The sequence below is a fragment of the Macaca nemestrina genome, chromosome 4 (genome assembly GCF_043159975.1).
Source record: "Macaca nemestrina isolate mMacNem1 chromosome 4, mMacNem.hap1, whole genome shotgun sequence".
Lineage (NCBI taxonomy): Eukaryota > Metazoa > Chordata > Mammalia > Primates > Cercopithecidae > Macaca > Macaca nemestrina.
This window is the reverse complement of record NC_092128.1, coordinates 108,161,369-108,276,501: the sequence shown is the minus strand read 5'-3', so window position 1 is coordinate 108,276,501 and position 115,133 is coordinate 108,161,369. Positions and strand designations below refer to the sequence as shown.

The 115,133-nt window shown below is 39.0% G+C and overlaps 1 protein-coding gene across 12 annotated transcripts; it reads right to left on the bottom strand.

Moving 5' to 3' along the window:
- Positions 1 to 48,409: 48,409 nt before the first annotated feature.
- Positions 48,410 to 114,530, bottom strand: LOC105497777 (G protein-coupled receptor 141). Of its 12 annotated transcripts, none has more exons than XM_071095046.1 (5): positions 114,345 to 114,516; positions 91,637 to 91,731; positions 63,022 to 63,143; positions 60,432 to 60,860; positions 48,410 to 52,377 (listed from the first exon to the last, which is right to left on the bottom strand). In XM_071095046.1, the coding sequence occupies exon 5, from the start codon at positions 52,361 to 52,363 to the stop codon at positions 51,446 to 51,448; it is 918 nt and encodes a 305-aa protein (XP_070951147.1). In that variant the 5' UTR covers positions 52,364 to 52,377; positions 60,432 to 60,860; positions 63,022 to 63,143; positions 91,637 to 91,731; positions 114,345 to 114,516; the 3' UTR covers positions 48,410 to 51,445. The 12 variants fall into 12 exon arrangements, 10 of the variants coding, with proteins under 10 accessions (XP_070951147.1, XP_011767429.1, XP_011767428.1 ...); XM_011769127.3 differs by lacking the exon at positions 60,432 to 60,860 and adding an exon at positions 101,381 to 101,530 and having other exon boundaries at positions 114,345 to 114,515; XM_011769126.3 differs by lacking the exon at positions 60,432 to 60,860 and adding an exon at positions 93,725 to 93,844 and having other exon boundaries at positions 114,345 to 114,515.
- Between the last annotated feature and the right edge of the window lie 603 nt (positions 114,531 to 115,133).

Sequence of the window (115,133 nt, the reverse complement as noted above, 5' to 3'; positions counted from 1 at the left end):
TGATATTATTCCTAATATATCAGGAAGCTATTTCTCCTAATATCATGGTGAATGTGCACCTGCTCATATTATTCGCAATATCTTACAGGGATATTACTCCTAATACCACAGTGGGTGTACACCCGGTAATATTATTTATAATATCAGGAGGATAGTACTCCTAATATCACAGTGGGTGTACACCTAGTGATAGTATTTGTAATATGTCAGGGAGATTTTACTTTTAATATAGCAGCATGTATACAAGCGGTGATATTATTCTTAATATCTCAGAAGGATATTACTCCTAATATCATACTGGGTGTACACCCAGTGATATTATACGTAATATCTCAGATGGATAATACACCTAATATCACAGTGGGTGTACACCCGGTGATATTATTTCTAATATCTTAGGGAGAAATTACTCCTAATGTCACAGCGTGTGTACACCTGGGGTGTACATGCTACAATATTATTTGTAATATTTTGGGGGATATTTCTTCTAATATCACAGTGTGTGTACAACCTGTGAAATTATTAGTAATATCTGAAAGGGATATTTCTCCTAATATCACAGCGGTTGTACCGACCATAATATTATTCGTAATATCATAGGAGGATATTCCTCCTAATATTAGAGTGGGTGTGCACCCTGTGATATTATTCATAATATCTTAGGGGGATATTCCTCCTAATATCACAGTGAGCATACACTCTGTGATATTATTCGTAATATCTTAGGAGGACATTCCTTTTAATATAACAGTGGGTGTACACTCTGTGATATTATTCTTAATATCTTAGGGGAATATTTTCCTAATATCACAATGTGCATACACCTTGTGATATTATTCATAATACCTTACAGGAATACTCCTAATATCACAATGACTATACAGCCTGTGATATTATTCTTAATATCTTAGGGAGATATTCCTCCTAATATCACAACGGGTTTACACCCTGTAATATTATTCATAATATCTTAGGAAAATATTCCTCCTAGTATCACAGTGGTTGTACACCTGTGATGTTATTTGTAGTATCTTAGGGGGATATTTTTCCTAACATCACAGAGGGTGTGCACTCTGTGATATTATTCCTAATATCTTTGGAGGATATTCTTCCAACTATCACAGTGGGTGTATGCCCTGTGATATTATCCATTATATCTTAGGGGGATATTCCTCCTAATATCACAGTGGGTGTACATTCAGTGATATTATTCATAATACCTTAGGGGGATATTCCTGGTATCACAGAAGGTGTACACCCTATGATATTATTTTTAATATTTTAGAGGTATATTCCTCCTAATATCACAATTGGTGTACACCTGGAGATGTTATTAGTAATATTTTAGAAGGGTATTCCTCTTAATATCACACTGGGTTTACTCCCGGTGATATATTTGTAATATCTTAGGGGGATATGCCTCCTAATATCACAGTGGGTGTACACCTGGTGATATTATTCCTAATATCTTAAGTGATATTACTCTTAATATCACAGTGGGTGTACACCTGGTGTGCACACCCATTAATATTATTCATAATATCTTAGAAGGATGTTACTCCTAATATCACAGTAAATATACACTGGTGTGTACATCTGGTGATATTATTTGAAATATTTTAGGGGAATTTTCTTCCTAATATCACAGTGGGTGTATACCCTGTGATATTATTCATAATATCTTAGGGTGCTATTCCTCCTAATATAACTGTGGGTGTATGCACTGTGATATTATTTGCATTATTGTAGGAGGCTATTTCTCCAAATATCACAGTGGGTGTATACCCTGTGATATTATTTATAATATCTAAGGAAGATATTCCTCCTAATGTCATTGTAGATGTACATCTGGTGATATTATTCATGATATCTTAGGGGGATATTACTCCTAATATTGTAAGTGTAGACCGGTGATGTTATTCATACTATGTCAGGGAGATATGACTCCTAAGATCACAGTGGGTGTACACCAGGTGATATTATTCATAATGTTTCAGGGGGATATTACTCCTAATTTCACTGTGGGTGTACACCTGGTGATATTATTCATAATATCTGTGGAGGAGATTATTCCTATTATCACAATGGGTGTACACCGGTGATATTATTAGTGATATCTCAGGGGGATATTACTCCTAATATCACATTGGTGTACACCTGGTGATACTGTTTGTGATATCTCAGGAGGATATTACTCCTAATATCACAGTGGGTGTACACCCAGTGATAATATTTGTAATACCTCAGGAGGATATTACTCCTGTTATCTCAGTGGGTGAACACTCGGTGATATTATTCATAATATCTTACAGGGCTATTCTTCCTAACACCACAGTAGCTGTACATGCTGTAATATCATCCGTAATATCTTAAGGTGATATTCCTCCTCACATAACAGTGGGTATACACCCTTCGATATTATGCATAATGTCTTACAGTGTTATTGCTCCTAATATCACAGTGGGTTTACACCCTGTGATATTATTCGTAATATCTTAGGGGGATATTACTACTAATATCACAGTGGGTGCACACCCTGTGAAATTATTCGTAACATCTTAGAAGGATATTACTCCTAATATTAAAGTGGGTGTACACCCTGTGTTATTATTCATAATATCTTAGAGGGATATTACTTCTAATATCACAGTGGATGTACACCTTGTGTTTATGCCCTGTGATATTATTCATAATATCTTAGGGGGATATTACTTCTAATATCACAGTTTGTGTACACCTTGTGTGTACACCCTGTGATATTATTAGTAATATATTAGTTGTATGTTATTCCTAATATCACAGTGGGTGTACATCCTGTAATATTATTGGTAATATCTTAGTGAGATATTACTCCTAATATCACCAATGGTGTACACCCTGTGTTGTTATACGTAATATATTAGGGGGATATTACTCCTAATATTCCAGTGGGTGTACACTCGGTTTGTACACCATGTGACATTATTCATAGTATCTTACGGGGATATTACTCCTAATATCACAGTGGGTGTACACCTGTTGTGTACAGCCTGTGACATTATTTGTAATATCTTAGGGGGATATTACTCCAAATATCACAATGGGAATACACCTGGTGTGTACAACCTGTGACATTATTCATAATGTCTTAGGGAGATATTACTACTAGTATCACAGTGGGTGTACACCCTGTGATATTTTTCATAGTATGTTAGGGGAACGTTACTCCTAATATTATTTTTTATAATGATATAATTTACCATAGTCATTTACTAATCATGATTAGGGCAGGCAATGAGAGCAACTTACTGGAACCAAGACTTCGCTAACCTCAACAGTCTTGAAATCCATGTGAAAAATGATGAACCGAGGGAATAGATTTAGACTGAAGGCTCACAAGGAGGAACAGTGAAAATGGAGAGCCCAGATGAACCATCCCAGCCACAAAGGAATGTTTATCTCTACAGTTAGTGGTGAAACACTTTCAAGAACATTCCCATAAGTAAATGCTTCATTTTCACTCTCAATGTCTTATTTTCAGAAATATTCCTTATTAAAATGAAACACTTAAAAGGCATTTTTCAGTGCTGTTTCTCATTGTATTTATGTGTTGCCCCAAATGTTTCACATTCAGAATGAAAACAACCTGTGGCATGACTCCCTGTGAGACTTTTGTATTCTCAGCAGTAAGCCTCCAATATTTAGAACTATAATTTTCCATTGTCAAATGTCCCTTCTCTCAACAACTGCCATTTGGACATACGGTTTTCTTTGAAGTCCAATCCTCTGGTGATGTAACTTCAACAATGAAGGTTGTTTTCCTCAAAAGTTTTTAAGTTTCATGTATCAACCATCTCACTTTCTGTCCTAACTTCACAGTCATCTGTAGCTGTGCTAAGACATCAAAGCATAATTTTGAGGAAGTATTGGGTGACTACACCCTACAGATGGAAGGAACTAGCAGTTACAGGCAAACTCAGCACCAAATCTTATTACTGCTCAACTACAGGAATTCCAAAGGACGAAAGTGCATAATGCAAGTGCGTTATGGCCTATGTTTAGGTAACAACTGATAAAGTTCTCATTTGCTTTGGAAAAGAGTAAATATTGTCCCCACCTGTGCCATCTGCTCCACAATCATCCAACAGTACTTGCGGCCACAGAGATGTAAAACAGCAGAATCCAAATGTTATGGAGCCATATGCTTAATTATTTCAAAAAAGGCTCTCAATAAAAGATAAGATTTCAATTCTTATTATCAAAATCAAATATGTACCAATTCAACTCAGCTGAAAAATTTCACATGAAACCAATCTTTCAACTAATTTTAAACAATCTACTTAAATGAAATTCATTCAAAAATATAAAACCCAGGTTATAGTCCTGAATTTGGATGTATTATCTGACAGTTCCTTATTTTTCAGATAAAATGTGTTCCTGGAATCTTCAGGAGAATGTATGTTCCCATAGAAACCGTGCTATATTTAGGGGTTGCTTGTCTAACAAAGGATAAACTAAGAAATAAGTTAGATGTGACCAACAGTGGAGTATAAAAGTAAAAATCAGCTATGGTTTGGAACTATGACCAACACATACTTTAACTGTTCGCATTGATGATATTAGGATTTCAAAGTACTAAAATCTGTACATATTGCATTTGCAACACAGCTAGAAGAATGCAGGTGTTTCACATAATTTCTTACTATACTCAGAATTTAGCACTTTTTTCTTGGGTAGTGCCAAGATTTTAAAGAAAACTAACAATTCCTTACAGTGAGAGCTTAGAAATAATTTACTCCAGAATAGTACAATTCTCTTATTTAAGAGATGAGCCCACCCCAATTCAGAGTTTAGGAATTTACCACAAAGCCACAGGGCTACTTAAGAAGAAGATAAAGATGAAAACCAGGGTTTGTGTTCCAAGTCTTCATTTCCACTGCACCGTGATGGACACTACACATGGCAAGGAATTTGAGACAGTCTCTGGCAGACACATTAACAATCTATGGCTTCATTTTCCACCTTTTTCTTTTTGCTATCTGGAAACTAATTTTTGAGTTGGAACTTAAGTAGAAGTGTATTTTAAGTAGAAGTACATTTTTAAATCCCAGAGAATTAAAATTCTTTAAATATAATTATTTTCCCCCTCTGAACTGTTAAATTAAGACATTAACATAAATGATTAACCTAATTTCATTTTTAGAAGACAAAGTCAATCTATCCTCAGAAGTCCAAAGCAAATGCTGCTGGAGATGTCACCAACTTGCCCACTTCTCCTTTTCCATGGAAGTGCCATTTGAAATGGCCATTGCTGGGATATTACTCCTAATATCTGCTCCTGAAAGAATGGATGGAGGTCATTTTTCTTCTCTAGAGTTCTTAAACTGCCACTGTGAAGTGTTCTTAGGAAAGTGGTAACAAAATCTGCAATTGCTAATTTCCAAACCTGTTTACACTCAAAAGTCATTAGCCAAAAACTTGAGATGCCAGGCTTGGTACCCTGTTTGATCTAAAAAAACCCCAGAGTCTTAACCATCCTAGAAACGGGGAGTGGTGTGTAGGCTCTTCACACTAGGCACCTGCATTCTTAAAGTATGTCTTTATTCATCTTTCCTTCTCCACGTATGTGCATGTCTCACTCTCTCTTGATTGAATGTATCCATGCTCTGGGATGCCTCCAAAGTGTTAAGATATACAGTGCCCTAAAAAGGCCATATTTGGAATTTGGAGAACCCTCCAGCTGTAGTGGATCTGAGATGGTCACGTTGGGTGGCAGAGCTTGTTAAGAAAGGATGATGAACTGAGAATCTCAGAGCCAGGGCATTTCAGTGCTTTCCACTCAGGCTGGCTCTCTGGGTTCTGTTGCTAAAGTATTTTACAGGGAAGAAACAGAACCCAGAGAGGTAGCCTGAGGTGAAACCACAGAACAGAGATTTCCCAGCAATGATACAATAGACCTTTCTTCCATTGAAACATGAGATTTCAAATGAGAAGAATCCAGATAGGTTATCCCATCCCTGTCTTCCACTTTGCAGCTGAGAGATGAAGGCCCACAAAGGTCATTCTGTCTCTCTCACTCCTCCCCCAGAGGAAGGTGATCCAAGGCCGCATTTCTGAGCATCCACAGGACCAAGAGAACAAGCATGTTAAAAAAACATATTGTCTGGCATTTCTTTTCTAGTCTAGATATAGTCTCAAATAATGAAATCATAGTTGGCGCACAAAAGTCTTGGATGATCGAAAGCTCTGGATATTAGTCTCCAAATATTTATAAATGCATACCCTGCCCTGTAAGGGTGTTCTCTACATCTAACAAAATGACAGATGATTTTAAGTGCAACAAGAGAGCTTGAGATTAGACACTAAGAAGGGATCTGTAATGACTACAGAGAAAGATTTATGCTGGCCTACAACATCCTCCTTTTATATGCTGGACCATTATTCATACCACGCCACGCTCCATCCGTTGGATTTTATTTTGCTCCTGGAGCCCACCCAGCTCTTTGTGCATTGTGTTCTTTGCACCTGTGGGTTTCTCTGCCTGGAGTGCTTTTCTCACTTCCACCTGTGGGGCTGTCCCTGGTCATTCCATTCTCAGTATTAATGGCACATACTTGGGGAAGCCTGCTTTGACTGCCACAGTGTTAGGAAACTGCTCAAGCACTATCACATTGTTCTCTTTGAATTCTTTACATATGACTTTCCACCAGATGTTTTCATTGCCCTATTACTTGGCATGGGTTTCTTGTCTGCCTTCTGCTGAGATATTCTGCCTCCAGTATCTTAGTGGACTTAGCCACTATACTTTTAAATCAAACAGGGCACCCCCACCTGGCATTTTATAGTTTTGATCAGTGTAAACACGGAGGGTAAACAGGTTTGAGAATTAGCAGTTGCTGATTTAGCTAACACTTTTCTAACGATCTATTCCACATGGCCCTAACTATATTGTTTATTGTTATTTCCCAGTGCCCAGAAAATGCCTTGCACGTATTTGTTCAATTAATACAATATTTTCAATGATGGTCTGACTATACATGATTTTCTGAGAGTAGTCGTGGAATAATCCTTCTTTTGTAGATAGCTATTTAATCATTCTTAACTTGATTTTCAAAACTTTTCTGGGATCCCGGTTGAATGTGAGGAGAACTGACCTAAAACAAGGCTCTATCAAATCCATATACAGTATTTTACAGGGAAGGAACAGAACCCAGAGAGGCAGTCTGAGTAGAAAGCATTGAAATGCCCTGGCTCTGTGATTCTCAGTCCTTCCTCCCTTCTTAACCAGAAGTGGCACCCAAAGGGACCATCTCAAATCTACTACAGCCAGAGGTTTCTCCAATTCCAAAGATGGCCTTTTTAGGGCGCTATATATCTTTATTTTAAAATTAATATATGTGTTTCTTTATTAGTATAGTAAATACAGTATCTAGTGACAGGTTTAATGGTCACTGTAACATTGAAATGATTTGCATAAATGGTATTCTGAGAATGTGCCACAGTTGCAGTGTAATGTCAAGTGATCTGTGATTCCTACTGGTGACAGAGTCACTGGTTTCTCTAATACAATTCTCCTTTTTTGTCAACATTTATAATTGAAGGAAATGACAGATTTAGTTATAGATGAGTGAAAAATAAAAGTCAATTGTTTTCTGATCCCAGTTCACAGCTGAGGGCACTATATATCTTAACACTTTGCAAGTATCCCAGAGCATAGATACATTCAATCAAGAATGAGAGAGGGAGGAGCAAGATGACTAAATAAAGCCCTCAATTTATCATCCTGCCAAAGGAACACCAAATTGAACAATTATCCACACAAGAAAGCACCTTCTCAAGAAGCACAATTCAGGTGAGCGATCACAGTATGTGGTTTTAACATCATATCAAGGAAAGAGGAATGGAAGAGGGATAGAAAGACAGACTTGAAACACACCTTCCCCATCCTTCCACAACACCTATGTGGAGCATGGAGAGATAATTTGTGTGCTTGCAGGAGGGAAAGTGAGTGATTGTGGGGCTTTGCACTGGAAATCAGTGCTTCCCTGTTAACAGTGGAGAGCAACACCAGGCAGAATCCAGCTTGTGCCCAAGGAGGGAGTATTTAGACCATCCCTAGCCAGAGGAGAATCGCTCATCTTAGTGGCCTGAACCTAAGTTCCAGCTAACTTCACCACTGCAGGTTAAAGTGCTCTGGGATCTTAAATAAATTTGAAAGACAATCTAGGCCACAGGACTTCAATTCCTGGGCAAGTCTTGGTGCTGTGCTAGGTTCAGAGCCAGTGGACTTGGAGTGCATGTGACCTAGTGAGACACCAGCTGAGATGTCAGGGCCAAAGGATTGCTTTCATCACCCCTCCCCCAACTTCAGGCAGTGCAGGTCACAGCTCTGAGACTTCTTCTACTTGAGGAAAGGAGAGGGAAGAGTAAAGAGGAGGCCGAGGCGGGTGGATCACAAGGTCAGGAGATTGAGACCATCTTGGCTAACACGGTGAAATCCCGTCTCTACTAAAACTACAAAAAAAAAAAAATTAGCCAAGCATGGTGGCGGGCACCTGTAGTCCCAGCTACTCAGTAGGCTGAGGCAGAAGAATGGCGTGAACCCGGGAGGTGGAGCTTGCAGTGAGTTAAGATCGCGCCACTGCACTCCAGTCTGGGTGACAGAGCGAGACTCCATCTAAAAAATTAAATTAAATTAAATTTAAAAATAAAAAAAGGACTTTGTCTTGTAGCTTGAATACCAACTTAGCCACAGTGAAATAAAGCACCAAACAGAGTCCTGAAGCCCCTGTTCCAGGCCCTAGCTCCCTGGGCCAGAAAGGAATCTGTTTTTCTGAAAGGAAGGACCCAGTCCTGGCAGGATTCACCATGACCTGCTGGCTAAAGAGCCCTTGGGCCTTGCATAAACATCAACAGTAGCTGGGCAGTAGTCACCATGGGCCAGGGCAGTGGTAGACACAGGGAGAGACTCTTGCTTGAGGAAAGGAGAGGGAAGAGTAAAAGGACTTTGTCTTGCAACTTGGGTACCAGTTCAGCCATAGTAAAATAAAGCACCAAGTAGATCCCTTAAATTCCTGATTTCAGGACCTAGTCCCCAGATAACATTTTTAGACCCACCATGGGCCAGAAGGGAACCTGTTGCTCTGAAGGCCTGGAAGGATACACCACTTTCTGACTAAAGAGCCCATGGGCCTTGAATAAACATCAGTGATAGCTAGGCAAGAGTCACCACAGGCCTTGGGTGAGGCTCACTACTGTGTTGGCTTCAGGTGTGACCCAGCAGTGGAGGCCACAGGAGTGGTTCCATCACCCCTTCCCCAACTCCAGGCAGCTCAGCACAGAGAGAGAGACTCCATTTGTTTGGGGGAAAGGTATAGAAAGTGAACCAGAGACTTGGCCTGGGAATTCAGGGAATTCACTCAGATCTTACCCAAGACTACCAAAATGATGTTTTTACAAGTCTGCAAGAGTCACATTGTTACTGGGCTTGGGGTGTTTCCTAATGCAGATGTGGCTGCAGTGGGTGACCAAAGACTTAAATCACAACACTCAATTCCCTTCGAATACTTGGAAAGCCTTCTCAAGAAGGACAGGTACAAACAAGCCCAGAGTGTGAAGATTAGAATAAATACCTAGCTCTTCAATGCCCAGATGTCAGTGAATGTCCACAAGCATCAAAATCATCTAAGTAAATGTGACTTTATGAAACAAGCTAAATAAATTACCAGTGACCGATCCCAGAGTAACCGAAATATGTGACCTTTCAGACAAAGAATTCAAAATAGCTGTTTTGAGGAAGCTCGATGAATTTCAAGATAATACAGAGAAGGAATTCAGAGTCCTATCAGATAACTTTAGTAAAGAGATTGAAATAATTTTTAAAAATCAAGCAGAAATTCTGGAACTAAAAAATCAATTGACAAACTGCAGAATGCATTGCTGTGTGTCAACAGCAGAATTGATCAAGCAGAAGAAGGAATTAGTGTGCTTGAAGACAGGCTATTTGAAAACACACGGATTAAACAAAAGAAAAAAAGAATGAAGCATGCCTACAAGCCTAGAAAATAGCCTCAAAATGGCATATCTAAGAGTTATTAGCCTTAAGGAGGAAGCAGAGAGAAAGAGATCAGGGTAGAACGTTTATTCAAATGGATAATAATAGAGAACCTTCCCAAAATATACAAATGTATTCATGTTTAAGTACAAGAATACTATAGGCCACCAAGCATATTTAACTCAAATAAGGATACCTAAAGACGTTTAATAATCAAGTTCCCAAGGGTCAAACATATAGAAAGATTCATAAAATCAGCAAAAGAAAGAAACAAACAACATATAAAAGAGCTCCAATACACCTGGCAGCAGATTTCTCAGTGGAAAGCTTAGAGGCCAGAAGACAGTGGCATGACATATTTAAAGTGCTAAAGGGAAAAAACTTTTAGCCTAGAATAGTGTATCCAGCAAAGATAAATGAAGGGGAAATAAAGAGTTTCATAAACAAATGAAAGCTGAGGGATTTCATCAACACCAGACATGTCTCACAAGAAATGCTAAGGGCAGTTCTTTAATGTGAAGGAAAAGGATGTTAACAGGCAATAAGAAATCATCTGACAATACAAAACTCACTGGTAATAGTGAGTATAAAAATACAGAATATTATATCACTGTAACTATGGTGTGTAAATTACTCATCTTGTGTAGGAAGACTAAAAGTTAAACCTATCAAAAATAATAACTACAATGACTTTTTAATATATAGATAGTAAAATAAGATATCAATAGAAAAACAGTAAAAAGTTATAAGGTGATGTGGATGAAGTTAAAGGTAGATTTTTCATTAGTTTTCTCTTTGTTTTTGTAGTCAAAGTTTTATCATCTTAAATAATTATTTATAAGACATTATGTGCAAGCCTCATGGCAACCTCAAATCAAAAAACCTATAACAGATATTAAAAAAAGAAAAGCAAGACATTTAAACAAATCAGAGAAAATCACTTTCAGAAAAGAGAAGACAGAAAGAAAGGAAGGAAGGAAGGAAGGAAGGAAGGAAGGAAGGAAGGAAGGAAGGAAGGAAGGAAGGCAGGAAGGAAGGAAAGAAGGAAGGAAGACAATACCAAAAAACAACCAGAAAACAAATAGCAAAGTGGCTGTACTAAATCCTTATTATCAACAGTAACATTGAATTTAAATAGACTAAATTACATAATCAGAAGACATAGAGTGGCTGAATGGATTGAAAAAAAAAAAAAGACCCAACGGTCTATAAGAAAGATATTTTACCTGTAAATAAACACATAGACTGAAAATAAGGGCTACAAAGATACTCTATGAAATAAAAATTTAAAAAGAGCAGAAGTAGCTATACTTAGATAAAATAGATTTCAAGAAAAAACTTATAAAAGTGACAAAGGTTGTTATATAATGATAAAAGGGTCAATTCAGCAAGAGGATATTGGGTAAATATATATGCATCCACTGTTGGAGCACCCAGATATATAAAGCATATATTATTAGACCTATATAAAGAGATAGATCTCAATACAATAATAGCTGGAGACTTCAACACTCTCCACTTTCAGCATTGGACAGATCACTAAGACAGAAAATCAACAAAGAAACATTGGACTTAATCTGCACTATAGAACAAATGGACATAATAGATATTTATAGAACCTTTCATCCAATGGATGCAGAATACACATTCTTCTCCTCAGCATATAGGTTACACTCAAGGATAGACCATATGTTAGGCCACAAAACAAGTCTTCAAATATTAAAAAAACTGAAATCATATCAAGTGTCTTCTCCAAGCACAATGGAATAAAACTACAATCAACAACATGAAGAACTCTGGAATCTATACAAACTCATGGAAATTAAACAATATGCTCCGAATTACCAATGGTTCAATTAATAAATTAAGAAGGAAATTTAGGCCGGGCATGGTGGCTCACACCTGTAATCCCAGCACTTTGGGAGGCTGAGGCAGGTGGATCGCCTGAGGTCAGGAATTCGAGACCAGCCTGACGAATATGGAGAAACCCTGTCTCTACCAAAAATACAAAATTAGCTGGGCACGGTGGCACATGTCTGTAATCCCAGCTACTTGGGAGGCTAAGGCAGGAGAATCACTTGAACCCAGAAGGCAGAGGATGTGGTGCATCAAGATCGTGCCATTGCACTCCAGCCTAGGCAACAAGAGCAAAATTCCATCTCAAAATAAATAAATAAATAAATAAATAAATAAAAGAAATTTTAAAATTTCAATTAAAATGAAACCACAACATACCAAAACCAATGAGGGTACAGCAAAAGCAAAACTAAAAGAAAAGTTTATAGTAATATGCACCTACATCAGTCAAGTAAAAATTTTTCAAAAAACAGCATAATAATCAATAAACAACCTAATAAACAACCTAATGATGCATTTTAAAGAACTAGAAAAACAAGGGCAAACCAAGCCCAAAATTATAAGAAAAGAAATAGTACAACACAAAAGATCAATGAAATGAAAAGTTGCTTTTTTAAAGATAAGCAAAATCAACAAATCTTTAGCCAGACTAAGAAAAAAAGAGAGAAGACCCAAACAAATAAAATTAGACATTAAAAAGGAGATATTAAAACTGATACCACAGGCCAGGCACGGTGGCTCATGCCTGTAATCCCAGCACTTTGGGAGGCCGAGGCAGGAGGATCATGAGGTCAGGAGATCGAGACCATCCTGGCTAACACAGTGAAACCTTGTTTCTACTGAAAATACAAAAAATTAGGCAGGCATGGTGACAGGCACCTGTAGTCCCAGTTACTTGGGAGGCTGAGGCAGGAGAATAGTATGAACCCGGGAGGTGGAGCTTGCAGTGAGCTGAGATCATGCTACTGCACTCCAGCCTGGGCAACAGAGAGAGACTCCATCGCAAAACAAAAACAAAAACAAAAAACCCTGATACCACAGAAATTCAAAAAGTCATTAGAGATTATTCTGAACAACTATATCCCAATAAATTAGAAAAACCAAAAGAAATTGATAAATTTCTAGATACATGCATCTACCAAGATTGGCCAATGAAGAAATCCAAATTCAGAATAGAACACTAACAAGTAATGAGATTAAATCTCCTAGCAAAGAAAACTCGGACTTCATGGCTTCCCTGCAGAATTTTACCAAACATTTAAAGAATAACTAACACCAATCCTACTCAAACTCTTCTGAAAAATAGAGGAGGAGGGAATATATCCAAACTCATTCTGTGAAGCCATTATTACTCTAATGCCAAAACCAGACACAAACACATCAAAAAATGAGAGCGAGAGAGAGAAATACAGGTAAGTATCTGTGATGAAAATTGATGCAAAAATTCTCAACAAAATACTAGCAAACTGAATTCATCTAAACATTAAAAAGATGCATTATAATCAAGTGGGATTTATTCCAGGCATCCAAGGATAGTTTAGTGTATGCAAATCAATCAATGTGATACATCATATCAACAGAATAAAAGACAAAAATCATATGACCATTACAATTGATGCTAAACAAACATTTGATATCATTCGACACCCTTTCATGAGAAAAATCTCTCAAAAAACTGGATAAAGAAGAAACTACCTCAACAAAATAAAAGTCACATGTGACAAACCCATACCTAGTATCATACAGTACGAGGAAAAACTAAGTCTTTCCTCAAGATCTGAAACAAGACAAGGATGCCCACTTTCACCACTGTCATTCAGTAAAGTACTGACAGTCTCAGCTAGAGCAATGATATGAGAGAAAGAAATATAGTGGATGTAAATTGGGAAAGAAGAAGTCAAATTATCCTTCTTTGCAGATGACATGATATTATATGTGGAGAAAACTAAAGACTCCACCAAAAAAACTATTAGAACTGATAAACAAATTCAGTAACATTTCAGGACACAAAGTCAACACACAAAAATCAGTACCATTTCTATATGCCAATATCAAACAATCTGAAAAAGAAGATAAGAATGTAATTCCAGTTACAATAGCTGCAAGTAAAATAAAATACATACACATAAACTCAACCAAATAAGTTACAGGTCTCTAAAATGAAAGCTATTTTATTATAACTATTACTGATACTCAGTAATTTATAAAGGAAAAACGTTTAACTGACTCACAATTCAGCATGGCTGGAAGAGGCCTCAGGAAACACAATCATGGTAGAAGGAGAAACAAACATGTCCTTCTTCACATGGTGGCAGCAAGGAGAAGTGCCAAGCAAAAAGGGAAAAGCCCCTTATAAAACTATCAGATCTTGTGAGAACTCACTTTCAGGAGTTGGAAGTAACCACTCCCATGATTCAATTACGTCCCATCAGGTCCCTCCCACAACATGTGGTGATTATAGAAACTACAATTCAATATGAGATTTGAGTGGGAACACAGCCAAACCATATCATTCCACTCCTGCCCCCTCCCAAATCTCATGTCTTCAAATTTCAAAACACAATCATGCCTTCCCAACAGTCCCCCAAAGTCAACTCATTCCAGCATTAACTCAAAAGTCCAAGTTCAAAACCTCATCTGAAACAAGGCAAGTCCCTTCTGCCCATGAGCCTGTAAAATCAAAAGCAAGTTGCTTGCCAGATACAACGGAGGTATGGGCACTGGGTAAATATGCCCATTCCGAGTCGAAGAAATTGGCCAAAATGAAGGGGCTACAGGCCCCATGCAAGTCTGAAATCCAAAAGGGCAGTCATTAAACCTTAAAGTTCCAAAATTATCTTGACTCCATGTCTCACATCCAGTTCATGCTGATGCAAGAGGTGGGTTATCATGGTCTTGGGCAGCTTCGTCCCTGTGGCTTTGCAGGATACAGCTAGCACTGCTTTCACAGGCTAGCATTAAGTATCCGTGGCTCTTCAAGTTGCATAGTGCAAGCTGTCAGTGAATCCACCATTTTGGGGTCTAGAGGACAGTGGCACTCTTCTCACAGCTCCACTAGGCAGTGCCCCAGTGAGGACTCTGTGTGGGGGCTCCAACCCTACAATTCCCTTCTGCACTGCCCTAGCAGAGGTTCTTCATGAGGTCTCTGCCCCTGCAGCAGACTTCTGCCGAGATACTTAGGCATTTCCATACATCCTCTGAAATCTAGGTGGAGGTTCCCAAATCTCAATTGACTTCTGTGCACCTGCAGACTCAACACCACGTGGAAGCTGCCAAGGCTTGGGACTTGCACCCTCTGAAGCCATGGCCTGAGCTGTACCATGGCCCCTTTTAGCCATGGCTGGAGTGGCTGGGATGCAGGGCACCAATTCCCTAGGCTGCACACAGCAGGGGAGCCCTGGGCCTAGCCCACAAAACCATTTTTTCCTCCTAGATATCCAGGCCTGTGATGAGAGGGGCTGCCGGAAGGGTCTCTGACATGCCCTGGAGACATTTACCCCATTATCTTAATGATTAACATTTGGCTCCTCATTACTTAAGCACATTTCTGCAGCTGGCTTGAATTTCTTTGCAGACTATTGGTTTTTCTTTTCTATTGCATTGTCAGGCTGCAAATTTTCCAAACTTTTATGCTCTGCTTCCTCTTGAATACTTTTCTGTTCAGAAATTTATTTTGCCAGATATCCTAAATCATCTCTCTCAAGTTCAAAGTTCTACAGATCTCTAGGGGAGGAGCAAAATGCTGCCAGTCTTTTTGCATAGCAAGAGCGACCTTTACTCCAGTTTCCAACAATTTCCTTATCTTCATCTGAAACCACCTCAGCCTGGACTTCATTGTCCATATCACTATCAGCATTTTGGTCAAAGCCATTCAATAAGTCTCTAGGAAGTTCCAACTTTTCCCACGTCTCCCTGTCTTTTGAGCCCTCCAAGTCTCTAGGAAGTTCCAAACTTTCCCACATTTTCCTGACTTCTTCTGAGCCCTCCAAACTGCTCCAATCTCTGCCTATTACCCAGTTCCAAAGTCATTTCCACGTTTTTGATTATTTTTATAGGAGCACCCCACTCTCTGTAGTACCAATTTATTATATTAGTCTGTTCTCATGCTGCTAATAAAGATATACCTGAGACTGGGAATTTATAAACGGAAGAGGTTTCATTGACTCACAGCTTAGCATGGCTGGGGAGGCCTCAGGAAACTTACAATCATAGTGGGAGGGGAAGCAAACACATCTTTCTTCACATGGTGGCAGCAAGGAGAAGTCCCAAGCAAAAGGGGAAAATCCCCTTATAAAACTCTCAGATCTTGTGAGAACTCACTCACTTTCAGGAGAATAGTATGGAGGTAACTGCCTCCGTGATTCAATTACCTCCCACCAAGTCCCTGTGGGGATTATGTGAACTACAACTCAAGATGATATTTGGTTGGGGACATAGCCAAACCATATCAACTATAAAAAGTTGATGCAAGAAATTAAGGAGGATACAAAAAGATGAAAAAATATTTCATGTTCATGGATTGAAAGAATTAGTATTTGAAAATGTCCATAATATCCAAAGCAATCTACAAATTCGATGCAATCCTTATCAAAATACTGATGACATTGGTCGGGCACAGTGGCTCACGCTTATAATCCAAGCACTTTGGGGGGCCGAGGTGGGCAGATCATGAGGTCAGGAGTTCAAGGCCAGCCTGACCAATATGGTGAAACCCAGTCTTTACTAAAAAATACAAAAATTAACCAGGCATGGTGGCACACATTGTAATCCCAGCTGCTCAGGAGGCTGAGGCAGGAGAATCGCTTGAACCTGGGAGGTGGAGGTTGCAGTGAGCTGAGATCGCACCATTGCACTCTAGCCTGGGTAACAGAAAAGACACTGTCTCAAAAAAAAAAAAAAAAAACTAATGATGTTCTTCACAGAAGCAGAAAAAAAACCCTAAAATTTATATGGAACTATAAAAGACCCCAAATAGCCAAAGCCATCCTGAGCAAAAAGAACAAAACTGAAGGAATCACATACCTGATTTCAAATTATATTACAGAGAAATGGTAACCAAAACAGCATGGTACTAGCATTAAGACAGACACATAGACCAATGGAATAGAATAGAGAATCCATAAATAAACCCGTACATCTACAGTGAACTCATTTTCAACAAAGGTGCCAAGAATATACATTGGGGAAAGGACAGTTTTTTCAATAAATGGTGCTGGGAAAATAGGATACTCATATTCAGAATAATGAAACTAGATCACTATCTCTTGGCACATATAAAAAAAATCAAAATGGATTAAAGACTTAAATCTAAGACCTCAAACTATGAAACTACTAAAGTAAAATATTGGGAAACTCTCCAGGACATTGGTTTGGGCACAGATTTTTTGAGTAATATCCCAAAAGCTTGAGTATCAAATAATGGTCAAGAGGGATCACATCAAGTTAAAAAAACAAAAAAAACAAAAAAAACAAAACTCTGCACAGCAAAGGAAACAATCAAACAAAGTGAAGAGACAACCCAAAGAATGGGAGAAAATGTTTGCAAACTGTCTGTCTGACAAGAGATTAATAACTAGAATATATAAAGGCACTCAAGGAACTCATAAAATCTAATAATCCAGTTAAAAACGGCATTTATCAGAAGACGACATACAAATGGCAAACAGATATATGAAAAGGTACTCAACATCATTGATTACCAGAGAAAATGCAAATCTAAACTACAATAGGATATCATCTCACCCAACTTAAAATGGCTTTTATCCAAAAGACAATCAATAATGAATGCTGGTGAGGTGGTAGAGTAATGTGAACCCTGATACATTGTTGGTGAGAATGTGAATTATTATAGCCACCCAGGAGAACAGTATGGAGGTTACTTAAAAAAACTAAAAATAAAACTAACATAAGATCCAGCAATCCCATAGCTAAGCATATACCCAAACTAAAGAAAATCAGTATATCAAAGAGATATCTGCATCCCCATGTTTATTGTGGTACTATTCACAATATCCAAAATTTGGAATCAATCTAAGTGTTCATTAACAAAATTTTTTTGCCTATTGAGTTCCTTGAGCTCTTTTATACATTGTAGTTATTAATCACTTGTCAGACCATTTGCAAATATTTTTTCCCATTCTTGGGTTGTCTCTTCACTTTGTTAATTGTTTCCTTTGCTGTGCATTTTTTTAACTTGATGTGATCCCTGTTGTTTATTATTGTTTTGATACTTGTGCTTCTGGGATACAACTCAAAGAAATCTGGGATAAAGAAAATGTGGTACATACACACAATGGAGTACTATTCAGCCATAAAAAAGAATGAGATCTTGTTATTTTCATCAATATGGATGTAACTGGAGATCATTATGTTAAGTGAAATAAACCAGGCAAATAAAGACAAATTTTACATGTCCTCATTTGTAGGAGCTAAAATTTAAAACAATTGAACTAATGAAGATAGAGAGTAGAATGATGGTTACCAGAGGCTGGCAAGGGTAGTGGGGAAGTGGCAGGGGGAAGAGTAGGGATAGTTAATTGTTAATGGGTGAAAAATATAGTTAGATAGATGGAATAAGATCTAGTACACACATACAGTCTGCAGTAATTTATTGTACATTTAAAAATAACTAAAAGAGCGTAATTGGAATGTTTACAACACAAAGAAAGGGTAAATGCTTGAGGTGATGAATACCCCAATTACTTTGATGTGATTATTACACATTGTATGCCTGTATCAGAATATCTTATGTACCTCAAAAATATGCACCAATATACCCATAAAAATTCAAAATTAAAAAGTAAATAAAAGGAATGAAAAAACATTTTGTCCAATGTAGACTTTTTCTCTGATCTTCTTTTTAGTCTTAGATCCTTAAATGTTTTGTGCAAATCTTCACTCATGCCGTAGGGTACCAGTCTGATTTTAGTATAGAAGAAGCAAGTGACCTCTTCAGTGGTTACTGTACAATGAGGTTTAATTTTTTTTCATCTTCTTTATTCTACATCGTTATGAAAGAAAGATACTATTTATTTCCTCAGAGCACAGGAAGGGAGCTGGCGTTTTTTCTAACAAATGATATACACTGGACTAAAGAATGACATGTAGCTCACATCAGTAGATTAAACTCAACTGTTTGCAGACACAATTATCTTAGAATTTTGACATCCAGAGGAATGTCAATCAAGATATAATCAACAATATATCTGATAAATGTGACAAGGAGGACTTTGTAAGAATTCACAGAAAGCACTTTCTTCAAGGCATAATAATATCCAGAAGCTGTACACATGTCTACCACTCTAGTGGTTTAAAAATTAAACTTCTAAAGCAGTATTTCTCAAATATTATTGTGCTTACGAATCATCTGGTGATCTTGCTAAGATGCAGATTCTGAGTCTGTAGATCCAGGGAGGAGCTTGAGAGTAGGCATTTCTAACCAGCACCCAGGTGATGCAGAAGCCACTGGGCCATGGACCACATTTTATGTGACAAGACTCTACAAAATACTGTCCAATATGACAGTCATTTGCCACATGTGGCTTTTTCAATTAATTTAAATTAAATTACATTTAGCAATTTACTTCTTCAATCACGTTGGCCACATTTCAAGTGCTCAATCAGAGAGAGTTCTATTGAATAGATTTACTAAAGAAAACACAATTTATCAAACAACTCCTAATCCCTGTGATCTCACCTCATCTCTCTTTCAGCTATGGGCTGACAGCTTACATTTGAAGAAGAGCAAAAATTGACTGGATAAGCACTTGGATTTGGAACTGGGGGCAATGGGACTGAAGAGAACCAGGGAGAATAATTGTTAAGGAATCAAAAGAACAAGGGGATTTTAAAAAAGGCATGGTCAACAGGGTCAAATGCTGCTGGGAGGAAAAAGAAGCTAAGGCTTAAAAACTGTTCACTGACCTTGAAGAGGGCAGAGTAAGAGGGCAGGAGTTTGTGGAATATAGCATCAGACAAGGGTTTCTGAAGATGGAAGATTTTTGCTTGTTTACATGATAACTCTCAGAATGGCCATAAGGATATATTGGTTTTGAATGCTCAAGTCAAAATGGGCCCTGTGGTGACCTAGTTTATGCTCTGACAGTTCAAAGAACTCAAATAAATACCATTAGCTATTAAAGATTTCAGTCTCCCATTATAAGAAGCAGATCACAAGCCTTCAAAGAAACTTCCCATTTCCTTCTGGCTAAGTAGAAAAATAATTACTTTGTCATGAATACACTGGTGACTACAGAACTCTTCGCTCTTTTACAGACTCTAGTTAGGATGAGGAGCAATTTCACTAATCACTTTTCACTCAAAATCTCACCAGACCCTTAAAAACAAACCCTCTAGGCCAAGCCCTGTGGGATTTTGCCAATCGAAATCTGATGCCTTGTTCAGAGCGTGAAAAAGCAGTTTTAATTAGGAGCACAGGCCAGCCTCTTTTTAAAGGAAAGAAAACTTCTTAAAATTACATTAATTGCCCTATTATTAGTAAATAAAAAAACACACACACAAAAAAAGCCTGTAGAACTCTGTGATGGGTGAAACTGATTGCATTTTCCCGCTGCAGCAGCAGCAAAGCCCACTGAAGGAGGATGGCATCATGTGCTGGGGTAGACAAGGTTTAATTTCCCCCAAACAGTGCCGCACCTTGAACACTGAGAATATTGCTTCCTGGATTGTTCCAAATTGCTACCAGAGCATTGCATCACTGCACTACATGCTGGCAAATGACAGTTGACAAAGTTACTTGAAAGGACTCTTGGACAACTTGGACAATGGGAGTTTGGCTCAAATGAGTACTGTGTGACTTCAGGCAAACCACAGAATATTTTAATTCTTTTATTTTTAAAATAGGCAAAATATATTTTTTTCTTAAGAGATTTTTTTTTAGAGGAACAAAAAGCAAAATAAACAAGAACATAAAAGGCATCTTGATTTCTTCAGGTAGTTGAGCAGTGCTGACCCAGCTCATGCACCGAACATTAGTTGATGGCTTAGACTTTCATTTTAAGCAATTGAAAAAAATCTGAGTTTCCTTTGATTAACTAATAGAGGTCATTCATGGGGACACGGTATCAGTGGACATCTGGGAGATGACATAATTGAGTTGAGGTTAATTACAGGCACTGGAGAGAAGGATTAAGACAGAAAGGTGGGACTGAGGAAATGGACACTACTAAGGAGCTTGCCCCACTGGGGCAGTGGGGCCTTGCAAGGGTAGGCTCAGATGAAATGACAGCCTCAGCCACGTTCGACCTGGTGAGGGCAAAGCAGCAAGAAGAGATCCAGGTGGCGGATGTAATCTAAACCCAGACAGGTAGAGGCAATGAACCTGGTATTGGGTTCATTCATGCATGGGCCCGGTGAGAGAAGAGTCAGATGGTAGGCAGAGCTTTCAACTTTAACCCACTTCAGAGTCATCTGGGAGGCTTGCTGACAGGACCCTTCCTGATGGACTGTGGGGAGCTGGGAGGGGACCAGGCATCCACACTTTTGAAAGCCGCGAGGTTATCCTAATGTGATTGATCAGACGACCCTTCTAAAGCAATGGAAAACAGGCCTTGTCACTCCAGGTGTCAAGGCAGCACACAACAGGGCCAGATTTTACCTGAGGGTCTCCTAAAAAGGAAGCCAGTGTTCTAGAGAAGAAATGGAAGCAGAGTCATAGTTGCATGGACCAGGCAACAGGCTGATGAGCAGAAAACGTTTAACTCGGGCTGGCCAGATGTTTTCACCTCATACATGTTGGCCAAAGCCCTAACACACTTCCTGCATGACTACGGTCTGTGAGATATAACTCTAGAGGCAGAGTTTAGAGGCAGATCCAACCACAGAGAAGCCTAGAAGGTAGGGATACATCACATCTAGAGTAGCCTCAGTAGCATTCATTACCAAGTGATGCCTTCAAGTTGAAGAATCCCAATACAAGAGTCTTGGATAAAATGAGAAATTCTGTATCCCACATTACAAGAGATTCAGGGTGGATGGCTCCAGTCTAGGTCATTCTTGAGCACTCACTGATGGCAGAACTCTCGCTTGGTTTCCCTGTGGTCTCACGGCCTTCTTTTCATGACTATAAAAAGATGAATGTTGCTTCAATTTTCAGGCCATCACACAACCTTCTGGAGAGGAAGACAAAGAAACTGTATCTTCCTGGTGCCTCTTTTTGTCAGGGAGAAAAACATTTCCTGAAGCCCTCATGCACACCTGCCTTTACACCTCACATGACAGAATGAGTATTTGTTGATTCCTCAATCCATCTTAGAAGCATCATGGTTCACACTCTGTGGCTAGAGAAGAGCCTCTTTTCCCTGAGCCTACTCCTCCCAGTACAGAAAAGTATTGTGGTGCAGGGAGCAAGGAAAGAGTTGGCATATCTCTTCAAAGACAACACATAGTGCCTTTACCCTTTGACTCAGGAACTTAATCAAGAGATTCTAAATGCCAAGAACATATCTGTGCAGAGTTTACTGCATGAATTCCTCATGGTCTGCCCATTATCAAATTATGGCAGTAAAGTTATGGTCAAAGAACTAAGCTCCAAATACAACTGAGAAGCCTGTAAGTCCTCCTTCCATTCATCCTCCTCTGAAAAACAGTAAAACAGTGTACATTCCCAGCACACAGCCTCCTGTGCAGGACACTGCGGATCTTCTTTGTGTCATTGCAACCCTTGTTGTGATGCACTTAGCAATATTTCATAACTTAGATGTTTCCTCACTTTTTAAAAAAACTATAAATTCCTTCTTCTAACTTCTTTTCATTTTATTTTTCTCAAGACTCATCTAAAGATATTGCACCTCTAACATATTTCCTTCTTCAGGGGAAAGTGTCTTAGGAAATGCTGTACAAAAGTAGTCTGGGTTCTGTTTTTGAAATGACATGAAACCATGTTTTCTATATGCCCACAAGGACATTCATGCCTAATGATTTCTGTGAATAATGTGACTTAGAAACATATAGGCCAGGCGCAGTGGCTCATGCCTATAATCCTGACACTTTGGGAGGCCGAGGAGGGAGGATCACTTGAGGCCAGGAGTTCGAGACCAGCCTGGCCAGCATGTCAAAACCCCATCTCTACTAAAAACACAAACAAACAAATAGACTTCCTGCTTGGTTCCATTAATGTTTCATAATTTCATTATCGGGTTTGCACTTTTAAAGCTATGTCAAGAGAATACATACTAGCAATAAGAGTATCTTAGTTGGCTTCTGTATTCCTTCATTCCCTTTTATTTGGCAAAGGTCCATTTAAAAAATCTCAGTATCAAACAACTCACATTTGAATATTCAAAACAAGCTTTTTTTTAGGAACAATAAAAAATATTATTGCAGGACAATTAGCCATTGTATCTAGAATTTAGGTAAAAGTCCTGATGGCTGGATAATAAGTGAAAAAAATCCAGAAGACTACTTGCTGAGAGAAAGCATAGGATCATAAAATCATCAGTGTTCAAATGAAACATCAATAATCTGTCGCAACCACCAATCTTACTATAAGGCATCAGAGCTGGAGAGGTTTCAAGCCTTGCCACATCTCACATGAAGAAGGATGCGGAGACAACCCTTGTCTTGCTTGGGCTTATAGCTTGGGCCTGCACTGCTGAAGGCAGTAGCCCCAAGTCAAGTGGGCCTGAACCCTTTAAATATGGTCATCCCAGTTGAAATTCAATACACGCTGAATTTTGAAGTCTGTTAAAGAAAAGAAATGTAAGCTATATTGTTAATATCCTTATATTGATTACAAGTTGAAGCAATATTTTTAATATATTAGGTTAAACAAAATGATATATGAATTTTGCCTTTTGCTTTTTACTTTTTAAAAAATGTGGTTACTAGGGAATTTACATTTTCTCACATGGCTGGCATTATATTTCTATTGTATTGAAACAGATGGTTAGCTCTTTTGGTTCTGAATACTAACCCTATTGAATGAGAAGGGTATAGTCTGGCCTCATGAAAGGTTTGTCTCACTATTTTTTAAGGAGGTTTTTTTTTGGGGGTGGGGAGGGCATAAATTGTGATTTTTTTATTGGAAAAATAAAAAAAATCAACTCACAATGGGAGTGGATTTGAGGCAAATTGTGCCATAAGCAGATTTTCTTTAAGTGACTAAGCAAAGTTTAAAAAGCAAGTAACAATAAAAGAAAATGTTTCTGGTACAGGACCAGCAGTACAAAAATAGTGTACAAGTGCCTGGATAACATACCCATTTTGCAAAGTGCAACTTTTAAGTACACTATTTTAATGACTTTATTTGTTGCTTAATCCTTTGGATCATTATAAAATAGTTTTATGAATCAATCAACAGCCAGGAAATTTGAGGTATATTTCCTACCTGTATTGTTTATCGTAAGAGTGTTGGTCTCTAGTCCCACTTAAACTCTACAGCCCATGCCTGGCAATTAGGGACTAATTAACACTATGGATAGAGGTATATGGTTTTACCAGAATTCCTGACTGAAAAAACAATCAGCTTTAACTGGTTAGAAGTCATCAGTGCTGGCTTACATATTAAATAAATCTTTTCCATAAGTCTGACAGTGCCTTAGAAAGAAGTACTTTTCCCTGGAGACCTTCACCCATGCAGAGCACAGAAGAATGAATTCCAGAGCCAGCCATTGCTGGGAGATGGAACAACAGTAAGGAAAGCTGAGAGAAGCACAGTGTCAGTCCAGGGCTATTCCCTGCAAGCAGCAGAAACTTTGCCTTGGCTGACATTACACAGAAAAGGAGGTTTTGCAAGGTTATTAGTTTGTTCACAGAATGATTGGGAATATGCAGAACTAGTGTCTGGAAATAGGCATGAACAGAGGGCAGCCAGAACCACAGCCAAAGTCAAGACTCAGAACTTGACCTTAGGGTGGTCAACGCCTCACTGCAGATGCTGCAGCTTCCCCTACAGCCACGGTTGACCCTGGACACTGAGGCTGAAACTGCCACCCCCATACTCCAGCAGCAGGTGACCCACTGGTGCTGGTTTGCTCAAAACTCTTTGCCGGTTTTAAAACTGATAGTCTGGGCTTCTGAGTACCCCGTCTGCCTCAGCAAAGCAGGACAGTTGGTCATGCTAGTCACAAGAAATTCTCCACCATCTCTGGCTCCCATGTCCAAGTGCTGGGCGCGTATGTCTGATTAGACCCTGCTGGGTCACCTGTCTAAGTTCTAGCTGCCAGAGAGATGAAGAGAGAGGGTCTGGCCATCTATCTTCCCTAGTGGGCGGCTGGCTAAGCTTTCCATCAGAGGCTTATGACTAAAACATAAGGAGACTACTTCTCAGTAATTTAAGTTAAACAGAGGATACGGAACACAAAGAAAAGCAGCCAGGAGCAACGGGAACTGATGGCTCTCCTTCTGAGGCAGCACCCTGTGGTCGAAGGGGGAGGTGCTTTGCTGGGACTCATTTTGTTCATTCATAAGTTGGAGAAAGGACTCTAAAGGAGCTCATGTAAGGAAAGTGCCTAGCCCACATCACATGCTCAAATATTTCTTTCCCCTTTCTTCTGTTTTTCACTTTTTTTCCCTCACCCCTTCATTGGAATGTGATGTCACTAAAGTATAGAAACTTTACTATGGAAACTAAACTGATTTACATTCTCTACCAACTAGCCATTATTAAAAATTCAAGTAATAATGTGTAGAACTCATCACTTACTAGAACTCATCACTTACTATGTTTTATTTATTTATGCTTTTGAAGTTACTTATGTCTTAGTTGCAAGTTGCGAGTTCTACATAATGCTATGTCACTGCACATCTCTTCCCAAATCTGTGTTTGATGACATCAGTCGGATAGCTTGAAATTGGCCTGGTGGGAGTATACACATTTCAAAAATTGGCAAATGCTACAAATTAGGGCTCAATTTATCTTTTCTTGACTGTCTAGACTTATGGAAGTGGTAGAGAAAATGTTGATAAAGCAGATTAAACTTACAAGTGTGTTGTGTGTCTGTAGTTATGAAAAATATAGTTTTCTAGTATTCAACCACTATTATACAATTCAACAGGGAAGTTGCTCACACCATGGACAAAACAGTGAAGCTCCGAGACGTGAGTCTTCATTGTTTCACTTTTGTCTTACATGAGATAAACAAATGTGTCAATTAACTTGTTCATCAGTTGCAAACAAAGGTTGGCTATAGATAAGAGTTTGGTAGAAATTAATGAAGCGTTCTGTGGGAACTAACTGACTGTATGAAATTTATAATAACGAATATTGTGTATATATATATAATACACATACATACACACACACATACGCACACACACATACATACGCACACACGCATACATACACACACACATACATACACATACACTTACAGAGATTTTTTTAGGGAGAAGGGAACCAGTTCAAAAATTACCAGTATACTGCAGCGACCTGCCGTCTTTACATATGATCTGTTGTTATAATCATATTATTGTTGTTTTTAATTTTTATTTTACTTTAAGTTCCTGGATACATGTGCAGAACGTGCAGGTTTGTTACATGGGTATACATGTGCCATGGTGGTTTGCTGCAACTATCAACCCATCATCTAGGCTTTAAGCCCCACATGCCTTAGCTATTTGTCCTGATGCTCTTCCTCCCCTCCTCCCCCTACAGGCCCCGATGTGTGATGTTCCCCTCCCTGTGTCTATGTGTTCTCATTGTTCAACTCCCACTTACAAGTGAGAACATGTAGTGTTTGATTTTCTGTTCCTGTGTTGGTTTGCTGAGGAAGATGGCTTCTGGCTTCATCTGTGTCCCTGCAAAGGACATGATCTCATTTGTTTTTATGGCTGCATAGTATTCCATGGTGTATATGTACCACATTTTCTTAATCCAGTCTATCATTGATGGGCATTTGGGTTGGTTCCATGTCTTTGCTATTGTGAATAGCGCTGCAATAAACATACGTGTGCATGTGTCTTTATAGTAGACTGATTTATAAGTCTTTGGGTATATACCCAGTAATGGGATTGCTGGGTCAAATGGAATTTCTGGTTCTAGTTTCCTGAAGAATTGCCACACTGTCTTCCACAATGGTTGAACTAATTTACACTCCCACCAACAGTGTAAAAGCATTCCTATTTCTCCACAGCCTCGCCAGCATCTATTGTTTCTTCTGTCATCCATGTCATCCTCTGTTCAGTTCTGTGCCTTTGCTGGAGAGGTGTTGTGATCATTTGGAGGAGAAGAGGCACTCTGGCCTTTTGGGTTTTCAGTGGTTTTTTTGTTGATTTTTTTCTCATCTTCATGAGTTTGTCTAGTTTTGATCTTTGAAGCTGTTGATCCTTGGATGAGGATTTGTGGGGGCTTTTTTTGTTGATGCTATTGCTGTTGCTTTCTGTTTGTTTGTTTTTCAATAGTCAGCTGCCTCTTCTGTAGGACTGCTGTGGTTTGCTGGGGGTTCACTTCAGGCCCTATTCATCTGGTTCACTCCTGTGCCTAGAGATATCACTCAAGGAGGCTGGAGAACAGCAAAGATGGATGGCTGCTCCTTCTTCTAGGATCTCTGACCTCAAGGGGCACCAATCTGATGCCAGTAGAAATGCTCCCATATAAAGTGTCTGAAAACCTCTGTTGGAGGATCTCACTCAGTTGGGTAGCATGGGATGCAGGACCCACTGAACGAAGCACTTTGGCTGTCCCTTGGTGGAGGGGTGTGCCTTGCTGTGGGGAAACTTACTCCTTTGGGCTGCTCCGATTCCTCAGAACTAGAAGAAGGAAAGACTGAGTCTGCTGGTCCAGGGAGACTATGGCCACCCCTTCTATGGGCTCAGGCCCAGGGAAATTAGAGTTCTGTCCCTGAGCCCCTGGCTGGAATTGTTGGAGTTCCTGCAGGGAGGCCCCACCCAGTGAGGAGGGATAGGTCAAGGTCAGGTCTGAAGAGGCACTTTTTCAGTACTCTGCCACAGCCGGTTTATTAGGCCGTGGGGAATACCTCTTGGGACCAAACCGTCCAGCCTCCTTGGCTCCAGCAGGGGAAAAGCGTGGCCTGGAGCTGTAGAGATGGCTGCCACGCTTCCCCTGCCCTGGCAGCTTAGTGCGTCAGGCAGCTAGCATTCCGTGTTGCCTGCCGCCCCTCGTCCAAGGAGCCCAGACAGCTTAGACAGCAGGCAGCTACAGCTGTGATGATGGCCTCCCCTCCTCTCAAGAACCGGGCAAGATTAGGCAGATTCTAGCTGACTGGCTGTTGAGAATCTGCATGGCTCCATGGTTGGGACGCTAGGCCATGGTGGCTTGGGCTCACAAACGGGATCTTCTGATCTGTGGGTTGCTCAGTTCCATGGAAAAAGCACAGTTTACCAGACTGGGTAGCACACTCACTCACCACCTCCCTTGGCTGGCGGTTGGGGTCTCCTCTGTCCTGTGTGGCTCTCAGGTGGGCCGCCCATCACACTGCTCTTCCTTCCTCTCCATGGGTCATGCCAGCCTCCTACACAGTCCTGATGACAGAACCTGGATACCTGGGTTGCCGGTGGAGGATTCGCACACTGTTTTGGTTCTTCTCTATGAGAGCCTCCGATCGACACTGATTCTAGTTGGCCATCTTGGCCCTGCCCCCCAGTCATATTATTTTCTAAATCAAATAAAAATACATGATTGGACAGATTTATTTTCTGAGTTGTAGAACTTTTTACATGAAAATGCTTACATACAATTAAATCACATTTAGTTTTATGTTTATACTAGGTTGTCTTCACTGAAAAAAATTTGTCACATAAAACTAATACACCATTCTATATAAACTATAACACTTAATGCACTACCTGACTATTTGAATAATGATAATGTACTATATTGTGAAAATATAATCAGAAAGACTTAGTGTTCAGCTTTTCCTGTGCAATATTGGGCAAATTATTCTGAGTATCAGTTATCTCATCTATACATGCAATTAATGATATCTCTCATCCTTTTATTCAACTCTTTTTTTTTTTTGAGACGGAGTCTCGCTCTGTCGCCCAGGCTGGAGTGCAGTGGCCAGATCTCAGCTCACTGCAAGCTCCGCCTCCCAGGTTTAGGCCATTCTCCTGCCTCAGCCTCCCGAGTAGCTGGGACTACAGGCGACTGCCACCTCGCCCGGCTAGTTTTTTGTATTTTTTAGTAGAGACAGGGTTTCACTGTGTTAGCCAGGATGGTCTCGATCTCCTGACCTCGTGATCCGCCCGTCTCGGCCTCCCAAAGTGCTGGGATTACAGGCTTGAGCCGCTGCGCCCAGCTCAACTCTTTTAAAATAATTTCAACTTTTATTTTAGATTCGGGGTAGGTAGGCAGGTTTGTTAGATGGGTATACAGGATGATGCCAAGCTTAGGAGTATGAATTATCTCATCACCCAGATAGTGAGTATAGTACCCAATAGGCAGCTTTGCAGTCCTTCCCTCCCTTTCCCCCTCTAGTAATCCCCATTGTCTGCTGTTCCCATCTTTATGCCCATGAGTTCTCAGTGTTTAGCTCCCACTTATAAGTGAGAACATGCAGTATTTGGTTTTCTGTTTCTGTGTTAATTCACTTAGGGTGATGGCTTCCAGCTACATTCATATTCCTGCAAAGGACATAATTTTATTCTTTTTAAAGAATGTGTAGTATTCCATGGTATATGTACCATATTTTCTTGATCCAGTTTACTGTTGATAGGTACCTAGGTTGATTCCATGTCTTTGTTACTGTGAATAGTGCTGCAGTGAACATGAATGTATGTGTCTTATTTGTTGAATGATTTATTTCCCTCGGGTATATACCCAGTAATGGGATTGCTGGGTAGAATGGTAGTTTGTTTTTTATTTCTTTGAGAAATCTCTAAACTGCCTTCCACAGTGGCTAAACTAATTTACATTCTCACCAAGAGTGTATAAACTCAACAAATATTTATTGAGTACCTACCATGTACTTCACACAGCACAGAGTGCATTGAACAAGACGTGGTCACTGTTCTCAAGGAGCAGATGACTTCATGTGATATGAATTTTTTTTTAAATAACATGTAGGCTGTCAAACATGGCAGGCTCTCAGTAACAGCTGGTTTCTTATTTCCTTCTCATTTTTCCAGTTATCCAGGTTATATGGTCTTCAAAGCTATGTACATTTTGCCCTCCCTGTGCTCTTAAAGAACCTATAACTTTCTTCCCTTTGACAATCTTAAGCATAAGATCACACACACACACACACACACACAGAAACTGGAGAACAAAAGTGTTTCTTCTGCAAGTGGTCCTCTGATGTAATAAACCCTAAGTATCAGAGGCAGAGAAGAGAAATTCAAAAATCAACTAAATTAAGTGCTGAAATAATATAGAAGACACTGTTTCCCTAGAAGCTGAAAGTGATATTTTTCTTGTTCCTCTGTGAGTGAACTTAGCTGGGCCCTGAAGTCTTTCCTGGCCAGGAATTAATTGGCTGTGTAAGTTCCCTTTCTTATTCTCAATTTCTATCTCAACATAGAAGTATTCCGAGCTTGAAGTTTTATGTGAGTCTGGTTTTGCCACATAGGAAATGCAATCAGCACCTGGTAGAGATATCTGCACTCTCATGTTCATTGCAGCATCATTCACAATAGCCAAGTTATAGAAACAACCTAAGTATCCATTGATGGATGAATAGATAAAGACATTATAGTATATATCTACAGCGGAATATTCATCAGCCTTATAAAAAAGAGGAGAACTGCTACTTGCTACCACGTGGATGAACCTGAATGACACTGTACTAAGTGAAATAAATGAAATCACAGAAAGAAAAATACTACGTGATCTCACTTATATGTAGAATCCAAATAAAAGTCAAAAACATAGAAACAGAGTTAGAATGGTGGTTATCAGGGGCTGGAAGGGAAAAGAAATGGGGAGATGTAGGTCAAAGAGTCCAAATGCTATCATGTATGCTGAACAAGTCTAGAGATCTGATGTATGGCAGGGAGACTACAGTTAATAATATTGTATTGTATATTGAAAATTTGATAAGGTGGTGAATTTTATATCAAGCATTTAAAATGAAAATGTTTACATATAATTAAATCACATTTAGTTTTATGTTTACTAGATACATCTTAACTGAAAAAAATTGTAACATGAAAGTAACACACAATTCTACATAAATTATAACATTTAATGCATTACCTATTTGAATGAGGCATGTCTCTAGATAATGTACCATAGTACAAAAATACAATCAGAAAGACAGTGTTTTGCTTATGCTGTGTGATACTGGACAAATTATTCTAAGTATCAGTTATCTCATCTATACATGCAATTAATGATAGCTCTCTCTCATCCTTTTATTCAACATTTTTAAAAATAACTTCAGTTTTTATTTTAGATTCAGGGGTACATGTGCAGGTTTGTTACATGGGTATATAGCATGATGCCAAGGTTAGGAGTACGAATGATCCCATCAGCTGGATAGCAAGTATAGTATCCAATGGGTGGCTTTTCAGTCCTTCTTGCCCTCTCTTCCCGTTTCTAGTAGTCCCCAGTGTCTATTGTTCCCGTCTTTATTTCCATAAGTGCCCAATGTTTAGATCCGACTTATAAGTGGGAACATGCAGCATTTGGTTTTTTGTTTCTACTTGAATTAGCTTGGGATGATGGCCTCCAGTTACATCCATGTTCCTGCAAAGGACATGATTTTATTCTTTTTAAAGAATGTATAATATTCCATGCTATAAAAGTAAAGGTACTCCAAAGTGAGTAATAATTTCACTTCATGTATGAACGCATCATGTTGTGCACTGTAAATATGTACAATAAAAAATAAATCAACTGATTAGTTCATTAATGAAAACACAGTCATATTTCCTCCAGTATTCAAACTGTGACGACAGTGTCCCCAAGCACATGGTTGGAAAGTGAGATTTTATTCTGGGCTTCTATCCAGGTCATGCTAAGACTCTCTAGTGTAGTTTACACTCCTGAATAATTAGCTCTCCTTGGTGTTTCCCTGCTGCTGCCATCTGTCTGGAGAGCACAGAACCAGCTGTGCCCACGACAGCTGATCTCTAATCTGCTCACTTCTGGGTAGGTGGTGCAGGCCCCATGTTCTGCTGGGACCTAGCGAGCAGTAAGCCAGTGTGATCCCACAGCTCTGGAGCTGGGCTCTGCTTGTCCGAGGAATCACCATGGTAACCAAGGCCCAGCCACCCTTGCACAGTTGGCACTCCAGCAACCCTGTGTAATATGCTGTCTACAGTCTTTGATCCTTCAATGTTTCTCTGTAATAGATGAAAGTGTTTGACTCCTAATAGTACACTCAACCAGGGGTGCCCCAAAGCAACAGGCACAGGATGCAACACCCAACTGTCTGGGCTCTGAGATACCAGCTCTTTGAGTTTGCATACATGCGCCTCTTCCCAGTAGAAGATAGGAGGAAAGAGTAAAATAATGAGAACTGCATCAGGAAAGGGTACAGTACAGCCACAAATTGTGTCTCAATCCAGCCTTTTTCGAAGAATATCTAGGCTCTGGGGTTGCATCCAAATCACTCATTTAGATCCCTCCCTGATGGTGAGTTTCCTCCTGGGGTACCCTGTTGACCTTTCTTGGTAGCTGGTTTTATTTGCCACCCTTCTAATCCATCACACATGTTCTAGTTAATTATTGTAAACTTCAGAGATGATATTTGTATTCTGTTTCTCTTTCTTCCAGAAAGGTCCTTGGCTTCTAGGAAAAAACATAAAGCAGAATCAAATCAATACGTAAGGGATACATTTTGCCTAACTATACACAGCAAGGTTTCTGTGTTCCAGGTTCCTGCTGAGCTTTACATGGATGACACATTCTTTCAGAACAGTGAGTGGGGTACTTGATCTCCAGCAACATCACTAAGAGGGACCATTGAGAGCAAAAGGGTCTATTTCAGTAGGCACAAAACTTCAGGTACAAAAATACAAAGTCTGGTTATCTCCAGCCCTAGGGAGAAAACTGCTTTCAAAGGAAATGGGAGCTTTACAGCCAGCATCTAAGTTCCATCTGTTATGACATATTTTCCATATGTTCCAACATATTTCCTTGAAGAGGAGAGGACAATGCAGAATTACGGCTACTCCACAGGGAATATCCACCAGCCTCCAGCCTCTGTGAGTTTTACTGGGAGATATAGTGTTCCATGTGTGAGTACTATCCATCACAGGATAGGGAAGAATAGTTGAGAACGACTGTGCAGAACTACATGCACCTGCCTGCTCACTCACTTGATGCTGCATGTGTCACCGTTGCCTACATGAACACAGAAAATATTTCTAACAGGTAGTTTGCCAAATATTTTGTTGTCCCCAAGTCTGGTCAAATTCAGAGAATGTAACTGGACTCCTGTCTGAAATGCCTGTCCAAATGTTCTTGGACATCGCTAGACTGCAGTTGAACTAGGAAAGCAGGCCCATCTCAACCTTTGCCCTCCTGATCCTGACACTTGCCTCTCTCCACTGTTTCTTCCTTAGTAACTAGCCCTCATGGACTCCTACTCAGAACCTACATTCCAGGCACTTGCAGTGATTTTCTGTCAAAGTCGGCCTCCAGCGAGGACTAGTTTCTTCACACTGAAAGAAAAATGACTGGTCTGGCTAAGTGCTACTCTTCCCAAAAGCCCAAAAGAATGCAAAAGGAAAAGAATGAGAATCTGAAAGCTCCCCACTCTCCAGGTTATACTTGCAAATACATAATAAGAATATCGTTACCTTGGAGAAAAGCAAGTCATCAGGACTGAGAGTTACACAAATTCTATTTCTTCCAAAACTCTGTAGCTTTAATCAAGGCATGCTGATACCAGATGATGTCTGGTTTATGGTACCACTACATTAAATTAAATTAAATGATTAATTTACACTAGATTAAATATTTAACTGCTATGACCACATGGCAGACTTTGAGATAAAGATTGTTTCAGCAACAGGCCCTGCCTTCAAGGAGCTCACGATCCAGGAGACATATAAGCAAATACTTAAGAGCAGATTATATCAAGTACCTGCCAACAAGTGCACATAAGGGATTGATGACTAGAACCACAGAGCCTAGGGAGGGTGCAGCCAGGTTTGTGTCCTACTAACACTCTGTGGAAGTACTACTGTCCCTACCAATTGTCTTTTGCTTTTGACAAAAGTGATGACATCGCTGTGGTGTGAGAGCTAATCAGCCACATCTGAGAGCACTGGTTAAAAATCAGGTCAAGGCCAGGCACGGTGGCTCACACCTGTAATCCCAGCACTTTGGGAGGCCAAGGCGGGATCACCTGAGGTCAGGAGTTTGAGACCACCCTGACCAACATGGAGAAACCCTGTATCTACTAAAATCACAAAATCAGCTGGGCGTGGTGTTGCATGCCTATAATCCCAGCTACTTAGAAGGCTGAGGCAAGAGAGTCACTTGAACCCAGGAAGTGGAGGTCGCGGTGAGCCAAGATTATGCCATTGCACTCCAGCCTGGGCAACAAAAGCAAAACTCCATTTCAAAAAAGAAAAAGAAAAAAAAACTCAGGTCAAATGCATGGCCAGAGAAGACGAGGCCCTGGCTGTGGGGCTTCCCCCTGAAGTGCTCCCATCATGTGTGGCAATGCCAGGGGACTCTTCCACAAGGGGCCCAGATGATATTCTGTTACCTCACTTTGATCGGAATATCCTAATTTTAAAACTTCATTATTTGTTCTTTTTCTGAAAATACTCACTTAAGCACCTAGGAAATATTTTATTGAAAAGAAAAAACACAAAAATGAAGAAATTGTATTGAATCTAGTTGCACTTCGAAACTCACCCTTCTCTGTGAGGCTGAGTTCTCTCTCCTCATTCCAACAGAGAGTAGTCATGTGATACCACCTCCTTCTAACTGAAAACCATCCTCTCTCCTTATCTGTGACTACAGTTTACTGTCATTAGACACCCAGCCCTCACAGCAAAAATCTCCTTTGGCAGATCAAATGAGATTACCTCATGATCAACATTCTTTCAATGCTGCTTTTAATTGTTCACCAAAGGTGGCCACTGCAACACTAAATTCACCTTTTCCAAGAGTGAATAGATTGCTTTCTTAAACCTTAAAATATTCTGTAAGTCATACACATTTACTACTTTAAAGTGCACAGGAGTAAAGACATTCAGAAAAAAGAAAAAGCCAATCAGAATCAACTATAAGTACAGCCAAAATCTCAATTTATATTCTTCTCAAAAACTCTACATGAAAAGAGAAACACACACACTGGATTTATCACATGCTTAGTTTCCTTAATAATACATAAAGAACATTTTCTCATAGAAAGAAAAGTTCAGCAGCACCATTTTTAGGAGTACATAATAATATAAAACACCTGTGGATAATAGGCAGGGTTGTACAGATGAAGGAATGATCAGCTCTTCCTGAAGGAATGAATTCTGTTCTGGGTTTTAAAGCACAGTCAGCAATTTGCTGGGCAAACAATAGAGACCACTGTTGGCAGTAGAGAAACAAGACAATGGCGTGTGCAAAGTCACTGAGGCAAGAAAACATGTGAAGTGCTTTGGGAGTTTTAAAGAAACTTCATAATGCTCACACATAAGAAAGTTATAAGTGATGACTTTCTAGAAAAGTAAAGTTTTCTAGTTTGATGTAGTCCTACTTGTCTATTTTTGCTTTTGTTGCCTGAACTTTTGTTGTCATAACCCAAAAATCACTGCCAAAGCCCATGTAAAGGAGCTTATCCCCTATCTTTTGTCCAGGAATTTTACAGCAAGTCTTACACTGAAGTCTTTAATCCATTTTGACTTGATATTTGTGTGTGGTATAAGATAAGAGTTCATTTTCCTTTTTTCACATGTGGATATCCAGTTCTCACAATAGCATTTATTAAAGAGACTAGCCTTTCTCTGTTGAGTAACATTGGTTTCCTTATTGAAAGTGAGTAGTCCTTATATGTTTGGACTTCTTTCTGGACTCACTGTTTTCTGCCATTGGTCTAGGTGTTTGTTTTTATGCCAGCATCATACTCTTTTGATCACTATAACTTTGCAGTATAATTTGAAATCAAGAAGTGTGATGCCTCCAGCTTTGTTCTTCATGCTCAAGAGTGCCTTGGCTATTTTGGGTCTTTTGTGTTCTATTTGAATTTAGAATTGTTAAAAATGTCATTGCAATTTTGAATAGGAATGCATTGAATCTGCATACTGCCTTGGGTAGGATGAACATTTTAATCATATTAATTCTTCTAAACTATGGACAAAGGATATATTTCCATTATTTCTATATAAGGATTGGGGGAATATATTTCTAAACCATATATCTGATTAGGGATTAATATCACAAATATATAATAAATGCACACAACTCACTAACCAAAGAAAAAAATAAAAAAACTCAAGTGGTTTAAAAATGGGCAAAGGACCTGAATAGACATTTTCTTAAAGAAGACATACAAATGACCAACAAGTATATAAAAAGAAACTCAACATCACTAATCACTAGGAAAATGCAATTCCAAATCATATTACCTCACACTCCTCAGGATGGCTGTTATCAAAAAGACAAAAGATAGCAAGTGTTGATGAGGGTGTGGAAAAAAAAGGGAACCCTTGTACACTATTGGTGGGGCAGTCATTACAGAAAACAGAATGGAGATTCCACAAAAAATTAAAAATAGAATTGCCACATGACCCAGTAATCCTTCTGTTGGATATATAGCCAAAGGAAATGAAACCAGCTCCTGGTAGAGATACCTGCACTCCCATGTTCATGGCAGCCTTACTCATAATAGCCAAGCTATGGGAACAACCTAAGTGCCATTTGGTGGATTTATGGATTAAAATGTTGGATTTATGGATTAATATTAAAATTAATATTATATATACACACACACACATGCATGTACAGAATAGAATGTCATGTGACCTTTAAAAAGGAGACACTGCCATTTATGACAACATGGATGAACCTGGGAGACATTATGTTAAGTAAATAAGCCAGACACAGAAAGAAAAATACTGTATAATCTCATTTATATGTAGAATTTTTAAAAGTTAAGTACATAGAAATAGGGATGGGGAGGTAGTTGAAATGGGGAGATACTGGTCAAAGGGTACAAAGTTGCCATTCTGTAGGATGACTGTTTAGAGACCTAATGACTAGCAGGAGGACTCCAGGTGATAATACTTTACTGTGTATGGCAGATTTGCTGAGAGAGTAGATTTTAGGTTCTCTCACCATAAGAAAAATAAAGTCACATTTTCTTAATCCAATCTGTCACTGATGGACATTTGGGTTGATTCCAAGTCTTTGCTATTGTGAATAGTGCTGCAATAAACATACGAGTGCATGTGTCTTTATAGCAGCATAATTTATAATCCTTTGGGTATATACCCAGTAATGGGATGGCTGGGTCATATGGTACATCTAGTTCTAGATCCTTGAGGAATCGCCATACTGTTTTCCATAATGGTTGAACTAGTTTAGAAAATGTGGCACATATACACCATGGAATACTATGCAGCCATCAAAAAGGATGAGTTTGTGTCCTTTGTAGGGACATGGATGCAGCTGGAAACCATCATTCTTAGCAATCTATCACAAGAACAGAAAACCAAACACCGCATGTTCTCACTCATAGGTGGGAACTGAACAATGAGATCACTTGGACTCAGGAAGGGGAACATCACACACAGGGGCCTGTCATGGGGAGTGGGGAGGGGGGAGGGATTGCATTGGGAGTTATACCTGATGTAAACGACAAGTTGATGGGTGCAGCACACCAACATGGCACAAGTATACATATGTAACAAACCTGCACGTTATGCACATGTACCCTACAACTTAAAGTATAATAATAATAAATAAATTAAAAAAAAAAAAAAAAAAGAAAAATAAAGTCAACTCTGTGAGGAGATGGCTATGTCAATTTGCTCAACTATAGCAATCATTTCACTATGTATGTGTATAAGCAAACGTCATGCTGTACACTTTAAATACATGCAATTTAAAAAAAAAGATAAAACACAGGCAAGAGCCAGATCATCAAGTTATAGAGGTCATAATGAGTAATGTGGGCTGTATCCTGTATGTTGTTACTTTCACAACTTCTTTTGAGTTGCATACTGACTTTGAAAATCTAGTGAGAACTATGGATTCTATATCTGGAAAATGCATGCATATAAGGTACACACAAACATTTACAAATAATTCAGGAGAATCAGAGACCTCTCAAGTTAAAACCAGTGAAGATTTTAGGCAGTGAGGTGACAAAGTTACATTTGTCCCTGATTGATTTCTGGTAATAATGCTTAACTGGGTTATATTCAGTCCCACACACATCCTTTTCCCCTTCAAATAGCTTTGTCACCTAAAAGAGAGATGTAAATATATTGTGCAATCTCTAATGGCCATGTGTAACAGTGATTTGTCATTTGGGATATGTAAATTCACAAAATAAAAACTTATACACTAAGAGATATCTTTCTCTTAAACACTAACAGACACACAAAATATGACCCTGTTCTTTAATTCTGCTGTGCATGTCTTGAAACTTTTGTCCTTAATTATTATTATCCTCTATAAATATTCATAGACCTCCTAGCAGAGCACTCTTCTAAATCATGTAGATAAAAGGGGAAAAGGGAGTTGGTTCCTGCTCCTGAAAGAAGTAAAACTTTAGAAAGTCTGTAATGCTTTAAATCAGAATCTTTACCCAATATTAGCTCATAATTATCTCAATTCCTTGACAAAGTTCAGCTGTCATTAAAAAGGAGACATGACTTCTTTTCTAGATGGTTTCTGTTTTCCTGTCACTTTGTTGTGATTTTTTTTTAATTTTGTAACCAGAGGTTTTCCTCTGCCTGTCTTTCATACAGACAGAGCACCAGCTTTCAGCCACAGATACCTGGGCATATCCACATCCATGTCTCTGCCAAGTTTTAGCCCTGTGTCCTCAGACTCGTCACTTAACTTCCCTGACTCCTATTCTTGGCCCTGGAATAAGTGGATGATAAGACCTATGCTTGTTGTTATGTTACTGTGAACATGTGTAAAAGTAGTATATATAGTTTTTAATAAAAGAAGACTCCTGATTCATCAATGAAACAGGAAACAGCAATAACAGCAGCAAAAACAACAATGTACCAATAAATGTGCTATGAGTAAGCCATCATCCACCTTTCCTATGGCCATACCACAGCTCTTTTTCCCACTTGAACTCAGAGAATCGTTACAGTTCTCAACAGAGGGGTCCAGGCAGACAGCACTCTGATGTAACTGGTCCTCAGGTTGAAGATTCTTTGATAGCCTGAGCAGCTGATTCAATCACAAAACCTCACAACAGAGGACAAGCATCAACTGCTTCCCTAAAGTGCACACCTGCTCGGGGATAGGCTCTCCCCTCTTTCTTATTACATTTAGGTTATTGAAAAAGTAATTGTGGTAAGTAATTACTTTTAATGGCAAAAATTGCAATTACTTTTACACCACCCTAATACCTTTTGTTTATGTAGAGATGTTATCAATTTTTTAAAATTAATCAAATTCACTGAGAGAGATACTCTAATTATAATTCCCACAACAATTTTGTCAAAACTATTAAAACAAGAACATAGTCTATTAAGGCCTAAGGCACTCCTGAAGTTTATGCTCTACTGGACCAATTCACAAAGTCAAAAAGAGTCATTACAAACCCATCAGAATTACAGAATTTCCCCAAGCACATAATTTATCATCTCTGAAAGAATCATTTTTAAATCATCCAAAAAAGACCAAAAAAACCATTTTATTAATGAAAAGAACTTTTCAAAGAGGCCCAACCATGACACTTTTATCTGAATACAGGCTGTACATATGCTAAGCTGCTCAGTGAAGGACAATTCACTTAGACATCTACTCGGCTTTATGGCATTGTGCATATGGGCTGGCACTGTTTCCATACCTCACAAATACCACCTCACTTGAGATCTGGGACCAAAATACCTCTGTCCCATATAAACAATGCCATAGAACATACTCTTCTGCCCCAGTGCTAACCAAATCTGAGACAATATATTCTCCCTGTTTCTTTATTAACCAATACTGAGAACAAGCAAAACACACTTAGCTACTTGCTCCTTGAAACACTTGCTCGTGGAATATAAGACCATGAGCCAACCCAATCACTAATTCATTAGGACTAACAGCTTGCTAACTTAATTCACTTTACCACCCTCACCCTACTGTGTCCATCAAAGCACAGTTATTTCATAAACTCTGTCCAATCCAAACCTTAAAAGATACCTTTAAAATCTCCCAGGCTGGCCTGTGGCCCTATAAATATCCTGCCCTAATTGCTCTTTTTAAGAAACTCCTTGGGCTCCATCAAGAGATGGCTCTGCTTGATCAAGAAGTCTTTCTGTTGGTTTTCTGAGGAGTTATCATCCAACCTGGTGAATTTTCACATTAACTTCAGAGAGTTAAATGTTTTAAACTATCATCTTAGAGAAGAAAAATTTGAGGTTCTTAGATATTGAGAAACTGACTCGAATTTTATATGCTAAAAAATGGCAGATCGTGGGTTCAAATCAGTCTGATGAAAAGCAGGAATTCATTCCTTTACCCATTTTTTTATTCTTTCAACATATATTTATTGAATGCCATTAAACCTTAGCTCACAATAGCCAGGCAAAAATAATGTCCTTCTTTATGACACTTAAATTCTAGTGGACAAAAATTTAATTAATTCTTGTTAATTAAGAATACATAACAATTTGTGGTAATAATAAATGCCATAAAGAATGTAAAGTAACCAGGTGTGGTGGCTCATGCCTATAATCCCAGCACTTTGGGAGACCAAGGCGGGGAGGATCACTTGAGGTCAGGAGTTGAAGACTAGCCTGGCCAACATGGTGAAACCCCATCTCCACTAAAAATACAAAAATTAGCTGCGTGTGGTGGTGCACCCTTGTAATCCCAGCTACTCGGGAGGCTGAGGCAGAAGAATCTCTTGAACCCAGGAGGTGGAGGTTGCAGTGAGCCGAGATGGCACCACTATAGTCAGCCTGGACGAGAACATGAGACTCCATCTCAAAAAAAAAAAAAAATATATATATATATATATACACACACACACACACACACACATATATATATATATAATAGTATAAAAAGTAGGGAAGGAAGAGCTACAATTTTAGATAGAGAAATAGAGAAATCAGGACCGTCTTTGCGGAGATGACATTGGAGCAGATGTGAATGATACGGAGGAACCAGCCATTTGAGGAAACGTTCCCATCAGAGATAACAGAAAATTGAAAGCTTATGAGGCAAAAACAAAGGAACAGAAAGAAGTTAAGTGAGAGGCAGGCAAGGGTCTGATCATGGTGTTTATATTTTCATCTGAGTGGGATCGAAAGCCACAGGAAAATTTTCAGTGGAGACTATCATGATTTAACATCAGTACTATAAATTAGTATAACATTGAATTTATAATTCCACGTGATGTATGGCTAATGTGCAGAGAATTGACCACAGTGCAACAAAAGTGAAAACAGAAAGAGGCAGAATGTTGTGCTAGCCCGAGAAGGTAGTAGCAGCAGAAATGAGAGACATGCTTTAAAGCAGGGTCATCCATATTAGAAGATACAACGTATGTGGTGTGGGTGTGAACAAAAGAGAGGCTATCCATCCATATATTGTCTTCGGCTCCAAATCCACCCTCTATTACCCTGCCATGAAACTAGCATGTTTCTCCCTTACCAGTGGGCAGGATGCTAAACTAATCTTCATCATTACAAGGCGCTGAAGCAGTACTTGGGGAGGAATAGGCTTTTCTCCCTGGCTTTGGTACCTGCTGTCTTGTAGCAGGCTGCTGCCTAATGCACACAATGCATGTGGCCTCCTCGTGGACAGTCACCCCTGCCCTTCAGAGGGCAGCTTCCAAAGGCATTCAGTTCCTGGACAGATGCCCAGCATGGCCTGAGATGCAGTTTCTCCCCTTGGAGAGCTTTTCCTAATACCCCTATGATGACTTTTCAGCGAGTTCCATCAGCACAGCACCTTTGTGAACTTCTCCATCATCCAGGGGACCCCCCCCACCCCCCCCACCACCACTGCCCGCCACCATTTCCTGCAAGGTCTGCATTTCAGCGCTGGTTGTGTGTGTATGTGAGGTGGGCTGGTGGGGGCAAGGGGGAGGATTCCTTACCCAGGTTCTTTTTTCTTTGCATGCTTTGCCTCTGGTCTGAAGATAGTGGCTGCTGGCTATATCTCCTACTCTGTATTCTTTAGACATCTCTTTACCTCTTAGTAGCTAATCTCTCAATGCTTCAAGAGATTCAATCTCTCAACGCCTGTTATAGCTAATGATTAAACTTTCCCTGTTTAAATCACCAAGCAGTTTCTGTCTCATAACTGGAACCTGATGGACACAAAGGGCGTTGAGAATAACTTCTTGGTATTTGGTTCGAGCTAATGGGTAAAAAGTGATGCCATTTTCTGAGATGGGGAAGGCTGCTGAGGCAGGAAATCCAGTGTTCTGATCTGGTGAAATTAAATTGAAGTTGCTTATTATTATAAGTAGCAGTTTCAAGTGTAGCTGGAATCTAGGAGGGAAGACAGAGAGATATAAATTGGTGAAGATCAGCATACAGATCACATTCAAAGCCACAAAACTGGCTAAGATTTTTTTAGGGAAGTGTGCTGAGAAAGGCAGGAAGGTTGCTGAGGATGAAGACCTGTGCACTCCAACCTTTAGAAACTGGGAAGAAGAGGATGAATAGCAAAGAAATGGAAATGGAGGCAGGGTGTGGTGGCTCACGCCTGTAATCCCAGCACTTTGGGAGGCCGAGGCGGGTGGATCACGAGGTCAGGAGATCAAGACCATCCTGGCTAACACTGTGAAACCCCATCTCTACTAAAAATTAAAAAAAAAAAAAAAACAGCCAGGCATGGTGGTAGGCGCCTGTAGTCCCAGCTACTGGGGAGGCTGAGGCAGGAGAATGGCGTGAACCTGGGAGGTGGAGCTTGCAGTGAGCTGAGATACGCCACTGCACTCCAGCCTGGGTGACAGAGTGAGACTCCACTCAAAAAAAAGCAAAAACAACAACAACAACAACAACAAACAAACAAAGAAATGGAAATGGAATACTCAATGAGGTAGGAGAAAATCCAATAGCAGGAGACATTTTAGTAATTAAATGAGGAAAATATTTCCATAAAAAGAGATATCTCAACTGCATCCTACCTTACTTTGAGATTGAATAAGGTGAAGACTCAAACTTAACCATTGAATTTTATAATTGATACCATTAATGACCTTGACAAAATTGGTATGGAGTGGGGCATAAAGGAAACTATGGAACTGGGCCAAGGGAATAATGGAAGGTGAGGAACTGGAAACAGAATGCAGCTTTGGGAGGCCAAGGGTTGGGGGGTGGTGAATCGCCTGACATCAGGAGTTCGAGACCAGCCTGGCCAACATAGTGAAATCTCATCTCTGCTAAAAATACAGAAATTAGCCCGGTGTGGTGGCTGACACCTGTAATTCCAGCTACTCAGGAGGCTGAGGCAGGAGAATAACTTGAACCCAGGAGACAGAGGTTGCAGTGAGTCAAGATCACGCCGTTGCACTCCAACCTGGGCAACAAAAGCAAAACTTCTTCTCAAAAATAAAATAAAATAAAATAAAATAAAATAAAATAAAATAAAATAAAATAAAATAAAATAATGCAGGTGTTACTTTCAAGGAGTTTTCTTGTAGAAAACTTATAAAGGGAGGCAGAACAATAGCATGGCATTTACTGGAGATGATGGGAGTGGTTTTGTTTCATTAATACTATATTATTTATGCAGATGTGGATGACTCAGCAGAAAGAGAGAAAATGATGGTGCGGGAGTCTGAGGCCACAGTAGCAGAGGCGAAGTCCTGAGTTGACAAGAGAGGATGAGGTCTGTGGAATAAGTACATATTTATATACCAACACTCAAGATTTGGTAGTTTCATAATTTTGGAGCATTTTTATTTCAAAAAATTATCTGCATTGATCTTTTAGGGTAGTATCCTATATTTAAATATCTTTAAAGGTTTTGTGGTTTTAAAGCATCACAGCAGACAAAACTTATTATATCATGCACTAGAGTTGCTTTGATCATTTGCATTTAGTTCAATAAATCTGAAATGAATATGTGAACACTCATATTTTCAAGAAATTCTGCATGACTCTCCTTGGCAGGCTGGATGTTTATTTTCATCATGCCCTTCTGTGAATTTACGCACAACGCAATTCGTGGCATACACATTTTTACTCTGTCAGGTTTTTTAAAAAACATTCAAGGCCAGATGCAGCGGCTCACACCTGTAATTCCAGCATTTTGGGAGACTGAGGCAGGTGGATCACCCGAGATCAGGAGTTTGAGACCAGCCTGGCCAACATGGTGAAACCCCATCTCTACTAAAAATACAACAATTACCCAGGTGTGGTGGCAGGCGCCTGTAATCCCAGCTACTCAGGAGGCTGAGGCAGAAGAATCACTTGAACCTGGGAGGTGGAGGTTGCAGTGAGCCAAGATCGCGCCTTTGCACTCCAACCTGGGCAACAGAGCAAGACTCCATCTCAAACAACAACAAAAAAGAACATTCAAACAGATAAACTGGATCAAACTTCACTTTGACATGTTTAACATGCTTGATCTTATAATATCCATAAAAGGCAGAATTAATTTTAATCATCAAATATATCAAAAGTCAGGACTTTGAGAGAAATTCAATGTGTTCACTTACTGATTGTTTACAACTAATTTCAATCTCACATAAAAATTTATTTTTTTAAAAACTTTGCCAGATATTTTTGGGGCAATGTGTCATCTGGGGTGACTTTACTGATAACAATAGCAGATACAGGATTCATTTTGTGTCCATGATATACCAAGACTGGCCAAAGGGCACCTAAGACCAAAGACTGGAAACTGACCAGTATTTTCAAGAAAGTTGTCTATATGTGGTTCTTAGCACAACCACTATCTTGCAGATTACTTAATTATAATCTTATAAATGGTGTTTATAATATTTCTAGTACATTATGATATAACACAAATAAAGTGATTATAAAAATATGTCTCTGAATATATCATTAAATATGTTTCACTTTAAGAGAAACACAGTGCATCACTGCTGCATTTCTTATTTCCCTGGAAAAACAAAATTTTACTATGAAGCAGCACCTGTCATTTGTGGATTGAAGGCTACTTGGAGGTTCACTGACATTGCGGGGAGAGGGTTTGTACACACACAAAAAAGGCAGTTTCTTCACTCCAGAATCATTCTGGGTACACAGGGCTGACCACTTTACACAAGAGAATTAATAACTATACAAAAGACAGTGGAGCATTAATAGAGTTTTCCATAATCCCTACAGCCTCTTTCCTGCCCTTCAGCACTTAACACCAGGAACTGGTAATCAATCTCCTATGTTTACATTTAAGTGGATGCCTCTAATAGTGCCTGATAATAAGGACTTGATGAGAAGAAGCCACTGACACAGTTGGTAAGAAAAACTAAGGCCTAGGGATCGCTTATTTAGGAATACAGGAATAAGAGGGGAAAACTACACGTGGCCAATAACCAGAACTGCTCAAATGGTAGAAAGAGTACGTTTGAATAGAATTTTCTGAATGAGACAGAAAGACATTGTAGACAGTACTGGTCAATTTTAAACCACTGACAAAATTCAAAATACATGTTTTCTGTAGAACAAGAGGTTAAATGTGAAATATGTTAACAGGTTGTGATAAAAATGGAGATGAGGCAGAAATTTAATTTTAGGAAAGTTTAGGAAATAAGGTTGTGAAACTAAATATGCAATAAAAATTTAAATGCAAAGCAAAATTTTGAAGATGATTGTGATAGGAGGGGAGAGACAATTATTTCAGAACAGATATCTGGCTCTTTCTAGTCTAAGGAAATAGTGACATGGAAGTGGCTCTAAGAGTGGATGGAACATGAGAACAAGAGGCCAAGGAAACCTGCCTTCCTATTGTCAGAATCATGGAAGAAACATTTTTCTAGACCGAGTGCTGAATGGATCTTATTCTAAAAGGAATGTTAGGATTCACCAGCAACTTGCCTCCTGGAAAGATAATTTGGCCTCAAGATAATCAAGTAGAGTTGCTCTCCTACCTGGGGAAGACCCTGGAGTTGGAGAAGCAATGGCTTTGAGATGATAAGCCACGAGATGGAGAGGAAAATCCGTCTCAAGTCCCTTTGTCTACCTAGGGGCATGCACAGTAGTTGCCTGCTTAGAGAGTTCTTAGCCATGACGTTTTAAACCAAAATCCAATAGGCATTGACTCCCATTTTCTGGCACTTAGGCTGTGAAGGAAAATAATACCTTTCTAATTGTTTTTCTTTCTTTTAGAGGTAAACATTTCTCTTGCCTGGCTCTTTTTGTACTAATTCTTTGTTCTTAATATTAAAAGCATCTCCAAGGATATGTCCAGATGTGAAGTGTTTTCCATTTGCTTTCCCTATAGGTAGTCCCTTGATAGGAGGACTGAACTCTTTATGTCTCAGACTAGCTTTTTTCTTTCTAATATTTTAACTTTCTCCATCAGCTCAGTTCTTGCCTATTAAAGTTTCTAAATATATACATATATATTTAGAAATGTTATATATATAACTAAATGTATATATGATATATATATCTTCTAATTTAAAAAATTGTTTATTGTGGTAAATATGCATGACATGAAATCAACTATCTTAGGCATTCTTAAGTGTACAGGTCAGTAGTGTGCGCCATTGTTAAGCACAATGCTATGAAAATAATGGAATTCTGAGAGGCAAAGGACAACTCAGAGAATGGGGTACCCAACTGGGCTGTGGTAAGAGGTGTGCTGTGTTATACAGAATTGAACATCACTGGAGAGGGGGCCTAGATGTCTTTCCAGACCCTCCTGAGGGTGCCAGAAGGCAGGTGTAGACTTTGGCAAGTGTCTACTCCTGACATGTAAGATGATGCTTTCCTGAAAACAGAAGGGAAACTCTTCTGACTCTTCTAAATCCAAGGGATTCTTTTCTTACTTGACTTAGGGATGAGCTGGAGATCTTTATCCAAAATCTCTGATCAGGTTGCCAGTGGTTACATTTTTGTAACCACACCCTGTCCTCCATGAGCTCTGTGGCCCAGATCAACAACAAAGGGCAGGAATCATTCATTGCTAATGACATAAACGATTAGGACAAACTGCAAATAAAACAAACCTCACTCTCCAGCACCTTCTTACCTCCTGTTCAAAACTGTCTTCTTTGTTTGCTGCCTCCATTGCTCTGTTTTTCAAGAACAGTCCTGTGTGCTCAGAACTCCTGAGCAAGACTCCCACAAGCCCCTCCTGCTCTCAGCTAGCAGTTCTCAGTCCTGGGTCTCATTTCCCCAGCAGCTCCTGCTGGGTCTTCAGATTCCCCTGGTTTCCAATCCCCATGGGTGTCCCTTGGCATGTTGCAATCTCTGAGCATTATCCCCGCAGTTCTGCCATCCCTGTGCCCCTTTACCATGGAGCTCTCAGTACCAAGTATTTACAAAATGCTGTAGTTGGCCCCTATAACAAGAAGAGCTTCCTTGTTCCTGCCCCAATAGGTGTGAGAGTCTTTGGCCTCTGTCTGTCTCATAGAGGAAAGTGGGCAAAATCTATCCAATCAAAGCTATGACAGCGTCCCAAATTCTAACTTCACACCAAAAACCAGTGACTGAGAATGGATTGGCCCAATACCCTCCTTCAGAAAAACTGAATCTTAACCCAACAATCGTGTTTTCATGGCAGCTTCATTGAGGAGGATTTGGGGAGGCAGGAGGGATTCATTAGCACCTCTTGAATCACTTTACAAAAAGTTCATTTCACCTACAAGTGAAACAATATTTTTATCCCGAATTTAAATGAAGCTGGGGAGGAAGGCAGCGGACTCAATGATCCTGTCACAGGAAAATTAAGGAATAAATAAGAGCATATACTGTCCCTTTTAATGGGTGCCTGAAGAGATCTTTCTGCCTGGACCTCAAAAATTATTATGCCTGGGTTAAAAATCTGGTAGATGTTGATCAAGAGCCAATCTGAGAGTGGTGAGGCTCAGAAAAAAATGTATTTTTCTCATTAAAAAAGAAAATACACATGTATATTTTCTTCACATTTTTCTAAAAGTTGCATTTAATTGCTTTAGAAACAAAAGAAGTAATTTAGAATTGAATGAAGATGAGGTAAGTATCTCAGAAACAGAAATATTTTTCCTGTTTATAATGTTAAAATTTATAAATTTCCCTCTTATTTTGTCCCTTTGTGGTAATTTAGTGGTTCTCAGCTTTCTCAGACCCAATACTTTGCTTTTTATCACAAATATTTGATAATACTTTTACCATTCTAAAATAAAACTTACAGATAATTTTACCATTTCGGAATGAAATGTATATACTTTCTACACTAATAATGTAAATATACACATTATTTTTACATATAATGTTCTCACTGTAATATAAATGAGTAATGAAAAGTTATCAATACTAGTATATAATTCAGTGTGTAAATGCTTAGGCATCACCACATAAAGAGACAAAATGAGTGAGTCTGATGCTGACACCTGTATGTAATATTCCCTGAATACAACAGCTACAAATACTGCCTACAGGCATGTTGTGTCATATTTTAATGTCATAAATGGCATTGCTACTTATGTCATTTCCAAAGGACTGAACAACTCTTGGTAAAGTTCAGAGGAAACCAAAGTAAAATCTTTCTTCAATCCATGATAATTGCATTTCCAGAAAATTCAGAGAATTAAAGCTATACAAAAAAATACTATGTGTTTGTGAAAACTGGGTAAAACCTGGTAACTGCTCTGATGGTTTTGTTTCACTTCATTAATATCTAATAGGGCATTCAAATAGAGAGCAAGGCCTGATGGTTCTTTATTGTACGGACAATTATGTGAAAGGCAGGATGTCTATTCCTTGGCTCCCACCACCAAATGCTAATACTAGTGCTCTCTTATAATGGTGATATCCAAAAATGGCCCTAGAGGCCAATGTCACCCCCAATCCCACATGAGGTTCATTTCTGTATTGACTAAAGACAAAGAACAGGAAAACTAAAATTTTTCTATTTACTCTGTAAATACTGATGAAAAAGATATTTTATATTATGAAATATTGCATTTCTATATTTTGAGTAACATTTGTAATAAGCCCTTTATTATAATGTATGAAAATAACATAGTGTTATGTTAACATTATAACAGATTAATACAGAGATTAATTCTTTTGAATTGCCTGACCTCAACATATATAAAATGTGGAAGAGAGTATGATATAATCTACAAGATAATGAAATTCTAATGAATACTTTTAATTTAAATATTTTCTAAATTTATTTTTTTTACATATTTACAGGTATTATAAATTTTCTTAAAACTATCAGGGGTCTTAGTAATTGTCTTATAAATTTTATGGTCCAAAATGAGAGAGAAAAAATGTAAAAAATAAATGGGAAAAAAGGCAAGAAAGAAAATAAACATTACTTTTTTAAAAGGACATTTAAAAGAATATATAAAACAGAAAATATATGGAAACAAGTCGTGTTTGAACTATGTTGCTACTTCTGCTTCCTCAAATTAATTTCTGTGGCTCACTAATTTTAGTTGTCACAGAAATTCACAGAGGTATTTCTTATTCATCTGAGGAATCTGTGGATCCACAGAGTGATAATAAATTAAGAAAAACTTTTAAATCCTGAAGATATATCTTGATGAAAAAAAAGGTCCCTTAATTCATTATGTTATTCTATTCATGTTACTAATTACTCTAGGTTTTCTGAAGCATTAAATATGAAACTGGATCAGATCCTGGGAAATTTTTAAGGAGATAAAACATTGAAGATAGTAGAGTATGGGCAGGAGGTAAAAAAAACCCAAAAGCAAAAATCCACAAGCCAATGTATCAACCTAGCCAGTAATGGAAGTTTTTGAAATAAAGTCAGTTTAACATGCCACATGTCACAAGTCATTAATACAATTTTACAGAAAGTAACTCAGAATTTGGAAAGAAAATCCAAATTATTTTATTATTATTACTTTAAACTTTTATTTTAAGTTCAGGGGTACATGCGCGGGTTTGTTACATATGTAAACATGTGTCATGGGAGTTTGTTGTACAGATTATTTCATCCTAAAGTATTAAGCCTAGTACCCATTAGTTATTTTTCCTATATTTTAAAGGATTATACTTTTATTACTTTCGAATACATTTATTTATCCATTCTTCAAATATTCAGAAAACCTTCTTCATGCAACCTAATCTCACAGAGTCTAAATTAATGGTTTTGCTATATACTTCTCAAAAGTTCTCTTTTAAAAACATAGTTTTCGTTTATTTAAAAATATATAATTTTAACCTGGAAACCATCATTCTCAACAAACTAACACAAGAACAGAAAAGCAAACACCGCATGTTCTCACTCATAAGTGGGAGTCGAACAATGAGAACATATGGACACAGGAAGGGGAACATCACACACTGGGGCCTGTCCAGGGGTAGGGGGCTAGAGGAGGGGGAGCATTAGGAGAAATACCTAATGTAGATGGGTTGATAGGTGCAGCAAACCACCATGGCACATGTAAACCTATGTAACAAATCTGCACATTCTGCACATGTACCCCAGAACTTAAGGTATAATTTAAAATATATATATATCTATAATTTTAACGGTGGAAGGGAGCTCTAAAGATTTCAGTATAACTTTCTGTCCCCCGTAAAAATCTTAATTTACTGTGGCCCAGGACATCTAGAAATTCTCTCAAAAAACAGAAGAGAAAAAAATTTTAATCACTTCCCTTGGGAACTCATTTTAATGCCTACCAGCACATTGGTCAAGAATATTTTCTAAATTACAGTTTCACCATTATGTAGATATGTCCAGTAAGCTTTTAAATGATTTTTGGAGCAACAGTGCAATTGGTGATATTGAGGAAATTGATCCCCATGTCGTGAAATGACCTTTCACAGGACAAATCTAGAAAACCTTGTTAAAACAGAAGGCCACACGTTCTTTGTCTCTTGATTTCTAGACAGATGACTTCCCACCAGAGTTATGATACCCTAGAAAAATTTTTAACTATTCTCTCCCCTTATCAGTTTTCATCAGGGTGTGAGATGAATGGGACATCTAACCTGGTTAGCCAAGGAGAGTTTGTGTCTTTGGAGCTGGGTGGTGGTCAGGATTTACTTACCTAAGATGAAGTGGGATGAAAAGAACTAAAGGGCTGAGTTCAGTCCAAAACCTAAGAAAAGATCATGCTTCAGAGGAAATTAGAATGAGCTAATGAAACTCCAAAATTCTTAAGACCTATGTTGCTTTAATGGGCCACGCAGACATTCTGTATTGGAAAATAATGTAATATTGCAACTCCAGGTGGAATCAACATCACTGGTCTTTGTATGGGCATCACTCAGAGATGGCAGGGATCCCACAAGGACTACAATGAAGGCTCTGACATTTTATAGTTCTTTCATTTTGTGTAGATCAAGGCATGGTTTTGATTAAGTAATGAAATACCATTCTTACCTCCCCATACCGATTTTTATTCCCAATATAAAGGAAGCAAATATGAATACTGTAGTTTGTGGCTAACGGCACAAAACACAATTCCATAAGTCAATTATCTTTTGCTTAAACCAATGGCTTCCCCCAAAGACAAAGAGAAGCAAATCACAGCAGCTAATCGCTGTTACACTCAAGAAGATTTCGTTATAACATGCAATCTTGCTGTTACAGGTATTGGAGTGCGTCACAACATTCAGGTAATAGATCCTAAAGAACTGGTAGGGAAGGAAACAAACAAGGATGACTCCTATAAAAAATAGGTTTTTCAGCTGAGCCCAGAACTCCTGGTGGGATAGTAAGGAGTGGCGTAGCTTCTGCACCATCAACATAATGATGAAGACCTGGAAGACCAAAAGAATCACAGCAATGGCTATGACAAAAATGACTATCATATAGTTGATGACTTTCACATACGTGTAAGCAAGCTCTTTGTGAAATTTAAAACAGTCCTTTTCATTGTATTCCTCGTGAATTCCATACCGGGAGACAACCAGGGGTACCACAATGACAATCACCAGCGTCCACAGGCCAGCACTGGCAGCCACAGCATGCAGTTTTCTGTAGAATTCCACTTTGTCTTTGCGCTTGAAGAAGATGAGGTACCTGGTGACCAGGATCACCACATAGAACAGGAATGTGAGATACATGTGGATGTGCAGCATGGCACTCACGAATCTGCAGAAGGGCAGCCCAAATATCCAAGTCTCCTTGATGAAGTAGGTCAAGCGAAATGGCACTGTCAGCAGAAAAACGCTGTGGACCACCACCAAGTTAATGACCGCCATGGTGGTCACTGACCGGGTGTTCATTTTCACCAGCAGGAACAGAATGGAAATGACACCCACCAGCCCTCCAATGAGCACTATGAAGTAGAGGCTGATTAAGTGGGATGTCACTAAAGGATCGCAAGAGGAATTCCTGGAGGTATTGTGGCCAGGCATACTTGGGAAGTCACCTGGAGGAGACAAAGCACCAGAGTAACTGACAAGCTTTCAGAACTTTGTTCCTATCTCTTTTCTAGCACTGACAATGTGACTTTGTCATTTATCTGCTTACATGATATAAACTTTACATGCTTTAAGAATGAAGATTATGTCCTATGAATGTTTGCATACCCTAAACCTAAAGCACAGGAAGCCATTGATTCTTACTCTTTAATAGGAATAAAAATCGAATTTTAATCTTCAAGTTGCCCCCCAGAGATGTGTATGTAGATAAGACAATTTACATAAAACTTCAGGAGGATTGCAGACCATCTGGAGCTGATACTTGGATACTAGTACTACAGTAACCCTTTAAAAAGTTGTAAGATGGATAGAAAGATCGACGGATTCATGAAGTATACAATTTTTTTTTCTTATGGGCATGATTATAATTCTCTAATTCTTTCTTACTTATTAGCAAATAACCCAAGAATATTCATACTTAATTCATTTAGAATACTGATTAATTTGACCAAAAATATCATCTAAGTCAAGGCAGCAGCAGGCAATAGGAAGGTTTACCTAAATTTCTCATTATAATTATGTGATCATCCAGCAATGAGGCCTTGCTAAGCCTTCCCATGGGCCCCACTGAAAATACAGCATGTCTCCCAATCTCTCATCTACTCTCAAAGGACTTGAAAATTCATGACAGAGCCATCGTCATTTATCCCCTGGACTCCTGAAAGATCCGCTCCATAAATACTCTCAGTCCTTTCTAATTCATTCTCCATATTCTTATTCATTGCTTGCTATAAAAGATTTAGTAATCTTTTAATTTCACGAGAAAGTCATGTCAGTTTCCTATCTAAATCCCTTCAATGGCTTCCCATCTCTTCTAAGATAAAGATTGATAGCCTTACATGTCTGGAATGTTCTGGGTTACAGTGGCAAAATCTGATCCCTTGAGACAAGATTCAAGCAATAATCAAGAGATGAAATTGGCAGGCTTTAATGGTTTTGATATGGGGAAATGAGGCAAAATGAAGTGTCTTGATACTCTCAGATTTTTGACTTGAACAATTGTGTTATTAGAGGTATGTCTACTAACACCAGGGAGACTAAGATTTGAGAAAGAACAGTAATTGCATTATGCACTCACTCCCTGACCTTCGTAACACATATTCAATTATTCTTATTCATTTATTGAATGTCTCTTTGTATAATGGAATATTACCCAGCAATAAAACGAACCAACTTCTGATATACACAATACTGATGAATCTCAAAAACATTACACTAAATCATGTATTCTCAATGGGGTGACAGCACCTTGTAAGGGGCAAAACATTTTGAGCTGTGAAAAAAAAATCTTGGCCGGGCGCGGTGGCTCACGCCTGTAATCCCTGCACTTTGGGAGGCCGAGGCGGGTGGATCACGAGGTCAGGAGATCGAGACCATCCTGGCTAATACGGTGAAACCCCGTCTCTACTAAAATACAAAAAATTAGCCGGGCGCGGTGGCAGGCGCCTGTAGTCCCAGCTACTCGGGAGGCTGAGGCAGGAGAATGGCGCGAACCCGGGAGGCGGAGCTTGCAGTGAGCCGAGATGGTGCCACTGCACTCCAGCCTGGGCGACAGAGTGAAGACTCCGCCTCAAAAAAAAAAAAAAAAAAAAAATCTTACTCTGTATAAAGCACAGGTGTATACACAGTACATAGACATATAGATTATCTGTGGTAGCAAAATTTCATTAAGTGGGGAGAGACAATTAGGGAAAAATACTCATTAGAGGGACCATAACAAACACAAAACGTTGAGAAACATTACTAAATAAAAGGTACCAGCCACCAAGATTATATATTGTATGATATCTTTTTCTAGAAAAAGCAAAACTAACATGACAAGAAGCAAATCAGTTAGCCCAAGGTCCAGGTTGTCAGGGAAAGGATTAGTTTCTGTTTTATATTATGTTGGTTACCATTGCAGTTATTCGCCAAAGCTCAATGAATTGTATACTTAAAATTGATTATTTTTATTGCATATAACGTATACCTCAATGAAACTTAAAAAAAAAAGATAATAATAACCCAACTTCAGGGAGCCTTCTGCATTTGTGGGCATGGAATACAATTTCAAGGAACTGTGACTCACTTAACTGAATATTATTTTTTTGTTGGCTCTGCAACAGCTGTCTCATGTTACACTGTGTATTTCATCCGTAGGCTGAAATCTCTCTACCTGCCTTTTATTTTCCCCTGTAGAAAAGTAGTTTTATCAAGGAGACATGAAATTATATTGTGTTCACATGTGAGTCAAGAATGAATGTGCCACCATAAGTTCTGCTCACCATTTCCTTTGGCTATTGGCCTAGTAGGATTGACTCCTAATTGAAGAAAGTAAAGTAAGTAAGCACATCACTTGTCCCAAGTCCTCTTTCTTATTATAAACTCTCATGATCGTTGCCAGATAACAGAAACACATGTTAAATATCTTCCATGTTTCAGGACTACACTACATCCTTGCCTGTACTTTGTCTTATTTAATTTAACCCTTACAACAGTTCTATGAATTGTGTAATGTATTATTATACTGAATTTTAGATGACAAAACTGAGCCCTAGCAGGATAAGTCATTTGACCAAGGTGCCCAAAGCACACACACACTCCCCAAAACTTTATTATACATTACAGAGAAGCATTGTGAATCTCCTAAGTCCAAGTTTCTAAATTGTAATACAAGAAGGAAAGGAGGCCACGGAAATTTGGTTCTACTCACATGGCTGTATGCCAATATATCTTGAAAGGTGCTTTTCTCTCTTTTTTGATATCTTACTTTCCCATTCCCTTTACTTGGCTTATAGTCAATCCCATATGTTAATTCACTCAATATCCACCTGAACCTTTTCTGGACTGCTTTTCTGTACAGACTTTTTGCATCTACAGTGCTTGTATGTGCCTTAGTTTCTGGTAGTCTGTTGCACTATTGCAAAACTTGGAGGCAAAAGTGAAGCAAATGAGGGATGTCAATGTGCAGAGAGATTAGACCAGAGGTGTCTAATCTTTTGGCTTCCTTGGGCCACATTGGGGAAGAAGAAGAATTTTCTTGGGCCATATAAAAAATACACCAACAATAACTAATGAGCTAAAAAAAAAAAAAAAAGTTAATAAAAAAATCTCATAATGTTCTAAGACAGTTTACAAATTTGTGTTGGGCTACATTCAAAGCGGTCCTGGACTGCATGTGGCCCATGGGCCGCAAGTTGGATAACCTTGGATTAGACCATTTGACAAGACAGTGGTAGATTTATCTGGTTTCTCTAGGACTGTTATAATAGAATCCTGGATTTCAAATACTAATATGATATATTACACATAATTTCAATCACATTTTACATTAAATGTAAATAGATTAAACAGTCCAATTAAAAAATAAAGGTTGTTACACTGAATTAAAGAAACAGGATCCAGCTACATGGGTTTTAAGAAAGACATTATAAATACAGGAATTATAATAAAAGTGATATATTCATTATGAAATGTCCTCTTTGTTTCAAATAATGATTCTTCTTTGAGATCAACTTTTGACACACTCAAGCTTTTTTGTTTATTGTGTGTACTTTATATGTTTTCCCTTTTTTTCTTGCAATCTTTATGATTACTACCTTTAAAATGTGTGTTTTGTAAATAGAAATTTTGACTCTTCCTTAAAATGTTATAAATTCAGAGCATTTTAATTCCATTTACACACTCCCTTCTTCTCTTATAGTTTTCATACTTTTTATTTCTATATATCTAATTAAACCCCACACAATATTATTGTATTGTATCATTAACATTCAATCCCTAGTCATTTATTTTTGTCCATTTAGTTTTCTTAACCATTGATTTTTATGTCTTCTTGAATTTCTGTGTTTCCATTGGATATAACTTTCCTTCTGCTGAAGAACTCCATTTTAAATTTCTTTCAGTACAGATTTCTTACGGATAAATTCTCTCAGCTTTTGTACGTGTGTGTCTGAAAATGTTTTCATTTCATCTTTATTTTTAGGATATATTTGCAAGCCATAAAAGCCAAGGTTGGCATTTCCTTTCAGTACTTTAAAGATGTTATTACATTGTCTCCTGCCTTTCATCATTGAAACTTCAGTTGTCAATATTGCCATTGCTACTATTAAGGTTGCATGTCTTTTTCTTTCCTTCTTTCTTTTTAAGAAAGATATTTTTGCACTTTTGCCTGTGTCGGTTTTTTTTTTCTTCTTTGTTTATACTGTTTGAGGTTCTTAAATTTATAGCTTAATGTCTTTGTCCCTTTTGGAAAATAATCAGTTTTACCCCTCCAAATATTGCTTTGTCCCAATCTGTTATCTCCTCTTAAAGTTCAATCATAGTTATGTTAGACATTTTAACTGCTTCCCTTCTGTCTCTACTTTTTTTCTGAATTTTATATACATTTCATCCATCTCTTCTTCCCTTTCTCCATTTGGATATATCCTTTTTTTTTTTTTTTTTTTTTTTTAAAGAACCTTGCTCTGTCACCCAGGCTGGAGTGCAGTGGCACGATCTCGGCTCACTGCAACCTCTGCCTCCCAGGTTCAAGCAATTATCCTGTCTCAGCCTCCTGAGTAACTGGGATTACAGGTCTCCATCACCACGCCTGGCTAATGTTTGTATTTTCAGTAGAGACAGTTTTCACCATGTTGGTCAGGCTGGTCTCGAACTTCTGACCTCAAGTGATCCACCCGCCTCAGCCTCCCAAAGTGCTGAGATTATAGGCATGAGCCATCATGCCCAGTCTGGATATATTCTTGTTCAGTGCTTTTATCTTTGGTTGTTTCCATTCTGCTGTTAAACCAACTATAGTTCTTCATATCAGATATGTAATACTTTCAGTTCTATGCTGTGTCAGTCTTATACATTCTATATTCTACTTTGTGAAATTTTCTCATCTATTTAATTTTCTTCACCTTTTCCTTTAATTTTAATTTCTTAAATACTTTAACCATAGTTATTTCAAAAGGCTCGTCAAGAACATTTGTAGATATATTTCTATTATCTCTTTTTTCCTCTTGGTTTTCCATTATGTAATCTTATCCTTTGATATGTCTAGTAATTTACTAATAAGTTCTGTATATTTTTCTTAAAAAAGGTAGTGGTTCCAAGTAATGTTCTTTTTCTTGAGAGGGGTCATCCTTTCCACCACTATACTAACATTATTTTCAGTCAAGCCTTGTTTGCTGTTCTAGTAAGGCTTAGTGTACTTCTGGGTCTCCTTAGCCCCTTTTGTAATTTCAGCTACAGTCAACAGTCTTATCTCTGACCTCTTTTTCTGATGAATCTGGCCTGACTTCAAATCCTGGTCTTACAAAACTGCTGACATTGTTGCTATATTTTTCAGATGTTTTAAGGCTTAGGATTTTAGTCTCCCATCTCCCCAAAGTCCCAGAATTCATCAAAATGTCTTCATGCATTGGTGAAGAATTTGAATTCTCAGCTCTGAAAAAGCTACTGTGGTGAACGAAGTTGCTTTGAGCTTTTTCTCTCCTTGGGAGTCACGACCTCTTCACTAATTGCCTCAACTGCGCTCCACTGTCTTCAAGCAAATAACTTCGGTATTTTACTTTATTTGATTTCTTGGATTATTCCTGGCGGGAGCACTAACCAGTTGATCAACCTTCCATCCTATGAAGATGCAGAAGCTAATGCAATTTTTAATGTTTCAGTGGTGCAATAAATTCTTATAGTCTTGAAATTAATGGAATTAACAAGAGAAAGGTAACTTCCTCCCCAACATATAAAGATTAGTTCCCTTTTATAAATTTATATTCTGATGTAAGTACGTTATAGTACTGTTATTTGTACATTTTAAAGTGCATCATCTAATCCCTGCTTTCAGCACCCACACTCCATAACACCTTACCTTCACTGAATGCCTCAAGCTCTTTCTTGCCTTAGCACCAACACTTCTCTCCCCTCCCCACCCATCTACTAATCCTTCAGGTCTTAACTCCATTATCAATTCTTTAGGAAAGTTTTCTCTGACTCCCATACTAGATAAGATCTACTTGGCCTCTTTCAGAAGATAAGTCAGAGAACTCCTACACTACATGAGATCTACCTGACTTTCTCTTTTCTCCTCTTCTGAAAAGAACCACCTCTACAAGGGTGATTAAATAATCACTTGGGTAAATAGGTGCTGGTTGCTGGTATCTTCCCTCTTCCCCCTAGATTATAAGCTCCTAAGCTCCACAAGGACAAGGACTGTGCATGTTTTTATTATTTTCCACTCTTAGATCCATAGCAATAGCCAACACATAGAATATAGTCTCTAAATATGAAGTAGAAGAATAATTAAATATTCATAACATGTAGCTAACAGAACAGTGCATTACTTCAATTCTTGCTTCTGCTACTGTTTGCAGTGTTACTGTGAACAAACTACTTAACCTCTCTGAGGCTTATTTCTCTCACCTAAAATGTGGATAAGCCCTACCTACCTCATATAGCCATTATGAGACAAACTAGATAATTTATGCCAAATTAAAACAATATACATTAGTTGGGACAGTCTCGCTCTGTTGCCCAGGCTGGAGTGCATCATCATGGTTCACTGCAGCCTCGATCTCCTGTTCGCAAGTGATCCTCCCACCTCAGCCTTCCCAGTAGCTAGGACTATAGATGTGGACCACCACACCTGGCCTAATTTTTGTATTTTTTGTAGAGACAAGGTTTCACCACGTTGCCCAGGCTGGTCTCAAACTCGTAGGCTCAAGAAATCCACTTGCCTTGACCTCCCAAAATGTTGGGATTACAGGCATGAGCCACCATACTTGACCAATATTGATTAATGTATGAGATAAATATCCAACGTGTGAAGTGGAAAACATCTTCTAGGAATATTTTAAACATCATCTTGTGGCTGCAAAATTCCTGCAAACTTCTGTTTTTCTGAGGGGTCTATCAAGTTGGCAATAACTGGAATGGTAACTATCAGGGATGCTAATCCTAGCAATACTTTTCTTTTTTTCTTTTTTTTTTTTTTTTTTTTTTTTGAGACGGAGTCTCACTCTGTCACCAGACTGGAGTGCAGTGGTGGGATCTCGTCTCACTGCAACCTCCGCCTCCCAGGTTCAAGTGATTCTCCTGCCTCATCCTCCCGAGTAGCTGGGATTATAGGTGCCTGCCACCATGCCTAGCTAATTTTTTGTATTTTTAGTAGAGACAGAGTTTCACCATTTTGGCCAGGCTCGTCTTGAACTCCTGACAGGTCATCCACCCTCCTTGGCCTCCCAAAGTGCTGGGGTTACAAGCGTGAGCCACTGCGCCTGGCCACAATACTTTTCTGTGGCTTTCCTCATCCATGTCCCTGCTCCATTTGCTGGGACAAGTCACCATGTGTTATGGTAACATCACAGTTATTCCCAGGAGCAGAGGCTTCTTCCCGTCCCAAAACCTAGGACCCAAGCTGTTTATAATAAAATTCCTTGCCAGGTGCATGATAATAAAAGCACCTGTAGATATAGCTGCAAAACATTCAGCTAGCCAAGCACGTAGAGCCAAGTGTATGTCTTCCCAGCCCTGCCCAGATCCATCCACGTACTCTACGTTACTTGTTCTTGACTTGCCACCTGATATCTGGTTTTGGTTCTCTGCCTTACCTGACACACTTTGGCTCACTCCCCACCAGCTCCCTGCCTCAGACTCAGCTCTCTTGATTGTTTCCCAGGCAAACTCATCTGCCTGACTTTAAAGCCTGATTTTCCCTTCTAGGAAATGCCTCTTCATGTCGCAGCTCCCCCATATACTCTTGCTACTTTCCTGTGACTACATCTCTACCTCAAGTTTTGGATTAACCTTCTCCCAATCAGAAAAGGTTTATCTGCATCTCAGGAGATTCTGCATGAACCACTGCTGTGCCAACCCTCTCCTTATGACCATCTAGCTCTCATAAAGAGTTCTGCTCTGCTCCTTTGTTACAAATCTATTACTGAGATTCCTTGGTGGTGCTGTTTACCTGCTCACTATCTTCATAACCTATTTATTGTTCCTATATTGTAACCTTGAGGTCAAGTTCCATGATCCCACTTACCTATGATCACTTGTCCTGAAATTGAGTCCTGATAGGTTTTCCAGATGCTGCCTTTTATGTCTGCCTGAACCCAGCATGTTTCCAACTTCCAAATTCCTTTTTTATTGTGCTCTGTCCACACTTAATCAGGATATTGCACAAGACTTTCAGATGATCTGCATCAGATTGCAACATCTCCATTCTGTCCCATGGACTATAGCTAAAATAATCATTCCGCTAAACCATGCGCTCTCTCAATCTGCCTGCTGGGGGCAGACTCTCGCAACTCATCACTCTCAAGGTGCGGGGCTCTGACTCTAGCCTAGGTAATAGGTTGTTGCAAAAGTAATTGCTGTTTTGCAACAACCTAATAACAAAAAGAGAAAGAAGTTGCAGTAAGCCGAGATCACGCCACTGCCCTCCGACCTGGGTGACAGAGTGAGACACCATCTTAAAAAAAAAAAAAGAGAGAGAGAGAGACAGAGAGAGAGAAAGAAAAGAAGTTAGAAAGTTCTTCCTGCACGTTGTGCACATGTACCCTAGAACTTAAAGTATAATAAAAATAAAAAATAAAAATAAAATAAATAAATAAATAAATAATAAAAAGCAAACAAACAATAAACCTCTCTTCCTCTTTACTTTGCTTCTTTCTACAAGGCACTTACTCCCTTATTGTCCCCCCGAAGACCACTTCATCTCATGTAATGAGCACCCCACTCCCAAGATGGCTCCCCAGCATCTAAAAACCGAGCAAGAACTAGGATGGGGCCAAATGGAGGAAGACCATGAAGCAATAAACTCTTTCAAGATTCACAGATAGTAAGAAAGGCCAGAAAGGGATTGGGGCACAAGTTTTTCCTAGTGGGACAAAAAGATTATATATTTGTGTAAGAAGTATTCCTCTGCACCTGTAATCTCTGCACTTTGGGAGACCGAGGCGGGTGGATCCCGAGGTCAGGAGATCGAGACCATCCTGGCTAATTTGGTGAAACCCTGTCTCTACTAAAAATACAAAAAAAAAAAAACAAAAAAAAAAATTAGCCGATGTGGTGGCAGGCGCCTGTAGTCCCAGTTACTCGGGAGGCTGAGGCATGAGAATGGCGTGAACCCGGGAGGCAGAGCTTGCAGTGAGCCGAGATCTGGTCATTGCACTCCAGCCTGGGCAACAGAGTATTCCTTTGCATATGGGATACTATTCTAGGGATTGATGGGAATTTGTAATTAGTTGACCTAAAATTTTCTCTTTACATTTCTTTCAGAGAGACACCTTGTTCTCCATGTACATAACTTGCTTGCAGCCATGACTATATCCAGTTCCCAACCAGCAGAGCTGGACAATCACCTCCCCACCTATGCAGGTGCATGGGGGATTGCTACATATTCATAACAGCCTGTTCTCTAATCCCTGAGAAGAGATGGGTATGCAGGATCAATAACATGATTTTATCAGTATTACATTAAAGAACTGTATTCTCCAAATCGAATTTGAAACATTAAAATCTGCAGATTATTCTCATTTGAGTTTTAATTTTAGCAGTGTCACATTTGTCCTCCAGGGCATATTTCTTTTTACAGTGGTTTCCTTCAATGGCAATTAATAGCAACATCAATTCAATCAAAGTAAATATATTTGTTTGAACTTAGACTGTTAAATATTCCCTAGTCTATTAATTTACGTGTCTGTTAGAGTTGGATGCCCACAAAGAATGAAGGCAATTTTGAGCCTTTTCACAAAATGGAAAGTTCAAAGCTTAATAACCTTGAAAGGAAATGTCTTCATTGCTAAAAAATTGAACGCATACAAAAAGAATAAATGCTGCTCAGAAATGCTTCCAATGCCTCACTTCAGAATATTAGCTTGTTATTTAGAACAGTCCCCGAGACTGTGGGAAGCCAAGAGAAGGTCTGAGAGACACAGTGAGCTGTGAAGCAGTGAGCCTGCCAGGCATGAGACAGACAAGCCTGAGAGACAAACACCATGTCCATGGCCGGGCCCTGGGACCCTGGAACAAGCAAGCCAGCACCCACAGTCACAACAAGTGCAACTGATGGCTTTGATGTGTGTTATATACAGAACCTGCCAAGTGTGGTTAAAACAAAGACTTGTAGGTAAGAAATATGCAGTCTCTGATCAAATGAAAAGCTCTGTTTTCATGGGTGCCAGCTTTAGATGATACATGTTTAGATTTCTTGATATTCAGGTTCAGGTTTTGAAATTTGTCCTGAGCTTTGGGACACAGGCACTTTGAAGAGAAAACATTGGAAGCTTACAAAGTGTCCAGGATAGACTGTTTGAGACACACTTGTTGTTATTATTTAAAGATCCACCTCACACTTAATTTTGAAGAAAAATATAGCATGTACTCTAGCTCAGAATTTGGGACGTGGTATGTGTCAAGTACTTCTGTCATGATGCAATGTATTCATGAAAGAAAGAGGGTGAGAGATCAAGAAAGTGAGGGAGGAACAGAGAAAAGAGAAAGAAGTGGGGAAAACAAAGAAAAGGAATAAGAAAAATAAAGAAGAGAAGAAGATGAAGGGAAAATAGGAGAGTAGGCTCTGAGGGTCCCAGCCAGTGATGCTGGTGTTATACTTAAGGCATTGAACTGACCGTAATATTTTCCTGGGCTTCGGTCTTTCTTTACACCTAGAAATGATTCAAATGTCTCAGTTACTCTCTCAGTTGATTGTCCAATATAGTTTTGCTAAGGAGTGCAGCTGATCCAGGAAAACCTGAAAGAAGGTAAGAAAGAGGTAGTTTCTGCTTCCACGGAGACAATCCATTCCAAATACAAGAAACCAGGGAATTTTTTTTCAAATAACATTAACAACAGTTATTTGTTGATGCTACTTAGATATTTCACCTATATGTCTTCACTGTGCTTTCTCTTCCCAAAATATTACCCCCACTCACACAGTCTTGCACATCTTTGAGGTGTAAACACGGACTTTCAAGCCCTTCAGGCCCCCAGGACACTCTCAGCTGCTTTCTCAAAATGCTTTACAGGTGCCTCTCAGTCCTTCCTTTGTTGTCTTATTAATTTCTCTATTTTAATTATTTTATTCATTTGTGCACTTGCTTTTAACTTTGAATTTCTTTCAAAACTAGCATATAGTTTTTTAATAGCGGTCATGAGTTATTAACTGAATGGGTGAAATAATGGTGAACAAGTGCCTTGACTGGATTAAATATTTTTTGGATATGGCCACATTTGGATCTAGACTAACAACTGACATCAGGATCCCAGAAATAAACTGCAAACCCAGAGCCAGCTCTCTCAGGGGGCAGGACTGCCTCTCTGGCTGACTGTGAACTTCCTTGTCCCACATGGGGATCCCCTCTTTACCTCTGCAATTGATCTTGGAAGGTCATCATGAAGTCTGGCCTCAAACTCTGACTTTCCCCTGCCCTCTATCATGTCTCTGCTTAAAATCCTCTTTGTTTCCTTTTAGAGAAAAGAATAAATTCTCAGTTCCTACGATGACATGTAAGCCCTTTGCAAACTGGCCTCAGCTTCTATTTCAAGGGACACCTCCTCTCTAACCCCCTTCCTTCAGCCTCGTCCTGTGACTCAGACTTACCTATCGTTCTTGGAATGTTCTCTTTCATACCCCCAGCTTGTTTCTTTTTTCTCTATGCCCCAAATGTACAGCGAAACAACTAGACTGAAGTCCAAATTGCGTCATCAATGATTTCATTTCTCTTTTTAAAAACTTTCCCTGGCATCCCATTGTCTATGGGAGCTGTGGAAACTGACATATTAGCTGACCTGACATACCGGGCCAGGTCTTGCTGGTATTTGTAGCTCTAAACAAGCCTCTCCCCTATTCTGGTGCACCAGGATTCTCCCATCGTGCCTGCATGATTCTCTTATGATTCTGATCTGATCTCATCCCACACACAAGAGAGCTCCTCAGGTCTGCCTGAGGCCTGGCTGGTGGCTATTCCCTTGTATCTTACCAACCCCCTTCCCAAAGCCTTGCCCACAACCTTGCTTGGGTCTCAGCAGTCATTGTCCATGGCCTGAGGACTACATCAATGTCAGAAGTGAGATACGGAAGTGGTTTTAGTGGCTGTTTCATAAGAAACCTATGGTAGAGCCAACATCAGAGACCAGCCTACAAAATGAGAGTCCTACACAATTTGTAGAACCCTGCAAAATGACATTAAATAATCCAAATGCTCATTAGTGTGTAGACCTTAGTCACCAGAACCCCTCCCTGTACCGTTTTAAAACAGGCAAACAAGTATAACCTACTTTGGGATTTCTCACTTCATTTATTAAACAAATGATATCACTCTAAGTGTCTATTGTACAGTAGGTAGCAAATATTCTGAAATGAATAAAACACATCCCCGCATTTAAATCTCCTTCTGTTTGGTAGGAGAGAAAGAGACACATCAATTATTTACCGAAACACCTACAGATACATGAAAAATGCTGCAAGAATTCAGAAAGAGCAGTAGTTATTTAAGAGGTACTGGAGGATGAAGGCATCAAAATAAAGTAAAAGATGCTTGGGTACAGATATGTAGCAGTTACTGGATCTGAAAGGATGTATTGAAGTTCTAGATGTAGACAGGAGGAAATAAAGCACTCCAGGGAAAGAGAAGATTCTGGGCAAAGGCTTGGATGCACATTCTGGGAATTACCAATAGTTTGATGTGCCTGGAACATCTGACACATGAGGAGAACATGAGTGAGAATCTGTAAATGAGGGTTTCCATATATACGGCATGTTGCCACTCTAAGGATTTTGCATTTTATTCTGAAAATTATGAGGGATGCAGGGAATTGTAGAATACTGAATGAGATCTTAATATTTCAGTTTTGAAAGTTTGTTTTGGCAACAGAATGGAGGGTTGGAGAAGGGTTATTCAAGTTAAAATATTATAAGGATTGGAGCAAGATGACACCCACCTAGGAGAGCTTGCCCCCAAATTAAACAAAAATTGAAGAGTCTGGGCTTGGAAGAGAAAAGTACGTGCTTCAGGTACCTTCATCCACATTCAACAATAAGAAAGCAAGGATGAGTCACTGGACATTTTAGGAGAGCTAATGCCACATTAGATGGATACCAAATTTCCCAGACAAAAGAACTAACAGATGGGTTGGTTTGCTAAGAAGGCAAAGTGGAAAAAAGTAACTTTAAATGTGCTCAGAGAGGAGAGAATGGTGTGAAGTAAGACTCAGAGTTGTTATTTTAATTAAAATGCACCAAACCACACAATCAATGAGATTGTAAGAAGGTTGAGAAGACTCCCGCAGATAGAACCAAAAAAGGTCAAGAGATGGAAGATTTAAAAGAAAAGCTAAAAAACACCTAGAACGAAACTATTAATAGAAGTTCCAACATCATCTGTTATTTTCCTGATCTTGACCATTGTATGTGGTTGTATAAGAGAATATCCTGTTCTTATACAATATCACTGCAAACCATATGGATAAACGCAGCATGCTTTCAATTTATTCTCAAATAGATTCAAAAAAATTACAACATGTATATACAAAAAGGGAAAAGCCAATGTGGAAAAGATTACAATTGGGGAATCTGGGTGAAGGTTATATTGGAGCTCTTTATATCATTCTTACAACACTGTAAATGTTGTGTGTAAAATTATTTCTAAATTTAAAAATTATGAAAAATTACATAAAATAAACATACAGTTGGTCACCTCTTCATTGCCTACATTGCAACAACTGGGATTCAGCCACATTAACTCTTAAAGGGATTATTACAGCAAATCATTTTTTACTCCTATCTCCCCTATTCCCAACTCAGCAACCTAAGTAATCTTTCAGAATGTAAGTTAGAAGATGTCATTCTTCTTATCTCAATCCTCCAATGGCTTCTCACCTTTCTCAGAGTCAAATCAAGATTTGGAAATGGTGTGGAAGACTTTATAGAATGCGATCCCTCCTCCCCGTTCTCTGTCTTTGGTCTCACTTTCTACAGCCAAAATGCAGTGAAATACATTTTAAACCTACACATGCTCATGATCATACCAAATTAAAACACCCATTGGTTTCCACAAGGTGGAAGTGAGGGAAATAAAAGAGAGAAATTGTATGTGAATATCTTAATATTTTTTGGTGGGGAAGAGGTTAAAGGTACTGTTTAAGTGTAGAGAAACAAACAAAAAAAATGAATGTAACTTCTTCTTTTTGTTTTTTGAGACAGAGTCTCACTCTGTCGCCCAGGCTGGAGTGCAGTGGCCGGATCTCAGCTCACTGCAAGCTCCGCCTCCCGGGTTTACGCCATTCTCCTGCCTCAGCCTCCCGAGTAGCTGGGACTACAGGCGCCCGCCGCCTCGCCCGGCTAGTTTTTGTATTTTTTTTTTAGTAGAGACGGGGTTTCACCGTATTAGCCAGGATGGTCTCCATCTCCTGACCTCGTGATCTGCCCGCCTCGGCCTCCCAAAGTGCTGGGATTAGAGGCTTGAGCCACCGCGCCCGGCCGAATGTAACTTCTTGACGAAAACTTAAGAGCAATCAATTAGTGAACCAAAGTTACATGTATGGCTTGCAAATTATGAGAAGGAAAAACAGAGCACAGCAATAGCAGTAACAGAGGCAGGAAGGAAAAAAAAAAAAAAGCAAACATGGTAAATAAACATATTTTAAGATAAAAGAATGAAAAGGCCAGACATCCGAATTCACACAATTTATAATTTGTTCCTTCTTCCACCTACAAAAACGAGAAATTTTGTCTATCACTCTGTGACTGTACTAAAAACCACTGAATTGTGGTTCACCAGCCATAAAGTTGTCCTTTGAAAAAAATGACTTTTATGGTTGGTGAATTATATTTCAGTAAAGCCATTGTGCAAAAAAAGAGAGAAAGAAATTGCATCTGAGCTGAGCCTTGGTGATGAGGGAGGAGCGGGAGAAATATTGACAGAGAATCAATGCTGCCGGTGACTTCCTTCATTTATTCATATCGAGGGCAGAGTAGGAAGCTCCCCTGGTTAGAGGGCTAGGTGGATGCCGTGCCAGGAACCAGGAGCTCTGGGTGCCTCACCCTGCTCAAGCTTGCAGGCCTAGTCCCTCTGATGTGGCTGCTCATTCCTCCTGGCTCTCCACTCCATCCCTGGCTTCACTTCTTTCCGCTGCACATTGGACAGATGGGACTGCAGATTCAGCTTCTTGATTCTTGACCACTCATTACAAGGAACCAGCCCTACCCAAGCCATGTGCTTCATAGCACTGATCACTGTCATCTCACTTTTTCTTTGTTATTCTCTATATTCATCCCTGCTTCCAAGAAGAAAAGATCCATGAGAGTGGCCATGATGTCTCCATCTCCAGGACAGAAGGAACCCTTGGACCAGGAATCAGAAGACAAAATCACGAATTCTTAGTGTCAGAGTGAAACCTAGAGATTATAGCATCCAGTGCACTCATTAAACTGAGGAAGACATCGAGGCCCACACAGGGACCTTCAAAAGCTAGCAAGGCTTGTCACTGGCTAAGTTCCAGGTTCTGTGTCTCAGTCTGGGACTATTCCCGTGACACAGCACTACTACAGGCAGACTCCAGAGGCCCAGTGAGACAGATGGCAGCTTCTAATCAACAGAACTATGCTTTAAGTCCAGCCCCATAGGCCCCACCTCAAGGACACCAGTTGGGAGCCAGGATGGATGTCCGGCCCCAGCTAGAAGAGGCATCACAGGTTGTTCTGAGAAAAAGTTGTCAGCAGACAAATGGCTTCCCTGCCTTTGAGATCTCCTTTGAACGAATTATAGTTTGTTGTGCTTGCAGAAAACAAATGGGAGCCGTCACTTTAATCACTCACTCAGGGAAACTCAAGCAGCAGTTCATCCAAAATATATTGAAAAAAGATTCTGGGATGGCAGCTCCCACATTAAGGACCAGCTCAGTATAGCTAAAAAACCAAAACCAAAAAATCTGTCTGAAAATATCTGAAGCAGTGTGGGAAACAACAAAAGAGAAATATCCACTCTAAAGAAATCCACTGGAGAAGATTATAGGCCTAAGTAAAATATGAAAATTGCCCCCTGTTTTGTCCATATTCAAACTCTTCTCACAGTCGTCCTCCTCTGTACGTCCTATTTCTGAAGTTTGAAAGGACTCTCTCGGGTTTTCTATGGTTTGTTTAATAGCAAAAAAAAAAATAATAATAATACATTTTTTAGGCAATTTCAAGTAAAATTAGATGTGCAGCCTCACTCATCAAAGACATCATTTTCCACCAAAGAACAGGCTTCTGGATTTGAGCTATCCATTCTCTCCTCACTTGAGGAATTCACCATTGCTGCTGACTCTCTAACAGGTGAGGATGCAAGTTCTGGTTACCTACAAGGGAAGTGGGAACTGAAACTCAGAGGCTTTGTGTCTGTGTAGAGTGAACCACACTGCTCCGCAAGGCACTCAGGCTGCCCCTGCTGCCACCTGTGTTCTCCAAAATAAGGAACTGTCAGTGAGTTCGTGAGTTCTTTCCATTCCCAGTGAGAGCCTTGCATAGATCCGTAGGTCTGCAGATATTAAAATGAGCTATGAATTCTGATCTTCTTGAATGTCCATCTCCTTACCAGAAATTTTGCCTCAAAGTAATCTTTCATTGTCCAGGGACTGTGCTTTATTCTCTGAAATTGTTAAATCTGGGGGACTGTGTTTCTGGAATTCCTGAGTGTCCAGTGCTACCACGGCCTTCTTGTCACCTTCGACACACCATCTGGCCTACTTAATCCACCCAGCCTCAAAAGACAGAGAAACATGTCTATACGGACATGTAAGGGACGAGGCCTTCAGATAGGCAAAACGTGATATTCAACAATGCTGGTAACTTCCTTGCCTCCAAGCCTCCTTATGGCCCATGAAGCACTAAAACGTGACAGAGCAAGAACAGGACATCACTAAAGGAGGCTGCTTTTCACATCATCATTTCACAGGATTCACTCTGTGCTTCACCCAGTATCATAGTTTCTTCCCTCCCTCACCATGTGCACTTCAGGCATTTCACTATCTGACTTGCTCATCTTCCATGCCATTCACTTTTTTTTTTTTCTTCCTAGTAACTTCTAGGGTTTTATTTCTTTTTATTTTCTCAGTGTTTCTGGGATTGTTTTATATCAATAAAAAAAGAGGCAACTAAAAGTCACTAAAGGAAAATTAGGCATTTCTGGACTCTTAGGCTGGGCACAGTGGCTCACGCCTCTAATCCAGGCAGTTTGGGAGGCCGAGGTGGGTGGATCTGCCACCACACCCAGCTAATTTTTGTATTTTTAGTAGAGACAGGGTTTCACCATGTTGGCCAGGCCAGTCTTGAACTCCTGACCTCAAGTGATCTGCCCGCCTTGGCCTCCCAGAGTGCTGGGATTACAGGCGTGAGCCACTGCACCCGGCTTTTTTTTTTTTTTTTTTTTTTAGAGAGGGAACCTCACTATAGTGCTCAGGCTGGTCTCAAGCTCCTGGCCTAAAGTCATCTTCCTGCCTTAACCTCCCAAGTAGCTGGAACTGCATATACAAGCCACCATGCCTGACCTGTTTCTGTGCACTTTTATATGACAGCATAGCATCTCATCAAGTGGATGTCTCCAAAGTGATTTAACCAAATTTTCAATGATGTTATGTTTCTAACTCATTAATGTTATAAATAACTCTGGGATAATCATTTTTGTGAATTTAGTGTTTTACGTATTTTAGATTTTTCCAAAAGGTGGTGTCCAGTAAAAAAGTGGTCATAGGACATGAAAGTATTTGTGGATACAGATTGATACTGCCAAGTTGCTTTATGTTGACAGACATGAAATATTTCCTTAAAGTCAAAAGTTTATTTCTGTTTTCTAACTTAAACTATTCCTGTCAAGAAGTTTTCCAATATGTTATCCAGATGGCTTCAATCAACCATCAATCTTTATTCACTGTAGGTGAAGTACACTTGTAGGCAAAATTCCGAAATGAACAAGACAAAAAAGGCTGTGGAAAAAATACATCCTTCAAGCAACGCATTGGCCCCTGAGACAGACACCATACTTTCAGGCCTCAACAGTCCAGGCCGACAGTGAGAGAAGACTCTCCCAGAAGATCTAAAAATTGTGTCTCCACTTCACACCCAGAGACATGGAGATATTGTCGACCTTTGTCTTGGAGCCCAATATAATCTGCCAACAAGTTCAGCTGCCATGCCAACAGAAAATCTAGGGAGAACCAGGAATGGAAAATAGTTTTAGGACATGTTGGGCATGTTTATAAAGGGGATTTCATCTATAGAAGCAATCAACATCTATGGATGGAAAACACCACACCACCAAAGTGAAATCCATTCAGAGAAGACCTTTCTTAAATCAAAGCTACTGAGACATTAACCAGGCCAATCTGTCCAAGTTCACCCTTATTCTATCTTTAGTCCCAGGTACCTCTAGGTTTATGCCTTTTCACTAATAATGGGCACATCTATTATAGTATAATGTATTGATAACTTTTGCCACCAGGTCCTGAGTGCCTCCTCAGTTCCTGGCACTAAGATGCAAATTTCTTATATGCTACTTATAATCCTCCCAAGAAATCTAGGACATGGGTACTTTTATTCCAAATATTAATTGAAGAAATGAAACTCAGAAAAATTAAGCAGCTTTCTGGGTTCACTCAACTAACAAATGATAGCCCTGAAATTGGAGCCCCAGGCTGTTTGACTCTGAAGCCCAAAAGTTCTGCAGCACATCACAGGGTCACAGCAACATAGAAGTCCCTTTCCTACGAAAAAAGAGAAAAAGTGACATTTCTTCGCTGCTCCATCCCTGCTCTCCTTTGGAGCTGTGGATTCCCCTAGACAATCGGTCCTTGTTTTTCAAATGTATTGTTTGTATCTCTATGACCAATTATCAGGGTATTGAAAAGTAATTAATTAGAATACTGGAAGAGGACTTGGAGAAGTAATTAAAACAGGCCTACTCGAGTTCTCTAAAGCCAATAAATGTTTGAAAAGCAGTTCATCAGATTGCAATGTAAGAGCAAAACAAAATTGCACTAAAATTTAATTCCCCAAATTTAATTTATCCCAGAGAGGGTTCTGAACCCTTTTCTTAATTTCTTTTCCTTTTTGAACTCTAAGTCCTTAACTCTCTGCTTTTGTTGAGATTGGAAACTACACTCAGAGACTGTTATGATGCACTCAACTCACATGCTCAGCTCCAAGAAGGCCTAGCCCAACGTGGGCCAGGTAAAGCCATCAGTGGGCATCAGGGTCTGGTATCTCTAAGTGTCTGCTGCCCTGTGCCCTGTGAACACGGGATGAGTGCCGGGGACAGTCCCTCTTTTGGAAGTGCCAGGCTTGAGTCACGGCACACCTTTTCTCTGCCTGCCTTCTGCCCAACTCCTAATTCACCTCCCAGGCCCTGTTGAGTCCCAAGCCTTCCTGAACCCCAACAATCTCCCCACACTCTAGAACCTTTTTCGTTCATGTTGCGGCCCTGGCAGTAGTTTAGATGTTCCTCTTTGACCAGTGACCCTCCAAGACTAGTCACCCCTTCAGAGGCTGGTTCCAGCCTGACTCTGACACTCTCTGGGGGCTGCGTTCCCCATTATTCCTGCTGCTCCCTGTTTCCAAGGGCTGTCCTAGCTCCCCAATCCTTGCCTTATTTCCAATGGGATCTCTGAAAGGATTCAAGCTCCACCTCACACTCTCATTCCCTAATCTCTTCCAATAAGCTCATTCCCTGCTGTATGTCATAGGAGTTGAAGGAATGTTTTTCCAAAAACAATTCCTGACCAGGTGGAGAATCACTAATTTCACTCATTTCCTCAGTTTCTCGTCTAATTCTCAGCCCCCTTTTTCTGGTTTTCTACTCAGCTGCCTATGAACTGTACATTCTAAATATGGCCAAGGTTAACTCTAAGGTTAGACAGTTTAGTCCCTTATGACAATGACTCATAATTCGCAGACATGTGTGGCAAAGGTGAGTGTCAATATTTTTGAGGAAAGCAACTAAGTTGCTAGAATCATTTTGATCCTCTATATAAGATGGGAGAGGACCCATCTGTTAATTAGAAGAAGTTAAAAAGTTTATAACTAGTAAGGGTGATTAGAAGCCCTAAATTCAGCAAATGTTCAGCAAAGTATTTAGTGTTTACTAGATATCTAGTATCATGCTAGTGATGAACTAAATAGTCACTCTCACCACCCTCATGGAGACTATAGTCTAGTGAGGAAAATGGTCAATTCATATGCAAATTAACAAATAGATTTACAGTTAGACATTGTATAAGTGCTATAAAGAAGTTACTAACCATCAATGCTGGATGAAGGAAGAAGAGATGCAGATATCCAAGCATTATCAGGAAACTTCTTGCCGAACTGAAAACTTGCAAGATACAAAAACTCATCACTGAATCTGATGGTCAGACAAGATGATTTATCTCGAGAGTGTATGATTTGGCAAAGTCCTGGCTTTTGCAGTCATATCTTTTTTTTTTTTTTTTGAGATGGAGTCTCGCTTTGTCGCCCAGGCTGGCGCGATCTCAGCTCACTGCAAGCTCTACCTCCCGGATTCACGCCATTCTCCTTGCAGTCATATCTTACCACCTCTCATAGCTCACACAAACTTCTACCTTAGACTCAATCAACACAACTGTCTTGTGATAGTGCCGGTTACCAAGCAGCCAAAGGCATTTCTTTCTTGGCCCAACCTTTGATTCTGGCATGGCAGAACCAACCAGAACTGTGTGGACATTTTGAAGTATAAATTGGCCATCCTCCACATCACAGCTTTCCCAGGTCACATGAGAAAGTTGAAATCATCTGGTGAAACTCTTCACACACAGGCAAGACAGCTTGTTCTTCTTGCCTTCATAATGCCCTCCAACCCCATCCCCCACCCTGCAACACACACACACACACACACACACACACACACAACTTATCAGGGAAGCCTAAAATACAAATGTATTACAAATGTGAGCCCTGCTTAAGATACTGCATCTTCAGTTCTATGTCGCTGGTGTGCATTCAAAGCTTAACAGAAGCCCTTGGTTAAGGTTCAGTGAGCCAGGGAGATCTACATAGGCTCTATCACCCTTGTGATCTCAGAAGAGCAATTGTTAAGTGGATGTAGACAGGGTTCTAGTACCAATTTATCTCTCATTTATGCTCAGGGCAAATGTTTCCTTTGCCAACCAGTGGCTTTTTCATACATCTCCATGAATGAGGATAGCTCAATTTATCTTAAATCAAGCTCATCAGCAGAAATGACTTTCTAACCCACATTTTCTCTAAACCTTTTTTTCTTGAATCAATCCTTCCTTCCTTCCTTCCTTTTTTAGAGACAGAGTCTCACTTTGTTTCCCAGACTGGAGTGCAGTGGTTTAATCATAGCTCACTGTAGCCTCGAACTCCTAGGATCAAGCAATCTTCCTGTCACAGCCTCTCAAGTAGCTTGAGTAGCTAGGACTACAGGCACACGCCACCATGCCTGCTAATTTTTGTAGTTTTTGTACACATAGAGTCCTGCTATGTTGCCCAGGTGGCCTTGAATGCCTGGCCTCAAGTGATCATCTCACATCAGCCTCCTAAAGCACTGAAACTGTTTAATTTCTTTATAGCACTTATACGATGTCTAACTGTAAATCTGTGTGGTAATTTGCATATGAATTGACCATTTTCCTCACTATAGTCTCCATGAGGGTGGTAAGAGTGACTATTTAGTTCATCACTAGCATGATACTAGATACCTAGTAAACACTAAATACTTTGCTGAACATTTGCTGAATTTAGGGCTTCTAATCACCCTTACTAGTTATAAACTTTTTAACAATTCTAACTTTCAATATAATTGACTTATTTCAGCCCAGAGAGAAGGAATACTTTGCAAGGCTATTAGACCAGGGGATCCACTTCCTGGTACATTTATCACACAATTATATTTAACAATTATATTTATGAGCAATGTAAACAATCATATTTAAGATATATGTGTTTGCCCAAGAGATGTATAAAGATTGCTCAGTAATGAAGGAGGGACACAAAGTAAAAGAAAAGCAGTCCTGCCCTCAAGGAGCTTATAATTTAGTGAAGGAGACAGATGCATGTTGTAGAAATTCATGAAAGTAAAATAAGATAGTGCATCAGGGCATTGTTGTGGGAGAACAAGCCAATCTTGGAGAAGGGGAAATCTGTGAAGGCTTCATTCAGGAAGCTGGTTTTGGAGTGACACTTGAAGATAGAAAGGATTCAGCACACAACAAGGAGGTGAGGGAAAGAAAGAGGGGGCAGAAAATATCAGGGATGGATAGCATAAGCCAAAAAGGCAGGCACTGATGTTGAAACATTTGTTAATGAACAAAGTGGTCTTCTCCATTATGGTCTGAAATGTATCAATCAGCAAATACACAACCTCCACCTAGACTTTGACTATCTACTCCTCCTTTTTCAGAGATGTCCTCAATCCTCTTAACCTTTGAGGGGAAGGGAGATTTCAGTAAGAAATATACTTGCAATTCTCTTTTATTGGTTCAGTTTTAGGTCACAGGCCACCTACTTTAAATGTAGAAGCTTAGCTTTCCCTTTTGTAGATTTGAAAACAGCTTTTCATTCTTCTTCTCGCAAGCCTTCATGCATATTTTCTGAACCACATTCCCTCCTAGTGTCTATTATGTATTTAGAAAATGAAGCAAATTTTCACCTTAGTAGAAGACACACATAATTAGCAAGGCCTATCTGTCCTCAGAGGCACCCGTGATTTGGACATGGCTTGATTCTCTTTTGATCCTCTCCATCATCAAAATTTGAGGCTCTTAGATGGAGGACCTCTCACCTATCTTCCTGAGAACCTTACATAGAGCTGAGCCCTTTTAAATGCTCACAATACCCTCAGCCCTTGGCAGGCACTTTATCCATCTCCAGTGTGTAAAGGAAAACCTTCCCTTTAATATTTAGAAACAGAATTTGAGTTGAAAACTTAGCTGAAAGCTCAGGTACTTTGAGTCTTCTTTTAGAGCAAAAGAGATATAAGTAAACAAATATAGTTGCAACTTTATTCAGAAATAGAAATTCTTAAGAAGGAATCATATAAGCTGACAGAAAATATACTTTGCAATACTCTGGTTTCCTGAGCAAAGAGCTAACTCACCAAAGAATATAGAACTTACCATTTTTCAGCCAACAAGAAATTATACTTTTGTCCACACACTTCTGATTTTTTGACCACACTTATTGGAAAAATTGATCCAAAGTAAAACAGCGAAATTGAGTAATTTTTGTTCTTTGGAGCCTTATATTTTCTACTAAAGCCCTGGGCATTACCTCTCCTCATCTTTCTGTCCATCCTGTTCCCTAACAAGTCTTACTCTCCCTATGTCCCAGTTTCTCTCAGCATCATATCACATGCAGCTAAAATAATTCCTATTCCTAAGTACCCCTTCGAGCTCTAAGAAATCTCTCACCCGCCTTGAAAATTTTCCATTATTTGTGCCAAAAAGTAATTATCCTTCTCACTTTAATAGGTAGTTGCCACTTTTATGTCACAGCATTTCAGGTTTTGATTATAGTTATTAATTTAGCTCCTCCCTCTTCATAACAAATTATAGGCAGCCTGGACAGGAACTATGTCTAATTCATGTCAGTTTCTCCCACTGTTCTTAGCCCGATTGCTCTCTAGATGCGGCTTTGAAAGAATAAATGATGTTGTGGACAGCTGGGTTTGCCTGGCTCCCAGACTTCCATGTCTGTCTGCCTTCCTCAAAGCCTACCACTTCCATTTCAAGATCCAAGTCATTCTGAAAAGTTGACTCTGTCTTAGCTCCAAGGATGGGATTCTTGACTTGGGCTATGTTAAATGGAGCAATGCATTTCACCCCCGCCTCACCCCTAATCACAATTACCAGTTCGGGCTGCACATAAGGCTTATGGTGGTTTAATCAGAATGAATTTCAGGACTCGTTTCAGGAAGCGTGGACAAAGGCAAATTCTCTTGTTTTAGGTAGTGGGATGTGTGCATCGGCGACCTACAAATGCTGCCACCATTTTGTTAACATAACAGAGGTCAATATTTCAACTAATACTCACCTCCTGATGCTAATACCTGCTGGCCACAGACTTTTAGGGATCTGGTAGAAGAACTATGTTTTCATATGCAAGGAAACAAACAAAATTTCCTATCAAATTTTGAACCCATCAAAGCCTGATAACCAAAAAAGCTAAATTAGAGATCTATGCAGTTTGCATTATCAAATGCCATTGTTTCTTCAGCTGTAATATGGAACTAACATTGCAATAAACTATGTGAAGCACCCAGCATAAGATTGGATGCTGAACAACCACTCCATAAATATCATTTGTTTCCTTTTATTTTCCTCCTCATCTAACGAGGTTTTCTTTTTAAGGAGGAAAAAAACCCCACTATTTAAAGGAGAAAATAGACTGGGCACAGTGGTTCACATCTGTAATCCCTGCACTTTGGGAGACCAAGGTGGGAGGACTGCCTAAGGCCAGGAGTTCCAGACTGGCCTGGGCAACATAGTGAGATCCTGTCTCTACAGAAATAAATTTTAAACAAGAATTAGACACATGTGGTGGCTCACATCTATAGTCCCAGATACTCAGGAGGCTGAGGCAGGAGAAGTGCTTGAGCCTAAGGAGTTCAAGGCTGCAGTGCGCTATGATCATGCCACTGCACTCCAGCCTGGGCAAGAGAGGAGAGTGAGACTCTGTCTCTAAAAAACAATAAAATAAGATAAATAATAAATAAAAACTTTAAAACCACTAACATATATCAATAGCCAACAATTCTTGTTAATAATAAATAAAACACTTTAAAACCACTAACATATGTTAATAGCCAACAATTCTTGCTATAACATGTTTTGCAGAATTCAATATAAAGACAAATAATACCCAGAAAAGAAATGCCATTTTCTAACTTTCATGAAGATAAAACTAACCCAAATCAGAACTCATAGAGTTTTTTGAAATTCCTAATGCTTGAGATACAGATGAATGGGAAGCCATTGCAAAAAACATAACAGCTTGCATCCTGTTTCCACACATCAAAGTAACTGCCATGGCGTAACAGTGCTTGCTACACAAATGGCATATGAAAACAACATGAAGAAAAATAAACATGATTTTTTTGGACCATATCTTTACAGTAAAACATGTTCATTGGAAAGTGAGGACAATGGAAGGGAAGAAATTTCAATTTGCTTTCTTCAAGGTTATTTAGATAAATTGAAATTAGTTTGACTTCTTTTTGGGTTATCCTTTAACTTAAATTGTCTAAGAAGTTAGGTAAACAACCAATAGTAACAAGAGTCCCAAGTTATTCAAAAATCCTTTTATAAACCCAACACTCTAGAACTTAGTGGGCTGTATGGCTGAATAGTAACTATCCTCTGCCATCTTATTTCTATGTTATTGCAATGTGAAGAACACCCATGCTATTTTTATTCCCAACCTCTTCCAGAACTGTATAAATATAGTCCTTTAGGTCCAAGTTCACTGGTTAGTTCCAGCAGCAAAATTGTAGACTCTCACACCTTCGATTACCATGATTAAACATAGTAATTTAAATAAGAGAGGAGGAAAATATACTGAGTCTGCATCCCAGTCCCTGTAAATCTCTTCACTTCAAAGTACTAGTCCCTGCAGCTTTATAGAAGATAACAGTAACACGTGCCTTGCCACACTCACAGGCTCTCAAGAGAATAAAAAGAGATGGCACTAACACTTGCTACCCAAACATTCTTTACTACATCTCAGAGAAAAATTTAAAAACTCAAGTATATGGGTAAGAGGAGGGGAGATGATAAAAAAAAAAAAAAAAAAAAAAAGATACGTGGAAAATAGTAGAAAACCCATTGGCTTCGTAGCCAAACCAAACTGTATGAATTCTGATCTTATTACCATTTCGTCCTTAAGCAATGTATTCAATCTTCCTGAGTTCAGTTTTGTTTACATAATGGGGATTACTCAATGAATACTGCAGTGTTGTTGTAAGGTTTAAAGGAGATGACAAAGAGATACATAGGAGTTAGTGTAGATTCTTCCATTAGAAGGTTCTCAATATGCGGCAACTAAAATTACACAGAATATTCGAGGAGAGAAATAACATCTCGGTCACGTAAATATATAACTGATGCGTATTCTGCAGAATGAACTGGAGGCTCTTTCACAGCAACTTTAAAGACAGGGTATCTTTAAAGTGGCAGAAAAATTGCAGTTATAGAGTCTGAGAATTTTAATTGAGTAACAACATTCAAGGCAGACAAGTATAGCTTTGGAAGCATGAGGAACACAGGAAAGAATTAGAAGAATCTATACAGCAGAGGAGCAAAAGAATTCTGAACAACACCAGTCAGATTTGGATACATTGACTAAAGTGTTTTAACAGTTTATTCACAGGAAAGCATTATAAATTAACATCAGGCCAGGCACAGTGGCTCACATCTGTAATTGCAGGACTTTGAGAGGCCAAGGTAGAAGGATTGCTTGAGCCCAGGAGTTTGAGACCAGCCTGGGTAACATAATGAGATCTCTAAGAAAATAAAAAATAGCAATAAAAAAATTAGCATCAGAACCTAATGGTATTTTATCTAAATTATCTTACATGTATTTAACTTAATTGATAACACATGGTGTATATTTGTGTTAGGGACACTATTTGCCCAATTCTTCATGCACTGCCTAAGCCTATATGCACATTTCCTGACTTATAACTTTGCAGTTTCTCAAAGTTATGCTGTAGGAGCATAATGTATTTCTGGCCCTCTTGACCCTGTGTTTGGCCAGGTGACTTGCTTTAGCCCATAGACCAAAGTGGAAGTCACAATGTGCTAGTTTCCGGCTCTGGCATTAAGAGACGATTTTTCTGTACATTCCCCTGTGCCTCTATCACTACCATGAGAAAAACATGCTTGGCTAGCCCCTGGTTTTAACAGGAAGATGAAGACACATGGAGCAGAGTGAAATCATCCAGGACAGCCCCGCTAGAGTCAGCAGACACCAGACATAGAAGCAGGACCAACCGAGTTCTGCAGAGCCACCGAACTCAGCCTTGACCATCTGGCTGACCCTTGGCCAATACACAGGTCCATAAGGATAAATGATTGCTCTTTTGTGCTATTGAGTCTTGGGATAAACTTGTTGGGTGGCATTTTGTTGGCAGTAGCTAACTAAACACAATGTTCTTCAGAGGCATCTTATTTATCTTGTTTTAAAAATTACTGTCCCCATTTGCTCATGCATTGCCACCAGAAGGGCAGCCACTGTTTTCCATCTTTCAGGTATCAGGTGTGCTTAAAAACAAAAGGCCTTTGATTCATGACCTGGTGTTCTTGACCTGAGGTATTACCTGGAGAAACAGAGGGGCAGGTGGTGTGAGGAGTAAATGGCAGTCTAGCATCAATGGCCCAAACAAAGGCAGTATTAAGTAGACAACATTGATCACTTTATTAACCTCCTTGTCTTTGTTTCTTTTATACTCTTTATTACTTGACCCGCCCTGCCCTCAGACATACACACCCTGAGTCCCTTAATGCTTGGGTCCTCCTCCCTACACCATATACCACCGATTCAGGCGAGCCCAGGAGATATGGAGGTGAAAACATAACTGTTATCAAGGCGATCACAGGTGGGAATTTGATTGCTGCTCTCTTGCTGTGTACCAAAGGTCAGCCAGCTTCTCAGTATCCCAGGGATGCCCCCACCCACTCTCTCCACTTAGAACTTCTCTGTAGGGCAGATTCTGTCTCCCTGGGATCTGCCTTTGAGATTTTCATATTTTTGGTTAATCAAGTAACAGGAGATGAGAAACTCAAATACCCAGGGAGAGTTACAAAGCTTCTAGCAACTTTAAAATCCTAAAGGTGCTTCTTGGACTTAGATTCCTGAATTGTTATGAAATGAAGGTATCTCCCCTGACTTTGAGGGCATCTGTCATCTATTTTTACCATACAGACAGGACTGAGTTTTCTAAACCTCCGGCACTCTGGCTGCGACAAATTGAACTTGGAAGCCGTTATTCGAGCGAATCAGCGTACTCTTTTGACTGGAGTTTAAAATTTGCATCTCTGGCATAACCCAGGTATCCAGATCACTGCCTGTTCAAGAATGTCTAAACAGATCCAGTAAGGAAGTAATCACAGACAAGAGATGCATACAGGCAGAGGCTGTGGGATTTCAGAGAAAGGTTGCCTCCAGTTAGGAGACTCACATAAAGATATCTGGCAGTGTTTGCAACAGGCTTACATTGCAATCAGTGGTTTAAATTTGTCTGGAGAGGGAGAATCTTTCTTAAGGACTTGATTTTTAAAAGGAGGAGTTATCTCAAAGGAATGAACCTATGATGAAAAATTGACAACCCCCAGTAAATTCAGTGAGGCAGCTGAGCCTTCTCTATCTGTCACATCAGGTAGGAAACAACCTGGTCAACCCACAATTCACCTGCTCCTGCCCCATGACTTGATTTTTCCAGCACTTACTCCCATGTAGTGCAAAGTGAGTTCCTCTGTACTTTAGCAGGGCTGTAGCCAAGAAGATGCTCCCGTTGGCTGTTAATTAGGCAACATGTAGATGGATTAGTGTCACTAAATCAGTCAGTGCATTGGCAGCATCGGCATCACCAGGGCCCCACCCAGACCTATTGAATCAGAGTCTCTGGGGTGAGGCTCAGCAACTGGGTTTTAAGAAGGCCTCCAGATGATTCTTGGTCATGTTAAATTCTGAGAACCATTGATTTAGATCACCTTGAGCAAGTCACCTTTCCAGCCTTAGTGTATCTCTCTACAAAATGAAGAAATCAACTAGAATGTTTTCAGTAAACCCCTGTAGCTCTATTACTCTGTGATTTTACTTTAAGTAATGTCAGTCTCTCCACTTGCTTTGTTTTCTTTTCTTTTTGATTCATTGATGTTGCAGAATATAAAGGAAGATTTTGAAAGCCATATCACTGGTAAGCCCTCCCATTCTCACCCAGAAGAACCCAAAACACTGTTAGTTACAATAATCACACTGAGTATTTAAGAAGATACAGAACTCTGATACTCAGGAGAGAAAAAATGACCTACTGTTATATAAATAAGTAAATAGCAATTAAAATTCTGTATGTAAAATAAAAATACCCTCCTATTACTTTCTAGCTCTGTCCAGAAATAATAACCATCAGAGTCGCAATAAGTGTCCCTGGCACTCAGACTGTGGGCATTTATTTAAATATCATTTTCCACCAGAAGTACCATTTACTTATACTTATTAAAGTGAGTACAACAACAAAACAACAAATGCAAGGTACAGATCTTGTGTGGAACCCAATTCAAGAAATCAACTGAAAAAAATATGAGGCAATCAGGAAAATTTGAACAGTTATTGACTATTTGGCAATTTTAAAGAATTATTTTGGGCAAGATGATGGGTTTTTCAAAAACCATCTTGTAGAGATATATACCAAAATACTTATGGATAAATGGTATTACATCTGGGATTTCTGGGATTTTCTTCAAAATGATCTAGCTGAGGGGTTGGTGGGGAGACAGAATAAATCACTCAGGGCAGCCTTGCATGGAGTCTATGGAGTTGCACGTAGCTGAGTAATGGGTACATGCAACTCTGTATGGGGTTTATTGCTCTCTACTGTGCTACAGATTTCAAATTTTCCATAATAACATTTTAAATTAGTAATCTAAGAACAAAAGAGTAAGGGCAGAAAAAAATACCCAAAAGAAAAAAATCCAAATAGTAACAAAAGTTATACTTCCATTTTCTATTATGAAGAGTAAGATGACTAAACTCAATGCCTCAAAAGGAAATGTTGCCTGTGGGGCATCCTCCAGGTCATCACGTACTCTCAGTTTCTGTACTTGGAACCCATTCTTGTTTTATTCTTTGCAGAGAGAGCTTCGTGAACAGAGAATCCACGCTGTGAGAGAATGCTTACTGCGGGCGTGCATGGAACCCGGCAGGCATTGGACAACTGTTCATGCAGTGAAAAATACTCAGAATGGAAGAAAGAGAGGCAAGCTGACAAAGAACACATCCTTTAGTCCCTGCTGCTGTGCTCCCAGTTCTTGTATGCAATACCCAAGCCTCCCTTACCCTTGAGTTCTTATCTTGGCCCTCACCCTTGAGTTCTTATCTTTTCCCTTGGAGGGAAACATCCAGTTAAGCTGCCTTTTACAAGGATTTCTTTTATCCATGTCTTTAATAAGTTGTGTGGACAACGGAAAGTGACCATGCCAAGTGAAAATTAAAACAACAATATCTTTTAATCTATAAAATTAGTGAATTAAAATATTGTGACAATCTTCAATGCTGGCAAAGGCAAGCTGATGTTGCTCATCAGAGCTGAAATTGGTACCACATTTCTAACAGTCAGTTTGGCCATATGTGGCAAGATCACTAATAGCAGTCATGCTCTTTGGGGTAGTAATCCTTCTAGGAATTACGAAGAGCAATATCAGCAACAGGTACAAAATACATATACTATATGAAAGAGATTTGTTAACAGTAAGTTAAGTAAATTATGCTCCACTCATATGATCTACTATGTCATTAAAATGATGCTTATTAAGAATATTAAATAAAATAGAAAAATTTCTGTGATAAAGAAGACAACCTTGTACACACACTATAATCCTGACCATATAATCCAAATATATTTATTTATTGAAAGTAACTGCACCAAATATTTAAACATTGTTGCTTTGGGCAGGTGGATCGCGAATAATTTTTATTTTCTTTCTGTACAGTATACAACGATTTCCCATTTTTCTGCAATAATAAGAACCCTGTTTCATATGTTCTTCTAATATATCTTCACCATGCAAAATTGGCCAAATTTCTTAGTTACCTAATGACAGAAACAAAACAACAGTCTTAGATGCATTCAAAATAGGTGCTATAGCTTGTGGATATATATATATATAACTTTACTTGGCTTAATTAAAAATATAGTTTAATAATACCTCCATCTCAGGGTCATTTAAAACATAAATGAGATATTAACCTTCATATGCCTTTACATTCATAGTTTCCTTTGAATGTAAAATGTTGAGAAGTCTTGAGTGAGATGTCAAACCTGAACATGCATTGTAATCTACGAAATGTTGTAAAAATGGTAGCCTCTATGATGACTTATTTAAATGGGTACTTCAAAGAAAGCATTTGAGCTTTGATACCTTATTGCTCTTCTACACTCTAGGTGGCTCTTACATAATGAAACTAATAGTTATGCACGAAAGGACCCTGTCTGTATGAGGTCAGTATCCTACGAAAGCCACCCTGATTTCCCTCTTGAGTTTCTTGGAGTTATCTGCCTCTTCCCAGAGGGAACCCCTGACTTTGCTGTAGGCACAGCATGATATTATTGCTCTCAGACAGGATGAGTACTCATTTTTCCCAGGTCTTATAAGGTCAGCTTTAGCTTTCACCACCCTCTGAACATGGCACCTTATTTGGTCACCACCATTCCAGTAGTTCTACTACAGCATAGAGGAAGAAATGTGTCTTCCTAGCACAAAAAATAAATTCCAGAACAACTCTCTGCTTAATTAAAATGCAGGCTGCTTTTGGCCAGCTTTTTTTTTTTTCTTTTTTTCTTTTTTTTTGGCCAGCAATTTGTCAAGAGGCAGTTTGAAAGAAATGCTGGCAAAGACTAGAAATGCTGGCAGAGACTAGATTCTGAGCTGAGTTCAATGACTAGATTAGTCATTTACATGGGTTCAACCACTTGTCCTTATCATGCTTCAGTATGACCACTTATAAAATGTTATCATTACATCTGTCGGGCTGCTGTGACGGTTTCAACGAGCTAACTTGTATATCCAAAGCATCTAAGAGGTCACATATTAGCTTAGAGGTCATATACACTCCAATGTTCTCTTCAATTTAGGAAATTTCTTTAGCATCTGAAAATTTCCAAGGTCAAAATCTTCACACTCTGTTTTGAGAGGCAGTCTGTGGTGTTGTTAAAAATAGTTGCTGGAAAGTCCTTTATCATATTGTGCAGAAATCTGCCTTCCTAGAAAAACCCTGTCGTAGCATTGCGATGTAATTGTTTTTCCTCTCTAGTTGGTATTTCCTTGTCAACTGAATATTCCTATTTTCTCTCTTTGCTCCCAACTTCCATCTTCCTCTGTGTCCTGTCATCCTTTCTTTTTCAGGCAAGTAACTAAAGTTTCCAGTGTAGTATATGATCATAAGCGTTGGCTCTAAAATCTGCCAGCATTTCTAGTCTAAAATCTTGCCTTTATTATTTACTAGCTGGGCCATCTTGGGCAATTTACTTAATATCTCCAAAATTTATTTTCCATATCTGTAAATTGGGATGATTATAATGTTACCTGTTTCATAAAGTTTTTGTACTGTTTTTACAAGCATGTGAATAATCTATATAAAACACATCATAAGACTTGGCATAGAGAGTACATTTGATAAATGCTTATTGTTGATGAGAGTGATAAAGATAGTATGGTTTCAATACCTTCCTCAGAGGGCCAGGATATTTGGACACTGTAGTTCATCAATGACCTTCATAAATTATAATGCCACAACTAGAGTCATAAAAATGTTATAATCAGGGAAGCTCAAAGTACAGTGGGATATATACCACTTGATTTGAATATTAGCTATCTGAAATTGAGCAAGGTATTTGACCTCTCTAAGCCTACATTGATAAAATGGGGATAATGGTAATAACGTTATCTACTTGTAAGGTACAAACTACATTCAAATCACCATTCTCAGCACTAAATTTTAAAATACTTAGAATTGTCTTGTCAAGAAGTAAACACTCTATTATCATGTAGAAGTTCTGGGAGGTTCAGGATAGAGATGGCTGCCTCTAGGGTGACTTTTTTCTCATGGGCACAGTACCTGAGGTTACCCTGCCCGTGAGGAATCCCAAAGGCTCTGACCACAGCTCTGTTTGGCTCCACCACCACACACTTTTTAACAGGAAGGAGGTAAAGGGAAGGAGAAGAGGGTCAGGGAAGCACTGGAGGGAACGGGAAAGAGGAAGGGGCAGTGGGAGTGGAATAGAAGAAAACATACCAGGTGGGTGGGTGGTTGCTCTCAGGAGGGAGAAGAGGGAAAACCACCGACTTAAGAAGGGGCAGCTCTTCTTTTCCTTTGTCCATGACCAGGCTATTTGTAAGGGTCTCTAGTCAATCATTACGATTTATATGAAAAGAAAATGTATGTGAAAAAGCGTCCTACAAAATTCACACTGTCACTTGCATATAGAGAGGCAATGGTATGGAGAACAAAGGATGTGAACTTTGGTATCAACACATTTTCCTTTTGTATAGTCACATTTTCATGACACCCATCAGGAAACCTCTCCATTTGAGTACCAGGTTCAGCTGAGCCTCTGCCAAGTGTGGCCTTTAATTTGTTTGGCTAGAATCCTCTTAAAAATTATTTTTGCCGCTGATTTGTGAATTCTTTAATGCTGCCAGAAGAGTGGAAGGAACTCTGGTAGGGAGTCGGGGGAGATAGTTCCACTTCCTCCTGGTACTTACAGAAATCTGGAGGGTTGAAAAAAGTTCTCTTCACTGGGAATGTTAAACCTCAAGCCTTCTTCTTGAATCTAGATAAATGCTTTTACAAATATTTTGCTGTTTAAAATTTACTAATACAACAGAGTACATAAGTGCTCTGAATTTTGGAAGTTCATCTATCCCAAACCAATGGTTCTTAATCTGGTTTTTAAATGCTCTCCAAGTATTTCTCAATCTATTGACAGACTTGCACCATCTTGTCCCTTCTATGCATCCGTAGAGTCCCTGGCCATAAAGGTTAGTGTTAGACGCCATGAATAATAAGAGCTGATACTGTGACAGCTGCAGGGAGAACTAAAGAGAAGCCATTATTTGTGTATGTGTGTAAACACTATACAGGCCCGAGAGCTTCTGGAGAAAGGAGACCTGTAGTTCACCAGTGGGTCTCAGGCTTCTTCTAAACCACCCACATTGGAGCAAAGCAGCTGCCCTCTTTAGTGGTAGTTTCTAGAGATTCTTGCATTTCCTGATTTCTGGAACAGGAGCAGCAGCTTTTTCTCATCTCTTTTCTCTCTCAGCCCTTTCAATGCTGTTGCAGCCTCTGATTCCCTACACTAGATCTCTTTCCTGTTTGAAATACCTGGAGTGGTTTCAGTTTTCTCATGACATCCAGATTGATGCACCAACTCTGGCTGCACTATAGAATTGCCTGGGAAGCTTTTGCAAAATAGTGACACGTGGTTCTCACTTCTGGGAATACCATATAGGTGTCTATATTTTTTATTGCTCTCCAGATATTTTCAATGGGCATCCCAGGATGAAAACCATTTTCTCAATTGCAAATTTGAATTTTCAACCTCAGGCTTTGGTATCTTTTCTCTCAGACCCCCATCTCATTGTCACTTCAAATCAGGTTTACCAAGTCACAGAACTCACTTTATTTCTTGCCCTCAATATGTTTTCTCAACATATTGAGAAGAGGCCAGCAAGCAATTTCCAATGTAAAAACCCTAGATTTGCAGACATACTTTCCTTCAGACAACTAGCCTAAGCCAGAATCCAACTGATATATCGCAGTCCCCAGCATTTCCTTTCTCTACTGTGGTCATAGAAATAATATTATAAATGGAGAATACATTCTTTAGATGGATTTATGCTGTGATGTAAATAATTTATCAGCGATATAGGTTTTACCATTTAGTCTGGTGATCAAACCAACATTTAGAGTATTATTTTCTATGGAAAAATATTCTTCAAAAGAGCAAACACCTGAATTGTGGACTGCCCATCTGAAGTCAATAAAAATTCCTAAAGTTGCAGATTGAGGCCTGTATTCTCTTCAGAGTTTTAATAGAATGTTTTAAATTTAACATATTTTAATTGTCTTCAATGTCAAAATAAGCTTTCCTTGGGTTTTTAGAGAAATATCTAAATAATACCAGGGTTACATTCAACTATACATATAATTATTCATTTAATAAGTATTATTAGAGTGGCTATTGCATACCAAGTATTGGGCTTGTCACTGAGAATACAGCAATAACTCTGATGTGGAATTTGAGGCAGAGTCAGTAAGTGTTGACCTCAGTTCACAGTGGAAAGTACCCTAAAATGCCAAAAATAATTTTTAAACATCTTTTAAAAATTCATGGATGAGTTAAAATAAGTATAAAGTCTTAGTAGAAAAGAATAATTTAGTAATACATAAATCAAGAACGGTAAGCTAGTAAGTGAGTACTAAAAGCAGAGGCAGCTCTGAGGTTATTCATCAATGCTGGAGACTTAGATCTTTCCTGTTAACAGACCCATATACACAGGACAACAGGGACAAAGCCTGGGTCCCATATAAAGTGTAAAGTCAGATTGGACTCAACCACACTAATATGGTTTAGCTGTGTCCCCATTCAACTCTCATCTTGAACTGTAATCCCCACAATCCCCATGTGTCATGGGAGGAACTCAGTGGGAGGTAATTGAATCATGGGGGCGATTTCCCCCATGCTGTTCCCATGATAGTGAATGAGTTCTCACAAGATCTGATGGTTTTATAAGCAACTGGCATTTCCCCTACTGGGTCCTCATTCTCTCTCCTGCCACCCTGTGAAGAGATGCCTTCCGCCACGATTGTAAGTCTCCTGAGGCCTCCCCAGCCATGCGGAACTGTGAGTCAATTAAACTTCTTTCCTTTATAAATTAACCAGTCTTGGGTATTTCTTCATAGCAGTATGAGAACAGACTAATACACACACAAAGCTACAACCTAAGACAAGGAAAACACTCGGGAAAAAAATCCACTCCAGCGAAAGACACAGTCTACTTACTTGTCCTAGTTTTAGCTTTGGGTGGAAAAGAAAAAATATATTCTCCCCACAAAAATTCATAATCATAAGACCGCCTTGTCAGAGTTTGGACAAAGGAATCTATACTATCACTGGGTCTCAAAAAATCCCATGTTGAAAATTTAGTTTGAAATGGCCCAGAGTTTCTGGGTATCTGGCAGAAGGTAACTGGCAAAAGCAAATGTCAATGTAAATATACATATATAAAATAATGTAATATATTAAAAGGAAATGATCTTCAAAAATGAATAGGCATTTTGAAAAATAACCAAAAAGTTACTTTTGGAAAATTGTATTTTTGAAAGTGAAAAATATACTAATAGAACTAGAAAGAGAAAATAAAAATTGGTGAACCATATAATAGACATGAAAACAATTGCTCAGAGTGCAACACAAAAACTAAATAAGAGCACACTGTTCAAGCTTCTTAGCACTTTACACATATTTCATCTTGCAATCCTTACAACAATCCTATGAAGTAGATACTATTGCTTCCTCCACTTTAGAACTGAGTGAACCGAGGCACAGAAAGCTTAAGAAACTTGCTCAAATTTATATGCCTACTAAGAGTTAAAGGCATCATTTCAGCCTAGAGAGTTTGGACTCAGTTCTGTTTCTTAGCAACTATGCTATGTTCCTGTAAGAAAATTGAAAATTACAAAAAGGAAGTCACATGGAGGTTAAATTTGTTCCAGAGTAGAAGATAAAGAGAGCAAAGTAAAGGCAATTTTTTCGAGAGATAATAGCTGAGAAATTTCCAGAGTTGATGAAAAACATCAATCATCAGATTCAGTAAGGTCAAAAGTTTTTAAGCAGGGTGAATAAAAAGAAATCATACTTAGACACAGCATAGTGAAACCACATAATACTAAGGAAAAAGAAGCTGATATTAAAGGCAGCCAGTTAGAGAAGACAGACCACTGAAAAAAATCCTCTACACAGTCAAGTGGCTTCTTAAAAGTGGCAGTGGAAGCAGGAAGACAGTTGACTATTATCTTTAAAAAATGAGTGAAAATAATAATCAACCTACAATGTGAACCCAGTAAAATTGTTTCAAGAATGTGAGCAAAATAAAGACCTTTTATACAAATGAAAATTGAAAGATAATACTACCAGTTTACCCTTACTAAAGGTACACATGGAGGACACATTTGAAAAAGAATGAAAGTCATACAAGAAGGAAAATCAAATAACAAACGAAGAAATGTTATACTCCAAAACACTGTAAATATATGGGTAAACATATTTTGTATGAATCAATAATATCTAATTTATCAGTTTAAAATATAAGAAAATACTAAAATACCAGGCAACAATATTATATGACTTCGGGGGTATTTTCTGTCTATGTGTTCTGAGACGTGTATTGTTTGAGAAGAAAGTAAGATTATTTAACTTCAGTTTTCTTAAATTAATGTGAAAATTTGTATTTGACAGCAATAAAAGAGTAAAAATAGAGTGTATATCTTCTGAACTAGTAAAGGTAAAAAATGAAGTAAAGAAGAAAAAAGCTTACTTAAGAAGAAAGAAATGAAGGAAGGAGAGGAAGGAATAAAAAAAGAAGGGAAGGAGGGAGGAAAGGAGGGAAAAGAGAGGAAGCAAGGAGAAAATATAAAACCTACAAAAATATAGACAAATAATAAACAAAAAATTAAAAGGCAGAAATAGATGTACATATTATCAATAGATAACTTGTGTACCAAACTCTACAGTTAAAAATAAGATTTTTAAAATCAGACTTTGTGTCTAAAAATTGCTTTAGAAGGCCATTATTTAGACATGTTTTAAATAAGATGACTTGGAAAGTTTTGAAAGAAAAAAAATCTTATAAAGTTATGTCTGACAAACACAAACCAAACAAGAAAGAAATTGATATGTCTATGTCATTATTACGAAACAAGCCTTAAACCATGTAGGTTGCTGCAACAGAAATAAGTACAGCCTGTTAAAAGGGAAAAGGGAGGAGCTCCTTATTCTTCTCAGAAAGGTTAGGAAAGCACTGAAGTAAGTTTGAGAGGCAAAAAGAAAATAAACATTTACCTAATGTTTTTTGAGCAGCTGCTGAATCCTAACCTGAACCTAGGAGATTTATTTGCATTCTCTCCATTTAATCCTCATGACAACTCCACAATATGAATTATTAGCTCCAGGATAAGCAACTTTTCTAAAGGCTTATGTGTGGTTGTGCAGAAAATTAAATCCAATTCTGTTGAACGAGAAAACTCTCCACATGAAAACTCAGAGCCTTAAGTATTTGTGTGTAGGGTTGACAGATAAAATGCAGGATACTCAGTTAAATTTGAAATTCGGGCAAACAACGAATGATTATTTTGTATAAGCACGCCATGCAATATTTGGAACAAAGTTGTACTAAAAAAATATTTACCATTTATCTGAAATTCAAATTTTACTGGGAGTCCTATGTTTTCATTTTCTAAATCTGGCAAGTCTGCATAGGAAGTGAAATAGAACGGAGGACAGAATTGAGCTGAGATCTAGTGGTGCTTCTCAAAGGCCTTTCCTTGGGTCATGAAGCAAGTCTCCCTCCATTCCTCTCCCAACAACCCACTCGAACATTGAAGTGAGAAATATATGGATGACCATTTATCTATTATGATTTATATTTCCTTTTATTAATAGTTATTACTATTTTCATAAATGAATATACAGTGAGGTACTGGAGAAAGAAAGAGACTTAGGAAAAATAATCATACATTTTCTTCTACATTCCATTTGAAGCATTTGGAAGAATTTTCTTTGCCAAATCACGATGAATCGTAAGATGTATTGTCTCAAGGTTTGCAAATGGAACAACTAGGAGTATGTTCACTATAACAATGTCCTACCACAATGACATAGTTCCATGCACAAGGGGTATATGCTCACTTTTCAGCATAAGCTAAGGATGCAAATCCTGTCTAGACTGGAAGAATAAAGCATCCACACTCAGGTGAATCAGACACCATTTCCTGGGGCAGGTGAGTTTACCAGGCTGGTGGTAGGAGAAAAATATAGGTTAGACTCTTCTAAAAGAGAATATTGTTTAGTGGCAATATTAAAGTTTTGAAGATTTGAAGATCTGGCTTCAAATTTCATCTTACATATATAATATACTTGTGATATTTTTGGGATATCTTTCATATTTATCCACAGAAATATGTAGAAGCTGGGTATATGGTATAAATGAATGTAAACATTATATGACTAGGAGATTGTTTTAATTAATTTGCATGAAAAATATCATTGTGTGTTTTTTGACTATAAACATAAAATCATAAGAAGGTACCTGTACCGTTACATGTTACCTATACATGTTTGTATTTGTTTTCTATATTCAGAGAATAGGAGATTTTAGTTGAAAATTCCTTTTGACTGAGATCAGTGGCATAGCATGTGGTAGGAGAGGTTTAGAGTAAATCTCTCTCATGATATGCCTTACCTCATCTTTCTACCGTCAAGCTACAGTGGAGACAATCTGACATGGTGGTGGTAGATGATCTTGGTTTTCAGGTGGCGTTATTATGCTACGCTTTGCTGAAAGAGGAATATATAAAAAGGAAATTAGCATGCTGAGGCTCAATATGCAATGCCCTCCAACACTATGGTACTGAATTCTAATTTCCACATTTAGCCTTTAATTCTAAGTTTTCAAAAAATTTAAATGTAACAAAATACACTCTGCACTAAATTCAATCTGATCACATCATTTTAGTTTGATGATTCAGAAGATGATCCAAAGATCTTATGCCCCAGAGCACCAATTGAATAATTTATAAAAATTGAGGGATAGGGTATAGTGGAAAAAGTGTGAGTTTCAGCACTAGTTCTACCACAATATCTGGATGACCGAGGACAAATTGTTCAGCATCTCTGAGCCTCAGTTTAGCAAACAAGAGTTATCCTTTAAGGAATAATGAAAGGAAGGGCCAAGCATGGTGCCTGATAGACTGAAGGACAGAAAAACTATTCAATAAACACTTTGGCCTCACAAGATCTGGTTGTCACTATACAGATGGAAAAAGCAAATGGCATGAGGCACCATGCTGATTCTCTATTGTGTTTGGAAATAAGCATTTTTAAAAATTATAAATAAATTAATAAATCCCCGAAAAACCAAAACCTCACAAAGCGTCTATTTGTTCATATTTATTTTATATTTATTACACATATTTACTTATTCAAAGCAACTTGAAATGTGTTAAACACATTTTTAAAAACCCAAGTTCATTTGGGATCTTTGTTTACTTATCATCTAGATAAAAAGTTTGCAAACTAAAGCCAAAGGGCCCAATTCCACCTGCCACCTGATTTTATAAATAAAGTTTTATTGGAGCATAACTACACCTATTTGTTTACATATGATCTATGGCCACTCTTTCACTACATTGCCAGTTGGGTAGTCCTACTAGAAACTTTATGGCCCACAGAACCAAAAATATTTACTATCTGATTCTTCATAGGAAAAAAATTGCCAATCCCTGATTCTAGATCAAAGTATGTTTTCTATTGTAAGTAAAGTCAAAGGCAGGCCATTTCAACAGACAGGCAGGAATTCATTCGCATGCTCTAATGGTGCCCAAAGCACAGCTCAATAAGGTGACAGCACACCAGACTGGGAGTTTTGGTGGTTAAAAGTCAGATAGATCTGGCTTCAAATCCCACCTAATGTAGATAATATACATGTGAGATTCTCAGAAGGATCGAAGTTTATCTTGACGTAGGATACAGAAACTGCTCAACAAATGTTCAGCGTCTCAACACTTCTCCACCTTCCACAATTCAAATATATATCAGCTTTGCTCCTACATTCTCTTTTATTTCAGATGTGAGAAAGAAAAAAAGAGAGCAGCTCAAGTAAGATCACTCTAAGGCCATGACAAAGTGGTACAAAACAAGTCTACTGCACACTTTTGTCTAAGCACAGACAAAAACAAGGTCATTGGGCCACTCATAAAATACCAAACACCCCCTTTTCTGGTTAAAATTAGTGACTGACATTTCTTTACGTAACCATAAATTTGTCCCTGCCTTCTGACAGCAAACAGCATCCAATACATAGCAAATCCCCACATTCCCTAATCACCCAACCAAAACCCAAATCCTTCCATAGATTGTTTCTAACACTCTCTTGCTGAGTTGCCCCAAGATTCCCCATGGGGTGTGTTTCCCCTCCCTACAATGAGTCATAGGCCCTACACACACGTTCTCGTGGCCTTTGGCTGAAAGTCGCTGATTGATGGAATAGTGAGATAGGATAGTTTGGTTTCATTTATAGATGTTATAAAAACTAAAAACTGTACAATGGTGGTAGTGGAGCTGAAAGTCGCTGATTGATGGAATAGTGAGATAGGATAGTTTGGTTTCATTTATAGATGTTATAAAAACTAAAAACTATACAATGGTGGTAGTGGGGAAGAAGGGTAATAATTTTGAATAATACTCTGTCCTAGGCATTTTTCACACATTATTACTTTTGATCCTCACAATTTTCATTTGAGTTAGATATCACTCTCCTCCTTTTACTTACACAAGAATCTGAGGCTTGTTGAAGCTGACCAAGGCCATGCATCTGGAATATGGCAGATTAGCTTGTTTCTTTAAAGTACACAATAGCAGACAGAATCATCACTGTTTTTATAAAGAAAATCTAGGAAATAAGGAATAAAATTACTAGCCTGTATATCCCCCTGTGGCATAAACCTCCTGTATGTATCCCATGCTGCCAGGCATGGTGGCCAGGATGCACAGGTTGTCTCTGAATATTCCTCCCTCTCTTAAACTTAAGCCCTCAGAGCAGCTGTTAGTTATGTCCTTGGTATTGGCACTTACTATACAAGATTAGGATACAAGATGAGAGATAACCGGGCTCCTAACCTCTAGCCTTCATAATCACCTAAAGAGATGAATCAAATCCCTGGTGCCCAGAGCCTCTTCTCAGACCACTGGATTAGAATTTGTGGAGAGACCTTGAAACTGGTGCTGATAAGTGGTTCAGGTGATTCTGAAACAAACCGCCTTTGAGAATCACTGCCTTAATGTGCCTGAGTGTCAATTTCTTTGTTGTTTATCCAAATGCCATCTGTACACTGAGACTCAGTGAAGAGTCAACCTTCTGATCTCTCCACCTTCACTGACCTCCCTCCTTCCTAAACCACCTCAGCGTTCAGGGTCCACATCCATAACTCGTGCCTGAGCATGGAGGCTGCTGAGACACACTTAGAGCTTGAAGTCAAAATTCACTCTCCTGACTGGCTAGGTGACCTTGAGCCTTGACTTTTCCATTTGCATTATAAGGCTTTAAAGTTTTTAAAATAAACTTTAATGGTATTAGGACATATTCTAGAAAACTAGCTACAAAACTAACTACCCACTCAGTCATTTGGTTAGTGATATGTACTCAATGTTCTTTTTCCATTTATGCTAACAAAGATTATCTAATCACTCTGTTTTTCTGCAAATGTCTCCAAATTGGCCTGTTTTAGATCTGTTCCCGTGAAGAAAATTTGACACTTAACTTGTAATTTCTCCTAATTAAATATCTGGGGAAAAAACAGTAAAATAAGAATTATTACTTCTACCTCCTCTTTATAAATCATAAAGCATTTTACAAGTATAGAATTTCAGAAAGTCTTCTGATCTTGGCGTTAGTTTTACATATATAAATTGTGTCCTTCTAACTAATTATAGCCTCCTGGAATGCATGGGTTATAAAAATATCTTTGAATTTCCCTCTTTGAATTTCTCTCTCTCTCACTCTTTATCTATCTATGGTATTATAAAGAGTAAATTAGGTAAAATAATTTCTATTTTACTATTAAAATTTTTTCCAGAAAACTCAATTAAGGAAGCCTATATATGTTTGTGTCAAATTTACTGCATCTGAAATGAGTATGAAGGGTGACTGGGAGAGGAGAGAGAGAGTAGGCATCAAATTAATGTGACAATTGTTTAACTTCTTAAAAAATTATTGCATCTCATATCTAAATCTTTAAGCAAGGCCATCACATAGCATAAAGACTGGATCCTGTTCTACAAGGAGATTACAACCAAATAATAAGATTAAACCTAAACTAAAATTATCTTTGTAAGGCAGCATATGATGTGTTATATGAGTGCCATTATACTAAATGACATAGAGAAATGAGAATTATTCCATATGTGCACATCAGTGGTCCTTGTACTGGGTCGAATGACAAGTTGCACTTAGGAAAATGAGGTGGTTGAATGCCAGGCATAGATCATAACATTCCAAAGAAGGGAACAGACAATATATGTTTTCAGGAGCAACAGGTGGAGGATAGTGGGAAGTAATGCATGAAAAGCACATAGCAGGGTACTCTTAGACAAGATTCCAATATGGATGCTCCTCAATTTTCAACGGGGTTTTGTCTTTATAAACTCACTGTAAGTTGAAAATACCATTAAGTTGAAAGTGTATTTAACATATGTAACCTACCAAACATCATAGCTTAACCTCAACTACTTTAAACATGCTTAGAACACTTACATTAGCCTACAGTTGGGCAAAACCATCTAACACAAAGCTATTTTATAATAACATTATTATAAATGATTTTAAAGCAAAAGTCAAGATTCAGAGTCTGTTTTCTACTGAGTGAGTATTGCTTTCACACTATTATAAATTGCAAACTTATAAGTCAATCATTGTTTAAATGGGGGATTGTCTGTACTTTCAAACCAGAGGTGGCTGGAGGCCAAGGTATATGGGTAACTTATTTTTTCCTGTGACTCCAAGAACAGATGCAAGAATTTATGTTTAAGCAAAAGAACAAATACTATATGCTTTCACTTATACAAGGGACCTAAAATTGTCAAATTTATAGAGACTGAAAGTAGAATAGAGATAACCAGGGGATAACCGCCACACAGTGACAACATGACATGTTGGCTTGTCAATATACATTTTTTAATTCAAACACTATGGAAGTGTTTAAAGAGAAAGGATAGCTGAGTGACAGAAAGATGGCTAACTAGAAGCCCCTAGCACATGTCCTCACCACAAAGACAGACAAAACAATGAATACATAACTACATTTTAATAAAAATAGCTAGAGCAGAGTGGCAGAGTTCCTTAAAGAAGTAACAGAAACCTGAATGAACACAGAAACTTAGGATACCCACATAGAGAACAGAAGGAAACACAGGGACTCCTACATTCCATCCGCCAGCCAGGATCAGCTGGGAGCGAGGAGGAATTTCTCCCATTGTCAGAAAGGTGAGCAAGAGAACCCTAGCCTACCTCATCCACACTTTGAACATCTACAGACCTTGCCAGTGGGTCTCTACTGTCTTCACAGGCATTAAGTCGAGCTGAGGGAGCTGCCTGGAGTCCACACAGCTGTGCTCCTAGCAAAGGAGTGGACACAGTGTCCCACCCCCAGTGGCCTGCATGGCTACTGTTATGCCATTTCGGAACTGGAACTATGTTAGAGTGTGTCTTGCTCCAGGGGCATGGAGCTCTGGGGGCCCCTTCATCCCTGAAGTTAAGCTGCCACGGAACCACCCCCATTCTGTGGCCTGATATCCACAAGCTGAGCTGTGAGCAACTGTTACACCCTTCCCTGGAGGCCAAGTGACTGTAAACCACTCTACCTGCTCCTCCTTCTGCCCCCTCGTCTGGAGCTAAAGCTGAAGCTGTGCAATCCCTGCTGGGGACACCTTGCTTTGGCAGAACAGCTCCATATACATCTCGCAGTACTGGCTGTGCCCTGCCTTCAGGGCCCTAAGCTGACGCTGCACACTGCCTGCTGGGAAAATGGTGCCTTAGCGGAATTCCTTTATCTACCCTTCCCAGTCACTGAGCTCTACCCTTAGGGTAGAGCTGTAGTTTGGATACTTGACCCTCTAAGCCTAATGTTGAAATTTGATCCCCAATGTTGGAATCCAGGCCAAACAGGAAGTGCTAAGGTTATGGGGGTGGATCCCTCATGAATGGCTTGGTGCTGTCCTCATGGTAATAAGTGAATTCTTGCTCTGTTAATTCCCATGAGAATTTCCCTGAGAGTTGGTTGTTAAAAAGAGCCTGGCACCTTCCCCATCTCTCTTGCTTCCTCTCTTGCCATGTGATCTGCACATCTGCCATGTTTCTTGTACAGGCTGCAGAACCATGAGCTAAATAAACCAATCTTCTTTATAAACTACCCAGCCTCAATATTCCTTCACTGCAACACAAATGGACTAAGACAGGGCCTGAGCTGGAGCTGCATGCTCCCTGCTAGGAAAACAGTTCTTCAGCAGAACAGCTCCATCTACCTCTCCAGTTGTTGCTGCACCCTGCCCCCCGGGGCCTGAGCTCAAGTTGCACAATCTTTCCTGAGGAAATGGCGCCTTGGTGGAGTTGCTTAATCTACTTCTCCCGGTTGCTGCTGCACCCTGCCCTGAGGGGCCTAAGCCAAGGCTGTGCACTGCCTCCCAAGGAAAAAGTGCCCTGGCAGAGCTGCTCCAAAACCCCTCCCAGTCGCTGCTGCACCTGTCCCACAGAACCAATACTGAAGTTGCACACTGCCTCTCATCCCTTCTGATTACTCCTGGGCCCTGACACAGGTTTCAGAGCTGAAACAATGCCAGACATCCCAGGAAAATAGTGCCTTGGCTGCCCAGGGTAGTCATACCTCACCAAAGTCTAAATCGAAGCAACAACCTGCCTCCCAGGAAATGGTGCCTTGACTGTCTGAAGTGGTCATACACTGTAGTACCTAAGCCGAAACAGTGTCCTATATCCCAAGGAAATGGTGCCTGGGTCATCTAGACCAGTCTTGCCCTCCAGGACTGGCTGAAGTGGCACATTGCCCTTGGGAACTCTGTGTCTTTACAGACTTCAAGCTAAGAAGCTGCACATCTAAGGCTGAATTGACAAGATACCCTATATCCAAGAAAAACAGCTGAGACACCCCATCCTACAGGCAAAATAACTCTAGTATTCTGCTTCCCTGGAGTTGGACTAGCCCGCTAGAGTTTGAACTACTGAGATACCTCTCTTCTGAGGAAGTAGAGTCATTGGTGTGCTGCTTCATGCTCCCACAGGGCCCTAACAGCTGTGCCCCACCATTCTGGGATACTTGCTGCCACTGTACCTGCTCTCACAGAGTCTGGGATGCTGCTAAGCCCCACCATCCCAGGGTCTAGACTCACCACTAGGAGGTGCTTCATCCCCTTTGTCCCAAGTTGCCACTGAGGCCTATTGGCTCAGTTTACAGAAATACAGCCATACCTGACTCCTCTAGACCATATAGCTAAGACAATCATAAGCAAAAAGAACAAAGGTGGCGGCATCAAGCTACCTGACTTCAAACTATACTACAAGGCTACAGTAACCAAAACAGCATGGTACTGGTACCAAAACAGATATATAGACCAATGGAACAGAACAGAGGCCTCAGAAATAATGCCACACATCTACAACCATCTGATCTTTGACAAACCTAACAAAAACAAGCAATGAGGAAAGGATTCCCTATTTAATAAATGGTGTAGGGAAAACTGGCTAGCCATATGCAGAAAACTGAAACTGGACCCCTTCCTTACACCTTATACAAAAATTAACTTTTGTATAAGACAGATTGAAGACATAAATGTAAAACCTAAAACCATAAAAACCCTAGAAGAAAACCTAGGCAATACCATTCAGGACATAGGCATGGGCAAAGGCTTCATGACTAAACACCAAAAGCAATGGCAACAAAAGCCAGAATTGACAAATGGGATCTAATTAAACTAAAGAGCTTCTGCACAGCAAAAAATGAATAAAAAAATAAAAAAATAATAATAATTTTGCAATCTATCCATCTGACAAAGGGCTTATATCCAGAATCTACAAGGAACTCAAACAAATTTACAAGAAAAAGACAACCCCATCAAAAAGTGGGCAAAGGATACGAACAGACACTTCTCAAAAGAAGACATTTATGTGGCCAACAAACATATGAAAAAAAGCTCATCATCATGGGTCATTAGAGAAATGCAAATCAAAACCATAATGAGATACCATCCCACGCCAGTTAGAATAGTGATCATTAGAAAGCCAGGAAACCACAGATGCTGGAGAGGATGGTGAGAAATAGGTACGCTTTTACACTGTTGGTAGGAGTGTAAATTATTTCAATCATTGTAGAAGACAGTATGGTGATTCCTCAAGGATCTAGAACCAGAAATACCATTTGACTCAGCAATCTTATTACTGGGTATACACCCAAAGGATTATAAGTCATTCTACTATAAAGACACATGCACACGCATATTTATTGCAGCACTATTCACAATAGCAAAGACTTAGATCCAACCCAAATGCCCATAAATGGTAGAATGGATAAAGAAAATGTGGCACATATACACCATGGAATACTATGCAGCCATAAAAAAGGAGGAGTTCATGTTTTTTGCAGGGACATGGATGAAGCTGGAAGCCATCATTCTCAGCAAACTAACACAGGAACACAAAACCAAACACTGCACATTCTCACTCATAAGTGGGAGTTGAACAACGAGAACACATGGACACAGGGAGGGGAACATCACACACTGGGGGCTGTTGGGGGATGGGGAGCTGGGGGAGGGATAGCATTAGGAGAAATACCTAATGTACATAATGGGTTGATGGGTGCAGCAAACCACCATGGCACGTGTATACCTATGTAACAAACCTGCATGTTCTGCACATGTATCCCAGAACTTAAGATGTAATTAAAAAAAGAAAAGAAAGAAAAACAGCATGCAATTCAGCCCACCAAAAAAAAAAAAAATCAAAGACAGTGAGAATTCTTAAAACAGCAATAAAAAATATAAAGTCACTCTAAGGGAATCCCCATTAGATTAACAGCACATTTCTTAAGAGAAAGCTAACAGGCCAAGAGAGAATGGGATGATATATTCAAAATGTTAAAGGGGGAAAAAAATACTCCACTCGAGACTACACCCAGAAAAGGTATCTTTCAGAAATGAGAGATAAAAACATCTTTCCCAGACAAACAAAAACTAAGGGAATTTATTACCACTCACCAGCCTTACCAAAACATGCTCAAGGGAGTCCTACATCTAGAAGCAAAACGACAATCATCATGAAAACATGCAAAAGTATAAAACTAACTGGTAGAGCAGATACACAAAGGAGAAACAGAAAATAATCAAACTTTATATTACAGAAAATCATTAAACCACAATAATAAACAATAAGAGAGGAAGAAAAGAACAAAGAATATACAAAACTACAAGAAAACAATTAACGAAATAACAGGAGTAAGTCTTCACCTATAAATAATAACCTTGAATGTAAATGGATTAAATTCTCCACTTAAAAGATATAGACTGACTTGAACCAGGGAGGCAGAGGTTGCAGTGAGCCAAGATGGCGCCACGGCACTCCAGCCTGGGTGACAGAGTGAGACTCCATCTCAAAAAAACAAAGCAAAACAACAACAAAAAAAAACACAACAGCAACAACAACAACAACAAAAAAAAAACAAAACAAAACAAAAAAAGATACAGACTGGATAACTAGGTGAAAAAAAAGACCCAACTATATTCTGTTCACAATAAACTTACTTCACCTATAATAGTACAGATAGACTAGAAGTAAAGAGATGGAAAAAGACATTCCATGTAAAGAGAAACCAAAATTGAGCAGGAGTAACTATACTTACGAAGATAAAAGAGATTTTAATCAAACCTCTAAAAAGATACAAACAAGGTCATCCTATAATGATAAAAAGGATCAGTTCATAAAGAGAACATACCAATTGTAAATATGTATGCCCCAACACCAGAGCACATAGATACATAAAACAAACGTTATCGAATCTAAAGGGAGAGATAGACTACAATAACAGTAATCACAGGAGACTTCAACACTTTGTTCTCAGCATGGGCAGATGATATAGAGAGAAAATAAACAAAGAAATTTGGATTTAAGCTGCACTTTGGATGAAATAGACCTAACTGATATTTACAGAACATTTCATCTAGCAGCTACAGAATACTTTTTTTTTTTTTTTTTCATCAACACATGAAACATTCTTCAGGACAGGTTACATGTTAGGCCACAAAACAATCCTCAACACATTTAAAAGAACTGAAATAATATCAAATATATTTTCTTACCACGATGAAATAATCTAGAAATAAATAACAAGAGTGTATTAGGCTGTTCTTGTATTGCTATAAAAAATACCTGAGACTTGGTAATTTATAAGAAAAGAGGTTTCTTTGGCTCATGGCTCTGCAGGCTGTACAGGAAGCACAGTGCCAGTATCTGCTTTTGGGGAGCCATCAGGAAGATTTTACTCATTGTGGAAGGTGAAGTGGGAGCAGGCACATCACACTGTAAAAACAGGAGAAAGGATGGGTGAAGTGCTACACACTTAAATGGGTGGATCCTGTGAAAACTCTCTCACTACCAGGTGGACAGCACCAAGCCGTGAGAGATCTGCTCCCATGACTCAAACACCTCCCACCAGGTCTCACCTCTAACACTAGGATTTACATCTCAACATGAGATTCAGAGGGGACATCCAAAGTATATTACAAGAGAAACGGTCAAAACTGTAAAAATGCATGGAAATTAAAAAAAAAAAATGCTCCTGAATGACCAATTGGTCATGAAGAAATTAAGAAGGATATTTTAAAATGTCTTGAAATAAATGAAAATAGAAACCTAAATTCCAAAATGTATGGAGTACAGCAGAAGCAGTATTAAGAGAGAAGTTTATAACAATAATGGCTACATCAGAAAAGTAGAAAGATTTCAAATAAACAATGTAACACTGTATCACTAGGGACTAGAAAAACAAAAACAAAACAAACCCCAAATTAGTAGAAGGAAATAAATAATAACGATTAGAGCAGAAATAAATGAAATTGAAACTGAAAACAAAATACAAAAGAGAAATGAAATAAAAACTTATCTGTTTGAAAATATAAATGAAACTGACAAATGATTACCTAAACTAACCAAGAATAAAAGAGAAAATACCCAAATAAATAAAATCAGAAAGGAGAAGAGACTGTACAATTAATAGCACAGAAATTTAAAATAAAAAATGAATCACTGAAGACTACCATGAACAACTGTACACCAACAAGATGGAAAACCTAGCAAAAATGGATAAATTCATGGATACGTATACCCTACCAAGACTGACTCAAGAAGAAACAGAAACTCTGAATAGACCAATTATTAATAATAAAACTGAATCCATAATTTTTAAAAAGTCTTCCATCAAAGAAAAGCCCAAGACCTCAAGACTTTGCTGCTGAATCCTACCAAACATTTAGAAAATAACTAATACTATTTCTTTTCAAACTCTTCCAGAAAATTTAAGGGGAGAAAATTCTTTTAAACTCATTCCTCAAGGCCAGCATTAACCTGATTCCAAAACCAGACAAGGATACAACCAAAAAAGAAAACTATAGGCCTATATCCCTGATGAGCACAGATGCAAAAATCCTCAACAAAATACTAGTAAACGGAATCTGGCAGCACATTAAAAAGATTATTCACCATGACCAAAAGGGATTTATCCTAAGGATAGAAGGATAGTTTGACATATGCAAATAGACAAATGTGATATATCAGATCAACAGAATGAAGGACAAAAACCATGTGATCATCTCAATAGATGCAGAAAAAGCATTTGATAAATTTCAACATACCTTCATAAGATTACCAGGGGCCTGAGAGAAGGAAAGAATGAGGATTAACTGTTTAATGAGTAAAGAGTTTTAGTCTGGGATGATGAAAAACTTCTGGAAATGAATTATAGTCCTGGTTGCACAACAAACTGAATGTATTTAAGCCACTAAGCTATATGGTAAAATATTTAAAATGGTAAATTTTATATACTTTACCACAAAAGAAAGGGAAAAGGAATTGTCTTTACAGCAGACTCTCCCTTTAGTCAAGAAAGGAAAATTCTGATAAGCCGTTTAGTGGCATGAATGGGAGATAAGCGCTACTGGTAGTTTCAGAGATGCTTCCGACCTCCATGGACCACATTTCTGTTCAATGGGCCTTCCTCTTGTCAGATGATTATGGCATGAACTTGTTTTTCACATCCCTAGCTGGGGCTTAACATACGGGGAGAAGAACCTGAACTTGTGGAAGTGAAGGCAAGGAGGAGAGAGGACTTCTGGCCAGGAAGGATGAGTGGGTCTCAGTAGCACCGCCTCAGGCCAGGGCTAAAATGAGTGATGGGCACCTCCAGGAAGGGAAGTGCTAATACTTCTGGAAGGCATTCTCTAACTGTGAATTTTGTATATCTTTTTACTACATTGTAATTTTTTTTTTTTTCTGAGACGGAGTTTCACTCTTGTTGCCCAGGCTGGAGTGCAGTGGCGCAATCTTGGCTCACCACAACCTCTGCCTCCTGGGTTCAAGTGATTCTCCTACCTCAGCCTCCTGAGTAGCTGGGATTACAGGTGTGTACCACCATGCTCGGCTAATTTTTATATTTTTAGTAGAGACGACGTTTCACCATGTTGGCAAGGCTGATCTCGAACTCCTGACCTCAGGTGTACCACCATGCCTGGCTAATTTTTGTATTTTTAGTAGAGACAGGATTTCACCATGTTGGCCAGGCTGTTCTCGAACTCCTGACCTCAGATGATTCAACCACCTCCTAAAATACTGGGATTACAGGCATAAGCCACTGCGTCTGGCCTACTACATTGTAATTTTTTAAAGTTGACACCAAGCATTCAATATAGTTCATGGGCCAGCAAACTACATCCCGTGAGCTGGCCACTCATTTTTGTAAATACAGTTTTTATCTGATCACAGCCACACTTATTTATTTATGTCTGTGGCTGCATTCACACTACAACTATAAGTTGTATCGTTGCAACCTAGGTTGTTTGGCTCACAAAATCTAAAATATTTACTATCTGGTCCTTTAAGAAAAACCTATTTTGCCCCCAAAATAGGTTTGCCACAGATGTAAGTTTACTTGTCTTTGAGAGGAAATGAAAGGGGTCTTGACCACTTTTTGGAGTAAAGCCTTCCAGAGAAGTGCAGAGGTCATCTGAAAATAGAGCTCGGGGCAGCAGTTGAAGTGAGAGGAGTGGGTGCTACCAGTCTTGGATTTGTAGAACATGCAAGCACTGCCCAGGGAGTCTCAGAAATCCTCAGAGAGGGGACTAAGCTTCCTGCCACACCCAAGTGAGACCTTGGATCATAAGACATATTCGAGCTCCCATTCATGAAGGTTCTGGTCTTTGGATTACATCTGGGACTAATCTCAATCCTTAAGGAGATCCGGAAATATGTCCTCGGTAAAACTGCTAAATGTGTGAAGAAAATGGTGCTATTTAATATAGAGTGATTCTGCACAGGTTCACTGTATAATTGTATCCCAAAGCAAAGACTACATTGCTATTTCCTAACAGCTTCTGAGATGAGGGGATGACAAGAGCAGAGGTGAGAGGCACTTTTTTGAATAAGGATGTCTCAGGCATGATACCAACTATATACAAAGCTACTCAGGTTTTTCATTACCATTTCTTAAAATTTTAAATCTTATATTTCCCTGAGAAGTGAGTGAATCATATACTAGTTATTATAGATTGGATTTCTTTTAGTGGAATTGTTCCTGGAGTGTGAACAGAACTATGATTTGATTGATCACAAGTTATTCCCCTGCCCCAGGTAGCTGTAGAAAATTCTCAGGAAACAGTGCACTGACTGACATCATCAATTGGGCAGGCAGTGGAGCGCAGTCTGAACTTTTTTATCAGGGAGCAGAGTAGTGCCCTAAGTTCTACCAGACTTGACTTTTGGATTTCCCAGAAGAGCTACCATTTATGCATGATGCTCCAGCTGATAATATCTTCTACCCAGTCTCAGGACACAAAGGGCTCAGATGCTGATGGCAATGCTTTTCATTAACAAAATTTCACTCTCCACTCATGCCATCCCAGAGAGTAGGTTACTAGCAACCTTGTAAGAAGTATTTCTCTCTCCTATGTTAATTAAATTTCACAAATTTCACTCTTTTTAAAAAGTGACTTAATCATCAGGAACTGCAATATTGAGTTGGCCAGTTATTTTGAAATCACAGTTACCTCCAAATTTGAAAAGAGAAGCCATCTTTGGACTTAGCAACTACCGCTTTGAGACCATCTGGAGTTCCAAGCCTTCAGTATCTATGGTACATAATCTCCATGATAATATCTTCATCATTTCATTCACTTATTCACTCATATAACCATTCCAAAGATGCTGAGTACTTACTAGGGGTCAAACACTGTTCTAAAATATAAAGGTAGCAAAGGCATAGTTCCTGACCTTAAGCAAATTATGTTTTTAAGAAACAGACTATGCTTAGATTAAGTTTGATTATGATTGTCATGAATAATAACATTGTCATTCAAAATAAGATGGGACAATAACAATTTTTGGAAAATACTTTGGTATAATGCATGAAGTAGCTTTGAAAACACTTTGCTGGGGGCGTGCCCAAGATGGCCAAATAGGAACAGCCTCAGCCTCCAGCTCCCAGGGTGAGTGACACAGAAGACAGGTGATTTCTGCATTTTCAACTGAGGTACCGGGTTCATCTCACTGGGGTGTGTTGGACAGTTGGTGCTGGTCCACACATGCAGCCCGACCAGCGAGAGCTGAAGCAGGGCGAGGCATCGCCTCCACTGGGAAGCACAAGGGGGAAGGGAATTCCTTTTCCCAGCCAAAGGAAATTGAGACACACAACACCTGGAAAATAGGGTAACTCCCACCCTCATACTGTGCTTTACCAAGGGTCTTAGCAAATGGCACACCAGGAGATTATATCCCACACCTGGCCCAGAGGGTCCCACACCCACAGAGCCTCCCTCATTGCTAGCATAGCAGTCTGAGATCTAACAGCAAGGCAGCAGCGAGGCTGGGGGAGGGGCACCCGCCATTGCTGAGGCTTAAGTAGGTAAACAAAGCCCCTGGGAAGCTCGAATTGGGTGGAGCCCACCACAGTTCAAGGAGGCCAGCCTGCCTCTGTAGACTCCTTCTCTGGGGACAGGGCATAGCTAAACAAAAAGCAGCAGAAACCTCGGCAGAGGTAAATGCCCCTGTCTGACAGCTTTGAAGAGAGCAGTGGATCTCCCAGCACAAAGGTTGAGATCTAAGAATGGACATACTGCCTGCTCAAGTGGGTCCCTGACCCCTGAGTAGCCTAACTGGGAGACATCCCCCACTAGGTGCAGACCGACACCTCACACCTCACACCTCACATGGTGGGGTACACCCCTGAGACGAAGCTTCCAGAGCAAGAATCAGACAGCAACACTCGCTGTTCAGCAATATTCTATCTTCTGCAGACTCTGCTGCTGATACCCAGGCAAACAGGGTCTGGAGTGGACCTCAAGCAAACTCCAACAGACCTACAGCTGAGGATCCTGACTGTTAGAAGGAAAACTAACAAACAGAAAGGACACCCACACCAAAACCCCATCAGTACATCACCATCATCAAAGACCAAAGGCAGATAAAACCACAAAGATGGGGAAAAAGCAGTGCAGAAAAGCTGGAAATTCAAAAAATCAGAGCGCATCCCCTCCTCCAAAGGAATGCAGCTCATCACCAGCAATGGAACAAAGCTGGACAGAAAATGACTTTGAAGAGTCGAGAGAAGAAGGCTTCAGTCGATCAAACTTCTCAGAGCTAAAGGAGGAACTACGTAACCAGTGCAAACAAACTAAAAACCTTGAAAACAGATTTGACGAATGGCTAACTAGAATAACCAATGTAGAGAAGTCCTTAAAAGAACTGACAGAGATGAAAACCATAACACAAGAACTACGTGACAAATGCACAAGCTTCAGTAACCGACTCGATCAACTGGAAGAAAGACTATCAGCGACTGAAGATCAAATGAATGAAATGAAGTGAGAAGAGAAGTATAGAGAAAAAAGAGTAAAAAGAAATGAAGAAAGCGTCCAAGAAATATGGGATTATGTGAAAAGACCAAATCTACATCTGATTGGTGTGCCTGAAAGTGACAGGGAAAATGGAACCAAGTTGGAAAACACTCTGCAGGGTATCATCCAGGAGAACTTCCCCAACCTAGTAAGGCAGGTCAACATTCAAATTCAGGAAATACAGGGAATGCCACAAAGATACTCCTCGAGAAGAGCAACTCCAAGACACATAATTGTCAGATTCACCAAAGTTGAAATGAAGGAAAAAATCTTAAGGGCAGCCAGAGAGAAAGGTCGGGTTACACACAAAGGGAAGTCCATCAGACTAACAGCAGATCTCTCGGGAGAAATTCTACAAGGCAGAAGAGAGTGGGGGCCAATATTCAACATTCTTAAAGAAAAGAATTTTCAACCCAGAATTTCATATCTAGCCAAACTAAGTTTCATAAGGGAAGGAGAAATAAAATCCTTTACAGACAAGCAAATGCTTAGAGATTTTGTCACCACCAGGCCTGCCCTACAAGAGATCCTGAAGGAAGCACTAAACATGGAAAGGAACAACAGGTACCAGCCATTGCAAAAACATGTCAAAATGTAAAGTTCATCGATGCTAGGAAGAAACTGCATCAACTAGCCAGCAAAATAACCAGCTAACATCATAATGACAGGATCAAGTTCACACATAACAATATTAACTTTAAATGTAAATGGACTAAATGGTCCAATTAAAAGACACACACTGGCAAATTGGATAAAGAGTCAAGACCCATCAGTCTGCTGTATTCAGGAGACCCATCTCACATGCAAAGACACATATAGGCTCAATATAAAGGGATGGAGGAAGATCTACCAAGCAAATGGAAAACCAAAAAAAGCAGGAGTTGCAATCCTAGTCTCTGATAAAACAGACTTTAAACCATCAAAGATCAAAAGAGACAAAGAAGGCCATTACATAATGGTAAAGGGATCAATTCATTAGGAAGAGCTCACTATCCTAAATATATATGCACCCAATACAGGAGCACCCAGATTCATAAAGCAAGTCCTTAGAGACTTACAAAGACACTTAGACTCCCATACAATAATAATGGGAGACTTTAACACCCCACTGTCAACATTAGACAGATCAATGAGACAGAAAGTTAATAAGGATATCCAGAAATTGAACTCAACTCTGCACCAAGCAGACCTAATAGACATTGACAGAACTCTCCACCCCAAATCAACAGAATATACATTCTTCTCAGCACCACATCACACTTATTCCAAACTTGACCACATAGTTGGAAGTAAAGCACTCCTCAGCAAATGCAAAAGAACAGAAATTATAACAAACTGTCTCTCAGACCACAGTGCAATCAAACTAGAACTCAGGACTAAGAAACTCAATCAAAACTGCTCAACTACATGGAAACTGAACAACCTGCTCCTGAATGACTACTGGGTACATAATGAAATGAAGGCAGAAATAAAGATGTTCTTTGAAACCAATGAGAACAAAGATACAACATACCAGAATCTCTGAGACACATTTAAAGCAGTGTGTAGAGGGAAATTTATAGCACTAAATGCCCACAGGAGAAAGCAGGAAAGATCTAAAATTGACACCCTAACATCACAATTAAAAGAACTAGAGAAGTAAGAGCAAACACATTCAAAACCTAGGAGAAGGCAAGAAATAACCAAGATCAGACCAGAACAGAAGGAGATAGAGACACAAAAAACCCTCCAAAAAACCAGTGAATCCAGGAGCTGGTTTTTTGAAAAGATCAACAAAATTGATAGACTGCTAGCAAGACTGATAAAGAAGAAAAGAGAGAAGAATCAAAGAGATGCAATAAAAAATGATAAAGGGGATATCACCACCCACCCCACAGAAATACAAACTACCATCAGAGAATACTATAAACACCTCTATGCAAATAAACTAGAAAACCTAGAAGAAATGGATAATTTCCTGGACACTTACACTCTCCCAAGACTAAACCAGGCAGACATAGAATCCCTGAATAGACCAATAGCAGGCTCTGAAATTGAGGCAATAATTAATAACCTACCAACCAAAAAAAGTCCAGGACCAGAAGGATTCACAGCCAAATTCTACCGGAGGTACAAGGAGGAGTTGGTACCATTCCCTCTGAAACTATTCCAATCAATGGAAACAGAGGGATTCCTCCATAACTCATTTTACAAGGACAACATCATCCTGATACCAAAGCCTGACAGAGATACAACAAAAAAAGAGAATTTTAGACCAATATCCCTGATGAACATCGATGCAAAAATCCTCAATAAAATACTGGCAAACCAAATCCAGCAGCACATCAAAAAGCTTATCCACCATGATCAAGTGGGCTTCATCCCTGGGATGCAAGGCTGGTTCAACATATGCAAATCAATAAATGTAATCCAGCATATAAACAGAACCAAAGACAAAAACCACATGACTATCTCAATAGATGCAGAAAAGGCCTTTGACAAAATTCAACAGCCCTTCATGCTAAAAACTCTCAATAAATTCAGTATTGTTGGAACGTATCTCAAAATAATAAGAGCTATTTATGACAAACCCACAGCCAATATCATACTGAATGGGCAAAAACTGGAAGCATTCCCTTTGAAAACTGGCACAAGACAAGGATACCCTCTCTCACCACTCCTATTCAACATAGTGTTGGAAGTTCTGGCTAGGGCAATCATGCAAGAGAAAGAAATCAAGGTATTCAGTTAGGAAAAGAAGAAGTCAAATTGTCCCTGGTTGCAGATGACATGATTGCATATTTAGAAAACCCCATTGTCTCAGCCCAAAATCTCCTTAAGCTGGTAAGCAACTTCAACAGTCTCAGGATACAAAATCAACGTGCAAAAATCACAAGCATTCTTATACAGCAGTAACAGACAAACAGAGAGCCAAATCATGAATGAACTCCCATTCACAATAGCTTCAAAGAGAATAAAATACCTAGGAATCCAACTTACAAGGGATGTAAAGGACCGACCTCTTCAAGGAGAACTACAAACCACTGCTCAGTGAAATAAAACAGGACACAAACAAATGGAAGAACATAACATACCATGCTCATGGATAGGAAGAATCAATATTGTGAAAATGGCCATACTGCCCAAGGTAATTTATAGATTCAATGCCATCCCCATTAAGTTACCAATGACTTTCTTCACAGAATTGGAGAAAACTGCTTTAAAGTTCATATGGAACCAAAAAAGAGCCCACATTGCCAAGACAATCCTAAGCCAAAAGAACAAAGCTGGAGGCATCATGCTACCTGACTTCAAACTATACTACAAGGCTACAGTAACCAAAACAGCATGGTACTGATACCAAAACAGAGATATAGACCAATGGAACAGAACAGAGCCCTCAGAAATAATACCACACATCTACAGCCATCTGATCTTTGACAAACCTGAGAAAAACAAGAAATGGGGAAAGGATTCCCTATTTAATAAATGGTGCTGGGAAAACTAGCTAGCCATATGTAGAAAGTTGAAACTGGATCCTTTCCTTACTCCTTATACGAAAATTAATTCAAGATGGATTAGAGACTTAAATGTAAAACCTAAAACCATAAAAACCCTAGAAGAAAACCTAGGTAGGTAATACCATTCAGGACATAGGCATGGGCAAGGACTTCATGTCTAAAACACCAAAAGTAACAGCAACAAAAGCCAAAATTGACAAATGGGATCTAATTAAACTAAAGAGCTTCTGCACAGCAAAAGAAACTACCATCAGAGTGAACAGGCAACCTACAGAATGGGAGAAAATTTTTGCAATCTACTCATCTGACAAAGGGCTAATATCCAGAACCTATAAAGAACTCAATCAAATTTACAAGAAAAAAACAAACAACCCCATCCAAAAGTGGGCAAAGGATATGAACAAACACTTCTCAAAAGAAGACATTCATACAGTCAACAGACACATGAAAAAATGCTCATCATCACTTGCCATCAGAGAAATGCAAATCAAAACCACAATGAGATACCATCTCACACCAGTTAGAATGCGGATCATTAAAAAATCAGGAAACAACAGGTGCTGGAGAGGATGTGGAGAAATAAGAACACTTTTACACTGTTGGTGGAACTGTAAACAAGTTCAACCGTTGTGGAAGACAGTGTGGCCATTCCTCAAGGACCTAGAACTAAAAATACCATTTGACCCAGCCATCCCATTACTGGGGATATACCCAAAGGATTATAAGTCATGCTGCTATAAAGACACATGCACACTTATGTTTATTGTGGCACTATTCACAATAGCAAAGACTTGGAATCAACCCAAATGTCCATCAGTGACAGACTGGATTAAGAAAATGTGGCACATATACACCATGGAATACTATGCAGCCATAAAAAAGGATGAGTTCGTGTCCTTTGTAGGGACATGGATGCAGCTGGAAACCATCATTCTCAGCAAACTATCGCAAGAACAGAAAACCAAATACCGCATGTTCTCCCTCATAGGTGGGAATTGAACAATGAGATCACTTGGACACAGGAAGGGGAACATCACACACTGGGTCCTATTGTGGGGAGGGGGGAGGGGGGAGGGGGGAGGGATAGCATTAGGAGAGATACCTAATGTAAATGACGAGTTATTGGGTGCAGCACACCAACATGGCACATGTATACATATGTAACAAACCTGCACCTTGTGCACATGTACCCTAGAACTTAAACAATAAAAAATAACTCTTCTTCAGTTCAAAAAAAGGAAAAGAAAACACTTTGCAAAGCAATGTCTCAGAAATCTTTGACCAATTGAAAATTGTTTTCAATGTTGCTACTTTGAAGGATAGTACTGACTTGCACATACTCTAATCTTCTTTAAAATATTTTTTGTCTGAGTCTGAGTCAGGAAGACTGCTTGAGCCCAGGGATTTGAGACCAGCCTTGGCAACACAGTGAGACCCCCCTCTCTAAAGAAAAAAAAAAGGCAGGCAGGGTGGCTCACGCCTGCAGTCCCAGCTATTCGTGAGGCTGAAGTGAGAGGATCACCTGATTCCAGGAGATGAAGGCTTCAGTGAGCTGTGATTGTGTGACTGCACTCCTGCCTTGGAGACAGAGCGAGGCCCTGTCCCAAAAATATATTTTTAACGTATTATTTAACAATATATTTAACATATTTTAGTCACAACATGCTATGTCTCTTATAGTGCTAGCACAATGGCTTATACATAGTAGACACCAGTAAACATTTCACGGGTTCATTGATTTTAAATTTGGAAAGCACTTTTAGAAATTAGCTAGATCTACGGTCCTTAACTTTAATTGGATTTTGGACCACTTTGAAAATCTGATGAAATCCGTGTTTTTCTTATTTGAAAAAGAAAAAAAAAAAAAAAAAAAAAAAAGCGCTGCCAAGCACAATGGCTCATGCCTGTAATCCCAACACGGCCAAGACAGGAGGATCACTTGAGACCAGGAGTTTGAGACCAACCTGGGCAACATGAGCAAGACCCTGTCTCTATTAAAAAAAATTAATTAATTAGCCAGGTGTGGTGGCACGTACCTGTAGTCTCAGCTACTGAGGAGGCTGAGATGAAAGGATCACTTGACCCCTGGAGATTGAGGCTACAGTCAGTGAGCCATGATTGGGTCACTGAACTCCAGCCTGGGCAACAGAGAGAAAGGCCCTGAAGAAAGAAAGAGAGAGATAGAGAGAGAGAGAGAGAGAAAGAAACAGAGGGAGGGAGGAGGGAGGAAGGAAGGAAGGAAGGCAGGCAGGAAGGAAGGAAGGAAGGAAGGAAAGAAGTAAGGAGGGAGAGAAAAACAAACACACACAAAAAAAAGAAAAGAAAAACACACATTACACTTTTGCATGCAACTTCAGAGGATTGGTGTATCACTCTAAAGACCATGCAGAATCTCCCTTAGCTGAGCATCTCTTATCTAGTCTACAACTTCCATTTTATAATTGTTGAAAATCATTGCTAGAAGAAGAGTTGGAAAACTGTGTCCCCTAAGTCAAATCTGGCTCACTTCTTGTTTTTGTACAGCCTATGAGCTACAAATGATTTTTATAGTTTTAAATGGTTATGTAAGTACCAATATATTAGCCTCAGTTCTACCTCTCGGCTTGCAAAGTCTAAAATATTTACTATCTAGGCTTTCGTAGAAAAAGTTTGCCAACCCGTGGTCTGGAATCCTTAGATAATATTCCCCCAAATTATGCAGCCAGTTACTAGAAAACAGAGGACTAGAGTTCACACCACCTGATTCCTCATTCATTGGTCTTCCTATTACTCCTATTGACTGATTAAAATCCTGACTAATTAATTGATTTAAACCCAATAAAACAGAAAACAAAGACATGTAATTCTGGAGTACTTACTAAGTAATTTCTCAGATAAGTAATTGTGCAATTATGTAGAACGTTGAAGTCCAGAGAATTAAGTGACCTATCAAAAGTCATATAACAAATTTGTGAAACAAAATTAAATGCCTATATTCAGGTTAGGCATTACTTATTTTTTTAAAAACTTTGCCTTATATTTCATTCGACATATTTGAAAAATGCTACTTCTTGGAAGTAGAACATATCGGTACAGACGGTATTTTACTTAAAGTAAAATTATTTGAACAGATGTTGTTCCTTTTATTTGTCTTATTTAAGAAGTTATTTTTGGATCCTTCCTGTTATGTAGTACTTTAAAAGTGGTATGGAAAGAATGATAATTACCATTATTTCACATGTTATTTTGAATATGCTTCTTTTAGAAATGTCTAAGTACCTGATTGCTTACAGATTGTTTCCTTCTATTGACTAGGGCTGCCTGAATAGTTTCAAACTCTATCTGAAAATAATGCAGTAATAGAGTTAAAGGATTTTTCGTAACAAAAGAAAATTAAGACATCACTTAAAAGATAAGCATTTAAATAATTATACATAAATTCAATAGTGCCAGGTGCCCTAAAAAATTCTATGATACGTTTAGCCGGTATTTTGACAGAGAGATTCTGAAATCATTTTGGTTCATAGTTACCAATAAAAATTAGGTTTTACTTTCAGAGCAGCGTATCCTAAGCAGTAAGAATAGAACAATTCTTTCTATGAAGAAGGAGTTGTGGTTGGAGAGAATAAGCTTGCTTTTTATAGCAGAACCGTTGGAAGATTCCGAATTAGAACTATGCCAACCAATTCAGTATGCTTTATTTCTACGGCATTTTCATTCACGTCTCCCCAAACCTAAGTCTTCTGCACTTACCTTGAAAATCCAGATTTCTCAGTGATGGCTACAGAGATGGGCCACATGTCTGCCTTCCAAATAGGATTCTGTTTCAACAGCAGGGCAGCTGGGGCATTTCCATGCTCTGCATGCATTTGCAAGGGCTCTGGACAGCTCACCAAGCAAAAGGAAGTGAATGTGTTCTAAGTTCCTCAGAATGTCAACAGACCATAAAACCTCAAAACCGTCTGAAACACAATAGTCTTGAAAAACTAAGCTGTTAAACATGAATAGTCCAAGTTGCAAAACTACAGAGAGGCCAATTATGTCAAGAAATATTTTTGAAGGATTGATGACTATGATGAATCAAGTTTTTAAAATGTTATTCAAACGAAATTTTGTAGAGAATGGGGAACAAAGTGATATTATCAAAAACAAAAAGGGAAGATAAACTGTGTATTGTTCTTCTGGTGAAGGAATATATGTAATATTTCCTTTCAGTAAGGAGAAAATTTCCAGAGTTGCTCTATACCTCACTGGGCTCCCACTTAGGGCTCCCACTTTTATAATTGTGTTAATTAGCTGTTACTGATAAATGACATTGACTGTGATATGGTACTATAATTATGTCATTTAATTAGAATTAAGATAAAAAGCATTTAAAATCAGAGTGTGCTATAGGGGCAGGGGAGGGGAGTAAATTTGTCACAGCTTAACTTCTTAGACTGTCAACATTATCTCCAAAAGAAGCCGTCCACAGTCATAGAGATGCAATGCAAGTATTAAAAAAAAAAAATTGTCAGTTCCTCAAACTGTTTTAACTTTCCT

Excerpts from the sequence above, each read along its gene's own strand:
- LOC105497777 (XM_071095046.1), bottom strand. The coding sequence starts at position 52,363 with ATGCCTGGCCACAATACCTCCAGGAATTCCTCTTGCGATCCTTTAGTG.